A 144179-nucleotide genomic window follows, 5' to 3' on the forward strand; every position below is an offset into this window, starting at 1 on the left:
TGAGTGTGTAAAAATCTTCAGCTGTTTAAAGGCTGCAGAGCTGGCAGAGTTAGGCGGTCTCTCCCACCATCGCCGGACCACTGAGCTCAAGAGCTTCACTTGTGCTGAGCAGGTGTACTGTATAGTAGGAAGTGATCAGGGAATTAGGAGCAGGTAGGGAAAGGCTGATTCCATAAATTAGATACTGTAGCTGCAGGGCAGCAGGAAAAAACAGAAACAACAGAAGAAATGACTCATATCCAAAGTTTAATATACCAGACAGACCCTCCCACGTTTTAGTATTCATAGTAGTATTAGTAGTAGTATTTATGACAGATACCGGCCAGCAGGTAACAACAGACACCATGTTAACAATTAGCTGATGAATTAAAGCAGTCAAAACAACAAAAACAAAGCTAAACCCAAAGTAAATGTTGGACTCGTATTTGGCAGGTGGACAAAGAGACGAGTCCACCTGAATGCTAATGACGCGTAGGGTCTGCTGGATGTAGAAATAGTTCACTAGAAGCTGGGCACTGCTTTTAATACCTGCATGTTGGTAAAACACCTGCTGTAAAGACCTTCAGTTGCACCGTAAGTGTTTCCAATCGGCGAAACACCCTCACACGGGTTGTTTTGTGGTGTAACGGAACTATTCCGTCTTGCTAAGAGGCCCCTGTATTAAATTGGACTGGCTCGTTTGGAATGAGCCTCACGTCTGAGCGGCGTGTGCGAGCAAGACACAGACCTCTTCACTGAAGATGTGCTATTAACCCATTTCACATGAGAAGCCTCCTCTCTAATTTTGAGTGATTCTTAGTGGAGGACGTGAGCTCGAGAGCTTCGGTTGTAGAGCCACTCAGCCCGAGATCAAAGCGCCAACCTCCAACTGGATTAATGGGCCTCTCTCAGGGTGATTACACCACACACACACACACACACACACACACACACACACACACTCAGGTGTACACAGTGCGGCCTCCACGTGAAGTGGATTTCTTCATCTTGTTGTGAAAGGATTAGCCCCCCCCCCCCCCCAAACAAAAATAGGAACACGACCGCGTCTGTGTCACTCAGTTCAGATCATCTCAACCTTGACAGCGTGCAGCAGGTTTTAGTTGAAACCAAATGAGGGAGTTATAAAGAGGAAATTAAATATGGAACACACAGTATATCTTCTCTAATGTGGTCGTATATTATACAGCAGTATTTGGTAATGGCATGTATTCATAGTGTCAATGGCTGTATTAAAGTGACAAGAGTTGCTAAATGCTAAATTATGGCTCTAATCATGATCTCTGCCATCACTAAAGCTTCACTCTAATATCACTAATGGCCAGTATGGTAATTGTAGCACATTAAATGTTTAAGGGCCCACATGATGTCTCGGTGTGAAAATTTATGACAGTGTTTTGGTTTATGGCTTTTTCGCACGTTCTTATCCAACTTTAGTCATTTCCATAATTGTGTTTGACACACTCCGACTTAATGTGATGCATTAGAGAACGGCATAAACAGATACAGTGTATCTATTAAAAAGCTTAACTGCTTGTTTCTCCATGTGCCAGCGCCGCTGTAAGTGCAGCATTCCCACATAAAAAAGCTCGATCAGGTGAATAATTTATGATTTTCATCCCCTCTCTGTGAAAGCATAACACACTCTGTCTGATCTGGAAATAGAAAAAAGAAAAAGGAAAAAAGGAAAAGGATCATCCAGTCGCTCGATTGTGAGCCAGACCGAAATTGTGCATTAGTGAAATTTCAATATGGAGTTGCGTAACCTGGTAGCATCTCTGCAGTAGGTGTACGCGCTCATCTGCCGGTGTTCCCCGGCACAGGAAGAGGCCAGCCAAGTTGTCTTACACATGACGGCTTCAATCTGCTTTGGGATGGCTGAATAATTCAAAGTTCTTACGCGGGACCATCTGGCAGCCGAAGGCAGGCGTGCGAGACTTCCTCAAATAGCTTTTGCATAGCAAGTGTGGGAAGAAGAAGAAGAAGAAGCAGCAGCAGCAGCAGCAGCAACAGCAGCAGCAGCAGCAGCGGGGCCCCCTGCAAAGACAGATTGATCTGCTTACCAGCATACAGAAATGTGCTGTGTCAGACTGATGGCTTATTTGGGAGGGTATAGACAATCAGAGGGAGCTCAAATAGTGTTGATGTGAAAGTCTATTATACTTCACACTTACAGTTTGTATATCAGCTGGAATGCTGAACTTCTTCCTGTGTATCATACACACTCATTCTCTATGACTATGTTCAAACAGACACCCTGCATAGGTTAGAACAACGCAAGGGGCTGTGTTGGTGGAGGTGGGACTGTATGAACGCTCAGCTTGAGGAACAGATTTATGTGTTTGGAACTTGTTTCACACCAAAACACAGACAGGACGGTACACTGCGAGGTCCTCACAGCAGCAACTGTGGAACTCTTTGGTTGTGACAATCACAAATACTGTACTTTCATTTTGCGAAGCATTTCCCTCCAGAAATGTGTACTCAGACATACTGTCCTCACTGAACATCACACTGTATGTACAGAATATATTGGACCACATTGAACTTTTATTGCCACAACCCTGAATCATTTCTTTTGCACTTCACCATTTAACAAAGAGAAGTGCTGCTTTTTCCACACAGAGTAAAAGTCTGTGTGGGTGTGTTTTAGCCCCCAAACATGCTCCATGAAACATGGATGCGAATGGGAATGCTTACAGTTCATGTACAGTATGTGCAGCATGCACAGTGTGCTGAGCTCAACTTGCACTTCTGTTCTTTTACTCTTTAAAGTACATCATCTTACTGACGGAGCATCCACAAAACACATCAGATTTTAGGAGGCACGCACCAGTGGATGGTGGGTGGATAACAGAACCATATTCACCAGGACCAGGGACAGGTTCAAAAAGAATTTTAGAAATTAGTTTGAGTAGTATTCAGGAGACTCATAGATCAGTGTTAAGCGTGAGGGTCATACTAGAAGAACACCACACTAACTCACCTAGGTAGGGCTTGGGAGTTTCTCTTATGGTCACTCTGCCTCATTTAATTAAGCTCACAAGAACAAAGAAGTCCTCCTAGACCTGTGCCCAGTAGGTCTATCCTGTAATCCACAAAACACAAAGGGGGTTGGGTGCCGTTTGTAGGGTGTTGATTTTTAAAGCTACATAGTTTAAAAAGTTGTTTCAGTGGACTTTACTTCTTTCATAAAAGCAGACTTTTATCATTCCAGACTGAAAGACATTCACTCCTGTTCTTCTTCTCCTCAGAATAAATTCTCTTCAGCTTCAGCACAATTCATCAAGGAGGCTTTGGACTCTTTGGAATTTCATCACAGTTGTCATTATGTGACAGACACCACAGAGTCACTGTAATAAAAGCTGCTGTGTTTATGTAACAGTGCCAGTATTCTTCTCCCCCCCCCCCCCCCCCCCCCCGTCAGAAAGCTTGAATCCACTGTATGAATCCCTGATATAAACCTTTTCTAACACCTTCACAATAAGCTGAGCATCTTTGCGCATCCGCCCTCCCCCCCCCCCCTCCCCTCGTCTTTACCTCCTCCTCCAGGAACACGCCCCAGCTCTCACCGTGCAGTGTCCTCCGGTCAGCGGTGCTGCTGCTGCTGCTGCGCCTGCTGCGAGCTCCGCGCGTCCCCGCCGCCGCACTGATCCGCTGGGTGCTCCGATACGAGCGGACTGGACACGGGCTTTCTGTTTTCCTTCACACCCCCTCCTCTAACAACCCAAACGCCACAACACGCAATTCCCGCGCACCTGGCTGCTCCAGTGCGCACGGTACGCGCCGAGCGGAACATCCACTTCCACACCTGCTGCTGCTGCTTGTCCCGTGCAACACATCTTCTAAGCTCCCAGGGAGAGATGTTCAGAGGTTCTGTGAGCTCCTCAGCTGCTCCTGCTCCTGCTGAGCGGACTTGAAGGGTAGCCGCGGCGTCCCGAGGAGGATGCCGAACAGGTAAACACAAACACAATCTTTGTTTTTCAGAGTTTCGTTTAGTCCCAGCTTAAGTGTACAGTTCATATACTTCTGTTACAGCCACAGAGCTGTTCAGCTGGTACCCATGTTGACTTGGCACTTTGTGCTGTGTCCCCTCCTGCAGAAACCTGATTGCTGCTGCTGCGTTATTAGATTTAATTCTTAAACTCATGTCAGGATGGAAAAGTCTTTGAACTGTTTATTGTTGCACAAGAGAAAGGTCACACACCGAACTTGAGGTTCTCTCCTGCAGGACAGCTCCGCTGCTGCTGCTGCTGCTGCTGCTGCTGCAGCTCAAAGATCAAACATGATGTATGTTTTAAAGACAAAAGATCAGCAGCTCGCACCTACACATTATTAAACTGCACCTCTGCATGATGACCCTGCTCCTGAAGCCATTGTTTAACGCTGTCGTTTTAACTCTTTGTCTGTTGTGCATGTGGCACGTTGACTTCCTCATAGGGCAGCTTCAAAGTAAAAAGTCCAGTTTAACACGTTCAGTCCCTCAGTGTTCAGCAGTTTTAGTTATTTAAGGCTGTGTTTGTGTTTGTGTTTGTGTTGGTGTTGGTGCACCACTGGTCTCTGAGGATTTATTATTGTCTCGGGCGACAGGCGCTATTTTCAGTACTGCTGCTGCTTGTCATCATTACTCTGCATTAACTCTCTAATAGGGCTTTTGTTATTGGTTAAGTGCCTACAGCTCCATGGTGGCCCGTGAGAATGAAGATGAAAAGACAAATTGCAGAGTAATGAGCAATGTTAGGCGTGTTGCATATTGTGATTTCAGGTTTGAACACACGTTCCCAATGGACAGTCAGTTCAGAAAGCTCTGAATAAAAAGGAGCAAAGCGGTTTCGATGTAGGAAGTAACAAAAACAGTAACAAAAAAAAAAAAGCCTTGCAAGTAGAGATGTAACATCTGTTCTGATCCCAGGCAGGCAGGTTCTTACAAAAAATCAGTCAGTGTTCAGTCTAACAGACCACACGTGTTCTGTGTGTAGGGTTTTTAGTACAAGGGACCCCTTGTGGTTGCACAAATATGGACTCTTTGAGAGGTATAGGTGGAAGTAGCGTGATGTTCCTGTAGCTGTGCCAGTTTGTTTTAGCCACCACCAAGGTCTTCTATAGCTTCCCACGTGCGTCAGATGCGAAGAATGCTCATATGAATCACTTCTGCAAAGGTCGCATGTGTATGTGACGGCGCTAACCAGGGCTGTAGCTGGGATTTTAGAAAACCCAAAGGGCATGGTTTGAAATGACCCCCTGCCCACCCCACCCTCAAGACATCAATAAGGAAAACATCGCACTGTGCTAAAATGGCATAGTGCTTTCACTACATATTTTGTCACTGCTTTGACGTTCATTAGCCATATCCTGACTCATTTGTCTTTTTGCTGTGAGGGAAAACAGCATTTACTGCTCACTGAGGGGCCGCGCCACAGCTGAAGAAGTAGGAATAAAACCAGTGAAAATAATACTAATTCTTCTTTATTATTCTACAGAAACCAGTTCATTAGATTGCTGATTTTTTTATCATGTACAATACACTTGAATTTACCTGAAGGTGAAATGGCCAATGTACTACTACAGATCACAGAACGCAGTGTTATTAGGCTTGTTGTTGATTTATTTGTTTTTGATGGTGCGGTTCTCACATAGACGTCACATAGACACAGGCATATGTGTGCGCACGTGTGTGGTTTAGTTCCGAATTGTTAATGGCTGCTGGATTCACTTCAAGACACTTTAAACATAAACTGGTTCTGACAGTGAACCACTTAGTTCTGTGACCTAAACCTGGGACTGAGACCATCAGGCGAGTGAGGACACAACTGTAGATGTTGTGTGGAAACTCCACAGTACCAGTTACACTGCTGGCACTTAGAGATGCCCTCTTTGGTCATTAAATTATATTTACTTACATTTAGTCTATTGTAATCTTTCAATTGAACTCATCTCATAATGGCACCTATACCTCAGTCTGTGGCTCTAATCAGAAGACACAGCAGCACGCTGTGTTCCTGAAGGTCTTCTTTGAGCTATCAGAGGTTATGATGGCACACAGCATATTGTCCTATTCATCTTAATGACTCCTGTGGGCAGGACAGGAACGGACACTGAGGAAGGACCTGAGACGCTCTCTGCCGACCTTCTGGGCGTAACAAATGGAGCGCCTTGTGCCTGGCAAACGCTAGAGCTGAGCTCGGCCCCGAGAAGCTGCCAACTCCAGTAAAACTGTGACACGAAAAGAGGAGTTACTCTATCAGTCGGAGTTTTACAGCAGCCTTTCCGGTGCACCCCTCCCTCAGTGCCCGAGCCCATTATTTAATTTCACTCATGTTTGCCTTTGCAGATGCACTAATTGAACAAATCTAATATTCAAGCAAACTTACTGTACTAACATAACCTTGGTTACCAGTTCCTCATAACTTATAGTGAGCAACACACAGTGAAAGTGAAACTCTGTGGCTTTTTCTCATCACTCCAGATTCATGATGGTCAATCTGCTATGTCCAATTTATAAAGACAGATTTGGGAGGCTACAGCACGGATTGATTTCTGCCTCAGCAAGCTAGTATGAGGGTAGAGGAGGCAGACAAAAAAAGGAGATGGCTCTGTGGGATTGAAATCTGAGGGTGGTGCAGAAATTTGTCAACCCTCCACGCTGACACCCTTACCCAAGTCATCATCTTGGGGATGGTGAAATATGACTAAGGTGAGTGTAATCATTATTCAGAGGCCGGTCTTCTTTTCCCTGGCATCCCTTCCTCAAGAGTCTGATCAAGGGAGTTTGATTATCCCACAGTAATAATTTGTGGGGGTCCGTGGCATTGTAGCATCTGAAGGACGGGACTTTGCAGAGCCTTCCAAAACAATATCATAACGCACATCCAGCACATCCATTAGCCATAAACGCTCCATTCTCCAGATTTGCTTGATGCAATTTCTGTGTCCTCCTACTGAGAATAAGTAAATTAGATGTTTTTTCTTCTTCTTCTGGTTTATGCACCTTTCTCAGAAAGCTTTTGTTCATCTTGTGATGAGAATAGATTCTGTAATTCAGAATTATTTGCATCTTGTTAGTGTATCAAAATGTGTTATTTAATATAAAAAATATATGAAAAATAATATACAAATTATGTATTAAGGGTAACCTGTGACAGTTTCTTGATTGCTGGCCAACAGTCAGTGGAACACCATGATATCATCCACATAATATAAAACAAAAAGTCATCAGTGGTTGTTGTGTGGACATGGAGTTGCTCAGCTAGCACCACTCAAACACTTTGCACCTAGTTTTTATTTGCATTTTGAATTTCTGCAGTAAAATCTACACGCTAAGCAAATTAAATATTAGCAAGGCATGTGATCAGCAGGCCAAGAATAATTAAAAACTGCTTGTGTCCATCCAAATCTAACCCAAGCCCAAGTTCGTGCGTTTTACAAGTATGGCCCTCACGTGTTGCTTGAGCCTGAAGAAGACCTATAGGACAAAACGTCAGTCCCCCGACAGCAATATGACTTCTAAATTTCTGTCCAGATGTAAACCCTTCTCTACCCTCCTTCTGCCCTAAATAAACTTTGAAACTTGTAAATGAAAGTATTAAATTCTTAATATTATCTAGGCCAGATGAGAGTTGGATCCACCTCATTCCAGTCGAATGTTTTATTCTCAAGTCGATACTGATGTTCATAGAGTATGCAGCCGCATGGGGTAAAACACCTGAATGTAAACCACATAGTGTGGTTTATGAATAATGAAATGTAATACCTCTCCCTCTGCAGTGCTTGCATTTTAAAGCCTTTGACTGAACTTGCACTGGAGTCTTGCATGAATCCATAGTTATTACTGCTTCTCTGTTTGCTGTGTAATTAATTTCTGAACACATAAGTAATGGCAGCAGTTATGGCTTCTTTTCTCCTTCTCTCCTTTCTTCTTGCTGGGCATCTGTCTCTCCTCTGCCTCCTATCACATTAGCCACAGCCCTATAAAGATGCAATAAGTTTGAAACATAGAGCAAACAAAACCATGGTCCAGGTGGATAATGCATATCTGAAAACAAAAAAAAAGATCTTCCATCTAGACATGAAGGTTGTTTATGGGCTCTTGTTGTTCAGTGGATCGAGAATAGAGAATATTTTACATTCTGCTTCCCTTAATAGGGAACAACAAACTCTCATGTGAGTTGAATAAGGTGGTACAGATAAACAATGTATATGGGCATTAAGGACTTGAACAATTGAACAATAGATGCTGGGAATGATGCAGGACCAGCCTCTGTGATGCAAGTCTGCCAACATCAGCCAGTAATACAGAGGTGTAATGAGTACAGTATGTAGTGACAGGCTTCATTCTGGATTTCTTTTTCCTCTGTGCTCAGTGTTACATCAAGCACCGTCAATTTAACATGCCTGATCCTCATTGTACTCTGAATGTTGCCATCCATGGGTCTGACTCACTATTGCAGCTCTTTCGTTTCTGCTGGTAAGTCTGTCATGTCAGCTCGAGAAACAAGTCAAGACGTCTAATTTGAGAACAAGTAACCAGGGCGTAGAAACTGTACACAAAACTTCCAACCCTGCAGTCCTGTCTGTCGGTGCAAGCTTTTTTTTTTTTATCCAGCTCACTGTGTTAATGAAAGAAACGCTGATATCTGTCTGCTCGGCTGTCTGTAGACAAACAGAGGCATCATTGTCTTTTCCAACTTTGACTTGTGTTGCATCATCAATACCTACTCTCTCACCATTAGCCCTGCTGCTGCTGCTGCTGCTGCTGCTGAAACACAGCCATAAAAAAGACTTAGCACTCAAGCTTTATTGACATGCACGGACATAACGCTGCCGTACTAAATGTAATGTAATACAATCATTCATAATTATATTTCTAGCAGCAGGCTAATTCACTCTGAGTCATTTCACCAGAGCAATGACATCTCTAAGTGAGAGGCAGGTTCATCAAATTTAGTAGGAAGCGCCTTCCCTTGGGTCATTTCAGAATCGGTGGGGTAAAAAACAGAATTCGACTTTTTTTTCTTCTGCTGAAAAGTACAAGCTAAATGATGAGATCATTAGAAAAGATGTGTGGGTGTTTCGTCCCAGGACAGCTCCTCCCTGCTCTCTTACATCTCAATCTTGGATTGGCCACACATGGGATATCGTCTGGCTGTCAGTGCTTTGTCTGCACATAGCACCAGTGATTGGGGCGTGATGCTTAATTCTCTGCAGCTATCTGCTGCTATCAATTAGAGCTTTTATGGGGAGGTGCTGTCAGCGTTACCATGGCAACCAATGTCTTTGGCAGAGCATTGCATCCCCTGCAGTGCTGTGAATGGGGTACTCGCAAGTATTACTGCACAGAACATTTTAAAGATTCAAAAAATTTCAACACCCGGGGACACAAACAATGAGCATGAGATGCTTAGCAGTATTGGCAGACACGGGCTGATCATGGACCCACTTTCTTCTCCGCTTCTTGGGTTTGTACAAGTTGCTGAGGCTATTTTGAATGTTAACGCAGAGCTTTAACAATTTGAGGAAGTGGCAAAAATGTCTAGCAGGCAGAAGTAGTCATGTACTAGAAGCAAGCCCAGAGGTATGCAACATATACAGTATGAAAAAGTATGTGAACCTTTTGGAATTCATGGTTTTCTGTTGGGGACTTGCTCCAGTGTTTTAGGGTCATTGTCCTGTTGCATCACCCAACTTCTACAGAGTTTCAGCTGACGTACAGACATTCTATCATTATGCTGAAGAATCTTTTGATACACTTGATGCAGCAGAGCAGGCCCAAATCACCTCCTCCACCATACTTTACAGCTGAATATGATGTTTTCATGATAATATTCAGTGACCTTTTTACTTGCTAAATGTAGTGCTGTGTGCTCTTTCCAAATAGTTTCTGTAGTCTCATCAGTCCACAAAACATTTTGCCATACTGCTGTGGAGGGTCCATGGGCTCTTTGACAAACTTCAGGTGTGCTTTGGCTGTCTCTCTAGGTTGTTTCTTTACCTCATTAATGAGTGTTTGTTGTGCTCCTGGGGTCATTTGACTGGCCGCCCACTTCTTGGTAGAACCTAACTATAGACTGGTGAATATCTAAAGTCTTTTACATCACTTTGTAACAATTTCCAACTTTATATAAATCAAGACATAGGAGTTCACACCTCCAAACTAATGCTAATACCTGAATCCAATTAGCTTTTTTGAGGTCATTATTGAAATACATATTCACATACTTTTTCCACTAGCACTGTGAGGTTTGTATGGCTGTATGGCTTTATGAGCAGTTATATGTGAGTGGTAAACTCAAATATAGAGTGGAGCTGATTTTCATGGATCAGAGTCAGTGCTGTTGCAAATGCCCACAGGTCATGTCCTGTGTATTTTGTCTCAGAATTTAGGGTTTTAAGGACCTCAGGGGAATTTCTGTTTTACGGTTCAGTATGCTGTGTATTTTACAGGGTTACTCTGGTCTTTCTGGACTCAGTGTAATTTAAAAAACGATTAAAGTCTTTACTATTTCCCACCAGAATTTCACACCTCACAGTCAAGAGAAGGTTTTAAAACACTATTCAGGGATATGTATAGATCTCTGTCTCTCAGTTTTTGGACAATGATCAAATGGACAAATGGACAATGATTTAATGGAAGTAAATACAATACAGTCCCATTCAAAGCATTTTTTAATGAAGATGATTTGTTTGCTCATTTGTGAACCTAAATGTATTCCTGTTGCTATACTTTAAAAATGATATATTTTATCAGCTTTTATTTTAAGGACTGAACCTAATTACACAGACAACAATGTCCACTACTACTCTAGCCAGTGGCAGTCCTGGCTTTTATAATGGCATAAGCAAGCTTTTATTGATAACTTTCAAAAGTCATTAATAACTTTATTAATGTATCTTGTGACCACTATTGCCATCCTCAGCCATATAGCCCAGACTTGAGTTGATATAGTGAAATTGTTTATTTCTCTACATCAACTCAAGTGAAAAATGCTATGGAGAAGGCAAGAATATCATTGTCAAAATTGAAAGATGCCTTCATGAATGTAAATTCTGGGGGTTTACAACAAGGTGGAAAGCACTGGTAACATCTAAGATCAGGAAAGACGGACAGATGTACTCAAAACACACCTCTACACACCTCAGAATTATGGGAAGTTATGCATGGGATGGCATGGCATGTTTATTAATGATGTGACTGCTGACAGAAGAAGCAAAATTATTTCTGAAGTGTAGACCTTTACTCTGCTCATATTCAGACAAATGGTGCTATCGTACATAAACTGACATGATGGATGGATAATGACCCTAATATTTGTCAATGGTTAAGTCATTTGGCTGATCAACACCCAATAGTTGGTGAAGACAGAACTGAAGGAAGAACGTCCCACAAACAAGCAGGAACTTAAGGTGGCTGCAGTGGAGGCCTGGCAAAGCATCTCCGGGGAGGAAACTCAGAATATGGTGATATCCATCTCAATTTGAGATTTCTTTTCAATTTAAAAGCCTTGATTGACCAGAAGGTAACCATCTCCACACAGAAAGGCATCTGGCTGGCTTCAAACAAAGCTTACAAAATGTAGACCTTAAGTACCCTGTTTCAGTCTATTCTGAGATCACTTGATATGTATCTAGATGCATTGTTTGATAGATTCTTATTAATACAGCACACTGCAATTTAAAGATGATGCGATGTAATTAGATTCTGATCAGATTTTATATTTTTAGTTGTTAATTTCAAACAGATAAACTGTGGCTGTTACAGTCAGTGGTTATGCGGTGTGTACTCACACACACTCACATTCAGCCACTGAATGTGTAGCAATCAGCCTGCGGAGAGCAAAGTTGATTAACAGTAATCTGAAGCTTCTTTTGAGTGAGAAAAACAGCAGCAGCTTCCTTCACTTCCAACTGTGAGTTATGGCTCTGCTTTATCTGATGGAGCACTTAGTCCCCAGCTCATCCTTGTTTTCAAGTATTCTTTTCACTTACGCCTGATCGATCCCTGTTCCCAAGTGTTAATGATGAGTCATACTATTAAATGTGATGACCCGCGGCTGTATTCTTTTACCTTGCTTGCACAGGCAGACCCCTGTAATTAAGGTTCAAGTAGATGCAACTAGAGAAGAAGTTGGAGCCAAAACTCAATTAAACATTAAGCCTTCATATGCACACCAGTGAAGTTAAAGTAGAAAAAAGGAGATTGATGTTTTCTTTAAAGTGATGCTGAGATAAAATACTGCTGTGCCATTGGCAGGATAATCATTTACAGAAATGAACAGTGTGCACTAGCCTTTTTAATTTATACTGTTTGCATTTTTCTATGGAGTCTGTTGAGAATGTGTGGTGGAAGATGTAGTGTGGAGGAGGTCTCTGGTCGGACCGAGGGGTTTTTATTCCTCATAAATAATAAGACAAAGTAGGATGTGACAGTAATATATAGTGAAAAGGCTCCGTGTGCTACTAATAGTAAAGTGTAAAAACATTAAGTGATCTTTTTAGGCTTTTATCAACTCGAGGTCAAAGGTTAGTGCATTCCCTCAGGCTGTCTGCCTCAGGGGACAACTAAACCACAGCATGGAGATGGAGAGCTCCTGCTGTTTGTGTGTTGCTCATCTCAGATGACGCCCGAGTGACTTCCATTAAACGCCAAGCTGAATTATTCACATCATAAGAGCGGATCAGACGCGTTCATTAGTATTTGTAATGTCAGGTTGTTAACAGTGTGCCTGCTCCTGATGTAAACAGTTAATGCTTCTTCTGAGAGTCTGGGTGTGTTGTAAGGGTTGCTGAATTTTTGCTTTGTTCCATTATTGTTATAATGATAGTAAATAAAAAAAAAAAGATAAAACAGGTTTCAAATTGAGGGAGATAGAGAGGTGTCACCCAGACTGCACTATGTTCCAGTTATAGGCTGTATGCTAACAAGAAAATTACACCATGGAAGTTGAACTACAAGCATGTATTAATGTTGACAGTTTTAAGTGAGAGGAAGTCTTTTTTCGAAACTTAAATAAAGGCGACCATGATGTGTGCACCTACAGTACACTTACTGCACAGTTACATGCATTGAAGCAGTTGATAGGCATCAAAAGGTCAGAACATGGGCTATTTTATTGAATGTATGTTGTAGAATAATGTAATATAGAAAGGGTCTAATCACAGAGTGTCATCACACAACCTGAAGGAAATGTTGAACTATTCAGGATATTTTCAGGAAACAATTTTGTTGTTGCTATAAAAGTTTGCATTCCTAATTAACTATAACTATATGATTTCAATTTAGATCTTCTGATAACACATTCTTATGCTCTTGGTTCAGCATATTTTGGGCAGTGACTCAGCATATGCATTGACTACAAAATATATTTAACTGACCATTGATTCAGTTTGTGGGAAAATACAATATTTCATGATTTTTATTTGCCTGTGGATTCATTTTCAAGCATACAGTCTTGCCAAAAGTACGTAGCAGTCATCAGGTTTATTGCAGTCTCCGGTCAACCCTCCAATTCTGCATTCAGGTCAGCTTCTAAATGCTCAAAGGGATTGAATAAAGAACGTGTCAAAGGCCGTAAAGCCTGGAAAACTGGAAATATTCTCCAGTCAAAATAGGAAAATCCTATTAATATTTAATGTGCTCTACTGTGACTGAGCTGAGCTGAGAATATTTTGCCTTTTTTGTCAGTTAGCTATGTCATCTGTAAACATGAGCAGACCGAGCTGTTCTGGCAGGGTAATAGCAGATTCTAGCAACACTGCAGGGATTGGTCTTGGTTTTAAGACATTAACTAGACAAAGGACAGTCTTAGATCCATCACTAGATAGAATTGTATTGCATGTTGTACAGTGCCCCTGCTGCACTGCTGAATGAGGAGGTAGTGGGTGGAGAATAAAGGCAGAATACATCAGCATATAGCGCCTCAGACCCCTGGTTGTGTTGAAATAGAACTAAAAGCTGTGAGGAAAAATTAATTATACTATATTTTTACTATTTAAGGAGCACCCTCTAGAGGTCTGTAGAGGTCTGTAATTATTCCTAACAGGAATGCACCCTGTTAGGAAATTTTATAGGAATTCTTTGATGGCTGTAGTAAAAGACAAACACGTCTTTACTTACACCAACTAACTCTATGTTAGTTGAATGACAAAAACATCATTTAAAAGTGTACATTTAATAGTACTGTAAATAGCATTGCATTCTGGGAGTGAGAGAGTCCACTTGAATACAAAATGCTGCTGTTTTTAGTCAAGATGTCTGCTCACACTACTGTTAATTCTCACTTGTGTTGTATTTTATGACGTTTCTTCTCACAGCAATTTGGTTTGAATGTCTTTTTTCTGACTTAATGTTTCTGTTTTCTTTGCACTTCACATGGAAAATACTTTGCAGGAAAGCATCTGCCAAATGACTAAATGTAATTTTCCAAGGACTGGACACATTGTTTCAATAATTCCCACTACTTCCATGTAGTTCAATTTTGTTCAAATTTGACCTTTGAGTTATGAAGCAATATTCATTATTAAACAGTGTCGAGAAGTAGCTGACCAGTAGTAAAAGCACTGCATGGAATATGCTCAGTATTTTTTGAATGAATGCAGCACTACACTTATTAATGGATAGCAAGTTTAGGTTTAGGTATAATTAAATTCATAATAAATAAAAATGTTGCCGATAAAGAAATTATTGCTACACTTGCTGAAAGTAGTTGCTTCCCGAATATATCTGACTTTTTACTTCCAAAATAACTTATTTTACTCCTAATTTGTACTCCTAAAACAGATTTTCAACACATGTAGTGCATTTTTAAATTACAATTCAGTGTTCCTCTTTTTCCCGAGTGCTCTTGTACAACTAACGCTCTTTTCAGAAATACCGCCATCTATAGCTGGTTTCCAGTTTTCTGAAATATAGAAAACCCAAAACTAGAAAATGGTGTCTTCAACTGTCAGATTCCACTATAACAAACTGTCACTTTCCATCATAACTCCATAAAAAAGTCAGCGGAGGGGAAGAGTCGTTACACAACGCGTTATCCCATGAGGACCTGGCTTCCCCTTCAAAATCACGTACATTGCATCAAGCCTTTTTGTCACAGGTTAGAATGAGGTGGAAATGTGTTTTAAGTCAGGGTACAGAGCATCCTCAGGGATGTAACCTAGTTGTTTTTATCTACAGTACACAGATCTGCTGACATGTCTGCCATATCTCTGACTCAATACTGCAATGTTGACCTTGGGGGGAACAGAGGAAGATGGGATATGTTGTATATTAGCCTGCAAAAATAAATATATAAATAAGTGAAAACAATCCAGTAAGCTGTTAGTTAGTTAGTTTCATACTGTGTTGTTCACACATGGGGGGAACATTTTTACAAGCACCTGGAGACCCTGTCTGGATGATGCTCCTCTTGGGGAAGTTAGTTGCATGCTGGATAGTAAAAATTCTCTGAGGCTGCAATTACAAGTGCTGAAGGAGAAAGAGCCGGGCCAGACTTCTCATTCCTCAGTGCTGAGTCTCCCCTTTCACTTCTCCTCTCAACCGCATGAGCACAGCAAATGGGCCTTCTCTTCAGTTCTGCCTCTTCAGCACCTATTTTGGACTTTATCACTGTGTTTTAATGACCAACTAAATGAAACGACAGTATTAAACGCATGCTTTCTGTTAATATCATTATTCATGTATCAGTATTGTAGCCTCACTAATAACTTTAATCAGGATGACCTACTGATCAAAGCAAAGTATTTTAGCCTCTAATGAGCCTCTCTTTTAAAGTAACTGTTTGTTGTAACCAGTTGATCTCAGGGTGTGTTCAGAAGTCATGAATGTCCTATCTTCATCGAGCGGACGACCCAGTGGCATTTTCATGATTAGCTGCTGCTTATTTCTCACAAGCACAAAGGAGATGAGGAAGATGGTGGGGGAATGAAGGAGGGACGATAGAGGAGGAGAGTGGGGTGCAGGGATCGGATTGGAGATGAGTACCATCCATTCTGAAATGCCAGCAAATGCCCGGATCAGTGCGTCTAGTGCCTCAGTGAACATCTCGACCTTCAGTGGTCAGCGCCAGTGGAGACCACTGATGTCTCTGATTTGCTTCAAGTTGCACTTGTGAAGAATTCGTTTAGAATAGAAATAGAAGCATTTTACTAAGCTGTCACAAAATACGACCGCAGTAGAGATGAACATCTGATTTCCTTCAGTAGAATATCTCTGTATTTGCCCTAATTTCCCAAGTTAAATTCTGGTTGCAGACATTATCAGTCATGGAAAAACATTTTCATCCTCAGAACGTGTCTACATCCTAAACAGACACAAGTTGACGGTTAGTCTAGAGACACCTGCATCAAACAGAGGAATCTGCTGCTTCATTATTTTAGAATATAAAAGGTGAGATTACAATGGAACACCAATTGAATGGCTTTCCTACAGTCTATGAGGAGTTTTTAAATATGCTAAGCACTTCACTCTACAGTCCAACTCATTCCAGACCATCATCTACCTCTCAGTTAGATTACCTTCTGATGAATGTGGAGACCAGGTCATCTGATGCAGAACTATCAACTTGGTCTATTGAGCTTTTCAAAAACCTTTGATAGTGGTCGCACATCCTCCAGCTAAGGTGGCTAAAGCCTAAAACCACTTTAGTGCCTTTAAAGATAAGTTCAACAGTGTTGACTCATTTATGTGAAAAAGCAAAAACAAACAAACAAAAAAAAAACTGTTTTCAAATGAACTCTGATTTCTGGTTATTTGTTACTATGGAAAATAATATTACATAACACAGTATTTTAACTTTTGGAAGCACTGATGTGGCTTCTAGTCTGAGGTGCAGTTAACCTGTGATTTCTGGGCCTGGAAACACTAATGACTCTATCCTCTACAGAACACCTGGCTTCTTTATCTGGAGCAGTCCTCATGAGAATAACTTTCGTTTTGTCTGAATTTTTTTGCCACTGAAATTGAAGAAAGAGTTTTTGAAGATTTTCAAATTAAAGCTGTATTTGTTTTTATTTAAAGTAAAGTTGTATTAATTACTAGAAAGGTACAAGAAAGACGGCCATCCATTAGCTACACCTGTTTATACAGGATCATAATAATATTCTTTCACATATACGTAACATATAATGTTGCACAGTTACATTACAAAATGATTTTAGCTTTAACACATCTGTGTAGACATTAGTTGTTCTCTGAAGCTGAGCAACCGCTCTTCTTTTGGCACCAGGACAAATATGCTTCACAGTGAACGCCTACAGCCCCAGTGGTATGATCATTTTCCACTTCACTGATCTGACTTCTGTCTAATGAGGCTGACACCTTCACGCTCCACATAATGAACCCACCTGTGACCTCAGTCTCAGTCCAAACATGTAGGTGGGAAAGAGCTGCTGCTGTGTTGCATCATTTACATTGATTCTACCGTGGTTAACGAACGTTTGAGGACGTAGGCTGAGCTTTTGTTGCGGTTAAATCAGCCATTAGAAGACACGTGCTGGCTTCAGAGAGACTAATCTGGATGCTGCAGACTTGAACATATGTAGAGATGAAAAACATTTGAGATTATTCTATTTATCTGCCACTGGCTCACAGTCAGTTTATGACTAGATAGTACACACTAAGGTTCATCGGCAGGCCACTGATATGTTATTTGTTCAGCTGAGCCATATATAGTCGATATACAATATACAATCTGACATTTCTATATGCACAAATGCTGCTTTGCCCACACTACACTGGACCTGATGAATAAAGCAAATCTTTAATAGGACATGTTCACCTTTGTTTTTAATTACCCTTTTTAATCATTTAGGAACTCAGAACTCCTCTGGAAACTTGCACTGGTTTGTAAAACTTATACCTCAACCACACCTATTAATATTTAAACGAGCGAACTAAATCACTTCTCCAGTTGAATGATGGAACATTCTAACTTGTCTAAAATCACCAGAATAAGAAAGAGGAAGTGCAGAAGTGGCTGTAGAAGATTGTATATATACTGTGTATAGAAGAGGAATCCTGTTGGGCCATAGCTGCTGTCCATGGTGCTGAATCAGCCCTTGCTCTGGATTCCACTGCACAATGTGAGAATAAGAGGTGAGGGTACTGAGCTCATTGGCTTTTTTGTCACAATAATGAGTTTTACCGTTTAAGAAAATGAACGTAATGGTCCTTCACTTATCTCTGATGACAGAAATGTATTTGCACAGTCAAGGGAAATTATTCTTAATCTCAACACTGCAGCTCTTTAGCATGGTAAGGCAAATACCCTTTACTATGCAAAAAAAAATATATAGCATGATACAGCTGTGTCATTATGATTAACAGTAGTTAATGGTTAGTTTTTTGTTGTTTTTTTTTGGACTGAACTCAAATGATTGATTGATTGATTGACTAGCGTCCGCCACACTGCTGTACCCTGTCTACCCTGTCGTTAGTACCCTGTCAGCTACACAGCCCCAATCCTAACTTGTAGTTGTCACTGGTTAAATAGTGAAATAGAGCTGTCTGCACTCTAACCTTCAGGACATCGTAGTTTTCCTCTGCTCGTGCACACAGCGCACAGGCTGATCCTCCATCACTGATTTGGCTTCACCGACTTGATGTTTGGCTGCTCATGTTGATGTGATTTACTTCGGGGCCCCCAGCTGAGGCTCTTCGCATTATTTGTCAGCACAGCAGAGCATTGCTTATTAATGACTTCTTCATGCTTTATTAAACTTTCTGTCATAACACCTCATCAGGGCCTGTGGAGGGAGTTCATTCGCCCTCCTCCCGCTGGTGAAAGATAACTCTTGAACTCAACTTGTTTATTTCGCATGCACAGTCCATTTTGCTCACAGGATGTGACATGTCACCATTTACAGAGGCTGGAGGAATTCAGATCAAGCTGAAAGTAATGGAGCTGCGTGCCTGATGTGTGCCGGCCATCTTAAAAGGAGACTGTGTTACTTAAGAAGTGTGTTACCATCAGTCAGGCAGGCAGGAGATCGACTTTGGCTCGCCTACTCGTCACCATGTATCTTTCCTCGTGACGTCCATTTACAAAACTTCACGCCCGATGATTTCAGTAATGTGACGTTATTACCACCTCACCAGCAAGTGCAGTTATGCCAAATGGGTCGGGCGCCTGCCAATAGGACCGGAGCAACCCTTGCCACTTCATATCCGTAAGCACTACTGCGAGGCTTGGACAGTTAGGTTACTTTAGGGCCAGCCTGTCTCTCTGTCCCCTGCAGCGTCTTGTGCAGGGCTGCTGTCATCTTTACGGATCTCAGTGTCTGGGCAAATGATCTGAAACCCCTCCCCAAACATCCTTTTTTGGCTTCACACCAGCTCTGCAGAGTGCAGACTTTTCTAATCCTTTCGACACAAAGTGCAAACCACTTTAAAGCACAGTGAGTTGATAAAGCTATCCTCAAAAGCATGTGCGTCTTATCTTTACTGCTGTAATCTACTTCATCTGTAACGCTATAATGCATCACCTGGACATATAAAGACAGAACAGAGACTGCGTCTGCTTACATATGCAGACAAAGGAGATAATATCATCACCTGTGTGGCACAGTGTTGCACCATCTCAGCTCAGATAATCAAAGACAAGAAAAACAAGCTAATTGGCACTCCCCAGACGCCGAGAGCTACAGGATACGTTGAATCTGTCTCAAAACAGGGGGAAAAATTCTCTTTGAAATTATGCAATGCTAAAGTTTCCAGTGCTGTGCAATATGTCACTTTAACGGGCAATTTAAAAATGAAACCAGACAGAGTGTGCTAAAATCCTCTGTGCTAAGTTCCACTACGGCTTCACTGAACTGGTGAAAAATGCTAGCTTTACAGAATTAAAGTTGCACTCAGCAAGTTTCCCATACATAAAAATACAGCTGTCTTGTTAGCTGCAATCACAAAGTTGGGTTTGCAGCAGAGGAGAAGGTCCCACATTTTATAGATCCTGCCTATAGTGTGCTGAAATTAAACTTTTAGACACTCTCCAACACACAGGAATTCAAACTGACAGGGCCAAACTCATTAAATGCTTCATTACAACCACATATTATTAAATAGTGTTGACTGTTTGTATGGTTTCACTCCTTCTACTCATTTCATTAAATTATAAAAGTGCAAGCACTTGCTTTATTTAAGTCACCCACATGGCCTGATTATCTTGCTAAGGGGCCCTGTGGCACAAAAAATGCGCTGCGGCACCCCGATTAACTCTCAGATCCTCCCCTTCTTTGTGCAGTGTTCCCTGTGTTGGACTCTTATATGGCCCCAGGTTGTCTGTGCAATTTGAGTGAACACAAATTAATTTAGGAATATGCAGAGAATAAGCATAATATCACCTGAAATAATACATTTAATGAAGCTAGATTTTGACACCGGCCCCTCAAGAGCATTTAAATAAGTGGCATTTAGCACAAATGTATAAACAATGATAACATACTGAAACTCTACAGTGTAGTTTAAGCAGATATGAGGATGTTTTAAAGCATAATGAAGAACCTGTCATTGCACTATAAACACATAATGCATGATTGAATTTGTAATGTCACCATAATAATGTGAAGTACATTTATGTGAATATAAACTATTATGTATTTCTCTTTTGTCTTTAATCTCCTTGATGATTGTGCTAACTCCATCTGCTGATGAAGGCGATTAAAGCTGTGGCTGTAATGAACGTCTAAATGCAAGCCCTGTATATCATGAAAATGATTTTAACTGTGCCGTATTGTGTTTTACAGTTGCAGATGCTGCACGGGAAAAGTTAGATTCTTGGAGAAAGTGATGAAAGTGATGCAAATCCTGCAGATGCCTGCAAACCTCAAACAATGAGCTCAGTGTAACTGGTGCACAGCCCTGCTGCATGCCTCCTTTCTTGTACTAATAATAAAATAACAAACATATTTATAGAGACCAAAAACAACATGAAAGCACGTGTGCTGTGTGAAATAGTTGCAGAAAAGTTTTAACACATAGCTGTCAGGCCTGACTTTGTCTGTGTTCTACTTCTATAGCCCCTCTGTGTGCTGCTGTAGACTGGTCCACAGTGTCGGCTGCTGCGTCACAGATTGACGCAGCCTTTGATTGACAATTTATATGAATAAACTTGACCAGAGTGTGTTAAATTTTACTTGAAGTAACTTTACAATGCTTAAATGTAAATGACCACTGTGCACACCCAAACCAAGACTACATAAAATGTCAGTATTTAGCGCTGAGAGGGTTTGGTGTAAAGCTCTTTTTATGAACAGCTTCACTCTATTAAGACAAAGGTATAAAACAGAAGCTTTCTATCCCCACGGAAACGGGGAGGAGGAAGAACCTCGTCATCAATTCTGTCTACAGGACATATTTTCCTTACCTCACTCTGTGTCGAGTGTGCTTAATGATCAGCAAATCATTGTCAGCTCAGAGTGCATTACACACACACACACACACACACACACACAGCATAAACAGGTTCATGTGTGTGTGCTGCTGACAGCCACACAGTAGCCTACACCCTTCTCAACTTATTTGTCTGAGCACTGGGATCGTTACAGTCCATAACGATCGTCTCTGTCTGCTCCTCCAGCATCCATATCTATAAGTTTTGCTGGGTGTGAGTTTTTCACTGTTCTCATCCACTCGTAATGTGACATATGGTTGTTGTGCACTGTACCAGCATCTGCATGTAGTGTTGAATTCAGTTTTATTTGTATAGGTCCAAATCACCTCAGAAGTCATCTCAAGACACTTTACAGTGTATGGTTTAAGACCTTACATATATTTATTATTTCATCTGGCCTTTGAGAAGACTAGAACAGCAAACGCTAACATGAGAAAACTTATAAGGTGAACATGGTGTGTGGAATAAAGTTAAAAATGATACCCACTTGTGAACATGCCACTGTGAGCATGTTGGAATGCTGATTTGAGTATTTATTCTGAAATCTCACTGCTCTAAAGTACCGTCTCACAGACTGCTGGCTTGGCTTCCTGCTTATCCCACATGTGGGTCACTACAGTACGATATGATCCGCACAGGCACAGGTTTTACACTGGACGACCTTTTTAACACAATCCTAGACAGTGTGGGGGGTCAGTGTTTCATCCGGAGTTGATGGGCAACCACTCTGCCAACTCAACCACTGGCTGTAGACTTAGTTTTGTTGTTAGTAGTTTGTTTTTGTGTTACTATACATTATATAACATCAGGGCCCTCAACCTCAGTGTCCGTATAAGTGTAGTAATTTAAAGCCCATGGAGGGAACCATGCAGCTTGGTTGGGCCATCCATCAACCTTTACTAGGTGGTCATGTAATATTCACTTCAGCAACTATTGGTGATTTTTGGCCAGTTGGTCATATTTTACAGGACAGTCTTATTCAAAGATAATGCTACCTTGCTCTGCCTTGATCTCCTAGTCACAGATGGATGGCGGAATTGCCATCGTGAGAAGTGAAGTGGATTTTGTTTTTACAAGCATATTCAGACAGAACAAGTGCCTCCTGCCACTCTAGACTTGTTGAACCACAGTTAAGCTCAAGTTAAGAAAGCACTTTAAGTTGCCACTCATTTATCTTCTGTGTGAGTGAAACAGGCAAACACAAAAGACCCCGCTGGCTTCTTAGTTCTAATGAGCCTAAATGGGTCTAAATGTCACGAAACAAGAGCAGCTGCTGGAGCCTGGCAGGCTGCTGTCATAGTGCTAGTAGCTGACTGGCACATACAGTCTGCCACAGAAGCTGGGCAATTATGTGGGCAGACAAAATCCCTTATCTCTAATGAACACTTGCAGTCGCTTTAAAAGCATTCACATCTGTCCTGGCAGGGAGGGAATCGGTGCGCTGGTTGTTTCTCACCATCGCGGCGTCTCCTCTGAACCGCTTCAGCAATTTGTGTGATTTGTGTCTGTGCAAAAGTTGCCCAACAGTTGATCGTGACTGTCGGAGGAAAACCAAAACAAATCTAGGATTGTTTAAAGGTGCTCTTTTCCACGCCAGTTTTTCTCATGATGAATGATCAAATTATTATTAACTTTAAAAACACATCACCTGTAGTGGTACTGTATCTTTCAACAGATATTCTGATTACAATTGGTATACATTTGTATAGATTATCATACTGTGTAAGCATTATAAGCTTATGTTTTCCTATTTGATGCTAGCTTCTGGATTGGCCCTATAATACTTTATTGGACAGTTGACCTACCATGTTACAGACTTTGAATAAAGTCCAGCAAAAAGTACAAGTAGTAGCAAGAGCTGTCTTACCTCGTAAAAAGATATTTAAAAATGAGTTATCCCAATCTACCAACCGCTACCTAACTGCATAATGAAGGCTAATCACAATGATAACAGGAATGCCTATCAATATTAGTATATGTATAAATGCAAGACCAATAGATTTGATCATTATGCAGACAGTGTATCTATATATAGATTATATGTGTATACCAGGTGCAACTAGGACTGCGGACAATATTTAACATGCATAATTTTTCTCTGATCAGGGATTTAGAAGAGGCTGGTTCATCCCCAACTCTAACAGCCTGGTTCCACTTCTCTACATCACTGAAACACGTTCTGTTTAACTGGTTTGATGTTCAGCTCATTAATGACTGTTTTTCCTGATCAGAAAAGCTTTGTAGACAGAATTTGGAATGAGGATCGCCACCTTATGAATGAAGTGAATCAAAGTTTGGAGACAATTCCTCTCATTTTAGAGTCTGAGGTAGAGTCAACAGAGCAGATTGTCACCATCGCCTTTGATATAATTTGATTAAATATACTTTTATAGTAGCCATCAGTTTACTTTTATGATGTGAAACACCTTGAATAGCTATCATTTATAAAAAGTTCTGTACAAATAAGCTGAGGCAAACTCAGATAATTCGGGGGAACTAATCCTTTAAAGAACAAAGAGAAATTAGATAGGTCATTTGCATAACTGTGCTCTGACTAGTCGCATCTACGTATGTGTCGTACAAATTGCATCAGCTAAGATCATTAGCATGAATCAGCGTGGAAGCCTGGAATGAAAGGGTGAGACAGAAAGGCTGAACACAGGATGATTATGTGGAATCTCAGAATGGGCCTATCTCTGGCACACATGCGCCGCCACTGTCACAAGACGAGCTGTTGCCAGTCGGCGGAGGAGTATGGAGATGGCAGCGAGATGGAGAGCGGCTGGTGTTTATTCTCGATGTAGTTGGTGATGTGAAACTTCACGCCAGGGCTACTGCTTGTGACAGTGGAGTGCGGCATGATTGACTGTACGCCCTGTGGAAATTATCACTGGAGGTTGAGGAATACGAATGTCAACCAAGTCTGACAGACTGTCTGGATAAATGTAACTGTGGCGTCGGAGATAGCAAGGGATTACATTTTTCATTAAAGCTGCACAAGGCGGCGTGGAACGTTAGCAGTTTTGCACATCAGCAAGAGGTCACATCAGGGAGCGAGGCGTCATTGAACTACACACAGCATGATTAGATTTACACCGCCGACTGTAAACTAAACAAGGTGACAGATCACATGTTGGCCAGTTGTCCTTTTGCTGCTCAAACTGCTCACTTGCAGCTGTTTTAAAGATTGCATTTCACTTTTTCTTTTTGCTGTTGATTGCCTATAGCTGGAGAAGGTGTGACTGTGAGTTATTTTTGACCAGCAGAGCAGAATTATGCGGCAAGCCTTCATATTCTCCAAAATGCTATCAGACTTACAATGTAGGCTGATTTTTGTGTGGTTTTAAACAAGCATCTTGTCTGCTACAGTTTTGATTCTCACAGAAAAATCATTTTTTCAAGATGTGTTATGACAGAATTTGCCCACTTGACCATGTTGTGTTTATTCACCGCCAACTGCCAGTGTACCAACTGTTCTTTAAGTGTCATCTAGCTTGCAATACATGCACACAGAGTCCAATTGAAAGACTAATATAATTTGTAGTGGGATAAAAATTATTCATATTAAATCACGGATGCAAGCACAGTGAAAGAAAGATGAGGAGGAAAACAGAAGTGAACATAAAGGCACAGTTTTTCTTTAACTTACTTTATTTTTTAACATCTCTTTATCATTCTATGGAATTAAGAATGCACTGGACTGACAGCAAATGCAAAAGTTATCTTTGAGTCATTTTAAATTCTGCGAGCAACTTGGGCAGAAGGTTTTGTACCTCTGTGTGCAACAACTCATTCTGCAAGTCTACAGTCTACAAACTGGTGAAACTTTATGTGCAGGAAAACACCAGCTGATGGTTCCAACGTGGTGGACAGACAAATGTACGACTTGACACCGATCAATTGGTGTCAAAACACACAGTGCATCACAGCTTGAAGTGTATGTGGCTGCAAACCTCATGCTCTCATCTGTCCATCACAACATAAAAACCATCAGTTAATGTTAATGTATTAGCTGTGTGTAAATAGACAACAGTTATAGATCACGTTGCTAGTCCTATATTAAGGACGGTCAGGCCTGGTACTGAACTTTGCAGGTGCAGGGCTGGTATGGGATTGCAATTGACCCTGGATGCAAGGCCATTTGTTTGGTAATGTGTGCTAATATGTTCAGTTTCCAGTTCAAGTTTAAAGATAGATATGGGATGAAGGTTCAGAATTTATGCTTTTATTTGATGGTATTTATATTTAAGCATTTGTATTGAAACTTTTGTTTGAGAATGATTGTTAAAGAATAACTAAATGACTCTAAATGACAACAGTTTGTTCAAGCCTTAGGTCTTACCTTTTTTATACCTGTCACTGCATTTGTTGTTAAAAAGCAGAAATCAATATGACAACCACAGAGCTGTCTATAGAAAAGCAACTATTTTTAGAAAGTGTGGAAAAAGGATCTGCGTGATTCACACCATACAAGCTTATCTATGAAGCTTGGTGGAGGTAGTGTCATGGCTTGGGCTGCGTGGCAGCTTCTGGAAAGGGCTCACTGATGTTTATTGAGGATATACATCATGATGGTAGCAACAGGATAAATTCAGCACTGCACAGAAACATTCAATCAGCTAATTTACAGACGGGTCTAAAATAACAACATAAAATTACATTTTACCACAATTAAAGGTTTATTGGTTAAGCATTTCCTGTCTTCCGTGATTTCTAACCCAAACAACTAACTAACCGTTGTCCTGATTGTTATAAGTCTAGCATTCACTGGTTGAATCTGGCTGATTCTTTTGTAGCTGTCTTTTGTAATTTAGGTAGACTATGCTTTCATTGTATGGACTTCATTTCACAGTAACTTAACTTAGCAGTAGTATTTACTGCAACTGCTGTTGCAGTAACTGCTACTGCAGTGACTTACTGTTTTTGTTTTGTAGTCAACCATCATAAGTGATACCTTTTTAGTTATACTTTACTTTATTATTTATGGTCAGAGAAAGATTAATGTGAACTGGTCACTTTTTTGCAAAGGCTGCTGTTCTGCAGCTGACTCTGCTGTCTCAGGTGTTAAAGTGTCCTTAAATACACCAAAGACAAGGCACTGCAAACCTCCTCCTTTTCACATGTGCATTAATAGGCAGATCTAAAGAATAGAGATGCTAATGGACGGTGGTCACGATAATGATTAACCTCATTTCATTTTGATACTAACAGCAGTGAAAGTTAGGAAGGTAGCAGATTGCAACCACTGCCCTGCATGAACATGTAAAGTAAAATGTTTTTAATTCTCTCATTTGTTTCATTTGTGTCATTGGCTTGGTGCCAGCATGGCAGCATTGAACATACTGAACAACCAAAAGGCTCTTGACCTTCAGCAAAAATAAGAAGTGAATGTCACGCGAAGGCATAAACAAGTTCTTGCACCATTATATGGTACATGGTCTGTGTTGTTCAGCAGCTCCCATCTTCGTGGTTAACAACTGCTCATATTTTCTGCTCCATAAATTAGATTGGATAATCCCCAGTAGGCCAGTCTCTCTGATCACCGGTGTCATATGCCTGATAGGAACAGCCTGTAAAAGAGTTTCCAACAATTCCCCCCTGCTACAGGGCGCCTGTAAAGCATAGAGGATCTTTGCTGATTGGATTGGCAGGGAAGCCTCTGATTTCAGCTAATCACTAATTAGAAAAATGCCGATATTATGTATTTGTCAATGCAGCAACTGATATATTTTATGATTCCATTGGTGTGCGCAAGTGTTGCTTACAGATCCTTTCTAATCAGCGTCTAAATTAAAATGGCTTGTCTTTGCAACATCTTTACAGTAGATGGACTGTGAGCTCATATGAGACACCTCTTACCAGGCGCCACACTGGAGCAAATCGATCTCAAAGTTCAACCTTTTAAGTCTTTATGGACGCTGCCAATTAATTGGCTGCCCTCAGTTAGGAGTCTTCTACAAGTCTGGGTGGAGACTGACCATGTTTTTACTGTTGAGCTCCCTCCTAAACTGGCCAGTCACAGAACAGACACTGGGACGGCCTGATAAAGTTTTCTTGATGAAGCCACAGCTCATAACGAAATGCTGGACCGGGCTTCACTTGAAGGCTGTCACTTTTACAGGTGACCTTGAGCACAGATCCTCCCTGTAATTTATTGCAAATAATGTTCTAAGGAGCCCCATTTTGAAGATTCACTGTCACTTTGCACCCAACCATCACTCTGCCTCAAAAGACAATCTGCACTCCTGACAGGGCATTCCCATAAAAACATATAGCCAGCCACCTTGGTGTCCTATCCAATTATATGAAGAGGGAATTAATACTTTAAAAGCTGCTAGTTTATTAACAGTTATTGCAATTTATGCTACCACTTGCAAAGGCACATTAAGACAGACTGACTGGAGGTAACATTACTCTCTGTATGTGTTCCAGTGTGGTCATTAACTGAACCCAGAGAAATGATCATGTCGTACCTGATCTTGGTTCTTTATTACTCTAACTGAAAACATTTAAAACACCTTTCTGATCAATTTCTGATCTTTTTATGAGTGATGTGAGTTTTGTACCAGATTGTGTCAGGGAACTACAGGGAACTGAACCTAAAGACTATTTACCGGTCAGATCAATTCTGACTATTTAAAATTTCCATTTTAAACTATTGACATGAGTTTCGGGGGTGCAAATACAAAGAGTAAACAAATTAATAAATAAAAACAGAACAAACAAACAAAAGACAAGTTCCCTACGTAGCTGACTGGGCGTTAACTTTTTCAGTTAGTAATGTGGTTGTTTTACAGTGTAAATGCCCTGACAAAGGGTTTTGGTGTATAGCACCAGCTTTTAAAGATTCTGGACATTAGGACCACACTTTAGGCTAACTTTTCAAACGGATGATGATTTTGGAAACTCCTCTCTCTCTCTTTCTGTCATCACGATCTGAGGGACCAATCCGTCACTTGGAGATCAAGCTCCTGCACGTGTCACCACAAAGCTCAGACTTTGAAGAAACCAGCTAATCTCAGCCATTAATAATTACAGTCCAGCTCACAAGGACATCTGTTTCCTGGGGCTGTATCAGCACATACACAGTAACTTGATGCAAGAGGGCTAAAAGTAGACTTGTGGTAGAACTGCAGTTTCTCACCCAACCAATCTCTGTCTCTCTCTCTGTCAGCCTGCTAGGTCACATTATAAATTTACACATTAGCAGTGTGAATTTGGCTCCTATGGCTTTAAAAAAACTGTTTGCTGAAGAGCGACATGCCCACAGCTGTAGAGGTGGGATAAGAGCTAGTGGACACGAAAGCTGTTCGTCATTGTTAATTATTTGACTGCTACAGCCCCACCAAAGACACCCACACTAATTAACAAACACAACTAGGAGAGCAGCAGGCGACATCAGGGACTCATTAACACAGGACTGTTTTGGGGTTACTTAGAAAGACTCACTTCAGAAAGCTGAATGACTATATAGTAACTTTCAAGTTTGTAACAGAACTTCTTATATTATTGGTTCACAGGCAGCCTGCCACCATTAAAACCATATAGAGGTGGAAAGAGGGGGTCAGTGTTGCCCTGCATGGATGCTTTGAAGACTCTGTGAGGCTCACAGTGAGGATATTGATGGACTCACAGATTGCATCATCGACATGAATTTCTGTATGGACACCCACTTTCCCTCAACTATTCGCAGCCCTAGGGAAGATGTTATCCCTCAGTCTGGAGGTTCGAGTTCTTATGGGCCTGTAAAGAATATGTTATCCAGGTGGGCTGGATCTGCAGCTATGCTGGAGGTTCTTTTCTGCATATCATAACATATATTTTTTAACCACATGGGCCGGGTTCTTCCTGTCCTGTGTTGTGCAGCTGCCGTACCAGACCAACATACTGAGACTAAGAATGCTCTCTAGGGTGGTTCTGTAGAGGTTTGTCAGCAGCCAAGAGTGAAGTCCAGCCCATCTGAGCCTCCTGTGAAAAAACAAATCTCTGCTGGGCCTTCTTTGCGAGGTCAGAGGGGTTCAGCATTCATGTGAGGTCAACAGTGATATGGATGCCCAGGAACTTGTTCTCAACTTGCTCTACCTCTGTCCCATGTATATGGAGGGGGGTATGAACCTTCTTCCTGCATTTTCTGTAGTCCACAATGACCTCTTTGGTCTTCAGGTGCTGGGGTTCAGGAGCAGGTTGTTATGTGAGTACTACTACAGGTGTTGGATCTTCTCTCTATAGTAGGCTGCCTATTCTGACCACATGAGGCCTATTGGTCTGAAAGTCCTGGATCCAAGAGCACAGTGATGTGGAGAGACCCAAGTTGTGAAGCTTCCAAAACAGTTTTATTAGGATCCTAACAAATGTGTTGGGATGCTCCAGGTGGGACAGGGTTGAGTGAAGTGCAGTGAAGTCTGCATCTCCAGTGGATCTGTAGCTCCTGTAGGCAAACTGATGACTGTCCTGACCAACAGAAACCTTGTAGATGATGTGCTACAAGATGATCCTCTCGAAGCACTTCATGATTACTGTGGAACAAGGTGGTAGGTGTTAAGACCTTCTTAACAAAGAACATTTGAGGCAGATAGCGACTGTGGCATGGAGTAGGGACAGTTTGCAGATGTCAATGATTCTTCATAGCATTTACCATTCAGGAATTACAACCGTTTAAGCACAGTATGTCCATTTTCAGTGGTTCTATCACTGTCTAAATACTTCTGGACCAAACTGTATCACTTATTTAAGTTAAAACATTTGAAGGTGGGGCAAAAAGATTGCTGTTAAGATTATGCATAACAATCATCCTGTCACATAACTGCAAGACTTGACTGATTAAATCTAACTGTGAGCTACCAACTTGCAAAAATGTATGTTGCCAATCTAAATCTTTGTGTTTCACATGCACATTTTAGCCATTCATCAACACTTGTATTAATCAGATATAAATTGAGCACTATCTGCCAGTTACTGGTGAAGAAGGTGTGTTGGTAAAATTACAAGCATGTTTCATCTGGCCTATTAAAACTCTACATTTGTTAACACTCTTCATATTTCTGCTGTTTCATCATGAACCAGAAGGTAGTACTTGACATGATTGCAGGGGTGTATCTACAGGGAGCAAGAGGAGGTGTAGTGTTTGTTCCATAGATCTTGTCTGTGCACAGAGTTCCATTAAATGGCGTCTAGATAAAGTGCCATTTTAAAACTGGGGTATTCGTTTTAACAAGTCATCTTAAAACTACAACTGTAAAAGTGAGCATGTTGCTTCACCAGAATTGAGGATGGAAAGCAGAAGTTGTGTCTTAGCTAAGTGAGCAACGATAAAACTTTTCTTCTCTCTCCTATTTTTTCCTATTATTTCTCTGGTTCACCCACAGTGCTTTGGTATTGGTGATACTGGAATTGCACACTCGTTTTAAAAGATAAAGAAATAAAGTGTAAAAGTATTACTTTACATATACAACTGCAGTCATAAACCCATCATCCAGCCCAACCACCTCCCTGTGACTTGCTTTCTGTCAATAAATGTATTGCTTCAACAAACATGGCTGCTCAGTTCCAATGCATTACCATTACTGATCTTATTTTCTTAGTATTTGCTGCTGTTTTTATTAGTTATGAGAATTTACACTGCTATTCTAAAATTTGAGCCACATAGAAATCTCCCTACGTGTTCAACTGTGCTTACATAATAGCAAAAATCTTTTTTAATTGATAAATGTGCTATTGAAACACATGATTAATGGTTTGCTGATCATTTACAACATGAACAACATCTACACTGTGTTTCTGATGAGTTTGATGATATAAAATATTTTTTTTTGCCAAAAACTGACTGCAAGCTATTGGAGTTACTTATCAGTAACTGCTGATATAGAGCAGCAAGTGCTTCAAACTAAATCCATTGTTGCCTTATAACACAGCTCACATTAGCCTTCTTGTCTGTTTCAAAATGAACCGTATTTCATAGAAGACATTTAGATATGTTGTAGTAGGTGTTTTTAGTGTTAGGTAGGCCATCTTCAGGTGCCAGTGAGGCAACATGACCCCTGAAACTGTTGCTGCATTGCCTGATCTTAGCAGTTAATATTAGGAGTACAGTTTTATTGTAACCCATTGAATGACAGCCAGATAGCCAGGAAAATGAAACACAAGTGGTAATAAACTAAAATGATAATTTTAGCTTTGCTTTACTCTACCGGCAGTTCAGTAACACTGGATCACAGTGTGAAAAAATGTGTTATCTCCTTTCGACTCACATTGTGTCAGTCACAGAGGCTCCTGCTTTCCCTAGTTCCCTTCTATTTCACTCAAGTACAACGTTGCTGTTAATAATTAGAGAGGAGGTGTAAGACACTGCCAATACGCCAGCAGAACAAGCCGTTGCACGCAGAGCTATCTCATTTTAATATTCAAAATGAATCTACCCTTGTGCATATTTGCATAAATTAAATGAATATTTGTTCTGCAAGGCTTAGCAAACACATTCCCATGACCGCGGTGCGTAAGCTTGGTCATGATTGGCAGAGTCTGTTGTCCTACAGCAGCGGTAATCTCCACACTGTGGCAGTGATACAGCACATGACCCTATCATTTATGATTTACTGGATTTCCTCTTCATGCATAAAGTGCTGCATGTTCCTCCTGTGGGATTGGTCCCTGCAGCTCATGAGCTCCTGACCTCTAGGTTGAGCCTTCATAAACACAACCTCTCCCTCCTGGTCCTCTTTGAGGAAATGAACTGAAGCACAATATAATTCTTATTGATTGTTATATGCTTTGAGTTAAAAATGTATGTTCTAATATTGTCATAATTGGATATTGCTGCACTAAAGGGATAACGTATAACCTGATTTGAAGCAGAAAATTAGAAATAAGTGGCCTGTGGATAATTTATGGTGTCCAGAATTTCATTTTTATCTTTAGAGGCAGTATTAATGTAATGCCTATTCTCTTAGCAAGGGGAAGGCATAGTGCACATCTCCACAGTATTCTTCTTTTTCACTATTACCCCCCCATGATACTGGATTATTTTAGTCTCAATAGCATATGAGACAGAATATACACATAAACATGTATATAAACATACGTATGTTAGACACACCTGAAGTGTTTCATGCCACTAAGCCCCAGAATCATCAGCATCATTACCACAGTAGAACACCTGGACCAGCTGATGCTAACATGTTTAGTAGGTGTGATGTTTACCATATTTATACCTTCTTAGCACGAGGCGATGCAAACATGCTAATTACAACTATATTATTAGCACAAGTGACACTGATGGGTAGGGGGGTGTAAAATCCTGGATGGCAAACACCACAATCAGCAAACTTGTGCCTCCTGCAACTTAAGCTACTGCTAGGCTTTAGAGTCTGCTCTGCTCCACTGAGCCCTCCCATCCTCTGCTCTGCCACACTTCTGCTCCACTCTTTTAACTGGTTATGCTTTTCACAGGCCTTCAGACATTAGTTCTTATCAAATCACAATAAAAAAAGAATAAATATAAAATACATTTCCCTGCAACTATGCTGCAATCACAATATACAGCATGTTTTTGTCGGGAACATAATTGCAGCTGAACTACAGTTTTTGTTAAGATAATGAGGACATGTTCACAATTAATGAATATGGCAACGTGCAAATACGTTGATGCTGAACATATTAATTAAATGTAGATGGGCAACATTTTCTTTTCCTCCAAAAAAGCTGATCTCACAGTACAGCATCCACTCATCTGATTACACTGTTCTCAGACTCCCAGCACTTGGTAAAGGTCAGGGAGAGGTTGTGGTGAAACTAACCTCGCACAGGACTCTAGTAAAGACTTGGCAGGTGCGGGTCTGTAGTGTGACACTCTTGCGCTTTGTATTTCCTCCATCTGCCAATTAGTTACATAGAAACATAATTTGAAGAGGACAGGGTGGAATTATCGCTGCACTTCCGTTCTCTCCGCTTACTGGAGAGTATGTGCAAACACACTTACATCTGGTTATCTATCATTATGTTTTTTTCTGTTGCTGGATTATGTTGTGTAAAAGAAATACCCATGCTCTTGTAATTCCTTAGGATTTCTGTTCTGAGCACAATGCTGTTGTGCCTTAATGTTACATTTGCAGTATGATCAGGTTGGACATTTTTAGCATCACTGAGGCTACTGGGGATTGACCTCCTAACCTTTGCAGTACCAGTGTTTTGCCTTTCCTTGTGGTGCACTTAATGTACAGTGTCACACTTTTTCAAGCTTGAAGGAATCCCTTGTTCTTGTTCTGAGTGCAGTGTATTTCATGTGAACGTTTTCTTTTTCCTAAGCGTCCACACGCTCAGTGGGCTGGTTTTAATTAACTGCAAAGAGGAACAATTTTCCACTGATGAGCTGTGTTTTATTCTCATCTGTGGGTACATTTTAACCTAGCGCACAGTCTCCCCACTGGATGCCAGGCGTAGCGTCCCATATCTCATTCAAGCTAGAAGCTGGATGAGCCTTTTCCTAAGCTGGGGGTTGAAAAGTGGATTTGTTCAGACATTTACATTGGTTTGATGGTTTCTAATTCAAAATAAGTGGAGGCAGGGCCTTTTTCATTCAAGTAACTGCTCTACGTGCTCATCAAAGTCTGCACTGAGTGTCATTTAGAATTTCTCTCTCCGTATTGCAGATGCTGGATGTGCATGTGTGCATAAAGAAGTGTCCAGTTGCAGAACACCACCTCAACACGCAGTCATGAGGAACAGAGGGTATGTTTGTTGAATTCTCTTATTTTCTTTGGCATTACACCAGGACCAGCTGATGGTTGATGTCAAATGACAAGGAAGGAAACATATGCAAGTAGGAAATAAATAAATAACTGGATTATTATCAGAAACTGCTGATTTTAAAGGGAATTCGGACATATAAAAAGTCGAGATTGAATCACTTAACACAGATGTTCACAAACTTCTGCTATCCTGTCTGGGGCCAGTTATTGGTTCTTTGTGTCTTGACTTTATCCTGTATGTTACTCTGTTTCTGCCTGTTCCCCAGTGTGACTCCAAATCTGACTTTCCTCTGCATTCCTCATCACCTGACTCTGGCGTCACCTTCCCACACACACCTGTGTTCCATTTTCCTGACTTACTGGCTTAGCATATACTGTACACAGGGGTCAGTTTCCCTATGCTACTGACATATTATAAATAGTGCCTCTTCTTTCTCTGGATTTGATCTTGCAGTGCTCATACCTGTTTCTGCCTGATCTGAGTGTGATTTGAACATTCTTACCTGAGTTTTTCCACCAGCCTGTTTCGGATTTCGCTTTCTCTGACTTCTGATTTTGGTACTCTTGCTTTATTAGAAGTTCACTTGTCTTCTGCACCTGCCTGTGTGCCCTGTATCTGCTTCTGGGTTCGTTCCACCTGGTGTTTCCACACAAACCGTGACAAGCTGATGTATACTGGTGCTGCAGCTGCTGGCTCACTGCTGCTGACCTTGGTTTTTGACTTTGTCCTGTTTACCTGTCCTGCTTCAGAAGGCTGATGAGACCTGCTGCTGCCTTGCCAGCATGTGCTGTTACCAACCTCAGCTGGGTGGGGGTGGAGTAGAGTGTAGATAGGCAGAGTAGTAAATCCACACTGTGCTCATCCATCAATGTGCCCATGTGTCGGCTCTCTCCCTTCCTCTCTCTTCCTCTTCCCCTCCAGCTTGGCTGAGCTACGTCCCATCCTACCCTTTATATCTCTTCTCATGTGTCAGCACCTTTGCTGCTTTATAGGCTTATTGTGAAATGAAGTGACAGTGCTGCGCTGAAATATCACCAAATTAAGAGCGCTGGCATGTGTAAACAAAGCAAATGTACACCAAAACCCATAAATCAAATGGATGGTGATGCCTAACTCTCCTATTAAAACTTTGTTGACCCTGTTACATTTAAAGGTTGTTTTGTGTGGTTGACTCTTTTGCACGCTGTTTCTACTGTACATTAGTCATTTCTCAGCCTCCTGCAGTTGATTATTCATTATCATAAATGGATTTACTGTAGCGTAGGCCAAAAACACTTCAGAACTTTAGACAGTCAGTCCATTCTTATAATGCATTTGTATGAAGAATATTATTGATATAATGTTATGTAATACTGATGTTTATTTTGAAATTGCTATTTGCCATAAATCAGTGGTCTCTCTCATTGCATTCCACTTTATATCCACCTGCTTTTCAAACTGAAAGTGAGACTATAATGGAGCTGTGAATGTTGTTGGAGAATTGTTTTGGAACATACAGTACTTGGAATTGGTGACGAAGCTATGTGCTGAAAGCCCATGCTACAAGACACTTGTGCTGTGTACTTCACTGTCACTTCATTGTCTACTCTGTGTTTTTCTGCCTTACTCAACAAGCCAGCACAGCATTTATTATGTACTCATTGTTCTTTAAGCAAATCAAGTGGATTTCTTTTAGAGTTTTTGCTAATTACAGTCAGAACTCTGGGTGCAGAATTTTGAATTAAGTGGAGGCTTTTTAAGGAGTTACAGTAAACTTCCAATAGTCTGGAAGTAAGAAATGCATGGACTATATCACCTTCACTTCGAGACTGGATGCTACTAGTTTTACTAGTATTCTTCAGGTTGAAAAAAGCAGTTCTAGAGATTTCTTTTATGTGTTATGTAAAGGAGATATCCGGGTCAAAGATAACTCTGATATTCCTCACAGTATCACCTGAGGCCAATGTCATGTCATCTAAGGTAAGAATATGATTAGACATCATGTCTAAGGAATTTTAGGACTAGACTAGACTAACTGCATTGCAATTAAATTTTATTTCAGTGTTTCCTAATAATATTGCCTAAGACCAGCGCTACCGGTGCTTTACCAGTGCCGTTTCTGTGCTATGATGTACTCTAAATCCTGATGAGAATTATGTATTCAGGTGATTCCTGTGCAGGTGGTTACATAATTGCTTTGAAACTACTTTTTTCAAGAATGTTAGAGATAATGGGACGATTGGATATTGGTCTATAATTGGTTAAAACCCCTGAGTGAGTCAAGAGTAGGCTTTTTGAGTAGAGGTTTGACTAAAGCAACCTTAAAAGCCTGCGGTACGTAGCTGGTTAGTAAAGATAGATTGATATGCTTGATCTAATACATCTAGTTGGGAAGGGCTCTAAGAGACATGTTGATAGTGTAGATGAATTCATTAATAATTATTTAAGCGCGATCTATGGGGAAGAAGCAGTCTAAGTAAGAGTGAGATCTTACAAATGAATCTAGAGCTGCTGTACATGCGAGACCATCCAACAGTTCACATTCGATTGTTTTCTTTTTATTTTGTTGGGGAAGGGGAGTGGTCTTTATTTGTATGAAGTTCTCATGAATCACTCCTCTTGTGTTGGTTTTTGATATACACTGGCTTTCCAAAAAAGAAAATGGCCACACACTAATATGCACACACCTTTGCACTTAAAAAAAAAAAAAAAAAAAAAAATTCTACCGTTTCATTCTCACATCTCCTGAAACAGTAACACTTTTTCGATAGCACTTTGCTTTGATGTTGTTTCTTCTTGACTTAGATTTTGTTTGCTTGCCTTGTTCCTCACTTCTAAGTCACTTTGGATAAAAGCATCTGCTAAATGATTAAATGTAATGTAAATGTAATATTTCATTAGACCATATTTCAATAGGCATCATTTCAATAAGATTCTGCATTGTCACAGCATTTATTCCCGTCCAGAGTTCAGCATTTACAAGATCTTTGATTGATGATATGAGAATCAGACGACTGTGCAAAGTCTTCTCCAGCACATCCCAAAGAATCTCAATGGGGTTAAGGATGTGTGAAAATGATGTGTCATGCTCCCTGAACCACTCTTTCACAATTTGAGCCAGATGAATCCTGACATTGTCATCTTGAAATATGCCCGTGCTATCAGGAAATAAAAAATCTATTGATGCAATAACATTCGGTCATTCGGTATATTCAGGTAGTCTATGACATGACTTCATCCATGCTAGCAGTTAAAATTTTTAACTCAATCAAGTTTGCTTTAAAAATACTTCTAAAACTCTGTTTGAACGTTTCCCTTAATTTCATTTATTATAGTGTTTTGCAACTTTTAACAATTGTTCCTTTGTGAACAGATTCAATAAATCTTCACAAGGTGATTCAAAAAATTCTTAAAAGCAAGCTATTTTATCCAACTCTTCCCCAGTTTCATGGAACTATTAACTGAATCAAAGGAAAACAAAGTAAACATGCTGCACACTAACAACGGAAGGCCAGAAAGGAGCACCAATCCCCCTAACTGCCTAACCAAACTAACTAAACTCAACCTTAGTCTTTATGTGGCTGTATGGTGGGTATTTATGCACTTCAGCCCAGTGGTCCCAATAGGCTACTGAAAATCAGCAACTCTTCTTGGATATCAAAGGTGGCAAGCCAGAGTCACAGTATGTCACAGTGTGTCACTACCTTTACAAAGAATATTATAATAAACTGTAAAATGATTAAAACTACGCATACTGTACGTTAGACAAAGTCTATCAACAGTGGCTAGAAGTTTTCCAGAAGTTTTCCTGCTCCATCACTTGTCACTGTGCAGAGCTGTCTGCATAAGACTGAACTAAATTCCTGCGATCTTAAAAGGAAATGAGCCAAATTGATGGCTAGGCTTCTGCTGCTTGTCTTTTATGATGGATGACAGCGGAAGAAGGGGTGGTAAGGGGCCTTCCATGGCAGATCTGAAACCATGAATTCCAGCCCCTTCAGAAGCAGGCTAAATTTGTGCTGACAGGCGATAATTTAAACACAGTGGAACAGCTGGTTTCAAAACTGTGCCATACATTTCAGTAGATGCGTGTCTATGTGCATGAACACGTGTGTTATCTTGCAACTGTGTGTGCATATTTGTACGATGAAGCTTGTCATATTTCCTTTCAGTGAGTTCATCCACGCAACTGACTTCATGCATATGCAGGCGCATGATCCTCAGAATCCAGGAGCAAGTTAAGGTTTTCAGAGAACTCTCCAGCTGTCACATCCCCAGCAGGCTGCACATAAACATTTCCAAAGCACCACAGATATTTCTTTTCTCCCCCCCCTCCCTGTTTGAATGTCTTCTTCTACAAACCTGAAAAATCCTCTGCGACCTCTCGCTAAGGAGGGAGTTTTTGTAGTCCTGACAGAAACTAATCTGAAATACACTCCGTTTGCAGTCTATTAGGTAAATCAATCTGAAAGTGATGCAGTTGAATGCAACTGTTGTTAACTTTACCTTTATTAAGATTATTATGTTTTAAATCATACAATTTGCTATTATAAATATAGTAACTGTTTCTTTCACTACCAATTCACTAACTTCCATAAAGAGTCAGCTCTCAGGTTAGTTTCATTTCAAGTTCAAGTTCAATATGCTGAAATGTCAGACAAGTTAGCAAGACTCATTGACTTAAATTATTAGATAAATTATTAGCTTTGGGTAGGTGGCAGCTTCATTTTTAGGTAGGATTGTAATGCAGAAGGTGTAATTCCCACTTAGTTCAGAGAGATCATGTTATGTGTGACTATCCACTCTTGTTACTTGAAAAGTGCATAACACCCAGAATTTAGAACCTCATAATACACTGCCCGTCCCCCCCAAAAAAAGTCACACCCTCTAATATTTTGCTGGACCACCTGTAACTTTACGACATGCATTCACAGTGGCATCATTTTGATAAGCTTCTGCAATGTCACAACAATTATTCCCGCCCAGAGTTGCATTAATTTTTTCGACAAAATCTCATATTGATGATGGGAGAGTTGTACCACTTCGCAAAGTCTTCTCCAGCACATCCCAAAGATTCTTGAAGGGGTTAAAGTCTAAGCTCTGTAGTGGCCAATCCATGTGTGAAAATAATGTGTCATGCTCCCTGAATCACTCTTTCACAATTTGAGCCCGATTAATCCTGTCATTATCAATTTGTAATATGCCGTACCATCAGAGAAGAAATAACCTGGTCATTCAGTATATTCAGGTAGTCAGCTGACCTCATTATTTGGGTACATAATGTTGTTGAACCTAGACTTGACCAACTGCAGCAACCCCAGATCATAGCACTGCCCCCACAGGCTTGCACCCATCACTCTGGAACAGGGTGAATCTGGACTCATCAGATCACGTGACCTTCTTCCATTGGACAGTTCTTAACCCAGTTTTAGTTGTTTCATCAATCTCATTAGATGTTTTCTTTACTTGATTCATGTCAATAATTTGACCCTTCTGAAACAGATTAACATCATTTCCACAACCACAGTATGTGTCTTCAGACATGGTTGTTTAAGAAATGAGAATCTAGCCATTCTATCAGCTATGGTTAAACAACTTGTTGGCAGCTGAAACATAACCATCCATGCAGTAATTATTCAATGGGAGGTTCGTACCTATTTGCCTAGTTAAATTTCCATACCCTTTCATCTCTACAGCCAACCTGTTTGGTCTTTCACAACTATAAACAGAGAAGTAAAATTGTTAGATGGGTTTCAGTCGTATTAGCATTTCTAATTAAGTGATTGAGCATGCAGGTGCAGCCAGGCCATTGGTCTTTGTGCTCTTTGTGTGGTGAGTGAGGTTTGCATCTTTCACCCAGAAGCCCTGGAGTTGAAAGCAGATCAATAGCAGCTTGTCCCCAGAGGAATCATCATTTTGAACCTGCTTATGAAACCATCTCCTGCGCTGTCCTCACTGAAGCCTCTGATGCTTGTGTGTAGGCCACTGGCAAAGAGAGAGTGTTAATAATCATAATGACACATTTAAATCTGATTCAATGCAAATGTCACTCCGTGGGTAAACCTCAGGCCCACAGTGCACAGTGTCAGCCACAGGGCATTATAAGTGGCTGTCATGTTGTGGCTTAAATGTTCCAGAGGAACTACAAAAGCTGAACATTTGCCATTCCAACACCTTCAGGAGTCCAGATATTTCAACTCAATACAATGGAAGATATAGTGTAGTCAGCTTATTTATGGATTGACGCTGTTCCCTTTTAGCTTTCAGAGGAGAGCTCTGCCACGCTCTAATGAGGCAGAAGACAACCTGAAATCAATAGCTGCTCCCAGCACAATGCAATGAGAACAGGCCCAGCAGAGGACTCCAGTAATTAAATGTATTTCACTGTGTATAACAGCCAGCTGGTTTGAAGAGAGTTTGTGTAAATGTAGGTTAAGTCTATTTTTTTATTGTCAGACCTTATACCCCATCTTTGCCACATGTGAGGTGCTTTTAGCCGGCAGTGTAATGTGTCTTCTTGCCTTGTTAGTTTTAATGCATAGAGGCTTAGTGCATTCCCTGTAGACAGCTACGCTGGCTCCAGTGTAAATGCTGGATGTAGAATATTGAGTGCAGCAGTGTTTACCTTCTCCAATCCACCGTGTTTTGGCCTTCACTGGTATTATTCACACTTGCAGGATTTTTCTGTAGGTTTGTTAGCTACAAGCTCTAGCAAAGTAATTGAGCAAGCACATCTGCAACAAAAATTAAACTCTGTAGCTTGATGCTCGATGTGTTTGTTTCTTAATTAATTAATGGTCTTTTCCAGAGTAATAGTTGACATGTATCCTTAAAGTCAAACATTGACATCAAAAAAGCATAAACATAAATATACATAAAGATACATAAAAACATAAAAAGACCTATTCACACATCCAGCAAACAAGGGCCTTAAGAAGCATTCAGTTGGAGTGGTTCATGTCTTGTAATGACTCTCTTTTAAATAGGCTTACTTTATACTGTAACGTGTGTTAAGAAGAAGAACATAAGATATAGCAAATGTGACACCAAATCCACGTACAATGACTAATACCACCTGATGATATTATTGTTGTGGCTGATTTGTTTATGTTATAAACATATACAATTCAGGTTTCTTTGGATTAATTCATGGATCAGATAGGAATGCCTGGCCAATGGCCATCTAATGACTCAACTTGACTCTACTTGACTTAACTTCCATATCAACTTTGCTGAGGTTCCAAGAAAGCTGAGGTGAAAACACACACACAGCATACTACTGACTGGTCAAAGTCAAAGTCTTACTATCTATCACCAGACCTCGAAATTATTTATTCAGACTAGACTCATTTCTTTTAACTCATTTCAGATTATTTATTCATCTTTGTTTTTACAAGCAAGCATATATAGGGGAAATTATTCACCTTCAATAAACCTAAGTAACATGGAAATATGGTGATGAAAGGCTCACAAAAGCAATATTAAGCGCAGTTGCCTTAAGCTTTGTGGTGTTTTTATTGTTGTTTAATGCTGCCGGCAACTCAGACAGGCTGAAGGTATTGGGCAATATGTGAAGTTCATATTAAAAGAACAAAGCAATGCGTAAGTCATGAGTGGAGCACAGCAGGGTCATCTGAGCTAAATGACGCGCCAGCGTAACTGCAGTCACCTTCCCTGTATACATGACAAACTGCTGCCACCAGGCTACACAGGGAACAAAACGGATACATAAACTGCCGCCCTTCACACAAGCCCTTGACTTCAGCGCATTGGTATAATAGCATTGCCACCACTTAAGATGTACTCGCAGGACAGTAACATGAAGGAGAAAGGAAAAATGCAAAATGACATCAACTTCACCTCGAGTTGTTTGTATGCTGTGAAGAGTAACTGCTGCGTGACTGGAACGGGCAGTGGACACATTATAGCACTCACCATTATTTTAAGCAACATTCATTTTTGGCCATGCTGATTTGAGTCTGACAGTATGATTCCTACAGAAACTAGGAAATGCTGTGCAACAACAGACTGGAATCAATGTGGTCACTACAGGCTTTGTCAGTGCCAAAGAGAAAAGCTCTTTGCACTGTATCACGCATTGGTTTGGCTCAGTCTATTTATAGGCTCATTTGCTGTAAATCTGGCTGAGCTGGATCACTGTAATCTGTCAGTGTAAGCTACTAATATCAGTAGCATCCTAGTCCAGTAGCACATTTCCCAAAGTATGATGGTTGGTTGGAAAGGTTATTAATCCCGTTAATGTGTCTTATGTAAATTACAGCAGTTAATACAAACATCAAGTCCAGCATGAGCTTTTATTTAAAATAGGTTTATATAAGGAAAGGTGCTTATTGCTGTGCAACATATTTCTTTTGTACATGTAACGTGAGAAGGTGAGAAGGCTTGCTCTTGTAGCCAATCAGAGAATTTCTAAAAATTCAGCTTGATTAGGACATTTTGCAGCTTCTTAAATTACACATTGTAATTTGATAACGACTAATGCCTGAGGATGTGCAGAGGATGCACATGTCCCAGCATAGAGAAGCAGGGAGAGGACAAGCTGGGCAGAGTGGATTGATTTTGACTATCAGCACTAGCTTATATAAATAAATATAAATACATTTAACAGTTTATTTAATACGTTTTTCCTTTCAACTACTTTATTAAATGCATTTATCATATTTCTTTCAGGACTCTTCCTATTTAAAATATTTTTACCATGGTGAAAGTATTAATACAATAATGAGAATTTTGTGCTTAATACAGTCCTATTAATCTTTCATTGTAATAAGTGGAGCTTCTACGCTTTGTGTTTTATTGCATCTTCTTTTACTGTTCTGTGACATTACAGGAATGGGAACTGTCCAACACAGGCAGAGCCCGTTAATAACAGAGATGAGCTTTGTCTCCTGTAAGGATCCACACCTCATTCTGCTCCAAAATTTCTGCTTTCTGTGATCTGGGGTATTTTAATGAATTCCTACCCCAATAACCTTATAATGTTACTTACTGTAAGGGTGACACGAATGCTTTGCTGAGTACAAAGGTTATTTGCTCCAAATAAAGTTGATGTTGTGTAGCTTACGTCAGTGCAAATGTGCAGACTTTCCTTGACACCAGGTTGCCATGTCACCCAGGGAGAGTTGCACACATAGCATGTGGTGCATGACAACTTTTCTACGTGTGCTGAAGCCCGCGAACGGACTTTCAGCCAATGAAATTTCCTCATTTTGCACTTTCTCATGCATCATTGAAGAGAGAGGAAAGTCTGTATATCATATCAACCAGACAATGGGGTGTTGTTCTTCAGTGATGACTAACAAGCTACAAAAACTTATCTTGGTACACAGAGTTTCCTGAGTTTCCTGCACACACAGTTTCATAGATAAAAGAAACATATCTTCACTTTGGGGTTCAGCTGAGTCATCACATCACATTAAAAGGTCACAATATAAAATTCTACAAGTGCCGGATCTTTTTTTTTTTTTTCTTTTTTAGATTAAATTGGATTTGTCCCTTCATTGTCACTTAGATAAATACTTCCTCATAAAGAATTATAATTAAGGCAGGGGACCTCCATCTCATGCCCAAACTAAGTAGGGATCAGGCCACAGTCGGGACACAAGCGACGGATTGATTAGCTTCTTCTACTAAATGAGCTTCCCCTCGCTAAGGTCGGCTGAACCTAATAGTTAAAGGAAGAAAGTCTAACACAAAGTCACAAACACAGCACTCAGATATATATTACACTAAGTAGACACACTAAGAACTCCTTTAAAAACTCATCAGAAAGTGTATCAGGGTCAGGTCCACACAATACAGGTCTCTTGATAGGTGTAGGCAGCATGATTAAATATTTAATTCAAGATTGAGTGGCATTCCAAGAAAAGCTAAGCATAGGTGTGTCTATATTTGGATGCATTAATAAAGAGGTAATCAGTATTTTAAGTTTGTAGTACTGACCTCTTCCAGTGTTGTAATGTCTGTCATGCGACCAGCGCTGCCTTGGAGCGATTAAAATAAACCGCAGTTAGCTCAACAGGACACCTGCCTCCTGCCGGCCTAAACCTAGCAGAACATGTCCAGTAGGCGTCTTTCACAAACTATCTCCTGGAGTGTGCTGTGTGTAAAAGGGCATATCATGTATAAAAAACATAGCTTTAAACCTCACAAATATCAAACTTTATTTCTTACTTAACAATTTCTCTCAGTGTATTTACTAGACCACTGTTACTGAACTTTTCTAGAGTCTTCTCTGCTGTGGTCTGACATCTCTTTTGACATGCCACTTGCACTACTTTAGTGATGCCAGGCTGAGGCTGTGGAGGGAGACGCAGTGAAATGCATATGTAAAGAGAAATCGGCCTCACACAGCACAGCTCCCTGCCCCAACTGGCAGCTGTTGACTGGCTCCCTGAGCAGATGATGGGCTGCTTATTGCTGCTTCCAGTACTTACAGCACTGAAGTGGGATCCTGAAAACCTCTCAGTGTTTCCATCACATTTCACCTTTTACTTAAACCATTTCAGACATACACTTCAGAAGTACACTTCTAGACTCACCTCATCTTTCTGGGATACCGTTAACAACTTTATGGACGTATAAACTACTTCCTCTGGGCAATTTTGTCCCTTGGTATTTCTGTCCATTCTTCCTAACACCCTTGTGGGGTATTTACAGCCATTTATACACTCAAGTGCCACTCTGTGATACATTTTCCACTCACTCATGCAGAGTGGGAACTGACAGTGTCCACACTTACATCCTGACTTTGAGTGTCTTTCCTTCAAGTTTAAATTCAGTTAAATTTTATTTGTATAGCACCAAATCACAACAGATGTCATTTTAAGGCACTATACAGTGTTTTAGGTTTAAGACCTTACAAAATAGTACTGTATACAGAATTATCCACCCAAGCAAGCACTAGGAGACAGTGGAGAGGAAAAACTCCCTTTAATGGGAGAAACCTCCATCAGAACCAGGCTCAGGGTGGGTGGCCATCTGCCTTGAGGGGTTGACATGAGTGTAAAGAGGAGAGAGGAAAGTTTGTATAAATGTTTGTTTATGTTTATGTAAAAGTTAGTTTGTCTTCTGCTTTCTTAACTTCACATGATGATCGTCAAGTGGACCGATCACATTTACCATATGACAGGTATCACATAACAAGTTGACTTATTCTGGTCTCCTGTGAGAAAATCTCGTACTTTGTTGTGCCACCTATTAATAGTTATTAATAGTCACCATGTAGTATTCACTGCTGCTACTAGACGATGTTGAAGGGTAAAAGGTCTTGATCTTATTTTGCTGTTATTACAAACAACCTACAATATTGTTTTTTACAGGACAGTCTAAAAAATAAATGTCTGCATAGAGCACTGCCCTCACTTAACTAACTTATAATAACTTAATTTGTTTTAAGCTATGCTGTTGATTTCTATGAGGACCCATTGCAGTTTTCATTTTCCTAATTTTACGGTCCAGAAAAATTTTGTCACTTATTTTACCTCAGTTTTCACCTCTGGAGACAGAAGATGATAAAATGTCCGAGTTCATGCATACAACTACACCATCCTGGACCAGCAACAGCTGTCCATTCATTAACAGTGAAAAGCCAGCTATGCTGCTGTGTACCACCTGCTGATCATTACACATGCAACTTTATGCAAATATACTCTCATACAGTTCAGCAGCAAATCAGAGGCATTTTAATTCCAGTGGAAACTAAAGTAGAGTTTACTAACAGAACAGATGAAAAGTGGGTGGTCATGGTCGCCTGATTAGTCACATCTTTAGCATGTTACTTAACGTAAGTTAACGGGATACATCAGGCAACAGCTGCACAGTCCACTTTTCTATGGTAAAAAGAACTACAGTGATTAAAAGTGACTGGTAAAGAATGATTATATGAATATTCACAGGTGTAGAAGTCCAGGTGGAGTCAGTTTCAGGAACTTATTTTACTTACAGGTATCATACTGTAAGTCAGACTGATGATGCTGTACTGTGTTGTCACTGTTTGTAATTCATACGGTGTCTTTTCTTGTTGTTGCACACAGTGTTATGTGACCATTGTCACCCTGCGGCACATTTCTAGCAGTCAGATAGCACACCTACAATGTAATATTGTTACAGATACTGGCTCATAACTAGAAGGTCAGTGATTTGACTCCTGCAACAAACAGCATATCTATCAACAGCTGTGTCTCCTGTCATATTGTCCTTGAGCTAGATGCTACACTGCTTCCTGTTCACTTTGCAGATCACTATGGAGCGGTGTCAGCTGAAGATCAGCATCCTTGGAAAAAGAACTCATGATCAGAATAAAGGTTTTGGTGGAATTAATTAATTTGTGTTCACAGCTAGGATGTCTGCAATGCTTTTACTAGTTTAGTCTTTTTTTTTAGTAGCTCTGCTTCTTTTGATGCAGGCTTGAACCAACTACAGAAAACAGACTCAAAGGTATCTTGTAATTATAATTATATTATTTACTTACGCTTGTAAAGACCAAATATATGTTATGGACTACTAGGGGTAGAACAAGTCATCAAATGCACAATGTGTTGAGGTTCTGGAGATTGGAACTGTAACACGAGACTGTGAACTGTAGTATATCATGGGACAGAAACTAGAGTAGAGATTAATTAGTCTGTTATTCAGTTGATTGACAAAAACTGAAGCACTTGCATTATATGCATGGATAAATGTGCCAAAGGTCAGGCTGTGCTGTCCTAAATCCTAAGGACTCAATGACAGGTAACACCACCTCTATCCAGACTCAGAGGTAATGGAAGAAATGTGTAGAAAGCTGAGAAAGAATGTTCTGGAAACAGCTGAGCACTTTTAGAAAGATTTAATGAAATGTAACACAGATGAGAGCTACATCCTGCTGAGATATACCACTTCCTGGCAGCCTGATGGAGAAATGATCGCAGGGAGCGATAGGCCTCTGCTGAGGGAGGTGGATGAAATTTTAAACACCCACATTGGCGTTTTTATGCAAAGCAGAGCAGAGGGCCTGTCAGAGCGAATCACAAGGTGCTTGACAGCTGGAAACAAAAGGTTTTTGCATAAGTGCTGCATGGCTAATTAGTTCCATGCATATGTTCACTCCTGCTGCAGGGCTGCCCCTACACCAGGAGCCACCTACTACACCAGGAGATCCCCCACCTCCCAATCTTCATCAGTCCCCAGAATGCTCCCACTGGCTGTCAAACCCCTGCTAACATCCTATCAGTGTCAGTGTCACTTACAGTTGAAGGCACCAACACGCCACGGCGCTTGATATGGTTGTTGAAGGACGTACGTATAAAACGTCCATGGCTGAGTGCTTGATTGAAGCTACACTGCAAGGATAGCCCAAGGTTGCTGCATTTGCCAACAAAGAGGAGCAGCGCAGAGGCTGAACTGACGAGCAAGGAGGTGAACGGCATAAAGTGGTTGTTCAGCAGGGAGAGATTTCAGCAATCCCTGCAGTGTTTTCATGACTCACAGACTCCTCACTTACACATTACTCAGCTTTAACCTCTGCCTGCCACCTCTGCTCTCCCCCAGGGCCTCTGCTAGTCCAGCTATGAAATGAGATGACACGCTTTTCCCTGTGTGGATGGGCTGTCACCGTCTCAGCCTTAAAGGGATGATGGCATCTGCTCATTTGTTTACCCATGGTGTGTGTGTGTGTGTGTGTGTGCGTGTATACTTGCTGGTAAAATCTGGTCTTCCTGTTACTTTTACATGTCTGTAACAAAAGAAATGGAGGCAGCATGATTTTGTTTTTCTTTTTTGCAACTGACAGATTTGCCCTGACTACCTTAAGTTTCTGGATGTTGTGGGGCTGTCATGGCTGACACGCCTTTGCAGCTGTTGGGGATAGTACCACTGGACTGGCAGACCAGAGTGGTATGTCCAACTACAGGAGGATCCCCCTCCTCAAGCCTTCCCGGGAAAGTCTATGCTATAGTGCTGGACAGAATTAGGACGATAGTTGAACCTCAGATTCAGGAACAATGCAGCTTTCCTGCAGGCTCTTAATCTTATTGATGCTATTTATTGTATCTTTAGCGTTCACATCTGTATCTCGTGGTTTTCTACACAGGGTTCAAGCTGTCATATCACAGCTGTTTTCAGTCACAACACAAAACAACATTTTCTGCTTATCATTTAAAATTCAGCACAATAAAAATATTCATCCTCATTCTGAGTGATTTGCAGACAGCGCACTTGACTTTCTTGCTGTTTCAAAACCCTGAGTTTTTGTAATGCTACACTGTTTTGCATTTGAGAAACTTTTTTCAGAAGCAAAAAGTTTATGCATTACCTGAATCACCAATGTGAAAATGTCATCATTGCCTGAACTTAATATCTACTTTTGGTCCAGACTTTGACTTGGCCACTCCTTCTGATACAATTAGAGGCCGACTTACTTGAATACCCAATTTGTTTGGTGTGTTGTAGCAGAATTCAGAATGTTCTTCTGGGTTAGTAGGGATGTTCGCCTTATCCCTTTTACACAGATGTCATTTCTACTCAGTGTCTATGGGATATTTTATTCATAACTGACTGTCTACAGTTCCTTGGATGTTTTCCTTGGATCTTTTGTGACTTCCTGGATAAGTTGTCACCATGCCCTTGGACTAATCTTTGAAGGTCAGCTGCTACAGGGAAGGTTGACTATTGTTAGTGAATCTGTCCATGTTGATCTGTGGAGTTCCAGAGCCTTTTCAATACCTATGTAAACCTTCACAGTCTGATCAATGCAGTTGGTAGTTTTTTGGATGGAGTAGCTAAGGGGTGAATACTTTTTCCACAGGTCTAGTTGGTATCAAATAAAATCCAATTCTCATTTAAAGCACATATTTTGTCTTTGCTCATGTTCAATTTAGTTTAGAAGATTGTACTTTTGTTAAATCAGGCAGAATTGCAGCAACAAAAACAGCCACTACCATCCAGTCAGTTAGGAGTAAAACTTAAAAGACCACAAATCCACCCTTCAATGACTCAAAAATAAAGTTCTAAGGTTGTTTCTTTTTGTTTTGCTGGAGTCGTAACACTGACTGACAGTACCTGGGGGAAAAAAATGATACATTCTTGAAAACGTCATAACTTAATTATGAAATCAATACAATCATTAATATTAGAAACTGTTCTAAATAACAGTTCATTTAATTAGGCCTTTTTTTATAATGAAGAGCCAATGCGCAAATAAAGTCAAGCTAGAGTAGTGATTTTTTTGCTTATCCATTTGGGTAGTGCTTACAGAACATGACAAGCACAACTGGTTGTATGGAAGCCCAAGAAGAGTGCTGACAGTTCTGAACTTGTCTGATATTTCTATCCACACATCCAGATTTTCTCTGCATATCTGGATGATGTTTTCAGCTGACAAGCAAGTGTTTGAAAGGATGCCCATGCATGTTGCTTCTTCTGTCTGTACATGAGGAGTAGAGGCTGCGGTGCCCAGTTTGGGGAAAAGCCCGTCAGAATGATGGAGGAAAAAAGCAGATGAAGCCACAGAGGCGAGCGGCTGCAGGGAGCACTGGGAATCGAGTGCAGACATGACAGGCGGTGCTTAGAGGCACGTCTGTCAGCCTGCATGTAGCGCCAGAACCAGACACAAGCAGCTCCCTGCTCCTTCCAGAGCTGCAGGGTGTAGAACTGGGAACTGGTTGGTTGTTAGGACACAGCCTGTCCTTTGGGGGTGGGGGGCAGTGGTTCAGCAGATGTTAGAGGCTGCTCCAGAGACCTCTCTTCTAGCAGGTGTGTGTACCTGATGTATTTCAGGATTTTCCCAGAGGAGGAGAGAGCAGAGAGCACAAAGCAGAGTTGAGCTGCTTACCTTTGAAAACCAAGTTCAGATCAATTTCAAATTATGATCAGACATTGATTATCAGAGCTGCATCGCAAACTATAAAATTAACAGTAAGAATTAGTGAATTAATAAACTCAACTAATACAATAAAAAGGTAAATTGTCCAACAGTTAACTTCTTTGTACATTTATTTATCTTTACTCTCAAATGGGATTGTTGGGTTTTCTATGTAATTTTCTATACAATTATACTCTGTAAAGTGCCTTGAGATGACTTCCTTTCAACATTAAACATACCTGATGATTTTAATTTTATGGTGGACATGGGACGACTTGGGCACACTATTTGCAGCTATGTAACTGCGCAAGCTGTGATGTACCCTGTGTTCTTACACATGTCGATCATTGATCATGGACTATGATCTCTGTCCACAACAATATTAAACATAATGCTAATGCTGGTAATTTGATTGATAAAAGGAGCATCCAGCAAAGGCTCACAGCGTTACTGATGATGGCATCAAATCTCTTGCTCCCTGGCCTCTTCCAAGACACTGGCAGTCCCTACCCCCGCTCCAGTCTCCGTTGCCGCTGCTTCTGCTGTGGATCCTGCTGCTTCAGTCTTTGCGGCTACAGCTGCTTCTGCTCCACCTTCAGATTCTCCCACAGTTCCAAACCCAGTTCCCGTCTAAATCATATCGTTATCCACATCTTTATTTTTCACTTTTGAGTGTAGGGGGTGTTATGGGTAATGGGAGAAACATCACACAGCACGCAGGGCCTTGAGATATATCACAAAGACCCTGTGGGAATATGTATCCTGATAGTTGTCTTATTTGGTGTTTGAAGGTCACACAGCAATCACGGATAAATCCAAATGTTTCTTTGTGATTCCAACAATGTGTCTTCTGTTGCCATAGCTGGGTGACACACTCTTTTTTTTTTTTTTAAATATACATAGATATTAAATAAATCTAGATGATTTATCAGAGTAAATAGTCAGAAATCATGTTTTTGAAGTTCATTTAAAGCATATACTGTACTTATTAGTAATTGAAACTGTGCTTTTTTGTAGTTTCCCCCTTACTTGAGTGTAGAGTCTGTTTTCCTTTACTATGTGTGGATACAATTTATTAGTGTTAGATCGGTTGCTTGATGAAGTAGTGACTGCATGTCCTCACTATCCAAGACCAGCTGAACATGGAACTAACTGACCAGCCAGCCAACACAGGAGTGTCAATATTTGATTCCTAAAGTAAAGGTGTAGCATATAAAACCAAAAGCACAATACTGCTATAGAGTGGCTGGGTGGGTTTACAACATGCAGAACTTTCCTACAGGAGATAGAAGTTGGGGTCCAATTTGAGACATTGTGTGATGTGTTCCATTCTGGGCTATACCTAATTAAGCTTTTGTGTCTAAACCTAACCCAGTTGTCTTTGTGCCTAAATTCAACCAAACCAGGACTTTTCCGCAACTGTAGCCAAACTATCATTTTGATTGTTGTCATGATAAGTGGTCTGATACACATGCGCCATTATGTCTATGGCATCAAACAGTGATGCTACCGCCAGCATCAGTATGAGACAGCAAAAGACTTGAATCATTATCTGACACTGTGGGATGAGCTTGTTAAAGTTATTTAGATTCCTCATAATTTTAGGAGGGTGATGGGTGCAGGTCAGTTGAATTATCAATATCAATATATTGTAGGAGAAAGAGGTAGGAGAAATGCATACTATACATGGTTTTGTGTGGGCTTTATTTTCCCTCATTGGTTCTTGTAAAATACATGTAATGGATAAGGGTAGAGTAGAAGTAGAGACAAAGGGATCTGCCTCAATGGGTGTTAAATAATGTAAGTGTATTATCACAAAATGGACGCCTGGTTTCGAGGAGTGGAGTGGAGGTTGGCAGAGGGCAGAGCTATGAGTTATACAGCAGAATTATTCCTTTGTGCATAAGCAAAGATCAATAACAATAATAAAGTACATAGTGGTGAATTATTCATCAATGTTCTGCCCTCTTTCTGTCTCGCCTTCTCTCTTTTCCCTTCACCACGTCCACAGTAGACACAACTCCACCATTAAGAGCTGCTGCTGTTGCTATCTGTCTCCATCAAACTCTGGAGAATTTATTTTCTCTAGCAAGGAATCCAAATGCATTCTATTAGCATTGTTTTTCCTTACATGTAAATGTTTGCAAATGATGAGTGAATAACTTCATCTTTGATCGCTTTGAAGTTTGCGCCAGTTGTGTCAGAGGATAACATTTATACGGCTGTGTGAAGTAGACTGTGGTGACTGCAATGTATTGTCACGCTCCACAAATAAAAGAAAAAAACAATCAGCTGAATTGTGCCCACACATAAGCAATTCAATAGAAATAGCATAATTTTGTCCGTTAGGTCTTGATAACATTGCACTCACTACCACCTCTGATGTAGAAAGGAAACATGAACTCAACACAGACTTGATTTTAATCAGGAAAAGCATTGCCAGTTTCCTGCAGCTGTCCAAAAGTCATTTATCCATCCATCTGTTAGCTACAGTGGCACTTTAAAGTTTGTGAACCCTTAAGAGGTTTTTCTACTTTTGCATGAATTTGTAGGAATTATTCTAATGAGTTTTGAAACTAGATAAAATGAGTCCAGTCAAACAAATAAGACAAAAACAAATGTATCTCCTTTATTGCTTGTATGGCAAAAATATGTGAACATGTGCCTTTATTAAGTGATGTAACCACCTTCTGTACATTTGCTTAAAAGGGATTTATCATTTATCCTTCCTTGCTTCCTTTTTGTCTCCGCTTAGTTAAAATCTGAACCATGTGCCTAAAAGGAGCCCAGGGTAGAGGAGAAATCTCTTACTTGGATTTCCAGTAACAAGGATTTTGAGTGAATGTAAACTCACCTGGTTTGTAACCTAGTTACCTGAGTGTATGTAAATTCCAGAGTGTCCAGAGTCAGCAAAACAGGCCCAAATGATGACGATGCTACCACCATGTTTCGCAGATGTTCCAAGTTCTACAGATGAGATAAGGTTCTTTTGCTGGAGTGTAAGTAGTAAAGATTTGTGTGTACAACACAGAACAGAATTCATAGCCATCCTGGTTTAGAGGACGCAAAGCAGGCACAAAATCATGATAATGCCACCATGTTCCATAGACAAGGTAAGATTCTTATGCTGGAATGCAGTGTTTGCTCATCACCAAACATGACACTTATCATTAAAGTCACATAGTTCTAGTTCTCTAAGCCTTCTGGCTTATCCACATATCCTTGAGTGAACATTTTAATTATTTAGGTAAAAGTTAGAATATTCGCTCATGAATTAAGTACCAGTGTAAAGTATAGAATAGCACTGAATGCTATTTACATTCCACCTTTGCAGTGGGAAACCTTCACTGGTAAGAGTGGGACATGTTGTAAAAACCATTGATGGGATGTTTAGTTTTGTGAGGTAATGCCGTTACACTTGTCAGAAATAAATAAATTAAGATTCCTTCCGGTTACTGTTTCTGAGGGACAACTTGTTTGTTGTCACAGCAGAACTTGCAGTATTCAACAGAGTTGATACAGATTGTTCCATGAACCCGAAGCTTGTTTGACTTGTTGTTCATGTTGTTTCTCCTTAAGTGGCAAAGTTAAGGAAACAACCAGAATTGTAACCATTCAGCTCCTGCAGTGCTGCATGAAGCCACTAACTAAACTAGGTCTTGATGGTCAATAAATACTTACACACTTCTGACTGGTTGCTGCTACATCAGCTTATGTTACATCTGAGTAAGCAATGCTGTACATATACTCCAGTACAGTGTTGAGGTGTTTGTATTTTACTTGTGTAGTTCAGAGGGAAATATTAGTTTTAGTTACTTTAACTCCATTACTACATTACAATATTACTTACTAGTACTTTTGGACTTTCAACTTTAGAGCATTTATGAGCATTTACTGACAAAGAGGACCATAAGATTAAAGCAGATCGATATTAAAATAGTTTTTTTTTTATGTAGTGGACTGTAAAAATCCACCAACTTTCAATTCTCTGATGTCTCTGTCCATCTATCTGAATGGTTTCTGCTTTAACACTAATAATGCAACAGCTCAGTGATGAGAGAGAGAGAAACAACAAAGCCTCAGTGAGTTGTGTGAAATGTAGTAAATGGCATTGATCAGACTTGATAGATCTGAGCTCAATATGGCATTAGTCACCACAAAGGTTTTACATTAATACCACCCAGCTGTCACTGCTGCTGCTGTCGTTATGACTGAGGCCCCAGGCCCCTGAGTTCATAGTGTGTGTGTGTGTGTGTGTGTGTGTGTGTGTGTGTGTGTGTGTGTGTGTGTGTGTCTGTGTGTCTGTGTGTCTGTGTGTGTGAGATACTGAAGAGATGGGTGATCTTCTTATCAGAACAGGAAAATCTATCTTCACTGATCTATTTTTACCAGTGCCCATGTGTCGTGCTCGAAAATGGGAGCAGGGCAGTGTAGATTATTGTTATACAATAAGAAGCTTCATAACTGAACAGTCACAGAAAATAGCCACTTTTTATCAAGCGCCTCTTTCCAGCATTTTAAAACTAATTATAGTTGCTATCAGGCCTGTAAACAGCATTGCTTCTCAATGTTTTAATTACACGCAAAAAGGCCAGTCAGCATTTCTCTAATTGCTCAGTGTTTCATGTAAGCGTTTCCTGCCGCGCTCCTTCTCAGCCCATTAGCCCAGGAGACTGTGAGCTCCTGTATGATTGATCACTCGTGACACATGTCGGTCAAATCTATGTGGGGAAGAGAAAAAAAAAAAAGCTAATCAGCTGCTTTTCATTTAATTTTTAGGTAAATGTGAGGGGTAAATTGGAGGTAAATGTGCAGGAAAGCAGGGTGACCGGAGGCTTGTCAAGAGATTGAAAAAAAAAAAATTTTAAATGGCAGAAAAGGGTGATCTGAGTTGGTGTGGACTAGAATCTTAAAGAGTTTTGAATATATTGAAGTGGTAAAGTTACATGTTTTTGTCCTACTAACAGCACGGGATAGTGAAATTTGCCAGACACAGAGGACAGATGAATAAAATGAAAACAAAAGTCACCATGGCTACAGGCCCCCTCTTGTGCTCAAAGTACTGTGTCCATATTGTCTTCCTTCATCCAGCACTGCTGTGACCCTCTGCTTGTTTATTTAGGTCACACTGCAGGATAATCTGCTTAATAAAAAGAATATTAACTTCTTCATTGTTTTTTTTCCCTTCAGGGGTGAGTCTTACCTGGCAGGGGCAGAGTTATCATTTCAGAAGTGAGCTGCAGGACACATTCCCCAGCCCCGTACATTACAACTACCCTGTTACATCAACAATCACAAGGGAAAGTAGATTTGTATTTTCTCTAGTGGACTGTACATGTGTCTCTAATTTGTAAGGCACAGGTAAATGTGCACACACACTCAACAAGACAACTAGAGCCATTATAAAGTCTCTTATCTATTTAAATCATATCAGTTGCTTTGGCCCATTCCATAGCTTATGAAAATAAACTGCTCCATAATTAAAAATTCTGTTCAGACCCCCTGTCATGCTCATGGCCTATCACAGCTGCTTTGGTGGTAACTGAACAATCAGTGTCTGTGTACGCTTATAAATAAGTCAGATAGAATGTGAAGTGGAACTCTCTATTTATTAGTACTGAGGAGTATCTGCTGAGAGCTGCTGGGCGTCTCTGCAGGTCAAGGACTACTATACGTGGAATGGGAACTCTTTAGTCTCAAAAAGAGGTTTTATTTTGACTAAATCAGAAGACTCAATACTGAGACCTGATGATAGTACTGTTACTATGCTACAGTCATTCATTGAACAGTGACTCTCCAGTTACAGCTAAGGAATTGTTACTAGCAGGTCATGCCCATTCTCATTCCCAGATCTTAAAGCCTTGTCAAGTCCCTTGGTGTCTCATACCAATACTAAAGGTGCCCTTTTGTCATCTATCTATTTATTGCACAGATGCTATGTATGAAGAGGCCAAATGTATTTGATCCATGGGAAGTGTCATTATATGATGCTCTGGGACAAGAACATATTGGCAGGTCTGAACTTGGATATACATTACTACATCTAACTTGACACCTAATACTACAGTAGTATAACATCAGTGGCTGCTAAAGTTCAGTTTCAACTCAAATATAGTCTTTTTAACCCTGTACAGCCAGATCTGCACTCACAAAACTGAACTTCTCTTGACACTACTCAGGTAAGCAGCATGTGAAAATGCAAATGTCTGAGATAGCCAGCTTGGGGATTACCCAGCTTTATCACACGAACCTCTGCGTTCAAAGGGGGCAAGCAAAGGTGCGTTCCCTTCGATCAATCCACTCAGCACGCCAGAATGTATAGAAAATATATACCATGCTTTCTGTTGTTGTTCAGGAAACTGGGGTTATAACATAACATATTGTTTCTGATCATGGTACTGGCTTTATTTTGTTTGGTTTGGTTTCTTTTTCGTGCCTTCTGCATGCTCTCTCCAGGGACCACCCCAACAATCTACTGTTGTGTTGCAGTGGCCAATGTCTGAACCTACAGACTCTATCTGGAGTTTGTATGTGAAAATGGCTTTCGTTATGTAAATGGGAGTCACGGTGGGGTCAAAATCTCCCTCTACTTGTTCATGAGACACTCTAGAGAATCTGCTCTTTTGGTAATGGTAGGCAGTTTTAAAAGCTGGATTATGCTGCAGTTGGCCCTCTTATAATAGTGCTACGACTGGATCTGGAAATGTTATTCCATAATGTGATTTTCCCCACATTATTACACTGTGCTTAAGCTTGCAGATGCAGGAACGACTGTGGGTATCGATTTGCAGAAGAAAAAAAAAACTTCCTTTAATTACACTGAGAAACTGCATGAAAGGATGTGGTGGAGGAAGACAAGAGTGTGTATTTTCTGATGTGGCCAACTTTTCTTTAACATAAAGCTGCACTCAATATTGTAATATCATCAATAGATCAAATGACTTTGTTTCAGTTGCAAAAACAACTCCAGAAAAAAACATATTAGCTGCTAAATACTCCTAGGTTACTCCTTGTGAAAAAGAAAAAAAGTGTAATATTATAATAATATTGGTTAGCTTTGTCCATTGTCCATTCCCACTTCCAGGCCCCCACAACATGCCTCAACACTGGACCAAATCAGACTCCTACATTGTCAGAATTAAATATATAAGCGTAACAAAGTGGTGAACATTTTCTCAAATGGCACTGCAGCACTTTTTAGGCGTGTGTGAGCGCAGCTTAATCACTTGTAAGACTTGACTGAGTGTGTGTTAATAAACGTTAGGCTGTCTCTATTCCCCTGGTGATTAGTGGTTTATGTGCTCCGCTCTCTGCAGGCTGAAGACGCAGTCCTGAAGATTGATGGAGGGCCATGCTATTCAAACAGCAGGCACTGCTGAGACAGAAGCTCTTTGTTCTGGGCAGCCTTGCTATCGGAAGTGTCCTTTATCTTGTGGCCAGGGTTGGGACCTTGGATAGGTAAGACTACTGTCTTAGTACCTCAGTGGACTTCTTATGAAGTAAAACATTGCCTGATCTTGACTACAGGTCAGGGGTCTGCACACTGTGATCTGCGATCTGTGATCTTATCACATGAAATCATTCATGAGTTTTCAAAGAATTTTTAAATTCCCAACTGGTTTCCTGACAGCACACTCTTACTTAATCACTGCATCCCAGAATAACATGAGGAGACACTGTGATGATAATTGAAAACAAAAACTGAAGTGTGTGATGTGTGTTTAATAAAAAGAATCATTTCCAATGATTACAAATGAACATTTCAGTCAGATTGACCCTATAAAACGGTAATTTTTTTTTCTCCTCTGTTCTCTGCTCTAGCAGCAGAAACAAACTGACATTACTACCTTTTTATGCATCATATATCCAGAAGTGTTTGAGGTTTTTGTTTATTTGTATTTGTTTAGTTTAGTTTTTTGTTTTATCTTTTGAGCTCAACACAATACCATAAATGTAAAAATAGAACATAGTGCTACTAATACTACGAATGTACTTGGTATGTGTCCACATGCACCATAGAGTCATATAAATGTACCAAATTTATCAAAATGTGGCTTTAGCATAATATGGACCCCTTCATATGTGAACTATTGTGGTCTAAAGTAGTATTAGTAAGAGTAACTGACAAACTTTACTTGGTTAAATTTTGTCAGTCCACAAAGATATAACATGTTCTAATCTGAAAAGAATTGGGGATATTACATGTATGCTTGTTGTTATATGGACTATGGGTCAAAAAAAATATTTAAAAATTTTCCTTGGTAAGCTGTGCATGTTTTGGGGCTCACTTAATTAAAACTGCATCTAGCACTTTCAACAAGTAAAATATTTATTTTCATATTAAGTAGCGAATACTTGCTATAAACAAAATATTGTGTAATTTTTATTTGTGTTTTGTTTTTTTCTTTTTCAGGCCCATTTGCCCCATTGAAAGCAGACTGACCCCCCCTGAGCCAGAGCAAATCCCTCTCCGCACCCTGCAGTTTAAGCGTGGCCTGCTCCATGAGTTACGTAAGGGCAATGCCACCAAAGAGCAAATCCGCCTTCACAATCTGGTCCAGCACCTGCCTCGGGCCATCATCATTGGGGTGCGCAAGGGGGGCACTCGTGCCCTGCTGGAGATGCTCAACTTGCATCCGGCAGTGGTCAAGGCTTCACAGGAGATCCACTTCTTTGACAATGACCAAAACTATGCCCGGGGAATCGACTGGTACAGAGAGAAAATGCCATTCTCATTCCCTCACCAGATCACCATTGAGAAAAGCCCAGCCTACTTCATCACGGAGGAGGTCCCTGAACGCATTTTCAAGATGAATTCTTCTATCAAGCTGCTGATTATCGTTCGCGAGCCGACCACCAGAGCTATATCTGACTACACTCAAGTGCTAGAGGGCAAGGAGCGCAAAAACAAGACCTACCACAAGTTTGAGGATCTGGCCGTTGATGCTAACACCTGTGAGGTGAACACTAAGTACAAAGCTGTCCGGACCAGTATCTACACCAAACATCTGGAACGCTGGCTAAAGTACTTCCCCGTGGAGCAGTTTCACATTGTGGATGGGGACCGCCTCATCACAGATCCGCTTCCAGAGCTGCAGCTCGTCGAGCGCTTCCTCAACCTCCCCTCAAGGATCAGCCAATATAACTTGTACTTTAATGCCACCAGGGGATTTTACTGTCTGCGATTTAACATCGTCTTCAACAAGTGCCTGGCAGGCAGCAAGGGTCGCATCCATCCAGAGGTGGACCCGTCAGTGGTGACTAAACTCCAGAAGTTCTTTCACCCCTTCAATCAAAAGTTTTCCCAGATTACTGGTAGAACATTCAACTGGCCATGATGAGCTTTGAACTCCAATAATATTCCTTGGTTTTGTGTTTTATTATAAACACCAAGCTATGAGATGATGAACAGATATTAACAGCACTTTGATTGAATTTAATACAAAAGTGACAGTGTGACCAAATATAAAAAGAACTTGATGTAAGTTTGTTTTTATGTGTATGAAAACTGTTTGACTGGTTTGACTAAAAGATTCTGTTCAAAGCACTTGATCTTGCAAATGAATTCACTGGTCTGTCAATGTTCCCCATGAAGAAAAAAAACAGTGCTAAAGTGTGTGATTAACTAAAGAGATTATTTTTTGGCTTTTTAAAAATATCAAACACTGACAGTCATAATGTTAAGATAAGCTTTAAGTGTAATGCTTTTAACAATAAAACACCTTAAAAGATGAGAAGGTGACATCTGATCAACATTTTCCTTCATTTGTTTCCCATTGTATGGAAGAGCATTAGGGCCACTATAAAACATTTGAATTCTGACTTCAAAAGCTTAAAGAGAACAGTGTTAACAGCAAAAAGTAAAAGACATTCTAAGATGTTTAGAAAACTCCTGTCTGTTTCAGTGTTCATTTTGAGCTATATTGGGAACAAAGGCTATTTTGTTATTACAGTCTAAGTTAAAGGCTTGGAATTAAATTAATGTCACAATTAAAGTGATTTTAATTCTGATGTGAAAGTCAGATTTCTGGGTTTAAGTTAAGATTTCTGCAAAAAAAAAGAATAAAAGAAAGACGTATAACAGCAAACTCTGAATAAAAATGTAAAATTGACTTTTTCTCAGCTCAACATCTGAATTTAGAAAAAAAAAGCCGGAATTTAAAGTGTGCTATATGGTGACCATAATCCTCTCATGCAACATTACGTTATTTGACCAAAACAGCATGTGCAGAGAAGATACCATTATAACATTGTAGATCTCGTATTTGTCTTTTGCTATTGGTAGTTTTGACCACATTTATTTTTAATTCATGCTGTGATTACAGGGTCATCTCTAATTCTCAACCCAACATTCTGAGAAAACTCAGACTTCAGAACTGAATCTTGTGTTTCCAGCTTGACTCACAAGCATTTAAAGCAGACTTGAGGTGGTGTTTTATTGTATGGATGTTGTTCCTTTCCCCTGCAGAGTTGTCATTGGTTTGCAAAACACTTGCCAAAAGGCCATCGTGAAAAAAGTTGTTCTCTGATGATTCATTGTCAAAGCGTTTATTCTATGATGATTAGCAAATCTGTCTATTTCTGCGGAAATACTCATTCTGTATTATAAGTGTGTTGTAAAAAAAATGCTAAATTAAAAGAAATGTAGACATTTGTGAGTAGATTTATTGTGTACTGTTATTTTTTACTTTTGTAATTGAAAGAAATAGATTTTGGGTACTAGATCATACTGTACATCTCACACCTGTCCATTGACTATGTAGCTGGTGTTTGGAGGTGATTATTCTGGGTATTCAACTTTAACACACATTGCCAGCTGTTCCTCCTGACTCCAGTCTTTATGCTAAGCTAGGCTAATCACCTTCTGAGTTTAGCTTTATAGTTAACAGACACAAGGTAAATAAGCATTGTTCTCATTAATTTAAGATGCTGCATCTGCCCAGTGTTGCGTTAACACGAGTATTCAACATAGGCCCCTGCAAGGCACCTGTTTAATTTGATTAATTTAAATGCAGTGTACTTTATTAATAAAAAGCATGTAGGAGTTAAAGATGCAAGGGTCACAATGTCAAACCCAAAATTGTGATGCAGGTGACATGAATGCCCCAGAATGTTTTCCTTACTCTCCTTCTGCCTCTTTGTGCAGCAGGAGCATGCTTAGAATCTAGTTTTGAGACTTTGGTTATATACTAAAATTACACACATTATAGTCACATTAAAACAGATTACCACATTATTAATAATTTACAGCACATTGAAACAGGGTAGAATATCTGAGCCAAGCAGCCTATTCTGTATGTTGTGGTATGATGGGTACTTGTGAGACATATTGAAATATTACACTGAGATAGAGGGGCACTGGGTGTCAGCTCCCTAGCAGTTTTAAATATGCTGTGACTATGCCTTGGTATTATTGTCAAAACCTTACTGCTTTAAAATTCTTGCTTCAAGCTGACCATGACCTTTAACCTCACAGAGATCGAGTAAGTCAGGGGGTGACACACACCTCAAAAATAATCTTCTACATAAAACCATTAAGTGTAGACTCTGAAATTTGTCAATGTAGTGTTTTTTCTGTTTTACTTGTAATTAGAGACAAGGGAGAATATAACGAGGTAATGCTGACATCTAGTGTTGAGTCTGAGTAGTAAAGAACACGCTACAGAGTCATGGTTCATGAAAAGATAAGATAGGAACTATCTGAGTAATAAGGTAACTAAGAAAAATACTTAGAATTCATAAATAATACTACTAATATAGTATTAGCAATAACATACATACAATAGTATGGAGTTGACATAGAAAATAGATACCATCCAAGAAGCCAGGAAAAATGTTTGTGTACTTCTGTAATTGTAATTAATTTTATCTAATACTCTTAGATAAAAATGGGCCTGTTGGGTTAAAAAACTGTGATAATTCTTACATTGTTTATTTTCTATGGTGTGTTTTCTGTAGATGGCATTTGGACATTATTTGTCTCTTTTGTTTGCAAGAAAATGAAAATTAAACTGAATTAGACATTGATTTTGAAATAATAAACAAAATGTATTACTGTACCTCCTCTTACTGAGAAGGTCTTTGAGGCCTATGTGCAAGACTACACAAATCTCAGTCAACCAGGCAGTGATCAAAATATTACACATAAGTCATAAAATGACTGCAGATACAAAATTAATTATTAGGATCAAGCATTAATGCATCTACACCACTGTCTTTAACTGCCAAGCTTTGATGCAGTGTCTATCACTACTGCATGTAAAAAAAGACACACAAGTATAACTAATAATCCAATAAAACTTAGCTAAGTGCAACAAATATAGTTAAGGATGACCCAATGACCCAATTATACTTTATGTCTGAATATCCTAAGAAAGTGAGTGTCCACTCAGATGACTAAAAATGTCTCGTGCAGACAGTAAAGTTTGGTGTGAATCACAAGAAAAATTGTGTGTGGTTTTCTTGGAACAAACTGATTTTTTTTTTTTTAGATTTTTTTTTGGCCTAAATTCATATTCTAATTATTTTCTTAATCTTGCGCCCACAAAATATATTTGACATTGGAGAAACCATTTTATCTGCAGGTTGTTGTGATGGACCTACTGCCACTGTCACTGGAGAGGTCAGGATGTCTTCTACGCAGGATTGCAGAAATTAACACTGTAGGCTACATAGTTACTGAAATGCAGGAGAAAAAACCATCCCCCAAAGATGATAAAAATGTATTACATAATGCCATTCCACACATTGCAATAAAAGGTGTAGGGGTGTTTGATATGTGGAAATGATGTGAATGAAACCGTGTGTATCATGAGATTGTGGACAGTATTGTTGCACAGTCTATGGCAGTGGACACAAAAGACGGCCTGATTCACTTTGGTGGTTTTCAGTGGAATCAGTGTGTGACTGAATGAGCTTCACATCTGCGACACTTCATCATACAGCAGGGGAGACTGATTGTCCAGGAGGCACTGATCTTGTCCACCATCCATCCTCCTCTATGCCACGGCCTACAGACTGTCAAGTTTTAGTCCCACTACAGACTTTGTCTTCTTGATCAGTTTGTTCAGTCTGCTACCTCCCAGCACTAAGCCACCAAGCACTTTATTCTATAGACTGATAGAACATCTTCAGTAGCTTTTTGCACACATCAGAGCAACAGTTCTCCTGAGGAAGAACAGTCTACTGATAGATCATCTGTGTTATTTGACCCGTCACGTTTGTTGCTTGCTCTATCTTTCTATCTATCTATCTATCTGACCTAATGAGGTCCCACAGTACTGGAATTACTTCACTTTGTTTCCTCTTGTTTGAAACGTGCTCCATGTTTTCTTGTGTGTGGACGCCCCGCCCCCCCCCCCCCCCGCGCTCTTGCCCCTCCCACCCACCAGCGCTCTGTTCCGTGTATTTGTCTGTGTGGATGCTGTCTGTCCCTTTCTCTACCTCTCTTAAACCAATTTAAACACATTTTCTGGAAAAGGTGCTGAAGGCAATGGCTTACACGACCGCCGGTGGTACCAAGAAGAAAGTCTGCTACTATTATGACGGTACGGGACATCCGGAGTGTGTGAATGGGCAGCCCAGTGTGGGGGACCTGGCAGGCTAACGCTAGCCGCAGAGCTAGTTAACACAAGCTAACTAGCTCGCTGCTAGCGTTGATGACCATCGCTTGAATGTTCTTCGTGGTGCTAACTAGTGCCACACTGCATGTTAACCAATTTAGAAAAAACGATGATTCACTTAGATTTTTAGAACGGCTGAGAGTGGGTAAAAGCGTAATCTAAGGTTGGATTATTGTTGAAGCTGCATTTAGAGATACATGAATGTGTTAGAGTGGAATATCAACACTGAAACCCAGCATTGTTTGAACCATACTGCGTTAATTGTTGCACACCAGGCTTTGTGCGCCATGTTATCTGTGTGTAACGTTACCTGGATGGAAGAATACTTGAAAATGTTTAGAAACGTTAGAGCCAGATTCACATTTTTGAAGCCAATCAACACAAAGTGAAAACTCTACTCGATGTGTTCATATGTTTAGCAGTAACGTTAGATGCAAGCTTCAGTTTATTCAGGCCCTCCGCCAGACACTTCACTTGCTTTAAATTAATTGGGCTGATCAGTTCTTCTCATATTCTATTTCTTACATAATTTTGAATCCATAGCAACACAAACATGTTGCACAGTTTAATAGCACACAGTCATTTTTTTTTTTAAATCTACAAAATTGTTAATTTCCAGTAACTTTATTACATAAGTGTCCAGGTATGGATATTCTCATCAGACAGTAACAACCTAAAGGACAAAACATCTCCTCAACACATTCCATGAAAAGACCAAAAATAAGAAGATGATGATGGTACACTTGTTGTTTTGGACAGCAGTAAACTTGTCATTTGAACCTAGGTGAGATCAGGGAATTTGGATTGGTAAATTGTGATCTGTCTATGATTAGAAATATGATCATTTCCACTTACCTTATTAACATATCTATATAGCAGATTTTTAGTATACTGAACCTGACTTCTCATCCTATAATCCCTGATACAAAAGCATTTCCTCAGCACTATTCCCATATTATATATGCATCAGCATCAGTCCGTCTTATTACAGACTGTACATACCATGTGACACTTTACCTTGTTATGTTTCCACTTGCAGGTGACATCGGAAATTATTACTATGGACAGGGGCATCCTATGAAACCACATCGTATCCGGATGACTCACAACCTGCTTCTAAACTATGGACTGTACAGGAAAATGGAAATCTATGTATGTTTCTGACAATATCCTTTGCTTTATGTTGTACAGTTGTGACTGTTGTTGTACAAATGCGGGATGTTAATTCAAAATTTGTCCCCCAACTGCTTTGCTTTGTGTTTCAGAGACCACACAAAGCCACAGCAGATGAGATGACAAAATATCACAGCGATGATTACATCAAGTTCCTCCGATCCATACGGCCAGACAACATGTCTGAATTCAGCAAGCAGATGCAGCGCTGTAAGTAGCATGTGAGCTCTTTGGACGGCTTCTCTATAGACATGGAGCTAACATCTTAACAAAACGGTATATTATTGTTTATGATGATAGCTGTATTAATGTTAACATAATCTGACCTAAGACCGTCATCAGCTGGACATGCACACACTATGGCATGTATCTAGATCAGCAGTCTTTACTGTCTGTCTGTAAGCAGTGATGTTCAACACAAACGTGTGCTGTTATGTAGAAGGGTTTAGCTAGGTGCCCTGTTGATATCAGGTAGCAGAGCTGAACTCCGATGCACTCCAGCACCGTTTAACCCCTGGTCATGTCCACCAGGCACTGCAAATTCTACGGCCAGTTAAGATCTTCCAGTCTGGAAAGGTCTGGCCTTTACAGGAAGGTTATCACATTTTAGTAAGGGACAAACAATTTCACGACCTCCCCCCAGATAACTACCAGACACATATTTTTTTGTCAGTGAGGATGCCACTAGAGCGGAGCTGAAGAGCCACATGCAGCTCGGGACCTGTGGACCAACAATTGAATTTGTTACATCAGTAGCACACAACTATTGTTGTCGCTTTATCAACTCATTCTGTGGCTGAATCATAAGAAATGATAAAGTACAAGTCTTCATGTTTGTAGTAGCATTGTTTTAATCTGAAGACACTACTGCAGTGGGAACATCTGTTGTAAGACCACACATACATTGAGCTATTTGTGTGTGTGTTGTAAGATAAGATAAGATAAGATAAGAAAACCTTTATTAGTCCCACAATGGGGAAATTGCATTTTCACAACAGCTTAAACACTAGAGTGTCAGAAAGACAGTCTGACCAAAGGAGACGAAAGACTTAACACAGTCCAAGATAAATAGACTATGAAACCTGATAGTACAAACAGTACAGTAATAAATTAAATATATACATGTAAGTACAGTATATGTAGCAGTGTGAGTATGTACAGTATATGGATATTACTGGATGGCAGTATTGAAAATGTACATTGTAAAGTTGGTTTATGATTATTGCACAGGTGTAATATGAGTATCAGCAGTGTTCATTGTACAGTAGTGATTGCATAATTTCTCATCGTTTCTGTCTTGCAGTCAATGTTGGAGAGGATTGTCCTGTGTTCGATGGGTTGTATGAGTTCTGCCAACTCTCTGCTGGAGGCTCTGCTGGTAAGTTGGAAGAATATGGATTAAATGGATAATAGATGTTGGGCCTTATTTTCTCAATAGAGACGCAACTTAACTTCAGTTAACAGCACACACACGCACACACACACACAGATTACATTTTTGCACAACTAGGGACATAGGGTGCTTTCACACCTACAGGCTTTAGTTCGATTAAACTGAACTGAACTGAACTCAAGTTTATTTTCCCTCTTGGTGCGGTTTGTTTTGTCCGGTGTGAACATGGTAATCATACTCGAGTGCGCACCAAAACAACCGCACCGAGACCTAGTGAGAACCAGTACCGAACCAAACGCTATGAATGGCATGATTTGAGAATTTTGGTTAGCGTGTAGATTTTCCTCTTTTTTTGTTTGTCCACCAAAAACATGCTGTCTGATTAATTGAGGACAAATGTGGAGACGTGAGAAGGTGAAGTGTCTCACAGACACCAGGTCTGATGACTCTGCAGGTGAAGTAACGTAATAAACAATAATCAACGGGAAGACCAATCCGCATTAACATTCACTTGAATACTGATAGAGAGACCTTTAATTTCCTAGACATTACAGTAGGGTAGTAGTAAGCTTTTCTCTTTGTGTGACCTTTGTTGGTCAACCACTTCAGGAGTTCTTCTGGAAGCCTTTACAGTCTGTTGACCATCAACAAGTCTTCTAAGTTCCTCAGAAAACTCGTTTGTTCGAGCCATTACTCCCTGCTACCTGTGCTGTTAAGGTCAGACTTTGCTAGTGAAGATTTAGATGTCTCTTCTACTCACACCTGATTATCATCACACTGACTGAAACACCTGGGTCTAATTCCCCTTGAAATCAACTGATTATCTCAGAGGTTCACATACTTTTGTCACAAACAAATATTTAAGATTGGATCGTTTTCCACAAAAAATATAGTTTAATGATTTTGTCTCATTTGTTTAATTGGATGCCCCTTATCTAGATTTAGGACTTGAAAAATCTGATAATGTTTTAAGTCCTATTAATGCAGCAATAGAGAATGTTCTAAAGTTTTCCAAGCACCAGTGTAAGTGACATCACATTTTTCCAAGACCTCTTTACATCTAGTGAGAAGAGCAAAGACAGAAACCTGTCAAGTGAATTAACTGAATTAAGTATTAGCATTAAAGAGTACATGTTTCTCTTGTGCTCAGCTGGTGCAGTGAAATTGAACCGACAACAGACAGATATTGCAGTGAACTGGGCAGGAGGACTTCATCATGCAAAGAAGTCTGAAGCCTCCGGATTTTGCTACGTCAATGACATTGTGTTGGCCATCTTGGAACTGCTCAAGTGAGTCACACACACACACACACAGGTTCACAAAACTCAGCTGCATATGAAGGCCTTTATGTTCCTAATAACGTCCATCCAGGTGTATGAAAAAATTCTTCATCAGTGTTCAAACTATGTTTTCTTTGCTCTGTCTTGTGTTTGTCCTTTACCCTTAGGTACCACCAGAGAGTGCTGTACATTGACATAGACATCCATCATGGCGATGGAGTTGAGGAGGCCTTCTACACCACAGACAGAGTCATGACTGTGTCGTTCCATAAATATGGGGAGTACTTCCCTGGAACTGGAGACCTCAGGGTGAGTCTCAGCTCTTGTCCTCAACCCGACCAACCTGCGTGAAATAATCTCTCCTGTCACTCAAACGTATAGTAGTCTACAACACTTCTTCCTGTATTTACATTTTACATTTTAGCTGGTTTCACCTTTTTATAAATGAACAATTCTTGATCGTTGATCCTCTGAAAGTTCTTTTTGATGAGGCATGAAGTTTGAGTGTTTTTTTTTTGTCAGTCGAAGTAGCTCTAGTCCACACCCTCACAATCAGAACAGCTGACCAATGAGCTTGTTTCACATTCTTTTTCCAATAGCACTCTGAGGTTTTTGTGGTTATTCTCATTAAAGACATGAAAGATTAGAATTTCTTTTTTGTTATTGTTTTAGACACATTCTATTTGATAATACGCAGATCTGATCCCATTTTATGATAAATGAATGCAAAAAAACAGGAAATTCCTACAGGTCACACACCTTTTCTTGCCACTGTATAGTGACATAATGACATGACTATGGAGTGCTCCTCAATTACATGGTGAATCCAACTGTTAGAGGATTCACAAGTTCAACCAACCCTATACTGACTCTAGTACCTAGCACCTAGTTTGTGTTGGGTAGGGGTAATAGTAATAAGATCACGATATGGAACAATAAAACATTGGACTCTTTAGCTGTAAAAGAACAACACAATATAGTTAGTGTGACTCCAGTTACATCTGCATTGTGGGAGGGCATCACACTCTTGCTGATTTTCTGCAGCTAGCAGTTCCTCTTGAAAACTTTGATACATATTAAAAGATTGTAGTAATATATATGTCTCTTTTACTCCACTGCCCTTCTGTGTTTAGGATATCGGAGCTGGAAAAGGCAAATATTACGCTGTCAACTTCCCTCTGCGCGACGGCATTGATGATGAGTCATACGAGCAAATCTTCAAGCCTGTGAGTTAAATCATGAAAATGCATTTTACATTCAACGCCACGTTTTATTTACACAACCTTGTTTAAACATCTCCTCAGTAGCTTATTATATTATTCTCGCCATACATATTTGACCATGACTTTTATTGCATGTTCTTCTAGTTTAGACACATTACATAAAGGCCATGAGATTTACAGCTGAGACAAACAACATTTTTATTTCAACAGTGAATCAACATGTTGTGTGTTTTGTGACAACTGATATCTTCTCCCACCTTGTCTCCAGTAAACAGATAGGAGCTGCTGAACACATTTAATATTAGAACATTTAGCAGCTAAATATGTTGATGCCTTTAAATGTAGCTGTAAAACCTGATTATACTATTGTTACAACAGATTATACTAAAAAGGAAATGGTTCATATATTCTATCAAACCCAGAGTACTTTCAATCATCCTCATAGTGCTACATAATTCTTAATTAATTTTTGTTGCATGTCACATAACATTGCACTGCGGTCAGAATTAGGATTGTGATCTACAAACAATGAATAGTGCAGCTTAAATTGTCAGTAGGTATTCTTGTCATGGCTGATACAAAAATGAATAGACTGTCTGCATATTTACTATATATGCAAAACACTGTAGGCGAACTGATGTCAGCATTGAAGCATCCCTAGCTGACAGGTGATGCACACCATCTTTCAACATTTTTTGACTGTGATTTCTCTGCTGGGGCCCTGCAGGTGATGGCCAAGGTGATGGAGATGTACCAGCCCAGTGCTGTAGTTCTTCAGTGTGGTGCAGACTCTCTCTCGGGAGATCGCCTCGGCTGCTTTAATCTCACCATCCGCGGTATGGAGATTACAATGCTAAACTCACTCGATATTTAGATCATGTATGATGAGAGAGGAGTCAGAACATCATCACAACATGTTCCGCCGTGTCCCCTGTTTCTGCCAGGCCACGGCAAGTGTGTGGAGTACATGAAGTCCTTCAACCTTCCGCTGCTCATGCTGGGTGGAGGAGGATACACTATTCGTAACGTGGCTCGTTGCTGGACCTACGAGACGGCGGTGGCTCTGGACTCAGACATTCCTGATGGTTGGTCACAGATTCCATGTCACTGAATATAAAGGATGCCAAGAAACAAAATCTGTCTTTCCTATTTTCTCGCCAAACTCTGCCCAGTTTTGCCTACTGGGAGAAAATAACACCAACAATGTCTATTAATGTTTTATATATTTGATACTTAACCAACTGCAGCCTCTTTCTATTAAGAAGAGCACGGATGCATGTAGGTTTTATTCAAGATCTAATCAAGTCTTTTGTGTATGAAATTAGCTTTTATTCAACCACGAGGCATCACACTCACCCTCAGCTCAGACCTGGTGGAGCATGTCATACACTAGAACTGGTAACTTAATGTGGATGTTGTCTACCTTTACAGCCCAAACTGTTCAGTGTTGCTGGTGGGTGACAGGGATAAGGAACAACCTGTGATGAGTGGGTAGCGAGGCAGTATTATACGGCTGCACCCGCAGAAAGGGGCAGCCCGCCTGCTACCTTTGCTTGCAGGTAGCTGTGTCAGCAGCCAGCCTGTTCCACTGAGTGTGTTCAACATAAAGAGAGGGGATGTAATCACAGGCTGTCAAATGGACCAGCAGTCCTCTTAATGGAATTTCAGGACATTAACTGAACACGGCACTTATTTCCATTTATCCACTCCTCAGTGAGTGTAGGTTATAAAGCCTCAATAAATCCTGTTAATGGGTGTGTTACTGCCACTGATAATTTGACACTTTCCTCTATGATATGTCGTTTCAGAGCTGCCATACAATGACTACTTTGAGTACTTTGGGCCCGACTTCAAGCTGCACATCAGCCCCTCCAACATGACCAATCAGAACACGCATGAGTACATGGACAAGATCAAGTACGTACTAGTCATTCTATAGATTGGTTTGTTAACAGTACACTGTACAGTTGGTGGCAGTTGTTCTGTCACAGTGAACCAGACAAATAATCCTCAGCGTTATGGTGAAATTTAATATTCCCGTATACACAGTTGGTTTGATGTTTATTTACATAAACTACACCAGAGCAGCCTGAACACACTGGCTTTGTGTGTGTGACTGTTTAGGCAGCGGCTGTTTGAGAACCTGCGGATGCTGCCTCACGCTCCTGGAGTCCAGATGCAGGCCATCCCGGAGGACGCCATCCCGGAAGACACTGTGAACGAGGACACAGAGGACCCTGATAAACGCTTGTCGAGTAAGACAGTCCTTCCTTCATTTCCCCACAGTAATATATGTTCCTGTGTCCACTGTGTTTCTGCTGCTGCACCTGATTTATAGGTTTCCTCAGATAATTTGCTCAAGAATAAGAAAGCTGAATCTAGCTATTGTCCATCGATTATGTCATTATGTTACAGTCCGCGCCACAGATAAGAGGATAGCCTGTGATGAAGAGTTCTCTGACTCTGAGGATGAGGGGGAGGGTGGCAGAAGGAACACGGCCAATCAAAAGAAGGGACCAAAAAGGCCCCGAGTAGACGAGGACAAGAAGGAAGGAGACGAGAAGAAGAGTGGTGGGTACTCTGGGTACTTTGCTTAGATTCTGCAGAAAGCAAGCGAGAATTTATTTTGTAGCAATGAACCTTTACTTATTCGTCCTCCATTTTCACCCAGTGATAAAAGAGGACGAGACAACAAAGGAGAGCAGTGCTGAGAAGACCGACTTGAAAAGGTGAGAAGCCAACAGCTGGTCTTGACACAGATGTCTGTAAAACGTTTGTTGCTTTTACTCACATGAGCTCACAATATCTTGATATTATATATCCTGATAAAACACGTGTTTATGAAGCACATCCATTAAACATTCACAGTGATGGTGGATAAAGTACGCATAACTGGTTGAACCCCTCATCAAGCTCTTCCTGTAGCTGTGGATTAGACCTGGACAACATCCAGGAGGAACTTTGGACCATTCTTCCTTACACAACTGCTTTAATTTAGATATATTGTTAGTGCGTCTGGTGTGAACTGTTCTCCTCGTGTCATCCCGCAGAATTTCTATTGGACTGAGGCCTGGGCTCTGACTGGCCCACTCCAAAAGGTGGATTGTGTCTGAAGTCATTTTGCAGGTTTTAGATTTACTCTGTGTTTAGTGTCAGTGTCCTGCTGCATCACCCAGCTTCACCTTGCTGATATTATCCTGTAGGATTCCTTGATACATCTGGTAATTGATTTCCTGTCTACATGATGACAAATTGTCCAGGCCCTCAGATAGTAAAGCAGCCCCAAATCACCCTGCTCCCTTCATTGTACGTCACTGTTGATGTTTCCACGGGCCAAAGTTCCTCCTAGATGTTGTGCAGGTCTAAGCACGGCTTCAGGAGGCATGTGCTTGAGGTTATTAAGACACTGTTTCACTTAGTTTTTTTCCACCATCACTCTTTATGTGTAATGGGCGTGTTCATTAAAGACTAAACGTTTGTGCCTGTGTTTTCTCACTTTAGAAACATTGTATATGCTTATCTGTGGTCTTGGTGAAGATCAGATCACATTTCATGACCACAGAAAACCATTTTAAACCTCTACTTTATCTTTATTTTAATAAGCGGAACCGTTTCCTTTAGTTGACTTTTAAAGTATCTGAAATAGGCAGTATTATGTCACCTCATGAACACTGTGTTTTGATTTTAAATACATTTGCTGGCAGTTCTTATGATGTCTTGTTTTTCTTTGCCAGTGTGAAGACTGAGCAGACCAGCAGTGCCTGAAACGCTCCAGGAGCAACTCTTCACTGAATCACTGCCAGAAGCATTATATTTATTACGAGTCTCTGTTTTCTACTTGTAAATCTCTTGTGAATTGTTAAGTGTCTCTCTCTGTGTGGCGCATCAGTGAATGTGTTGAATCCACCCCTTGACTTTGCTGCCGTTTGTCTTTCGATACACTTTGAACCTTTTGATTCCAATGTGCTCGACCTTCTGAAGGAAACATTTGATTGACTTGTTTTTTTTAGGAAACTGTGGGTGAACTGTAGATGAGCCTACAATGATTTCATGTTTACATTTTGATATTTTACCAATAAACCTTTTTATACTGCACTGAAACGTGTGCTACTCACTGAGTGGGGCTCGCTCCTGGGAGCTGGGTGTCATGTAAATGTGTGGCCATTGGGGGGCGCTCTGAGCCAAGGCGTAGCAGCTCAAGCTACAGGTGCAACATTGATTGGAGGGTGCTAGGAAGCTAGTGAATGTTGTAGCAAGTGTTTAAAAGCTTCATGTAAGACGCACAAATAATTTACACGAATAGTTTATAGAGGTGAATTCGGCACCAAAAAGGTGTAAATAAATACCAATCATCTGTGAGGACACCGTTCATCTTACACCAGCGTTTCATTTGAAGCAGCAGCTCAAACGATGCTGTTCAGAGTGAGGCACGTCAGCTGTGGTGCTTGGGGTGCAGCCTCACCCACTGCTGGATCAGGTGTGATCAGTCAATCAGACTCTGTTTCAGGCTTCAGTCTACTTTTGATAAGGCATCTTTAACGTCCTCTTCTTGAGCAGGATCAGCTTTGATCATGGGTTTAAATTGCACTAACACTTGACTAGATAGGTGATATTGTTTTAAGCCTTTTATTTGCTTGTTTGTACTGTGGCCCCTAAAAGCTAGAGCGAGGTTTGAATCAGAATTGGGATGATTCAGGAACATTGTGGGGCCTCTATCAGTCAGTATTCCCTTCAAAGTGAACCTGAGTTCAGATAGATCTCACAGCCATCTTTGAAAACTGGGTGCAGATGAGGATCCCCATTACCTAGAGATAGATGTGTGAAGGCTACAGTACAAACCAGCACGGGACGCCGTCAGCAGCAGGATAAAATGCACAAATAACGACAGATGCAGCTCAAATTTTTCTTCACATTTATTTTCGCTTTTAGTGTGCTCACAGAAAATTAGAACACCTTAAGCTGAGGAGTTTAATAGCATTTTTGTAAGCAAAGTTACATTCCATCTCTAAGTCAAATTGGTCAAAGCTTCTCCAGTATTTACAAAAGGAAAAAAAGAGAGAGAGAGAGAGAGAGACAAGATGCTACACAAACATTTGCATCTGATAAATTCCTTATGTTTTGTCAAAGACCACTGAAAAAGCATTGCCTGCTGGAATTAAAAAAAAAAAAAAAACATACCACAGTATATAAACAGGTAACCATTCCATTTATCACAGCTCGGTTTGTGAGTTCAAAATCGCTTAAGGTCTTCCAGGATGACTCTTGATTTGATTCTTTGAGTGTGTGTGTGTGTTTGTGTGTGTTATCTTACAAAAAATGAGCGGGTGGCAAAAAAGACCTGCAAACTTCATGTGCTTCTTGAGATCAAGATTTAATTTTGTACAATAATCACAGTTAAAAACATCCCGCCTATACATACTTACATTTTTATTAAAGGTCAGAAAACCAACAATGAACAATGAAGCCTATACAAGTTTTCCATCTACTGGATTACTGACTGGCACAGCTAAAGAGAAGTGAAACGCTCCTACGAGTGGATATGAATTCCTACAAGCCTAACGTCTGGGACTCTTTTTTTTTTCTTGTCGTCATGTCGTAAAAAGGATTTAGTGTTGTAAACTGCGTGTGTCGATGTTGGTCTCATAGTTTTTCGACTACTCTTCATAATAGTCTGTGGCACATTTTCCGGGCCCCTACCCTCCCTCATTTACAGCTCACTCCCCCCCCCTCCTTCACACCATGGGCATGTCCATACCAATTTTTTTTTTTTACATTTTCTTTTCTAAAAATTCAAAAAGGGAAAAAAACTTAATACTGATGAAAAAATATACGGCAGAGTGTGGATGTATTTAATCTGTTGTACATGTCGAAGCCACCCACCGCTCTAGCCCGTGGATGGACTGAGATGGGTTTTGTGTAAAGGGTGGGGGCTTGGAGGATGGAAACCAAACATTAAAAATAAAGAAAAGCTTTAAAATATCCCCGGTTGCAGAAAAGTTCTTCAAAGCCAGGACCCGGCGTCACTCCAATGTACAAACAGGGAAATGTTCTTTGATTATCTGGTTGTTTTCTTCCTTTTTAAATTTTCTCTCCGCTCTCCGAACTTATTCTGTGGCCTCGGCGGTCGGAGCCTCCGCTGACGCTGCCTCCTGCGAGGCTGGGGCGGCCTCCTCTGTCTTGGGTGCCTCCTCTGCGGCGGGCTTCTCCTCTGCTGCGGGCTTCTCCTCTTCCTTTGGCTCCTCTGCAGGTGCGGCCTCCTTGGCCTCCTCAGCAGGTTTCTCTGCTGGTGCTGCTGCTGCTGCTGGTTCTGCTTCTGGCTTGGCCTCTACCTCCTCTTTGGCCTGCTCTGCAGCAGGTGCAGCCTCCCCCTCTGCGGCGGGCTTGGCCTCCTCACTAGCAGCCTCCTTCTCTGCGCCCTCAGCCTTGGCCTCCTCCTCGGTGGATGCTGCTGCTGGAGGAGCTGCCTCCTCGTTTTCAGCGCCTTCGCCCGTCTCCTTTTTGGTTTTCTTGAAAGAGAAGCCACTGAGCTTGAATGACTTTTTGAAGGAGAACTTCTTCTTCTTCTTCTTGGGGGTCTCGTTGCTGGTGGAGGGAGTTGCACCGTCCTCCGCCTTCGCTGCCTCTCCCCCATCAGGAGCAGGAGACGCTGCCTCTACCTTCTCCCCATCTGCAGCTGCCTCCTCAGCGGGGGCGGCCTCGGCCTTGTCTACCTCCTCTTTGGGACTCTCCTCGGCTGTGGCGCTGCCGTTGGCCTGCACCTCCTCTTTACCGTTCTCAGCTGCTGCTGGAGAAGCATCCCCATTAGCTTTAACATGGCCGTTCTCCTGGAAAAAGAAACAGTAGCTGTTAGTGCCATGTTGCCAAGACTCAGCTCGAACAGTGCCGCTGGTGGACACCAGGGGCAGCAGACACCATCACTACAGTACACAGTCACAAAGCAGACCCGGTCCAGCCTGGACGCTTTCAATTCAATACATGGGAACAGCCCCAAACAAACCCAGAGTCAAACAAGAGATGAAATGCAACATGTTTCACGATGCTTTCGTGCGGGACTCCAATCATAAACACAGCGGGAATGAGCGCAGCGCTTCAGCTGCGTCGCCAGGGGGCGGTAGATGCGCGCACAGCAGCTGCTCGTAAAAACAGCAGATGGTCATTAGTGCGCGGCACATCACGGGGAGCAGAGTTCAGATGCTTTTCCACACTTAACGTGTACAGAACTGAACATTTCAACGAGGTTCTGATTTGTTTCCCTCTAACTTTGAATTCTTAAAGACGAGGAGCAGCCCCAGTCCCAGTCTCTCTCTCTTTAGGACGCACCGGGTCCGAGCCTCTCTCCTGTGTCATAGCTGCCATCTCCACTTTCTAGTTGAGCATCTGTAACAAAAGGCACGGAGCTCCGGGGCGCACACCGCCTTTGTGTGGTGTGCGCCGGGCCGCGCACGTTGTCTTATTTCACAGCTTCCTACATTTCATTCAAAGACTCCGAAAGCAGTCGTCAAATGATTTTTGTCAGGGATTCACCAGCTCCACACATGCCTTCATTCAAATGCTCTCAACAGAAAGGTCCTCCTCCTCTGAAATAAAACCTGTCTGCCCATCAGGAATAATTCCAATAAAAACTCTTCTACTGTTCTTTACACTCTCACTATGGGGTATCCATCTGTGCACAATTACGCACGTATTGCGCCCTCAGAGCGCAGTTGCCCTCCACAACGAGCAGACCCCTCCACCCCTCCACCCCCTCCTCCTAGCTGATGGATGTAAAGAGCTGGATGTTAAAATTTCATTTACCTGTCCGTTGGCCTTGGTGGGTGAAGCGGCTGCCTCTCCGGGCTTCTCAGCCGCGGTTTCAGCCTTTCCGGGCGTCTTGGACAGTTGCGCTCCCATGCTTTTCCCTCCAACAAAGAAACTGAACCGATCCCCCCAAAAAAAACACGAACAAAGACCCACAAGTCTCTTTGTTGAAACGCAAAGCTCTTCGCTGCTGCTGCTGTCTCCCCTCTCTTGTCTGCACAAAGGGGGAGGGGTGGGGGGGGTTCCACAGGGCAAAGTCCAGCTAAGAGTGAGGAGGATTTTTCAAAATAGCACGGAAAACGCTGGCAGGTGATTAGAAGCAATAAAATCCCAGATCGGTGTCCGTGGCGCTGTAGACAGGCTGCAAAATGGAGAAATGTCCCTTGTTGCTAATAAGATGCGGAGTCCAACGCCCCAGTGAACAGATGAATGGGCGCTCCGAGCGATGACGGCACTGCATGGAGATGCAGCCAATCAGAGGCCTTCTCTCACACAATGGGCGGAGTCTCTGAAGGGAGTGAACAATAGATTGTAGGTGCGTTCACGGTACATAAGAATTATTGAAAATTTCAATTGGCAACGTTTAACTCAAGTAGTAGTAGCCTGTGGCTTCTTTATCAGACTAAATGGATTAAGTTCAGTTTCTCTCCCCAACAGTCAACAAAGTTTTAAAACATACAGAGAGCACTCAAACTGCATTCTCTCTTTGCTCCATTAGGAGTCCCAACAGTGTCAGTTTAAATGCGATCATTTGTTGCCCACTAGTTTGTGTTCTTGGTGGAAATGATGCTGTGAGACAGTCATGACGACACAAAGCTGCACACAACTGTTCTCCTCTTTTCCTAATACACGTATCTTCATGTGGCGAGGCGCTGTCAAAACCATCCTCGCCTTCTGACCAGTCAGAGAAGTTCAATTCTTTTAGACTGTGTGTCTGTTTTGTTGCTTCTCAGTTATTGTAGTTTCACACTGACCAACACTTGAAGGGCTGGTTAGATTAGGGAGACTAATTTTAAGATTTATAGCCTCACACAAGCCCTAGTTTAATTCCCAAAGCTGCATATTATAGACTCTGGTTGATCGATTGGTTTTTAGGACACATAGAAGCCTCCATTTTACAGAAAAACCTCATGTGCAGTTCTGTGCTACAAAATAAAAATGCTGTTCAGGTCCTGGCCTCTGTGATAAAATCATTCATTTTGCAGTTTGACAACAAGTCATTTGTCTTCTGAAAGTCCTCACCATATCAATTGGATCTTTGTTTGTCCAGTTTTGTTTAGTGCGCCTTGAATGCAGCATGACAGCATCAGCTTGTGTTCACATTTATTTGCTTTAAAAGTATAAAGTACGTATATTAGAATATATTAAACAGCTCTACTTATGTGGGTTTAATATTCAACTCAATGTTTATATGATGTTAAATAGAATAAACTTCAGATTAGCACAATTAGAAGATGACCTGGTTTGACTAAACCCTGACATTAAGCTTGTTCTAACTATTCACCTGTGCATGGTTTCATAATGGCCATTTTATTTGGTGAGCTCTTATCTGTCTATCTAATCTTATCTTATCTGAGCTCTTATCTGTAACCGTGTGTGTAGAGTTAGTAGTTTGGATGTCATGTGCCTCCATGGGATAACGTCAACATTTCCCCTCAACTGACATTTGCAATGCAAATCAATTACAGAGGCCGAGTCAACTGTGCTCTGCTGTGCTGAACACGACCAGGTGAACAGCAGCGGTGGGCCTCCTGGAGCATTTCAAATGTTATCAAGTGCAATGCAAAGCAGTGCTGCTGGGCCGCTCTTACCTGAGATGCAAAGTGCAGCACTTCCTCCCCCAACACACTTACATTACAGTCCTCTTTATGGCCGTTCACACATACTGATGGGAAAAGCCGGGTCAGTGACGGCTGCTATTCATTGTGGACCACACCTGGCTTTGCAGCTGCGCCCCCCCCCCCCCCCCCCCCCCCCCCCTGGGCTCAACTCATTCAAACATCTCAGCTACATGATTGACAGCTGGGTGAGAGCCAATCAGATCAGGAGTTGTTTGCTATGTGATTGTTCTTCTGGGACTTTTGGTAAAGGCTCTCTAATAGCTGAAGTTTAGGGGCTTTTTAAGGCAGCCCGATAAAACACCTGGAGTTTTGTAGATGTTCTCTTGAATTACAGAAGTTGGTGGTGGTTTTTTTTACTGTTTTTAAGTCTATCTGATTAACTAGAGTGGTCGAAAAACACATGTAGAGTTGTGGGAAAACCATCTCTCACCCAGTGGTTACTGGGACTATCAAGCTGCTGTTCTGTGGAATAAGGAACATTGGCAATAAAGGGGAAATCCAATGACATTAACAAAATAGTAGGTGAATTTTACATTACATGTTCCCCGTGGCTTCTTTCAGTCCTAACCACCAACATGATGTAGGGAGCCAGGGTGTGTGCACTGTATTTGCCACACATGAGACTGGATAGTACAGCTTGCTAAAACATGGTGGTTTTTTTGGTCATTATTTTTTTAGTAACCTATGAAAATGTGTGAATTGTTTGGCCCCAATTATTCCAATCAGTGCTCTGCATGCCCTGGTACACCCCTGGACAGAACCCCAGTCTATCACAAGGCTGACGTATAGAGACAGACAAACATTCACAACTTCATACAACTTGTAGTCATTAGTAAACCTAACTGCATGTCTGAGGGCCCAGAGAAAAGCCACACATTCAGATTCATGTTCTTCCTTTTCACTTTATTTCTACATCTTCAGTCTGTGTGCACTTTAATGTTACCTCTGTTTACAATGCACATTGGAGTGTGGAGGTACTGCAGTTTCACCCAGCTTTATACTATCTGTATATTGTCCATTTGATAATAAAGTTGACTTTAACTTTTGATTTCACAGTGTTAACCACTACACCACAGTGCCGCCCACGTCCTGCATCAGTATGTCGTCATCTTATGCGCGGTTGTTCCTTAATGTGACTCCGATCAGCTCAGTCTTGTGTTGAAACTGGGACATAAGTGGTACTAGGTCTGATCTGGCACCATTGTGTGTTTAAGAGAACAGTGACCAGGGTGCTCATTCAGACAAATTCAGATGCTGTCAGATTAATTGAGAAGAGTGCATGCATGTGAGGGGCATGTAACAGTGTTTAGATCAAGATTCATTTTTCTACTCTTTAATGTTTCTACTCCTTTTTAACCCTCACTTGTTGTTTTTTTTATCTTCCCAAGGGCCCCACCCTTAACACTTTTCTTCACTGTGGAATGCCAGAGTGCATTTACCCAGCATCAGTGTTCTCCAACTCAGTGAGCACAGAACAGGGGAGAGAGTTGGAGACACTGAGTGATGGAGCTCTGTGAATGGTGTTGCACAAAACACCAGGGAGGAGCCCACTGGCCTGTCTGAATGGGACAAGGACGGGGGAGAACAGAGGTTCTTTAAAACTTAACCTGGCCAAGCGGAAATGTTTGTCCACAGCTTTTCTGCCATTGCAGGAATGCTATTAGCTGGACCTAATGTGCCTTATGGGAATAGCCTGATTTAACCTGGCTGCTAAAACAGGAGACTTGCTAATGTGTTTCCTATACAAAAGGTATAGGAACCAAACCCTTGGACCCACACAAAAGCTGCGGAAACGTGAGCTTCTGTTTCAGGAGTCGGTGTTTTGTGCGAGAGGGAAGGGTAGGTCCGTTTGCTGGCTTGTGTAATTGCAGGTCTCCACTCCCCACTGTGGATCTGGCCCCAGTTCCTGCTCCTGCCGCTTTGTTTCTTCCTCTGCTCAGGTCCCCCACCCTGGCCGGGAGAGTTCAGGGAATATCTCCTTCTGTTTTGGGCGTGCCTCTGTACTCACACAGATGGCGATTCAGGCACCCTGCATGTCAAACACCACGCTGGGCTCATCGCTAGCGGTGTCTTCTCTGGCAGTGACTTCATGCTCCACATGCCAGGCTTTTATTTGCATAAACCACGTGTTTGAACAAAACAGGGGCCGTTTTGCCAGGGGGGGAGAACCTGATAAGAAGCAGGAGGGATAGCTTTCTGGCACTTCCTCTTTGCCCGTTTTCTCATGATAAACCAGATAACGAGCAGCCTCAGAATACTGGACCAAGTCTGACCACATCTGTCAGTGCAAACAACCACATGTGCACGCTGTAAGAAGGTTTCAATTTTCCGATTCAATTCAATTTATTTGTATAGTCGCAAATCAGCAGCAAAGAGCCCATCATCAGTTCAGTTAAATAAACTCTGATCAACAGTTTAGGTCAGTTTCACCATCTGTTTCACCCAGAATCAGGTCAGAATTAGGTCATCTGCTAAAATGATTCAAGTTATTTCAAATGATCATTTTTGAAGTTTACCAAGTAATTGTGCAGAAACACCATGCAGGTGACAGGCATGGCTAAATGCATTGTGTTTTTGGGTTGTCTGTCTCATTCCCCTGGTCACAGTTTCACAAATGTCCACTTAGATGAACTGACAAGAATTGGTGGTCAAAGTTCAAGGTCTCTATGACCTCACGTCTGCCCCATTCTCGGTACGCCTGCATGGAATTTTATTACATGCAGCACAAATGTCCAATTGGACACATGGAAAGATTAGAATCGGGACAGACCGGCTTGGTCCATGTGTTGAAGGACATTGTATGTTTCCCTATACACTAATTGTTTACTGTAAAAAATGATTTTGATTGAAAATTGCTTTTTGTTAAATTGCACTTTAAAGTTTATATTTTTTGAGTTTATTTCTAAGCTCAACTATAGATTATATATTAATAAATCAGTGCAGATCCTGCATTACATGGGACTGCTATGAGTGCAGCAAAAGCTGTAGCTAATAAAACAATGAAGCCTAACTAGCAAATCCTTCCATTAAGGATATCAGTCAAAAAGTCAAGGGGAGATCAAAACAACAAGCTAGTGTCTGTAGTGAGTGATAAAGAGCATGAAGGACAGGTGCACAGGGGTGAGGGGGAAGCATCAGGTGACTGTGCTGGGAACCAGAGGATCTCCAGTGAAGTCAGCACGGTTTGCTGTGATTCATTCTTTATATTTACATGTTGACTGTCAACATGTGTGACTTTTGATTAATACCATAGCTAAAGGTTTTCACCTTTACTTCTTAATGCAACTCAGCATTGAGGTGATTTGGAGCAGCTTTGCATGTAGGGAAATGTGGGTTTTTACTTTCTGGCAGGGGTAGATGATCAGAGTAATACCAACTTGCATCAAGGAAATTCTTGCTGCTGGAGAACAGCAAACTGATGCAATGTGATGAATCAAGCTTTTATTCGTGCTGCATGAAAAGAAAAAACTGAACGTGGTTGATGGTTCTTTGAAAAAGAGCCCCACAACGTCTGCCTTTGTACCCTCAGAACAGATTAAAAACATACCACGCTGACTAGTCTAGGTTTAGCCTTAAATGTACCCTCCAGCTGGTATCTATTTAGCTCCTCACTACATGTGCGCCTGCGACCTCCTTTTGAGGGAATACACCCCAAAACATCCCGCCAGCGGTCTCCTAAGCAATCTCCTGGTGTTTACTGAGATAGCAGTACCTGCAGACCACATTGTAGGCCGTCCCATCAGTTAATATTACATCACAGCCATCGCTCTCGATTCGATTTACTGTTTACAGTTGAACAAGTATTCAGTGACCTGTCCAAAATGAACCAACTTCCATGTCTTAACGTGACCTTTGGGTTTTATTTTATTAGTTCTTGAGCTCAATAAGTTAATGTCTGAAGACAGAGAACACAGTGACCTCATTACAGTGACTCCTGATGGGGTCACAGAGTTGAGCAGTGATTTTACTTAACAAGGCCTCAGACATGAACTTGGTGAGTACACACACAGTATTACTAGGAATAATGATCCAAACTATAAAAGACCCAAGTTGTAATAAACTGCAATTTACCTCTAACAAGCTGCCTGTGAACATCAAAAAAAAGTTTTCCTACATCTGTGTGTGGGAGTAGTGAAACACAGAGGGAACACTACATCCGTTTCCTGCAGATTTACCTCCTCAACGTATCCAGTGGATGTGTAAGAGCTTGGATATCATCCACATTCCTACACTGATGTTAAGTCTTTTTCATAAATGAAGGGTTAAGTCGCTCATGTAGACCCTGTTTTTTATCCACAACCCTCAACCTTTGTCTAACAAAGAGCGTGCTTCAGTTTTAAAGAAGCGATTACACATATTGAGACCAAGCTGCCAGCTGATCTGAGAGATGCTGAGTCCATCATGTGTACTCATAGGTTCGCATTTATTCATATGTTTCTTTGCAAGGGTTCAATTTAAAGCATGACACAGACAGAAACTGAATGATGTGGTGTGTGTGTGTGTGTGTGTTCGTGGGGGTGGGAGGAGGTGGCAGCGGGGGTCAGACTGTTGTTTGTGCGCGTTGATGAGACTTTTGTCTGTGCAGATTGCTGTTTCAGCACAGGCTGCAGCCACAGGGATACCAGTGGCTGACAGATGCAGCAGAAGCAGCATGTGTCTCGCAGAGTGGAGGTTTGGTCTGCCAGTGCACCACCGAGTTATGCTGCATACAGCTTGCATACACTGCAAAAATACATCTGTGGCTACAAATCTGCTTGTTTGTTTGTTTATTTACAAAGTAAAAATCCTTTACTTTACTAATTACTAAAATCTCACACTAATATTTTTTGAACATGTTTCACAGATGAACCCTCTTGAATGAGTGACTCGTTTGGAACTACAGCTCTTTTTCTTGCTTACCCAACAGATGGGATGATAACACCAGCTTTTTTAGCCAAGACCTCTTTTGTGCTGTTTTTTTTATAAATAAAGTTGGATTGGATTGTTATTACAATTATTATAGTGGGGCAAGATCCAATTCAACTGCATTATCGCAATATAATAATCAAACTAAATGAAACAGAACAAACACTGTGTGACGAGTAAGGCGAGTTAGTTGTGACCAAAGAAGTGCTGGCTGGTCTGTGGTAAACAACCACATAAGGTTTTCAGACGTCAAGACATAGATGCAGGTAGAGCTAAGGTAGTCTTTGCTTCCTAGTCGATATTTTCATCCAACATCTGTTGTGGATGTGACAATGTCAGGTCCATTTATAGAACAGGAATGGTGCTGCAACGTGAGAAATGTATAGCAGGCTGTGTGAGGTGATTATGGTAGAGACGTTTTGCTTGCATCTCTTACAGCCAGTAGCAGCAACAGGAAGTTACAAGACAGACCTGGAAATTGTCGGTGCTTCAAAACAAAACACTTCAGGCCAGTTAGCTCAGTTGGTAGAGTGTTCATCTGTAAACCCCAGGGGTTCTGGTTCCCCTGGCTATATGTTGAGGTGTCCTTGGACAAGATACCCCACAGTAGCACCTTCATCTACTGTCCAAACAGCAATTTCCTCAAGGGGACCAATAAAGTACGTCATTATTCTTAAAGGGTTAAAAGCATTAGTTCAGCCAGAAAGCATCTGAAATGTTTTAAACTCTTAACACCACCATTCAGGATATACCTCAAAGTCTCCCTCGTGTCATCTGAGCTCATGTTCAACCCTGTTGTAAGTGAGAGGACTGAAATCAGGCAATCCCTGATGTCCAACCTTATTGTTTTGGGCTTTCAGCCCACAAAATCTCATCTGTATTGTTTACAACAATTTACAACAGACAGCTGTTTTCAGTTAAAAAGCTAAGTATACAATGTACAATGTATGTGTTTGCCAATGTGTTCTCCCTCTAACAACGTCAAAAGGTGATAAATGTTGTTGAAGTGGTAAGATTGTAGGACAGCCAGCAAACAAAGCATCAACAACTGTCAGTTTAGAGCTACTGAAGTCCAGACACGAGTCCTTGACACAATATAAAATCCTTGAATTGTCAGTGTAGTGACCCCACCTCACACTGTTTCTGTCCTCAAACACTTGGACAGTGTTAATGCCTACAGCAGCCAGTTGCTCCCAATTAATGACAAACGTGTGGCGAGGAGCCCTGATCCGTGGCTTCAGTAAACAGGACTGCCGCTGTGTGCGCTGCCTCAGATCAGCAGCATTTAAAGCAGGAATTTAAGGGCCAGCAGGAACTGGATCAGAATCACAACTGCGAAGCCCCTCTTCCCCAAGCCACAGTCGTTTCAACAACAAGGCGTTCTTAAAAGCCATCAGTCAGCTGTTAATAGGCCTTAAGGGTCTACTCCCCTTAAACGGTTCATTTGATTGATATCTAAAAATGCCTCATCCATCACTACTAATGATCACATTAGTTTTACTGATGTATCACATTAGACCAGGGGTAATTTGGACCACCACCATTGTGGTGATAGTCCATAATGATGCATCGTGATGATGCAGCGTACTGTACATTCCAAGCTCTTGCCCGTGTGTTATTTGTCTGGAGAATGACTCGTGTTTGCTGGTCTCCCTTGGACTTGCTTCCCATTCGAACTTTCATCCATTCACTCAGAAATTATCTACTTGCCTTGTCCAAGCCCTCCCCCCTGTTCGTAAGCTTAAACACTGTTTCAACACTTGCATCTCTGGGTCTACCCGTATGTCCATAACCTTTAAATCCTTGATTCAGGATATGAACTGGTTTAAGTGTTTTGGATTCATAATAATTTTTAAGTTCTGTGTTAAATGAGGTGTTTTGAGATTTCTTTGTCTCTGCTATTAAGGAATAAAATACAAGTCAAATGTATTAATTGAAGTGTGAATTTGCTCTTTAATATGTTTTTTTTTTTGTGTGTGTGTATAAATATGCTCCCAAACATGCTGTATCATAAAGCTACAAGGTGCCACATAAGCTACCATTAGCACAAGGTGAAAGCCAGCCCTCCCTCTCTCTGAAATTTTACAGTTAACATACAGCAGTTGAAGCTACCATGATACAATCAATGCTTGGACATCGTAAAACTGGAACAGTTGTTCCGCTCAGTGTTTCTGAAACCCAAATATTTGGCTCCGTTGATAAAAGATCCCTTAACAGTGAACTGTGTTTACCACATGCCTTCACTGTGAACCAACCACATGAGAAAAATGTCTTTACATAGTGTGTGCAGCATGTGAGCTTATGATAGCATGTAACACAAGTTGTCTTTGTTAGATCACTTTTATGTGTCGGTTATCAGGTATAAATTCAGTACTAATGCTGTTTGTAACAAATGGTAAACAGTTGATCATTAGTTGCTTTTTACAAAACTAGTGAAACTGATCTCTTACAGATATAATTACACCCAGTGAGCTAAAGTTTGGGGTTTCCTGCTTTATAATGAGTATGACTGCTGAAATACTGGCACGGTAGTACTTTTTTACAGTGTGACAGAAAGGAAATGCCCAAATTCTTGCCATTTTCACCTTATTTGGACAAATGGACAATGCAAATAGAAAGATGTCCCAAGCTACAATCAATTCAAAAATAATTCTTAAACTTCAAGCAAGGTGAGTTAGTTGTGACCAAATGAGAATTGAAACAAACCACCTTAGTCAGGGGACCTCATGCTATGTGACTCAACAACTAGGTCATTCAGATGTAGCACTAATTCATACTTGAAAAGTCCATGAAAGTATATGTGACTGTGCTAATTAGTGCTTCCCTTACCACCAGCAAAGTTTCCGACTTTGATTTTTGGCCCTGGTCTCTAATTAGCTTAAAACTGAAGGTTGAATTAATAATCTAAACAGGGTCACAATTTCTTCTTCCCCTAATGGGTTCTGATGTTAGAGTAAACAGCCCAGATACAGTACTGTAATGACGATATCAGCTGGACGTGTTGTGTGTGACGTGAAGAAAGGAAACCACAGCTCTGTGATCACCAGTGTGCTGTCTGCGTGGTCACACACTGGAGATAGAGAAGATGAAGTAATAACAAGAACTGAGGTACTTATTATATAATATATGCAAGTATGTGGGGAAAAAACAGGCCTAACTTCTACATCAGTATCTGCTGTATCTGTATCTGTGCTGTGACCTAGGCTGGCTGAGACAACACCTGAGGTGTTCGAGCTGATCCAGGTATGTGGGAAACAGGGACGGGGGGAATGTGAATGGGAAGGAAAGGCTCAGTGACTGCTGGCCAGCTGGCAGCTAGCAACCTTAGAGGGATTCTTGAATATCTCCTTCAAGCCTCAGCAATGCCTTGTTGCACCTGGTATTGTTAGAGGAACAGTGATCGTGGCAGTATTTTAACTCCACTCCATTTTGTGCCCGCTCTACATACACTTAAGAAATGGACTTGCGCATGACAAGGAACAAGTGAGATGAGAAGTGTATTAGGGACAGTAAGTTGGGTACGTTTTTTTTTTTTTTTTTGCCTAGATTCTGATCAGAGCCCTTTAATGTTTACCCTCTGCCAATACTGCAAGTAAATATTGAAATAATATTTTGGTATTTACTTGCAGTAAAACTTCTCTGGCAGCATCTTTTGTCATTTTAACCAGAAAATGCAGCAACAGCACTGGCTAAAAATGACTGGTAACTGAATGTTTTGTACACTGATAACTGCTAATGGTAAATAGCTATAGTGAAGAAAATCCATGCATTTTGTGCCCACATGACATTCACACCCCTTAACTGTCACTCTCCTGTGCAGCTGTGAAGGAGAGCAGTGTTGCAACAGCAGCATGCTGAGAAAAAAGTCAGTAGAGTAAAGTAAAGCAAGAATCCAATTTTAATCAGGTTTATTTTAGCCCATATTGATCCTTTAAAACATGCACAGATCCTCTGCGTCATTTCAATTTCAATTCAGTTGAATGCAGTTTATTTATGAAAGGACGTATCTCTTCAGTCATCTTAAGGTACTTCCCAGTCTAAGGCTTAAGACCTTACAAATTATAACTGTATACAGGATTTGATAGAAAACCCAACAATCCCACTCGATCAGCACTGGGAGACAGTGAAGAGGAAAAATGGAAGAAACCTCCAGCAGAACCAGGCTCAGGGTGGGCGGCCATCTGCCTTGACCGGTTGGAGTGAGGAAAACAGAGAACAGGAAGCAGAACTATGGGAGAGAGAAGACACAAAGTTAATGACATGCAATGTAGTGTATCAGTAGAGGTCGCTCAGCAAACGTATCTATAGCAGCATAACTAAGAGATAGTTCAGAGTCACATGAGCCTGCTCTGACTATAAGCTTTATAAAAAAAACTCTGGCTGCAGCATTTTGGATTAACTGAAGGGTTTTTAAGGAGTTATTGAACATCCTATCAATGAATGAATTCATCTCTACATGAAGAGAGAAAAAGTCAGATTTTAGTATGCAGTGTCACTCCCTAAAAGTCTCTGCAACAGTCATCATTTCTGCTTCATATCACCTCCTATCTTTTTGTACACAGTAATGCAGGTGCAACAGTGTGGCAGGATGATGGCATTGAAAACATAAACAGACACCAGTAATGGAAATTGAGTCAGCAGTGCAGCCAGGCAACATGAAGCAGGCCAGCATGACTTAGGTCTGCTGCTCTGATCTGTCACCAGCTCGACAGGAGAGATGCTAGCAGTTTGAACTAAACTGTTACCAGGAAGCACTTTGAATTTCTGGAAACCTGATGTTTTCACAACATAGATAGTGAACAAAGACATTATAATGTGCGCACTACAGGTACTACAGCTGTGTATTGGTACACTAGGTATAGTAAGGAAAATCCATCGGAAATTTTTTGCTTATAAAAATGAAAATATGAAAAAAAGCATGATCCAGGTAAATAAAAGTGTACAGAGGAACCATGGTTCTCAAATCCAGAGTGTCACACCTGCGTCTGAGACAGTTTCCTCTTTTCCCGTTGTAATATCTCTTTAACTATTGTAATTATGATGTAACTATTGTAATACTCTTGACTTAGATTAAGATCAAATCACAGTTTATGACAAATTAATGCAGAAAACCATGAAATTCTTGCCACTGTAACTCAGATTGAAGACGCTACTTGGATGAGTATAGTGAGACTTTCCACCTAACGAAAAGGAAGTCCAGTTTCCAAAACTCAACTTCCAGATAACTTCACCGGGATGACTGCGTATCTTCACCAACATCAGAGCATATTGTGGATCATATCTGAACGTAATCTTTTAAATAGTTCAAATTACTGCTCACCAAACAGTTTTCAGATATTTTGTGTCCTTCAGGATTTCATTGAATTCATGGCATTTAGCTGCAGTGATTCACCTAGCCTATTACTGGCACGATGTGCGCTGCAGCATCACACAGTTTTTCCTTAGATACGTGGTAGTCCTTCCAGACCCCATGTTGAAAAGTGCCAAGTGCAGAATTAGCCTGGAGTCTGATTTGGAAATAATTAATTAAAGTCTAAGAGTAGACTTATCTGAATATAAAGGGAGTCTATGATTACAATTAGGATGTTGCACACAGTTGCACCCTTTAATGAGTTTGAAATGTTGCTCATATTTAATGTATACAATCAAATCTGGAAACAGCAAGAGTTGTGTGTGATTTCTATTCTTAAGTCTGCCCTTGTTTTATCCACATGCAGTAAGTGGTAGTGACAGTGTCTTGAGTTACACTCAAGAATACTCAGTTTACTGTGCATGTACATGTATGACTCTCAGACTCAGCTTTGTGAGATTCTCTTGCGATAAATGCACCACAGAGATACCTTACTCAACCTAAGAGGCTTTAGTAAGAGAAATCTGGGGCTGACAGTGTGTGGTATTTACTGCTTTTACAGATAGAACATCTATAACTGTTTTGTTGGTCAATTCAAATTCAGTTGTCATCTAATTTTTCATATTCGATCGATTTACAGATACACTCCAGTCCATCTTCTGGACACTCCTTTTCCCACTGGGGACAAACAGTTTCCTCGTCTTTAGAATGCGAGTAAGTACGTGTGGCGTATGCACTGTTGTAATCTTCACCATGTTAAGCTCAAACATCTCTAAACCTGTGGCAGCTCTCTCCTTGTCGCTCGCTGAAGATAAGAAGTGATGCTATAGAGCACAATGAGCACATTGAGTCCTGTCACACTTGTGATTCCCAATAACAGATGGAAGGAAATTCTTTGTCATGTGACACATGCACTGCTGCCCATGCCTGGATTTAATCTTACATCTGGGGCTACTTTTTCCTGCAGAGAGTTTATGGGAAACACATTGATGATGTGCCCCCATGCTGCATAGATCAACAGAACTCATTCAACTGCCTAGAATAAAACAGTTAATCTCAATTGGGCTTCTTCATCCTTGACAAGACCTCTTAGACATCTTTCTGTTAGGCTAATTGTGAGTCCTGTACAGCAGGAATGTGAGCTCTCCCCCGTTTTTGCTCTAGGGCATATGTACATATTCCCTCTGGAATGCCGGAAAGGCATTGTTGTCTTCCTTTGAAAGGTCTTTCAAGGTCTACGAATGTTATGTTCCCAAGCTCTCTACAGTATAACTCTCAGTACCCTAATAGTTGTAGTTGGTATTTCATGTAAAGAACAGCAAGGCTATGGTCACAGTGGCTTCGGATTTGTCTGGAGGGATAAAGGCACCAGTGAATAGTGTTGAAGAGGGATACAAGAGGAACAGCTATGAATTAGGCCTTGTGAAAGATACATAGATGCTGAACTGAGAGTTCCACTTGTTCAGGAAACTTTCACTGACACAAAGACTGTTTAGTTGTGCTTCTGTTAAACTCTAAAACAAACAGTGTTATAAAACAGATCATTAATTTGAGTTCATTTGCTTCGTTTGTGCTTGTATTTTCTCTGCCTAAGTCAATGCACAACTCCAAACCGAATAAGCAGATTCAAATTTCTGTGTTTCTGCATAAATTGGTCATGAAATGTGATCTGATTTTCACCAAAGTCATAAATATGAACAAAAACAATATTGACAAGATAATAAAAAACAACCTTTTTAAAAAATGTTTTTATTGAACATTTAGAGTGATAGTGGAAAAGTTAAGTAAAGTTACTGGTTAAACTACGTTTAGCAGCAATAACCTCATTAAGTTCTTCCTGTAGCTGTGGATCAGACTTACACAACATCCAGGAGGAACTTTGGATCATTCTTCTTCATAGCATTGCTTCAGCTTAGATAAATTCTTAAGGCATCTGGTGCAAATGTCATATCACAGCATCTTCATTGGTTTAAGGTCTGGACTCTCACTGAAGGTATGTTGTACATTGATAAACCTGAGAGTTAATTTATCCCTCCATGGTGAGAGGTTGTCCAGGCAGTAAAGTCGCCCCAAATCATGACGTCACTGTAGGGATGAAGTATGGGCACGGGAGGCCTTGTTGTGGGAGTGTGTGTGGAGGATTTGGAGGTGTGGAACTAAGCTAAATAATAAATTAAATAACTTAGTTACCTTGATTGCTGAGTTGTTAGTTAAGTATAAACTTTTTAAATGTAATGTGTAATGAGTAATAACTTAACCAATATACTATATTTTCCAATTTTAACTCGCTAATAACAATGTGATGTAACGTTGATGTGTAACATTATGCCCTCAGTGTAGCCATAGCCTATTTTGCTAGAACTAATGAGTTCATGTTAATCCAAGTTTTATTTTGGCTTACTTAAAATGTAGCACTACAGAGAACATAGCTGCAAAACACTGAGTCTGCATCCAGGTCCTTCAGCAGGATGGCTCAGCAGTACCACAGTTGTGCCAGATCTTTGTGCAACCTCACGATAAATCATTTTCCTTTTGTTTTAACATTTTCTTTTTCCCTTTTCAAAAACCAAATACTAGAAAACATTTATATTGTCTTCGCAAGTGAGTAATGCAGTGAGTTATCCACGGCTTCTGTGAGTTTGTTTCAAAGTATAATGACTTACTGACATCCCCCTTGTGTTATTATTTAAACTTTCACAGACTCTTTCTTCTAAATAGCAGGATGGCTAGTTAAATCAAATTCAGTGTATCAGGAGAAATGATCATGGACATTTTAATGGCAACCAGTGAAGTAATCAGCCTATGCATCAGATGAATAGGTGCTTCATCTCAGCTAATTTTGTTTTGCCTCCCTTTTCTTGTTCAGAATAAAAGGCCTCCAGGTTTCCCCGGTGATGGGGCCTGCGCTGGTTACACAGTCATCTTGTGTAAATGGGGAATTCAGTTACAAGTGAAAACTCTGCTGGCTGAGAGTCCCTGGCTTGTGAGTCAGCAGCATGTTTGGAAGAGACAGGGACAATTTTAAAACATTAGAAACTGCCTGAAGCTGTCACAACCACTCATCTATCCCCTTCAAACCGGAGCTCAACCCTACGTTTTCTCATCTTAATGTATTTTACAGCATCAAGTTTGTAGATATTATCTTTTTCGTGCTCTTCCCTTTAAAAGTGTGTTTGTTTTAACCATGGCAACAGCAGTCAGTCTGAGTCTTAGATTTACATGGGCTTGACATTTAAACATTGGGCTTCATCACCTGTTTTGTATGATATTCAAATCACGCTGCCTGTAGGGACTGATGATAATATCAGAGGTTTTGCACATTTACTATATTTACTGCAAATGATTTAAACTTGCTTTGCACACACACACACACACACATACAACCACTGTGTCTGATTTAATGAGCATTAATGCTGCTTATTGTGTGATAATGCAACTGAACATTGATTTAAAAACTTAACTTTGATCAGTATGGAGATATGAGGTTCACTCTGAAGGATTACCAACCACTAAACAGGGTATGAGAATTCTCACTTATCATTTGGACACCACTATGAAATGGAAAACACCTGATATGGTGGCTAGAAAATTATACTCGTGTAAACAGGCAACTCCAACATGTCTGCAAACTTTATAATAGACTAATATATCAGCAAAAAGATGTTTTAGAGAAACTGTTTTAACAGAAAGACAGAAAGACTCCACTTATACCTTTTACCTTTTCCATTTAAAAGAAGAATAAAGGTTTTTAAGACTGTTCTTCTCTATTAAACTTACTCAGTGACTGAGTTTTAACTCTACTTAGCAGTAAATCATTTACTCATTTATTTCTCCTGTCAAGCTTGTGATTCAGCAACATCACGCCGGTTCGACTACGTCTCCATTTAGCATTAGCATTCCATTCCTTTGTATGCATGATCCTCAAAAGGAAAGGATGGCAATCCATCTCTCATCTGGTGGCTTTTGTCTGTCTGTGGTGATGGAGAAAGAATGGGAGTGGTTGTTTCCCACATGGTCAAAGATTCACCAGGGGTTGGAATTAAATTTGGTTGATGCAGGAGATGAAGCTCTGTGTTGTCTCAGTGGCAGGAAAGACTTCACCATCTGCTTGTTTTAGATAGATAGCTGATGTCAGTACAATAGTGCAATATACAACTGGCCTTCAATGGTTTAATGTGGTGCCCACTTGACTTTACTTTTAGTGAAGAGAATGAGGGGGGACACAGTGGTGTAGTGGTTCGCATAGCGTGGCAGTGTTGCCTCACAGCTAGAAGGACCTGGTTTGGGTTTGAACAACATCTACAGGTCTTCTTCCTCCTTCTTCCACTCCTGTGTGGAGTTTGCATGTTCTCCCGGTGTCTGTGTGGGTTTTCACTGGGTAGTCCTCACCTCACCCATAGGTGTGAATGATTGTCTCTGGATGTCAGCCCTGTAATAGACCGACACTCGGTTCAGAGTGCACCATGCCTCTAACCCAATGACAGCTGGGACATGCTCCAGCACTGCCATGACTCTTGAGAGGCCAAACGGTTAGGATAAAGGGTAGATGGATGAAGAGAATGATAATCTACAACCTTTTGACTAATGACTTTTAACCTTGGTTGTCCTCTGAAATCCGTTTTTCTTGACGGCTCTTGGATTTTATATTACTTGCTGCTCCCACGTCTCTAGACCAAGGTCTAATAAAATAACAGCTGGATGAGCAAAATTATCTCTATTTGCTAAACATAAAAGTAGCTGATGCAATAAAATATCAGCTTACTAAAAAAATCTGTATCTGATCATTCCAGTTATATATGATATGATAATATGGTCTCCCACTGGACTCTTAAAAGAGGTCCCAGGACTTCATCAATTGGCTTCTCTTGACATGCAGTAAAAACACAGGTGTGTGTCTACCTAAAGTGTGTCCTGTCAGTTCAGTTTGCCACATAATTATCCACAAGGATAATTAAAGCAAACAGCATACATGATGTACCCGACCACAATCTAAATGTAAATCAGAGACTTTTTCTTTAAAAATCATTTTAAATAAATACTAGGTGTAGAAATGTTGAGATGAAATACATTTACAACAGAAAGTTATGGACAGACCAACAAATATTTCATTCATAGAAAGAATTAAATGCAATGCACTCACTCTCCCACCCTCTCCCACCCACTTGTACCCCCGCTGCAGTAACTTGTGCTGCTCTGGAGAATCCCGGTGACCTAGATTCAGCCAGAGTTTACTGCTGGCTCCAGTCTGAGCTGTTTGCACTCTGCTGCCAGCTCCAAATCCACTCCATGCTCACACATCAGCACTCTGACCCACATCTCTATGGCAACAGCTCCACAATACCCTGACCATGCAGCGGCTGGTAAAGGGTAGAGGAGTGCAAGGCTGCCTGACCTGAGGAGTAGCAGAGGACGGGGCTGTACCCCCTTTTCATAGTGGTTTCAACCCTGCCCCCTCCACTTTCTCGCCCATTCATCACCCTGCATGGTGATGAGGGGATCACCAAACACACATTTGAAAATGTAAAGTCTTCACAGTGTTAGTTTCCCTTTTTGTGGCTACTAATGTTATCTTTCTGCTGCCTGTAATAGAAGCGATAGCTTTTTTTATTATTTATTATTTCCTTTAAACCATAGGTAACTCCCGTTGTTTCTCACATCCTGTGCCATATGCTCCCATAATTCACTGCCAGCTCTTTTTCCACCCCACATGTTGAGTCAGTGGTCTGCTCTCATTCTCTATCTCACTTCTGTTGCTCATAATGAAGCTATACTACACTCAAAATGTAAAACAATAAAGCAGGTCAGAGTGCTATGCTGTTTATTTCACTGGAACTGATTCAGGCATGTATTCAGAGCCTGTGCACTGACTTGCCTGACTGACCTGAAACAAACACAGGCAGTACGAGTTTTTGCTGCTAACTACAGCAGTTTGTTCACCACTCACACAAAGGGAAGCAGGCAGTTTGGGTTCAGCTCGCATTACAAAGTTGGCCCGCAGCACAGTGTCCCTGTCTCTGGCCAACAGAACCCCCTGGAATAAGACTGGCCCCTGCTCGATTTTGTCACAATAACACAGTGTCACTTCACATTTTTGCTGGGTGGAACCTGTCCTGCCAACTGCCAACACTCGGCTCAGATGACATCAGTGACAATCAGCACTCTGTCTGTCTGTTTCTGAGTACCTGCTGTGGCAGTTTGTAACATGGCTAATAGCCACATGGTGGCTGCCAGGCTGACTCCCAGGACAAGCAGGTCCCATCCCATCTAGACCACATTCTGTAAACCATAGAAACTATTGATTTAAAACTCAAAACTCCAGTCTACAGCCTATCAGCACAAGCATTCAGGATAGAAAACTCAAATATGTGAAAGCCTTTAACTTTTCTCATCACTAAAGCAGGATCACAGACCAATCCTTATGTCTTGTCAGAGGAATGCACCTGCTCCTGACATGCGTTCAAGTAGGAGCCTTAATTAATGAAGGATAACTTATCTAGTATTTATAACTTATATTTAGGGCTGGGTAATAAATTGATAAAGATGTCTATCGTAAAATATCTATTCCCAGAGAGAAATTTATGACATGGTCTATAACCTTTGCCATAGAACCCATTTCATCCATGTTTTGACATAAAACATGAAAGAATATCAAAGTGCAAACCAATCATGTGACTTAAAGAGTTATAACCATGTCAGGTTATGTTGATGCACATGGCACAGACCATAGTATTCAAGTATCGCCAGGCAGCAGCACGTGATAATGTTTTGAGTTGAACACTGACTGACACCACTGCATCAGGAGCAGAAGTGAGGTAAGAGAAAATAATGATACTGCCCAAGGAATCCAAAGATGAAGAGATTAATGAAAAGCGATATTGTGGCTAATTAAAGTCAGATGAGAAGCAGAGTGACACGACTGTGAAATGTGTCAAAAGCATGTTCCCACAGAGGTAGTACCACAAATCTGTTTACCATCTGAAGCTGGACTTCCATTTAAAACAGCAATATACCTGATCGCCCTCATCTGTTAATCAAAGTTTTTTCTTTCTTACGAGAAATGAAGTAGCCGTAAGGCAATTTGGTCACAATATTTACCTATAAACTGCAGCATTAGAGATGTGTTAATGTGATAGGTCTTGCGATACAGTATGTTTGTGGGCGCTTACAACACAGGCGAGCAGCATGTGCAGCTGTTTGCTTCAGTCAGCGTGTGAAATAAGATTCTTCTTACTGTGGTAATACTAAATTCTTTTAGCTCTATACTTGTTCACACATGTTCTTCGGACGTACCAGGGAAATCCCATTGACTCTCTGTGAAAGATCCCACCGCCTCACACACATATCGCTTGCCCCTGGCCTTGGGGTCACTGGTCTGATATTCCATCTCAGCCACCTTTTGCCTTAAACAAGATTTTCCAGCTTGTCAGCCTTGTTCTATAGCACCAGACAAATAAAAGTCCGCAAAACAAAGCCTCCACCAAATGCAATGCATTGAGTGCAAATCTCCCTCGAGTGAATGCAACTAAATACCCTTAGCTGTGCTAGAAATCCTATAGAGACGTGACCACAGTTTCAGTACAATTTCTGAAACGGATCCTTGAGACTCAATTCAGCCCAAGGCCCAAAAGCAGCTCTTATGAGATTTGTCATAAACTTTATTTCATCTACAGGATGAAATACTTAAAGGACAAATCTAGTTTATCAAAATATATGTAACCTGTGTGATTTACCTAGTGGAAGGGTCAAAATGAAATTGTACTCGCCAAAGTTACTTAGTTACTTATTATCGACATGAATTCATTTGGAGAGAAAACCAAAAGTGAGCACATCCAAAATATTGCTAGTAATCTTGCACACCCACCTTTTTAAAAAAATAAAAAAATAAAACTACTATGCTGCCAAACTGCAAATCTAAATGTGCTTTCTACACAACATGATTGCAACCAGATAAATATTTCTACATAGTGAGTAAAATGTTCCAAGACTATAGTGTGATTACATTTTTTAAATCTTAATTGCATCGGAACCAAGACAGGAACAGGGGACGGAGTTGGCACAACTTCTGCCTATTAGGTTAAGGTTTTGTGAGCGTTATATAATGTGAGCATTACCCTAGCTGTGAAGCTTTGGCTAATGAGTTTACCATTCACCTTCATTTTCACCAGACTGACCTGTCTGTTTTAAAACCATCATCTTCATCATCTCCCTCATGTCTTTGACATGCATTTTGTGACCCTGCTATTGGGGCTAAGGTCAAAATCTAGTTTAAAGACTGTTTTTTGTCAGTATTGTGTTTACATTGTACATTTACTAAATACATTTGTGTTTTGTCAAATCAGCACGTAACGGACACATCAACAAACCTCTAGCAGTGTACGATTTTAATTAAGAAGTACTGGTGTGGTTTCTGGGGATGAGGGCAAAACACGCTTTCATTTACAGTCTACACATTACACAGTATTATGGGAAAAACCTCTGGTCCAGTGATGCCTGCAGCTTGTACTTTCCCCTGAGGCTCAGTAGTTGGTTGAATAATGTTTGTAATATAACCTAATCTTTTCTTGTCCTTGTCTTTTCTATACTTTTTTGTTCTGCACTCAACTGGTCTGCTTAGGATACTGATTTCAGCTTTTCAGCAGTCTGATCTCAATAAACTTCAGCAATCTTCTCTTCTTTTCTCTCCTCCTCCTCTCCTATGCATATCTGGGAGAGCTTTTGGCAGAAGACTGGTTCCTCCCCCAGCCCCTACAGCCCACAGTTCCCAGCACCTCTAAGCCTTATAACAAATCCAGACTCACCAATTATAGTCCAGCTGTTGGGTACAAGTTGTGCCATGATCACAGACTGATGTGTGAGGTGATGCAAGCACAGTCTCAGCGCTGACCACACCATGTCCACACACAATGAACCACCCAGAAGCCCTCAAAGCGTCTAATCCTTTCCCACCATTGTCCCTGTGACTACGAATGACAGCAATCATTCATATGATTCCAATTTTTGTTGCTGCTGCAGTCAAGACTTGTGTTTGCCATGCTGGTTTGGTTTCCACAGCAGTGCTGTTTGGGCTGAAGAAAATGCTGGCCTCCTTCACCTCATGCTGTTTTTCAAACGGTTAGGGCCTTGCCTTGATGTGACTCACAAAAGCAGCTTTGATGGAAGTCCTCTCCTGCCAGACTCACTTCTTTTTAAACAGGTTTTTCACTAACCTTAGTGCCAGTGTTGCCAGCACTCAAATGCCCGATCAATTGAAAGTGTGGCTCACAGACTTGTTAAACCTTCTCAGTAACTCTTATGTTTTTTTGTTTTGCCAAGATTTGCCTTTTGGGGTCATGTATTTGTCAGTCTTTGTCGCTGCTGAAATGATCAGATTTAAACACACAGTGGATCCACAAATAAGCTGAGTTCATTGTTTAGTTTGGGATTAACCAGCTCACATTTTTTACAAACTCATTGAATGAATTTTTGCATTAGTTGTGTTTGTTCAGTTACCCTGTCCTACATTAGAACAGATAACTGATGAGGTACCTTTAGAAATAGTAGGAAAAAGAAATGACGTCATTAAGACAGGAGAAAAGGAAATCAAAGTTGAGTCCAACATATGTTTAAAAGAAAGTACTTTATTAGGACTTGATTACTGTTTCCATATGTAGCCTGTTATTAATCTCTTTATCAACCAGGCCTCAATAAAATCTGGATATGAAGTTCATACAAATGGATGTTGTTGTAGAAGAGTTTGTTAGCCCTTGTCGAATATTTGTTCAGGAACTAGTTGCTGCACCGTCATGAGTCGTCATCTAGTAGCAGGAATCAGTGATGCGCCTCATGCTTGTGAACCTTCCGCTCCAGCCCATGCTCATGAAGTTCCTGTACTCTCCAGGCCCCATGTACATCATCCTTCCTCTGAAGTTGGGCTGCTCATACATCAGCCAGTGGCCCTCCATCACGTTGCAGGACATGAAGCTGGACATGCTGTAGCGGTCCATGATGTTCTCACAGTCCTCCCTGAGCTCGTGCATGTGGCCCTGGAAGTTCTCTCTCTCGTAGATCCTCATCCTGAAGGAACCTCTGTACATAGGGATCATGCGGCAGGACCTGATGTTGTCGCTCATGCCCAGCATGCTCATGTAGTCGGCGTACTCGCCCCTCCTCAGGAAGTACTGGTTTCCCATGTAGTTGGTGCGGTCGTAGACCATGAAGCAGCCCCTCTCCACCCTGCAGGAGTGGCAGCGACTCAGGTAGGAGGACATGTCGGGGCAGTCGCTCATGCACTCATAGGAGCGGCCCTGAAAGTTCCTGTCCTCGTAGAAGATGATTCTGCTCATCATGTTCATGCCGCTGGAGCTCATCTTTGCCAGGTGTTGTCACTGCTGCTGCTGCTGCTGCTGCTGCTGCTGCTGCTCTTGGAGCTGAACTGCTTCTCTACCTGGTGGAGACCTTCGTTTTTATAGCTGATAAGCAGAGGGCCCTTTTGTCAAAACAGCCTGACCCAGCAACATGCCATAGAAGCCCATAGAGCATTGAGGGTTGTCCACTGTTAGAGTTGTTCCACTAAAATACCTTAGAGAGGCGGTTTCACTTCAAATACTGTCAAACAAAACCTCTTTGAAATGGTCAACAAAGAGCAATTCCACCTTTTGAACATCACTTTAGTGCACAATGTCATTCTTAGCTTTACAATTTTGTTTTGTCACCTTATTCTTAACAATCTGCCAGATCATCTATTAATATTGTCAGTGGAGGATTCTTTTAAAAAAGAAGCATTTTGTATCAAACCTCCATTATTTATAACTGTTTACTGAATACTACTACACAGTGTCACTGACTTTCTAACCAGCCTTCAGCCTTAACACGGATGACTGTGACTGATAATAAAATTTATTAGGGCTTTCTATAATGAAGTGGTAGTTGCCACATCTATTAAATAACACTCTGACAGCACAATACAGTTATATTACATTAGGACTATATGTCCATTAAAGGCATGATTTAAATGGCTTCACAGGGTCAAGACAGATTCATATTGTTTAGTGTTTTTTTTATATTATATGTTTATATATAATATATATTTTATAGTACCATTCCTTGTGATGAATATGCACAGCTTCAGGAATTAATTATTCATTTCAGCCTTTAGAGCATGTTGATTTAACAAATTGATACTCTGGAAAATGAATTATTCTTTGTAATGTAATAACAAAACAATGCTATTGATGTCAATGTGGTGGAAATCTCCTTGACCTGATGCTCATCCTATTGTGTGTTGATTTAGGATTCTGTTCTGCATTAATGTTGAACTTGTTTAAAGTTTGGTTTATTTACTGACTGAGCTTTGTATATGTGTGATGCACAGCAGCCATTTTAGTGGGAAAAGTACTTTTCAGACAGCTGTGTGGACATAAGCTTTAGACTTTTCTCTATTTCTGTATAAATATGCCCTTAAATTTTTATAAATAAAACAAATTAGACAAAACATTATTTGTTTATTTATTTATGGAGGAAAATTGTTCCAACCTTAATTATGTTAATATGGAAAAAACGATCAATTAATTTAAATTGGATATTAGAGTCAGATGTTTCAATCAATGGGATAATAATCCTTCTGCATTATTTGAAGAAGATAAATAGTTAGAAGATAGTTAGTTAGTTTAAATTGTTTGAATCATGAAATCTGGGTCAAATACTCAACTATTTATTGGAGCAGTTCACACCAACAACAAGATGCGTGAAAGTTTGGGAGAACATAAGAAACACGAAAGCAAAGTCTAGGAAACTAGACCTCTCAGTGGTTCATATCAAAGTTCACCATCAGGAGAACACTGGACAAGTGGTGATCATGGCAGTGTTTGAAGGAGGAAGACACTACTCTGGCTACAGTTTGCTGAAGTCCATGTGAATATGCCAGAAGATTACAGAAGAACATTCTGATGGCTTAAATGTGAAAAGTTATGTGCGGTGATGACCAAACTCTGTATTCCAGCATAAGAACCTTATGCCATCCGTGAAACCTGGTGGTGGCAGTATTATGATCTGGCCCTTATAAAAGCCATAAAATGACTCAGAGGCACATCAACAACCTAAACACACAAGCTCTTTCACCACAAATGGGTAAAATCAGAATAAATTTGATGGTTTGAAATATCCAAGTTCTTATATTAGTTCTACAGAAATGCTATGAAGGGACCTGAAGCATGCAGATCATGGAGAAATCATCAATCATCCCTAAACATAACTGTCATGTGCCGACATATGAATGATGAAGAAAGTTTGGAGAGGGTGTTTTGTTCCTTTACACGTGACAATGTAGTACAAAAAGGCATAGAAGCAGTGTTTATATACAAAGTAGTGTGCTCTTGTTGTTGCCATGTATAAAACAGTAAACACAGAGAAATATGAAACCATCACTGCTGCTCTACCATACTTCCCTTTTTTTTTTAACACCATGTCTACATAGATTATGTAGTGTGAGCAGCATATAAACAGCAGCAGCAGCAGCTTTAGTGCTGTGTGTGTGTGTGTGTGTGTGTGTGTGTGTGTGTGTGTGTGTGTGTGTGTGTGTGTGTGTGTGTGTGTGTGTGTCCACACAGAGGGCATATGGGGACAAAAGTGAGTGTAGGTCAACCTGTGTTTTGGAAGCACGGTGAACTGTGAAGTCATAATGTGGGCAGTGTAGACACCTGGACTGGTCGAAGTCACGAAGGAGTGTGATCTGGTGTGGCTTATTCTGCTATTTCTATTATCAGAGAGTTCTAACATGCTGCATTATAGATGAACTCAACTACCATATTAATAATAATATCTAATCATTACACTTGATACATTGATTCTGAAAAAAACACCCAAAAATCTGAAATAACACAGTAACAGTATTTAACATGTGCTACAGTTGGCATTTTAGCAGTTTGCAGGTGTTCTGGGGTATTCAGTCACGTCAGATGACGTCTTCCTACTTTACTGCATTTCAGAATTGTCAAGTAGTTTGAAAATGTTTGTTGGACATGAAATGATGTGTGGTGCAGCAGTCAAATAAGTCCTTTTAATAGTATCCTGAAACCCAGGAGCTATAATAAAACATATTCATTCAAATATGAAAGGTAACATTAACGCACAGTTTTGGGTGACTGAAACCAACACCAGCTTCTTGTAAACAGCGGCCATGTGAGTTTCACTTCTTGTTGGCTACAGTGTTGCATCACTCAGCAGCCCGCTGTTTTATTTCTTCAGCTGTTTGGTTTCGACGTTTTCCTTCCACTAAAAGCATTTACACAATCGGTCATGCAGGGCTTGGTGCAAACGATGAGCGATGAAGACTCCCTGAAGCAGCTCAGCTGTGTGTTGAGACAGGACGGTTTGCTTTGTGGGTCACTTTATTAAAACTCACGGTCGTTGGACGGAGTTGTAGCATCTCTGGCTGTTGTTGTTTGAGGTTGCACAAACAAAAAATGTCAGCACACAGAGATTGTGTTCTCCTGTGGTGTTCTCTTGTGAGGAGAAGACTGAACAGCAGATGAGATCCTGTGTGTTTGCCTTAAGGAATGCACCTTAAGAAGAAAAAACCTTCAAAGCCTGAACACATAAAATAAAATCCCTGAGCCAAAGTTTTAAGGCCGTGAGCCTGAAATGTTGAGCAGCGCAGCTGTTGGTTTACTGATTAACTGAACGCTGATAAGAAGTGCTCAGCTCCATATGCTGGGAGCCCTGACTCACACTCTACTTTCTCATGGTGAGGTGACACAGTGCAGCATAGGCGGCAAGAGACTTAATGTTAACATGTCATCCAGAGTAATTGCTGCTCATTACACCGCACACAGCTGGAGACCAGCCCAGCCAAGCTCCCAGTGATCTAACTGCTCATCCAACCGCAAACCAGGAAAAGTCTACTCCATTCCCAGAAGTTAACTTTAGTGAACAGCTAGACTTCAAATTCAGAAAGTGGTGGGCACAAAGCAGAAATAACTGCTCAGTTTGATGTTTGCTTGAGTATGTCCTTGTGGCTATTTAAAGCAGAAAAGGAAGCACAGTCTAGAGCCTAGTAGTTTTGGTATGAGGGCTTGTGACTAAGTGTCTTGACTACTCATCATTTTGTAAAAAAAGGGAACTTAAATGCAGTAAAACCACTTCCTCTAAATGGCTCTTTGTGGACTGTCAGAATAGGTTGAGGTGCAATAACAGTTTGAGGTAGTCACAACTATGAAGATACTAATTAGTCTTTTAAATGTTCAGGTTATATAATTTTCAACACGCCGTTCAACAGCTGATTGAAGTTTGATTCCAACCACTTTAAGCTTTGTTGTTTCTTTGCGGCAGTCATCACAAGCTGAGGAGTTCTACTTTACAACCTCCTCTTACCAAATAAGAATCGGAATCACATTTCTCTCTCAGAAATGTATGCACAAATAAATGCTTCATCATTTTGCACCATAGCAACAAACACCATGGTAGGAGGTGATGTATGATGACCGAGGTCATTCGAGTACCTAACACCTGTTATATGAGTTTCATTTATTCTGTCACCTTGTGTTGGTGTGTGTCAGACTTAGGGCTCAGTTTTCTGGTGATCTTGCACGAGTTTGGTTGTCAAAGGTCAAAGGTCAAAGGTCAAGGTTGCAGTGACCTCATGTCTGTCCCATCCACTTGGATCATGCATAAACCAATTTAAATATGAGTCCAGACATATATGCACGTTGATGGAGATATAAAACAACAATGAAGTACTACTAGTTAAATCTCCACTGTGCTTTATCTACGTGGTAGGTTTCAGTAAAAAATAAAGGAAGAAGTGGCCTTTAAACATCATTGTCAGCATTTCTTTTCTAAAAAAGTTTTAAATGAACTTGACACTGATTAGTTAAGGCTGTGTCATTGGTCAGTAAGCAATTTGAACGGTAGAAAAACAAGGGAATGACTGCTGAGTAGCACATTCAGACCGTTACACACTGGAGAACCTGTGTGATTGCACATTAAAAAGTTCCAGCCATTAGCAACCACATTGATTAATTGAGCTTTAACTGATGACTTGTGCCTAAGGCGAACTCTCTACCATGGAGATAAATTACAATACTGAATGTGATATAGAACTTGAGACTGTAGAAGTGGGAGTTCTAGCATGTGAGCAGACACCATCATTAACTGTGAACATGTGCATCAGCTGAGGCTAAATTCTGACTGCAAATGAGAAGAGGAACTACGTACGTTTGCTGCTGTTGAACATTTCCTGCTCATTTAAGTCTGTGTTTAAAGCACTTCTGCCTGCAGCTCAGAATTAGCGTACAGTAGAGTACAGTATGCTCTATTTACCCCATCGCATATGTCTGACTACATATTCTATCTGTCCATCTCCAATCTACATATTATGTGATATCAAGGTGCAGAGACATAGCTCACTTCAATTTGTCTTCAGCAGAACAAATGGGTCCAGTCAGCAGGGCAGCATTGAGCTGGGGGCCCAGCATTCACAGAGGCCACATACTAGCAGCAGCAGCCAGTCGCTGATGTGTTCAGTGTTGTGTTGACCATAGAAGTTCAGCCAGCCGTTCCTAATGACATCGCTCAGTGACGACAGTGCTGATTATGTGTGGCACTTGTCCCGTCAGGATGGGGAATAGGTGTTGACAGTCACATTGTGCTGTGGATGCAAGCTGACCCCTGGAAGGTCAGTGGAAGAGATGCACAATGATGTCACAAGTCAGCACATACCGCCTCCCACGTGGAAGGGGAAGGTGGTAAGTTTTAAGTACTTCAAATTTTGTTCCTTTGACAATAAAACAATGATTGTACAAATTACAAATGTCTTCCTATTTTATTTTCTATGATGCAGGTGGATCACCTTTCAAAACATTACAGGGTGTCAGGCTGAACTCAGTGCTGCTGATGTCCCAGCTCACTAGTTTACACAGTGTTTGCCAACAAAAAGGTTCTTACTAGTTTGAAAGTGTTGACACATATCAGAAGAGGTTCACACGATGCTGCATAATATGTTTACTTCCAGTCGGTGTTGGCCTCAAGAGCAAGATGAATAGGACCAAGGCAGAAACTGTAGTGCTGTAGCGTTGGTCCAGTTCTGCACTGCCATCAAGTGCATATTCTCTTTCATCCTGAATCGTAGACATCCAGTGAATCCAGAGACCTGTTCCTGTGACTTCTATGTAGTATAAGGATAGCACACTTCCTGTGTTGTAAATAGCAGAATCCTTGTAGCAATTATGGTTTCAGTATAACAGATGTGGAAAAGCAAATTAATGGATTTGTAGGAAATCTGTCAGGACCATGAGGTGCTTTCAAACGTCTACATTTCCTAATACAAGAAAAACACTGTTGAAAACAGGCGTCTTCTAAGTGTAAATAATTGCTGAACTTTAAATGGCAAAACTGGCAACCCAGCAGTTCCATGCTGGCACAAAGAGGATGGGAGTGGAAAATAAGAGTGTTGTGCTCCTCTGCTGATCTCCATCCTTAACTTGGTAACCGTAATTACACTCCCACATCCTGATGCGAAGCAGATATGCACAGTGAGCCTTTAACAGGCAGTGCTAAGAGCAGGAGGAGGAACCAGCCATTCCTTCAAGGTGCTGAGTGTGCAGGAAATATCCACCACAGCTCCTGGTGCACCTCAGGTTGCCATTGCCCATGTGTAGGGTGAGTGTTAGAGGAGAGTGCTTGAGCACTTTCTGCTTACAAAAGTAACAAAATGTTTCCTCATGTTGAACAAGCAGAAAATCGTGACTGGATTTAACTCAACATTTGGGAGTAACTCTTTGATATTTCCTTTTTTCCAATTAAATAGAATATGCCACTTCTAATTTGCTAGTGACTCAGTTGTGTAGTGGTAAAACTGCTGCCCTTCCATTGTGGGAGACTGGGGTTTGAATCCCAGCTGTGGTCTACTGCCATGTCCCTTGAACCTCATTTGTAGGTTACTTTGGATAAAAGCCAAATGACTAAAAATAAGCCTGGTGTAATACCCTTTTTGTATTCTTATTAAAGATGAGATTCAATTGTTTGCTGACTTGCAAATGGGAACTGTGTGCCAACTACAGGTATGTACTGTATGTGGCACAAGAACCACCCAAACACAGTGATTGAAAAATATGTTATCGTACCATTGTATGGTCATTAGGTCTAGTTTTCTATTTTTAAAAGAAAACATCTTCTCCCACGTGTTGCTGTGCATACAGGGTCATGTGTGGTGCATAACTCATTCTTAAGATAACACAGATATGCAGACCCAGCTTTCATTTTCTCACAGGCAGTAATGACAGCTGACATAGATCTTAGTAGGGCAAGCCTAAATGATAAAGGATGGATTCACATTTGATCATGCTGGTCTTTAAACATTAATCATATCCTCGTATACTTTGGTCTTTGAAGCTGTGAGACAAAGGTGCTAACCACTGCACCACTTTGCTGTTCTTAGGTACACAAACGCACTCTTAAAGGAGGATTCAGTAACTGATTATCTACTGTATCCATCAACATTTATTCCTGCACTCTTATATAACCAATAGAAACAGCAACCCATGACAGCAGAGGTATGTAGAAATATCACTTGTCTGGAACCAAGCAACCTAATTTTCACAGTTTCAAAGTGTAAAACACTAGGTTATAGTACATTTGTGTACTATATGTGTAACATATATGTTTAGTAACTTTTAGGCACAAAATAATCATGGTTACATGTAGCTAAAATGCTCTCTTTAAATAGCTGCTTCATTAACATTAATGCACTCAATGTCCAGTCTCATGTAAGGCCCAGCCATCCACCCCAGGTTTTCCCTTTTCCCCTGAAACTTTGTGCCTCTAAATAATATGTGGCACAGTGTTTTCACAACAGCCTCTACATACATGTCACTCAGATTTAATTTGCTTTTACAAACAAATAAGAACTGTCTTGTTCCCTTTTTATGTTTCACTTCAATTCAATTCAATTTTATTTGTATAGCGCCAATTCACAACAGAAGTTTCCTCAAGGCACTTTACAGTGAAAGGTTTAAGACCTTACAGAGTATAAATGTACAAAAAATGATATAGAAAACCCAACAATCCCATTTGAGCAAGCTTTAGGCAACAGTGGAGAGGAAAAACTCCCTTTAGAGGAAGAAACCTCCAGCAGAACCAGGCTCATAGTGGGCGGCCATCTGCCTCGACCGGTTGGGGTGAGTGGAAAGAGAAGAGAGAAAAGAACAACAGGCACAAAAACAACAACAAGCAGCAAGAACACTGGGCAGGTCAACTGCATTCTGGAGATGTACAGCTCCAGGCCGAGGATACCTGCAGAAAAGTACAGAGAGAGGGAGACAGAGAGGAGGAAACACAACTACAGGAGAGAGAACACACAAAGTTAATGATGTGTGATGGTTTCCACAGAATATGATTGCTAGACGCTGGAACCTATATTTTAAATACCTCCTAGCAGCTTAGAGGCAAACTAACACCAAGTTGCAAATTTGGCTGCTCGGGACTAGATGTCTCGTCTTCGTAATTAGGTGTTGTAGGATGTGGAATGAAATCTTACTATGTCTTCAGTGTGGTGGTTGGAGCAATAAGCAAACTGGATATCCTGTGAAGTCTAGCAAGCATAGACTCCACAATGCACATTGAGCAAAATTTAGTGGTCTTAAGAAAGCACAAAACAGAACTAAATGGTGGGGTAACAACATGTCTAACATGACATGGGAGTATATGTGGTGCACACTGCTTCTCCTCCCCCTGGCCCCCCATCTCCCCACCCCCATCCACAGATTCTGGGAAATTGTGACTTCTTCCCCTATTATTTTCATGCCAGGCTTGCCCTCAATTCAACTTGTGAAAGGACGCATTCCTTTCCAGCTGAGCAGGGGGTAGTGTTGCCGCAAAGATTAGCCCTCTTCTCACCCTCCTTCTGGAAAACTATAGCTCCGCTAAGATTCTTCACGAATTCTTCCATGGGTTCGCTCGGTGTGAGTGCTTTTCAAGTTATGTTTGCACTCGTCTTCTGGCATTCCATGTATTCCCACGGAAAACACTCACTTCCTGTATTGTGGTGGATGGACCAGAGGCAGTAGGCTGAACTCTCTCTCTCTCTCTCTGTCACTGTGGTGAACTCCAAGAAAAAAAGCAAACAAGACAAACCTCTGAAACTCAGTGACCCTTCATTTGCACTAGTGGGGATACACAGTCAGGAAAATGTGGAATGAATAAACAAGATGTAATTGGACAGCTGTACAAAGTCCCTTTCTAATTTTACTTCCATCAATCACTTACCTTTGAAATTCTAATGGAAAGCCTGCAAGAAAAATGTTTTTCTTGCTGGAAAAGGAGTCAGGACACATGACTTTGTTTGCAGTGTCTTTAGGCATATTAATAATAATATTAAACTTTTCATTATTATTGTTGTAATTATATTGTTGTAAATATATTAATATTAACAACAATAATATATATATATATATATTAATATTAACAAAATTATTATTATTATTATTATTATTATTATTATTATTATTATTATTATTATTATTATTATTATTATTATTATTATTATTATTATTGGTGTTTTGTTGTCTTAAAAGTTATTTACATATAGTTAAATGTATTGGTTTGCTTTGCAGTAATCAGATATAATCCTGATCCAATGCTTATTGTTTGGATTCTCTTCTTAAACTTTTTGACTATTTCTCCAAATTTAATTAACAAACATATGAAATAGAGAAAAGCAGCTGGAATATGGAACCAGAGAATGTGAGACATACAACTGCAGTACATACCTATCTCAGTGCTACTTCATAGTCTGCGACTCATCTTTGTTTATATAAATTCAACTCTGGGGAAGTTACAATTTTATTTCAGAATATTTATTTTTCATTTCTTTAACATGCCAGTTGATTCAATGGTCTTTCGTCTGCCTCTCAGTGTAATCTGTACAATGTGTTTAGTTTGCTTAAACTGAAGGAGATCAGTTATCATGTCATATGTGCTGGGAGTTTGCCTTGGACCTCGGCCATGACGAACTCTGTAGAATTTATAATTCGACCAAGCTTTATAAGCCTCTGCAGAAATTGAGTACTCTAGGAATAACATATAGGTAGCTCACATTTGATTGTTCCGTCTGTAAGTTCCTCATGTTTTAAAAACATCTGTTTCATATAAGGACGCAAGAGAGAATGAAACAGTTGACAGAGTTGCGTGTATTGCAGTTTTGTTTATTAGGCGTTAGGAGAAGTGAACATGAAGGTTAGAAAAAGATACACTGTGCTTCACCTTCCAAACTCCTGGTTTAAACATTGGCATGGTTTACTCATTGCACTGTATGAGATATATACACCGAGCTGCATATCGCTTGTGTTTTTCCTCCAGGTCTACATGAACCGCTGATGGATTTAACACATTACGACTCTCAATGGAGATTTAAAGGCACCTGGATTTGTCATAAAGTAGATTTTCATTCTTCTACACTCTCCACCAAAAAATGTTGGCCTGTCTTGTTTTCTTTCCCTTTGCTGGGTTTTGTTCAACTCTTTGACCTCTAGTTTGATGGCAGTAAACTGCAGAGTTGATCACACTACAGCACTGTGGGTGTGCAGAGAAATAAACCACTGACTTCATATCTGTTCCGACTTATACATTTGTATTATAATTCTATTATATTATTATGTATCACAAAACATCACTGACTTTCAAGTGTGTCTGCTTGTTAATGGATCTAATTAAAAGTGCTAAAGTACTTTCAGATTGCTTGACATGCCAACTACATCACTCACCACGTATGCCTCTATTGCCAGTCCTATGTGCAAAGCTGCCATTAGCTGTAATTAAAAGTGCGAGTGCCTTTGTACAGCAGCATAGCAGCAAGATCAGCAACTTTCAGACATGCACAAGACCCTGACATGACCTGAGTGAGAAAGCAAATGTGTCATGGTCCACAGGTTACCTGGTTATCCTACAAGCTTGCTAGTAAGTCTATCATATCTTTTGTCTCACATGCTCTACACAGATGCCTCCCTTTTAGTTAGTGTATTAGTTATTGTAGCTTCAACTTATAGATCATCAAACTGCTGCTGCATTTGTGTCTCTTTCTGTTCTTCTAACCCACATGTTGGATTGGGTTTAATTATCTATGTTCAGGTTGGGACCAGCTTTCTCCAGGTTTCCCATGGGTCTCTTTTTGTATGTGTATTAGGGTGTGATTTTGCAATCCACAGGCCCAATTCAGGTCACGTCCAAACTTTTGGACCAGAGAACACGTCTGTTTTCCCCTTTTACAGCATAAGCTTCAACTAAATCTTTCCAATAAATGTGTATCAGATCATTACCTCAGCCTGGAGGAATGTTAGTCCATGCCTTGTGTCTGCTTCAGGACAACGACATAGGATTAAGGCCAGGCCATTCAAAAACATAACATTTCATCTGCTTTAACCAATTCCCGGTACAATGGCTTGGTGGTCTTGCTTCCACTTTTAGGTAATAGATGGATACATTCATACATTGCATCAATGATGACAAGCTGTTCTGGCCCAAATCATGACATGTTTTGATGTTTGTGGGAATGCAGAGGTTAGTGATTGTAATTCAAGCAGGAAATTTTTACTTTACTTTTTACTACTACATTCTTCCTGTAGCTGTATGGCTTATCTACATGACCACGAACACAGTTTAGATGGGCAGCAATGTTCTTTTTGGATAGTAACCTTCTCCTTCTCAAAACTTGACCACTGAACTGATCTATGTATCCAGTTTGAGATCACTGTCCAGTCTCACCTAAGTTGCCATAGGTTTCAAATACTGACTTAGAAAACCCAGGTCAACCTGAAATTTGGGGGCACCACTGGGCCCAAACAACATGACCTCAGTCTTTTGTGGTTAATATGCAAAAAAGTTGTTGACATCTATGCCTTAATTTCTTCAACGCTCTGTAGAGGCTGTTTTGATATGTGATATGTGATGCCGTGTTTTCAGCGAATTGATCCAAGAGGAACTGAGTAGAGCGAGAACAGAAGGGGCCCAAGAATGGACCCTTGAGGCACTCCAGATGTGAGAGGTGAAGGGGAGGAGCATGCACTTCCAACACAGACACAGAAACTTCTCTCTATTAAATAGGACCTAAACATATCTAAGGCAACACCCTGAATACACATCCACCTTAGTGCAATGTATTTAATATAAATAAATGAGTTTGTTTACCTCAAACATCTGCACATTTAATAAGAACATATATTTATATTGTGTTCAGATCAGTTTAAACACTGCGTGTGCTCTTCTCTGAGAACAGGAAGGTACTATTAAATTATAAATGTGTGAAATTTGTGTGAAAGATGCAAAAATATTTCATAAAGAAAAACATTAAAAACAAGGTGACAAGTCAGAAAACAAAGTCAAAAGGCCTCATCCTCTGGTTAACTCACATATCTGTAGCTAAATTCTTTGCAGTCATGGCAGTCCATCCAGTTGAAATATTTTAACCTTGACCATAGTGACTGACCAACAGTCAGCTTTCATTATACTTTGACACTTCTACACATGGCCTACTACTTATTGTAGCATCTTGTGGTTAAGTGCATCAGCTAAAAGCCTTAAATGGAATTAATGGGTACGTGACCCTAGCCGTGTGCCTCCCCCTCATAAAACAAAATAATAAGAGAACTGTCAGGACATGGCTCATTTTCACTGTGAGTCTAATTACAGCAATGATAGAGCAACCCTGTGGATGGCAGCGATACCGCTGTTTGATGGCGGCTCTAACTCCTCAGGATGATTTCCCAGAGGAACATTGTTCCTAGTTGACCTCTGCTGGTTGACCTTTCACCATAAAGGAATCGCAATAAAGCCCAGATAACAGCGCTGATACCTCAGGGCCTGATGGAGATGTTTAAAGTGGGATTTTAGATGAGCTGGGATTCCCTGGTGACAATGTGGTGTTATTGTGTGCTGACACTTTGTCACTTTGTAAAATTATCCAGCCATCTTTTTTATTTTGAATTAATTGAAGTGCTTTATTTTATCTTGTTTTTCCTGTCAGATGTGTCAGATGTGTACTTCCAAAGACACATCTGATTAAAGATGTTTTTTGGCATTCCATTAAAAATAATGGAATGTCAAAAAACATCTTTATTCAGACCCTCCATGAACACAGTAGAAAAGCTTTTTTTTTTTCTAGCTGTATTTTTCAGTTCTTTTTTATCAGGTCTTCTTTTAAGGCGCACCAGTGGAGGCATAGCAGCAGAAAGAACATGGGGACTCTATGGAGGTCATGGATACGTTTCTTTCTCCAGGAATACATTTTCAACAGATTATCCACTGAGCTCTAATTTGAGCCACTTAACCTCTCAACTCATATTAAACTTGACCAGCCTAGAGGTTAAACCACTTACATCTCAGCTGGTGAGAGACTTTCAGTTTCAGTGTAAGAGCACATGAATTTACCACTGGATTATCATCAGAAGCATGTAATGTTGGAACCTACAGCCTTCGTACACGGAGAGGGGTACATACAATAAAACAGAAAACACACAAATTCTACTCATTTTTTGCTTATCATTTAATTTCTTCTTCTAAGGCCCACTTTATGCTTCTCAGGGGACGTTGTGCAAATCCTGCGTGGCCCTGGCATGACAACACAACCTATTAAAAATAATGTATTTACAAAAACCAAAATATATACAATGTTCCAGCCACAAATGCTAAATATTTCACACTAATGTGTATCAAAGGGCCTCAAATATGTTCAAAGCCCCATCTTGAATTCAGTAATCTGTGATCTGGCATAATTAGGTAACTCTGTCCACCAGATTAACCTCTAAGCGGCAGGGAACCACTATAAGTGTAGGAGTCCTGGAACTTCAAAGAGAGGTGGGATGTTTTTGATTGTGCAGATAGCCACACTAGCCAAGCTAGAGGTTTTACTACATGTTGGCAACAGCCTTAATACCTTAATTCACAACCCCATGTTTCCTATGTCTTTTACTCACGTTATTATATCTAACTTAATTGATATGTTCTTGAAACTGATCTTTCAAGACAACATCCCGCTTGAAACTCAAGTTGATGTCTTTGCTGGCTTCAGTGATCCTTTGCCCAACAGTGGTGCATCAGTGAGAGTAAATCAAACTACAGGCTAGGAGAAATAAATAAGCTCTCTATCACATGAGAGCAAAAACAATGTCTAAAGTTCACTGTATGAAAGTGAGAAAAATGCCAGAATAACTCGTATCCATCAGGTCATTTTGGGGGTTTTGTGCAGTGAAACATCTCCTGGCTTTTTTAGCATTTCACTGCCAGATTTCCATGTAGGCTTCATGGAACTCAGTCACGAGCCAGATTTGGGTTTGGAAGCCAGGAAAGGACATCACTCATCATGTTACAGAAAAATGAAGTGCACACATTCTCTTTATTATCTCTAAGTGAATTGTGCACATTTGATGACTATAGTTTATAACAATAAATCCAGTAAAGGGATGTGAAAAGAGATTGAGTGAAGCGGTGAATACATGTTCCACAGGCTTTTATTCAAATGAAAGCATTATATTTACAATACAGTCGTCTTTACTGGACTAAAAAAAGATGAAGCTCCAACAGCAGGAAACTGTTGCTGTGGTTACAGTAAATGGAACATGCTTTTGTATTTCTCTCTCTGTACTTCTCACTGATGATAGTTGACCTTTGTATGTGTGTACATCAATATCTGGTTCTAATGAGCAAACTTATTGAAAATGCACTATATGGCTGAAGACAGGACATTGTCCACGTCCTTTCATGGATGTCATTATTATTAGAGATTATTTTGAAATGTGTGCTTATTGAATTTCTTAGTGAGCTGGAAAGATTGCACATCTTTGTAAGGGAGTTGCAGTTTTGAAAACTATATTTAGGCTTGCTTCCACCAACATTTTTTGTATAACAGCACACCTTCAGAATTACCCCTTTTTCATTAACCTTGTCCTGTCCGGCAGCGTAGCATGCAATTTGGAGTACTGGATGCCTTGTTGCCTAAATAATAATAATAATAATAATGATAATTTAAAACATAATCATCATAACACAAACAACCAATAATAACATTATTAATGATATTACGGGTAGCAACAAGAAAGAAAAGAAAACAAGTGCATTCAGTTATTGTAATTAACATTTTTATTTGTTCAGCCCTAAGTTGTACATTATCCGTTTTAATGCATGGTTTAAACCAAATGTGTTAAAGTACTGATCATGAGCACTTTCATGAAAGTCTGTATGCTCTACTAACCACATCCTAACTCCAGCTCTGTACCTAACACACAAACAGATTAAGAATGAATGAATACTGTTTCACACCAGTCTCATGACAAAGTCAATACATGTGGTTCCAAGTGCACCATGTGTACCATATGGGACTCTGTTTAGACTCCGGTGACGCAGTCGCCCTCTGATTAATTCAGACATTTATTAATTAGGCATTTCAGATAATTGATTCCTGGAAATAAATGACTGCCTTTGGCATCCCAGTATGAAGTCCCTCAAATAAATCACAGGGCTTTAATTCAGTGGCACATTAAATGGACAGGAGCTTTGTGAAGCATGACAGCCTAAAGACAACAGTCTCTTGAGGCTTAGCAGTGTGCAGACAGCAGGGCACAGGGCTGCACTCCTGATTATCTGAACCACAGGCAGATGACATGCTCTCTCGCTGCTTTTCTTTTCAGTCCCCCCTCTGCCCTTTCTCTTTATCTGCCTCTCAGAGAGGAGACCAGGCTGCACACTCGGGAGAAGAAGCCACTTAACAGATAGTGATTCTTTGCCCCCCCTACCCTCCACCTCCACCCCCCCAACCTGTGACATAAATAAGGCAAGTGGGCATGAAGAGGGAGCATGCCCATCTGCCACAGCTCCATCATTCCTAATATGCCATGTGTATCCCTGGGAGACCAGCAGGGGTTTGTGGGAAGTGAGGAGGCGATTACCAGCAGTAAACAGGCTGCTGGCTAGCTTTCATCTTAGCTTTCATACGGACTTATTGTAGCAGTGGAGATGCAATTAGAAATAACTAAAGGCCTCCTTTACACCTGGCACTAATATACTGTGTGCACCTCATGCGCAGTATTTCTGGTAATAATATCCATCTAAGCATGCACAAAGAAAGTTCTCATTGATACTGGACAAATTAAAATACTTTTTAGTTTTGTCAGTGCAATAATTTGTAGCCATGCGTTTGCCTTACAACTTCGAGGTTGCATAAGTCTGTACAACTTTTTACTTTGATACGGCTACAGTATAACAGTGTATAGGCACACAGGCACCAGGCTACAATCAATTAAGTTGATTAACTCCATTTTGAAATAGTCTCTGTAGTTTATAATAGCAGCTCCAGATTAAAACAAGGGTGAGGAGAATACTCAAAACCAAAACAAAACATATATATAATTAATATATGTGTGTGCGATTTGGCTTTCAGCTCCCTGCAGGTTTCCACGAGACTAATCCACGACAGATTTTTAAACTGTGTGCGTAACATCTGGCTGTTTTGTCTGGAGCACTGTCCTTTCCAGATTTCAGATTAGATTTAAAGCTCCTCAGTTTATAAAAAAAAAAAAGAAAAGAAAAACAGCTTACAGTAAATACAGTAGATATTGTCTTGCTGTTTTGTCTCCAGCCTTGAGTGGGTTGAACTGAGATAACAATGCAGAAGAACATAAGAAGAACCAGTTATACCATGTTAGGTGGCTGCTGGTGCAGTCATGTAGTGCAAGTAGCCTCCTCTCCTCTCAGTAATTGGGTGTGTACTGTATAAACCATTCAGTACCATTAGTGTTGTTAGCAACACTTGAAAAACTTTTCTTATTGTCAAAACCTCGAGGAACAGGGCACATGGACCTCTACAGGTTGTGTAGGATCATGAGCCTTTAAACACACAAAAGTCTTAGTGATCATTGTTTATATCATGCATTGTTGTTATACTTTTTACATAACTTCAAGGTTACGAAGGATAAATTAATCATAGGATCTTGCAAATATGTGGTGCTTTAGAAGGAGAAGAGGATAATGAGATGAACTGATGCACTCAGAGAACAGTCAAGGTGTTACCCTGATAACAACAGCTCAGTGAAGAGGAGTCACATATCACACTGATGTTTTAGTGAACTTCTTCATGCCAGCATGATGAGCATCTGAAACCACAGACAGATCTGATGTTTGATCAGAAGAAGGGGGCCAAGGCTTAACTCCTTAAGATTTTTTTCCTGAATCTTGGGGCAGTTAACAGACGGGCGTGAAGACAGCGTAAAGGGCGTGATGGGTTATTAAGACTGGATACATAAGAGTGAGCCAATCCTGTTAAGACCTTGTAGGTCAAGGAGAGGATTACCGAAATTGGCTCTGGCTTGAAGTTGAGAGTTATAGAGAAGATGTCTTCTTACTGTGAGTGAAGGGTAGTCGAAGTTGTGTCATCAGAATAGCAGTTTGTTTGTTTGTTGTATTTATTTACAAACAAAAGAGCAAAGGTCCAATTACTGACCCCTGTGGGACATGTGTGGGATGTCATTTGATTGAAACCAGGTAAGCACTACACAAGAAGAAGGATACTAAAATCCAGAGTGTTAAAGGAAGCACTATCATCCAGTAGCAGTAAAACACATGAGGCCACAAGCATGGCAGTCAGCAGTAGTGCAGTGTGATATGTCCAACAGTATAGATTGTAGCATGTATTGACCAACATGGATAATTATTAATATAAATGGGGGGAGAAAAGTCTAAGCTTCCCACTAAGATACTTCTATTTTGTATTTGTTTAGATTTAATACAACACTTCTCATTTCATTCAAGTGTTAATATCAGTTTAACAATTTTATGTAATAATTTCATTATTGTGTGTTGAGTGTTGAGTGTTATCTAAGAAATGATGTTGTTGGACAGCTGCCAGACAGTAGATGATAACACTACCATGGCATTTTGATATTTTGTGTAAATACACCTCAACGTGAGACCAGGAGTTGATTTCGTAACCACAGTTGTCTTAAAGGTACAGCATGCAATCTCGGACACCTGACACCTTAGAGGTTGCGAAATGTAAAAGAGTTTTGAGATTAAAAAAATTGTTAGAGTTGTTTATTAGTACAGCTCCATCAAGTTTCCTGCTGACACACACAATTTATGACAAAATCAATTCAGAATTAGATCATAAGTTAACAGTTTTAGTGCTGATCAATCTGACCATAATACTGAAGCTATTTTTGAGTTAGTAGATTAGTAGAGAAATTAGGTGTATTTGCTTATTCAAAGTATCAGATCACTGTGGGGATAAGGTGTAGTTTGGGATATTAATTATGCAGCAGTGGGTGGCATTGTCGGTAACAGAAGTGAAGAAGCCTTACATGGATTAGTTTAGAGACGGGACATGAGAAATGTACTTTAGTACATGTGATATTGGATTGGATTAGCTCTAAGCAAGTGAGCACTTTTATCGCAGAAAACTCACAACTAAAGGAGCCAGGGAACATACATTTCACTGTGGAATGGTGGTGGTGCTGCATGAAAAAACTTAAGATATGGTATTAAGCCAGGATTTTCCAGATATCCTGGTTGAACTTATCCTTAAATAGGCTGCACAAATGCCAGATCAATTAATCCCAGTCTAGTTACCATAGAGATGTATTCTGTGTTGCCTGTCTTGTGGTTATCCACTCATCCCAGCTTCATTTTGCCCAGACTCAGCTGCACGAAAGCAGGTTAAATTAAACTAAATCAAGTTACTATGGAGATTTATTCCCTGAGGTTAGCTAGAACAGGATGATATCCAGGATAGATTAATCCTATAGGAACTTATCTTTATGTTTTCCATTATATGCAGCCAAAATTCTGACTGGAATTAGCAAGAGAGATCATATTTCTCCTACATTATTTTCTCTCCATTGTCTCCCTGTAAAATCCAGAATTGAATTTAAAATTCTTCTCCTCACTTAGAAATCTCTTAACAATCTACATTATTCACAAGCAGGATTTGTGGATAATGTAGATCTACTTTAGGCAATACTTACTATGTTGCTAGGCTGCTTATCAGGCTGATCAGCATCTGTGTCCTGTTACAAATATGGTAAATTTCGTTTAGCACCTTAGGTTTTTTCAATTATGGTCCGATGTGCAGCATAAATCCATAAAATTCGGATAAAACTGACATACCTCAGGACTTCTGGAATCCAGTGATAGAGTCTCTTCATCTGAAGAAATGCACCCAACTGCTGCAGATGTGCCCACTGCCATATTAAAAAGAACATTTGATAGTTTTTATACAGGACATTTCAGCTTTGTAATTTTAATAGTAATAGAGTTCTCACAGGATCATGATCTGGTAGCTCCTGAAGAGAAAGTGTCCCAGACACTGCAAATATAATAATGAAGACAAGTCGGACAGTCCACATGACAAGGGATACATCTGGATTTTGTCCCATGTTTAATAAGGTACCTTGTATGAAAAGGCCAGTTACATTTGCCAGACCAGAGTTAGTAGCTGTCCCTCCCTGAATCTCTTTTTTCACTGGCCTCCCTTTATTAAAATCCAGGGCCAGTTCCTCCGCTGGGGTAAAATCTTGGGTTGGTGGGTCACCCCCCATGACACATTCTCTATTCTTGAAATTTGTAGATGAGACTATATAACAACTTATATAACAACAGTCTATTGCTATTATTGTAAACAGTCTCATGATAAACACAATAACCAGATGTGAATGGGGATAATATTGTAATATGGAAGTAATTCATAATTGTTTTGCTGAAGATATCCAAACTGTATACTTCAAATACGTGAATTTCCAAAGAACACAGCCTAGCCTCTAAGATCCAGATGCTCATCCTCTAAGAAGGATGTTATGAAAAATATCACTTTAAGCTTCAATTAAACATTCAAAGTCAGTGTCAAAAACTAAATCAATTATGAAAGGCGTGGACTGATTTCTAAAAGATCAATACTGTCACCCAAACTGATGTGAGCGATTGGATGAGTGTGTGACTGACACTTTATATACTTGGAGAGAGCATAGTGGGTATTATTTTTCAGCAAGACAGTATTGGCTGTGTTAGTACAGGTGTGCCTTTTTCTCTTTATCTCAGTGGCCAACAATAGAAAAAAAGAGGAGGAACTTAACAAACAGTGCAGGAGAAATCTAATCCCCCCAGCTGCAGCGCTCCTTCCCCATCTTGCTTAGACACAGAATTTCTCAGGAAAATCTCACCAGCTTGGAGTTTGGCCACACAGCTTTCAGTTTTTGTATCATGGGACCTCTGAATCTTTTTTCCTAATTCTCAGTCCTACAAATGCTAAACTCCAAGCAGACTCTCATATTCCTTTTACTCAAATTGATTTGAAGGTTTGATTAATGGGGTGTGATTTTCCCACCTCTGCAGAGGTCACTCAGAGTTGAGAGCATTTGGTTCTTGGTCATCGCCCTAACCAGGCAAGAACCTTCTTGTCAATTGTTAGTTCTATTTCCTACAGGTCGACTCAAGTTCTTGACACATCACAAAAAATTGACCATAATTTGGAGCCCTAGCAAAGGTTTGGATACTTCTTTGAGTTTTTATTTTTATTTGAATTTTTAATTTGTTTTCTTAAAAACACTTACCCCCATATTGTGTATTACTGAGTGTAGATTCATAGGTAAACATTGATATTTTGAAGATTCAAGATTCAAAAAACTTTATTAATCGCCGAGGGAAATTGTTTTGCATGTTACAGCTGCTCTCAGTTTAGACAGAAAGAAAAGAAACCCCAACCAGGAAAGATTCACACAAACACAAATACAAAATAATGTAAAAAAAAACAACAATACACTATACATTATATATACAATATGTAAATATGTAAAGATGGATGAAATGGGTCAACTATAGTGAATAGTAATAGATCACGTATATGTTGCTGCCCCAGCAGACCACAGCATAGAAGATGACACTGGCCACCACAGACTCATAGAATATCTGCAGCATGGTGCTGCAGGGGTTGAAGGACATGAGTCTCCTCAGAAAGTACATCTGGCTCTGAGCCTTTTTGTACATCACCAACTCCTTTGTTGTTAATACCGATGTTGAGTTTGAGAAGGTTGAGTCCACTCCAGTGCACTAAACTGTCCACCCTGGTACTGTGATGTCTCCACCCTAAATACATCCTAGAACTGCAGAGTCATCAGAGAACTTGTGACGATGGCAGGATTTGCTTGTTGTATCTGAAGTCTAAGGTGTACAGAGTGAAGAGGAAGGTAGACAGAACTGTCCCCCTGTGGAGCACCTGTGCTACAGACCACAGTGTCAGACACACAGTTCTGCAGGACGTACTGGGGACAGTCGGTGAGGTAGTCCGTGATCCACGAATACAGGGGAGTGTCAACCTGCACGTTTTTTAATTTCTCTCCCAGCAGTGCATGACTTTTTCCAACCAGGAGGACCACTATACTGCAGCCTATATGGGGTGAAGCCTGTTCAGTTCTCTCCTCCCCTGATCTGCTGACATCATGTGGCTGGTGGCTGAGTCATGTGCGGGAGGGACTATGGAACTTGTAGTAAAGCTGAAGTGCAGGGGGTTCTGAGGCTCAACCTTGTATTTTTTAGGCTGCTGAACTTGTAGCCAGGGATGGTCCTCATGCCCCACCACACCTCCCTGGTGTTGTTATGCTAAAGGCTTTGTTCTAGTTTTCTTCTGTAAGCCTCCTTTCTCTCCCTGATCCTGAGAGACAGCAGTCTTCGGACCCTCTTTTCTGTGTTCTTGTCACCTGACCTGATCCTTGGTGACCCAGGGCTTCTTAAAAAAGCAACAAAACACAAAAACATTTTCAGAAAAAAGAAACATTCGTTATTTTGAAATTGATAGCAGCAATATGCATAAAGTGGTACTAACAAGGAAGAGCTGGGAGAACATTGAGCAGCTAATTAAAAATGAGTAAAAATAGTATCTTATACATAATCAGAGTCTCTAAAAAGTAAAGATGGGCAGAGGTTCCCCAATCTGTGAAATCATTATCTGTAGTTCATAATATTTGAAGGGTCATAGAATCAATGTGTAAATCATTGCATTCTGTTTCTATGTACGTTTTACACAGCGTCAACTTTTTGTACAGTGTTGTGCAGCCATTTTCTTGGAATTAAAGATGTTTTCATAGACTATGAATCTAATAAATCTACTGATCTAATTGTAGTCCATAAGCAAAATGGGGTTTAAATTTTTTTTTTTCAGTTGTGGTTACTACAAACATTTGTCGTCACACCCACACGACAAAGCACGCCAAGCAGACAATAAATCACATAGGCTACATATTTGTGCTAAGTCTGAGAGCCTCTCCCTGTCATTTTCCACCCCAGCTTCCATATCTACAGTAATCTGAATGTATCCTCTCATTCTCTCACGGAAATGTGAAGATTGCAATTATACTAAAGGCACTTATTTGTTAAAGTAACATTTACAAAAGTGACATGTTGGGCCAAAATGAATTTACTTTGTTTCATGTTGTTTCACTTTGGTGAACTTACGTATAGGTATATGTTTTGCTCCACTGATGAATCCCAAACCATCCTGGCAGTGATGACCGGACTGGACTGAGACTGATCATATTAGTGTTATCTAACTTGGGAGGAGCCAGAAAGCAAACCTGCTGCTCTATCTGAACATAGAGGACATGGGAATGAAAAGAGATGCACTACCTAGCCCAGACCCAGATAACTGCCAAAAGAAATAAGTGGATTTTACTTCTCATAAACTAGTATCCGTTTTTGCTTGCAATGAATGAACAATCACATTTTTGTCATTTTTTAAAACATGAAAGGAAATGCCTAAAGTAGTATTGCGTGTTATCATATGCAGAAGGGGAATTCTAAGAAGAGGTCTTTCCACAGTTGCTTCCTTCTTATCAGCTAAAAACCCTTTTGTTCTTTGTGCTCATACTGTATGCCGGGTACTGGGGTTGGACGTGTCACGACTGAAGCATTTGTATTGCAAAATGGACCCAGCAAAGTTAATGAAATGCCCATAACAGCCAGTGTCCCTCTATACCCACAGCCAACAATGACACTGTTATCAGCTCTGGTTTTAGGATGGGACACAAGCCGTGGTGTTTGCTGGCCAGTCAAAGGATCTGCACTCAGTGAATGTACTTCTGTGACAGCTATTCAGAAAAGAGTCACACATCATGTCGAACAAGGCCGTGTACAATGAAAGAGCATTATGTTGTGATGTATGGACATGCACCATCTGGATTCCTGGCAAGTGACACAAGATGGCTTGGAAGCAGAGACTCTGGGCTTTGTTTGATTTTCTATGACTTTCATTAAGGATGAGGCCAGATTTATGTGGTGTGTACCCACTGGGGCTGATGGCACACATGAAAATACAATGAGTGCACACAGACATAGATATCTAGGCCGTGCCAGATACAGAGATGAATTGTCTCTTTCAGTTTGCAGGTGTTTGCAGCCAAACTCAAATCAGGTCAGCTTTGAACGCCCATGCAAAGCATGAGCAAAGTTACAGTGAGACTGAGTCACTGGAGGCTAAACGTAAACAGCTGGAATGTTTGCAATGCAAAGCAAGGACATGTTCAAATTAGCGCGGTGCCTGCAACCCCGAAGTTCCACCACAGTGAGACGACAGGAAGACATCAGGCTTTAATAGACTCGGCTATACTGTAGATCCAAGCTGGGTTAAGGCGCTGTTGCTGTTGTTATCAGGCCCAGATGTTCCAGAATACCAGTCTGGTATTCAGAGCTCCTTTGGAGCAGTGCCAGACAGGAAGATGGAATAATAAAAGCTCTTTATTATAAGAGCTCATATAGCTCTTTAGCTATATGCCACCACCCTGGGACATCAAATTCAACCAGTACTCTACAGCCCAGCGCACCCCCAGGTTCGTGTGTGCGTCACGCCGCTGCACTCGTCTCTGCCAAGCTGGCCAACAAAAGCACAGCAACGGGAAATGTGATGTGTAAAATTGTTGCCATTGGGACAGATCATCAAGTTGGGCGTGTGTGTCTTTATTTATTACCCCTACTCTTATCTCTTCCAAAAAATATGGGCATGGGCTGTTAAGAGTGTTTTTGTTGTCCAGGGAAACTCCCGATAGAATCATTTGTGACTGTAGTGTTGAATAGTGGAAGGCATTTTAAATCTCTCCACTTTGTTGCAGATTATCACATAACATTACAGTTGTCACAGTCATTTGAACTCACCTTGACATTATTAACAACTTCCTTTGAAGATTTTTCCACTTTAACAATTTAATTCAAGCAATACTAGTCACTGACTATATTACAAATATGTTTGATATAATTCTAATATCATTATATTTACATTGTTTTCACAGCTTAGCCTATTGATAATAAGAAATCATAAAAACCTCCAACAGAGGAGGTGACCGTGCAGAATAAAAACTCTCTTACACAGAAGAGATCTCCACCAGGCCCCGGGTGCGACATTACTGTAGAGATTTCTCTACATCAGTGCATGATTTTAACTCTTGCATGCTGTTCAGATTCGTGAGTGTCAATCTGGTGCTGTCTGCCACAGCAACTTCCTTTAAAGTCTATGAAGAGCCATCTACCACCTGACTGTCTGGGCACATCGAGCCCTTTATGAAAGGTCCAGCTCAAAGTCACTTTATTCACGTAATTCCTAAGCTCACCCTTCATGCCTATAATCTTATCTAAGCTGTCCTGGTATCATTTTATCTTCAGGCTCAGTGAAGTTTGATTTATCTTATGTTCATCCAACTTTGGAAAACATGTCTTGTTTTCATGTTTGTATTCCTGTGCTCCTGTGTCACAAGTATGTCCTTTTAAACCCCCTGACTGTCTCTCTCTCTCTCTCTCAGGACACTATCTCTGCAGCTCATCTCATCTGTCTGAGGCCCAGACTCATGAGGGCTAATTATTGCCATGCCAATGAACAGAACGCATTTCATAATCTCATGTCTCTTTTTTCCACTTTGTGAAAGGAAGTGCAACCACGAGTCGCAGAGGAACTGAAATACCTGTACTCCGTAAACAGCAGCTGTGGTAGTGACATGTAACTTCTGCTTAGACTGTATCATCTCCAACTTGTCACCCTTTTTCTGTTTTGTTAAGTATTGTCTTTATTTTTTGATTACGTCAATTCACACTAACACCATGTTGTCATGGACAGGGGTCAGCACAGGAAAGGATGTAATGATTCACAGGTGTCAGAACACAGTGAATTGCAGTTTCCTGTCCAGGGCTTTGTAGCTTCAGCCCGGTCAGAGTGTCTATGCTGACCTCTGTTCACCACCAAGTGCTTTTAATCAACATTTTCTCTTTCTCCTACATTATTTTATTGCCATTTTCCTGCTGCAGCTTAAAGGGGGACTTATGATATCTATTTGATGAGGTCAAGTCAAGTGAAGCCTCATAAAAGCCAGGCTAAACTTTAAAATGCTGTTTTGCACAGGGATTGTGGATTTTGTTGAACCTTTAATGATCGCTATTAACAGAAGGGATGAAAACAGATGAAGACAGACTTGATTTAAAGAACTCTGACAGCAGGAGGACAGATTGTATGGTCTAAAGAAACAAAAGTAAAAGATTGTAAGGATGAGTGCAGCCAAAGACAAATTTGTCCTTTAAGATAATCTGAGTGACACCTGAGACTGGGCAAACACTTAACCTCCCTGACTATCCTGGCTTAGGACTTCATCAGTGGAAAGACCTGTACCAGACAGTTCACGAATGATTCCTATCCAAACTAATGGGATTCATATAATGAACAGGCCAAATTTCATTGTCATGATTTTACAGGACGCGTCTGCCTTCACTTTCTTTTTCTGTCACACAACGATGAAGCTGCTCCAGGACAGAAATGCTCTTCTTCCTGTTCCCAGATGTGACCTCATAGCCCAGGAAGGTCTTTGCAGCTGTGCCATCATCCCGACTGTGACAGCGGCTCTGAATGGCAGGATGTCCTGTTTTAGGTTCTGTTCTGAGGCACTGTGCCAAGGTTCACTGACAACCGGAAGGACCCACAGTGCCACAAAACAAGGTTGTTACACTTTACACTGGCTAGAGTTACACACACAGTTATAGTTCAGTCACAATGCTGCTACACCACTAAGGTGAGGGCTTTTCAGTTTACTTCACTGATTATGTGGACATTCGCTGTTGCCACAGTAGCCAACAGGCCTTTAGACCCTTAACCTGATTTTTTTTGTTTTTATATAATTTTGATGCATATCCCAGTCTAGTTTACCATAAACCACATATTTTGGTTTAACTTCATGCCATCTTTAAAATTAACTTAGATGTCATTATGCATAATGTATTATACATCATACATTATGAATTCCTTGTATGAATTTACCTTAATGATGTTTTTTGGTGATTTTCACATCAGTGGATTGTAACATTTATCATTTCTGTATTATCTGCACATTGGAAGTCAGAAAAGTCAGGTTAATAAGAATTCAGTTTCAATTCAATTCAGTTTTATTTGTATAGCACCAAATCACAACAGAAGTCATCTCAAGGCACTTTACAGTGTAAGGTTTAAGAACTTACAGAGTATAATTATATAAAAAATGTTGTAGAAAACCCAACAATCCCATTTGAGCAAGCTTTAGGCAACAGTGGAGAGGAAAAACTCCCTTTAGAGGAAGAAACCTCCAGCAGAACCAGGCTCATAGTGGGCGGCCATCTGCCTCGACCGGTAGAATGCATGAACTTTATTTAATAAAGGGTTTGCCATCAGAGGCTATCATGACAGGAACTGCTGACAGGACCTTAGCAGGGGCAAAGCAGCATAGACTGCACTGATCGTAGCATGTATGGAATTCATGTGCAACCTTCAATCAGTCTCTGCTCTGTAGCAAGAAACAATTATTAATGGAATGGTTGTGTCAGAAGTGCTCGTTACCATCTCTAAATGCCTTAGTTATTGGTCATGACCTGAATTTTTAAACAAGGACTGCTTCACTGTCTGGACACAACAATATGGTATTTCTGAAAAAGTAACCAAACAATCCAATTGCAAGTGTTCCTCCAGCCCATACAGGCAGTCTTTGATAATACCTACAGAAAGTTTAGGTGTCTGACAGACATGGAAATGTCGTTTCATAGCCTGCTGAGAGCTGATAGACTGCATCGCATCTGATTCAGGGTTCAGGGCTCTGCCACCTTATATCTTTACTTGCTACAGGACGTGCAAAACTCATTTGCTGCATTGTCATGTACACAAATCAACTTATCAGCTTTTAGGTATCTTTTTTGCCATGTGGTCAATCAGTTTCCATATGACTGCTTCTTTATTGCCAAGTTCTCGTGGCTTCAGATAAGCAACACGACTTGCATGCCATCGTAGATAACCAGTCAGATGACATGACATGACTTGTTAGGGCTGTTTGACGCTGGGGTCTGAGGCAGCGCTCAGGATGACACGATGACTGCATCCCATCAGAATGTCAATGCCCCCTGCCCAGCTGAATTCAGCTCACTTCCCATGGATCAGGACTTTCTCTCCTGCACCACTGAATGGGGATGGTGTGACAGTGTTGAATTGGATTCCTGTTTTTGCTCTTGAATCAAAAGTCATCTGTTTGCCAAGGTTCTGACTGTTTTTCAAGTTTCTACAGACTAAAACAGACCCAGAAGTGTCAGGAAAAGAGAAATGAAACTGTGGAGACTTTAAAAAAACCCTATGCCTGGGGAGTTTCTTCACTAAAGAGGGAAGGTTAGCCTTTATTTTGAGATATTGCATAGGAACTTCCTTATTGGAATTATTTTTGTAAAGACTATAAAAAGAGCAAAGACAGAGAAACCCTGACTTTTGGCGTCCATACGGGGTTAAACTTATAGGTCCTGGATGTTATACTTTAATTGTTCATCATTTGTTAGACCACTGATACCATCAGATCAATCTCCCCTTCTCACAGCTTATGTGTCATCCCAGCTCTCTTATTTTTAGTAAAACATTGTGTTTGATGCTCACTAAATCATCCCAGCCATCTTTGCTCATCTCATATTTCGTATCAAAAACAGAAAAAGGTTTGCTGTTACAGTAGCAGTCTCAGGGATCCTTGAAATTCGCTGTGTATGAAATGAGTAACTTATTTGAAACTTCACTTGAACTTCACTTCAATAATATCAGTAATTCACTATAAATTCCAATGGCTGTGACTCAAATTCCACCATCAGGGTTTTCCACATACAGTAGTATGAGGATATGTTGATTATTTAGTTTTTGGCCAGGGTTTCTCCACAGCTCTACCATTCAGCGTCTCACCTGGCTATCTTCATCACCAGAACCGTGGTGTGGGAACTAGTGATGGAGGCGTTGGCAGGCTACGCTGTGGGGAAAACATGCCTGTACACGTGTCAGAGATATTCAGAGTAATAGAGAACTGAAAACACATTTGCAAAGCTGTTTCTGCCATAAAACTACTGGAAGGAATTTCATCTTTGAAACTGCCTGGACTTTTTATTTAGTATGAAGTCATTTAATTAATCTTTTGAGAACATTTATGTACTTGATTTTTTTTACAATCCATCCTCCCTTTGTGTCGTTCAATATTACATTCAAAATCAGTGTCATATTTTCCCTTTCTAATAGGCTAGCATTTGCTCCTTAAACATATTTTTCATATATGGCTAGGGAAGACTGTGCAAATCTGAAAGAACATACAAAAGTTATTCGAGCTTCCTTTTATTAGTTTGGTGTTAGTGCGATTTGATTTGATAGCACTTCACTGAGGTGCCACAGAGTAGAGGCAACGACACCAGGTGTCTTTAGCTCATCAAATCAGTCTGCAATCCTCCAGGTCGCCTGCCTTTGCTGAAAGCAGTTGAGTCCAATGGCAGGAGAAACAAAAAACCCACAACAGTGTTACTCCACACACTGCAGGTGGAGCAGCCTGTTTCTGAAGGTGATGCTTAGGGCACATATGTTCATTTGCCTGTCTTCCCTCACTAGTTGGAAACCAGCCACTTACAAATGAGTCAGGACCCTGTCCCAGTGCCAGTCCCATAACTATGCATGGCAGACAAGGTCAATAACATCTCAGTTTTTCCATTTCTCCGCCTCCTCAGCTCCTGGGAACATTTGTGTCTCCTGTAGGACTTTAGTCCTTTCTAATTGTCACTCCACTCTCTCTCCTGTCATGTTGGAACCCACTCACTCACCTATGCTCCTGTTCCCTCTTCCATCATTAGCTCCTATCAACCAGCCCACTTCCACTTGTCCTCTGTCAAATTGTCTTTGTGCCATCCGAAGCGCCTGTTCCAACTGTGCATTTTTCCTAACTTCATATCCTGTCTGCAAATTTTGAACTTACAGCCAACCTATGTTTTCACCCCACACAATACCCTATGTATCTGTCTGCATCTCTTTGAATACATATGAATACACAAACTGTTTGACCTTTGATCTAGTGTTTCTGAGTAAGAATTTAAAAAGCATTAGTCTTTGACAGCATGCATTGAGAATGTGTTTGTCCACCCATCCATAATGCTAACTGCTGTCCTCTTAAGAGTAGTTGGAGTGCTTGAGCCTATCTTAGCTGTCATTGGGTAAAAGGCAGGGTACACCCTGGACAGATTGCCAGTCTATCACAGAGACACTGACGCCTGTGGGAAATTAAAAGTAACCAGTTTACCCTAACATGCATGTCTTTGGATGGTGGGGAGAAGCCAGGGTACCCAGAGAGAACTCCATGCAGAAAGACACCTGGTTGGCCCACAGATTCAAATCTAGGTCTTCCGTGCTGTGAGGTGACAGTGCTAACCACTACACCACGATGCCGCCCAATGTGTTTGCCATTTCTAATAATTTGCAAACAACACTGTGATTTCAAACCTTGTTGTGAAGCTTGAGTCATTTAAAACTGTGTCTCTTTCCTCATGCAGACTCCCTCCCGCTTTTGGCTTTTACTTTTTCTGTATATGTTGGAAAGACTTCTGCAAGTCAAGAGGAATTTCACAAATTTCAAGGCCTACAGTTACAAAAGATACTTCTAAGGATAAGTTCACACAAAGAAAGTTTAGACCAGTTTCTTCGAACCCTTAGATATTTGCTTGTTTTTCTTTGGCCAGGTTACCTCAGGAGCCCACACTAAGGTACCTTAAAATCAAACTTTCTATCTTCTCCCAAGCAAGAACACTGCACGTTTAGTGAGAATGCAAGCTGAACTGACCCTAAAACATGAAACTGTACTGGCATAAGGAAATAAGTGTTGACATTTGGAGCAAGAGGAACAAAATCTGAAGAATCTGAGGATCAAAATAAACAAAGAGCAAACTCAGGAAGGGACTGAAATCTTTTGCATACGCAGGGTCATGTTCAGCATTTATTAATATCTGTACTCTTGCATTGCATAAAACACCAAACGATTCACTGAATGAAACAATTCTATTGTGCTTTGCTCAACTTAAAAGGCAGATTAATGTGAATTTATCTCACAGCAGTTGTCAAAAAACAAATCTTGGTCTATTACCCACCAGAGCTCATAAGGCCTGAAGTATGCCCAAGCCAGTCAGAAAATGGTTTTAGCGAGTTGTTGATCTTTATATCTGTGGATGTACAGTTTAAGTTACGTGCAGATTACAGGAGTATATAGGTGTGATCTGAGTTGAGTGGTAATGAGCGATGCAGCCTCGGAGTAGGGGAGTGGAGAGGGCGAACTGGTCCCTATGCAAAGAGCATAAATTCTCACCACTTCACTCATCCTCTAACTTCATCTCTACACCTCTACAGAAGCTTGTTTTTATCGAGAGTAAAGTTTTGGTTCTTTGAAAGCCAGATACCACAAAAAATCCTTATTTTGTGGGTCCTGTGTGCACAGAAACCTTAACTTACAGCTTATTATCTGTAGCACACATCTCAGGACTAGAAACACAACCTACTTTAAGAGGCCTCAACAGCAACAACTACAGTAGGCTGGGACGAGCAAGACGCAAGGAATGCAGAGATGCATGTAATACAAATGTATTAAATACAGGTACAGTTATAGCCATCTCTTTCAGACTTGATCAATTACATTGCATGAGCTCAGTAGATTATGTATTAGCTTTTTTGCCCCTTTGACAAAATGCCATACATAAGGTACAGGTGCCAAATCCACAACATGGACTGTTTTGCTCATCTGAAAGAAGCAACCTTTAGTGCACACCCTCAGTGGATACTGACACTTTTTTGTGAATGATATCAAAGTTGCACATGCTCTTGAACATGAAAATCTGTAGTAAATCAGACCCTATGTCCACACGTTTCAACTTCTATTCATTTGCAAGTAGCTTGAACAATCTAGCTTTAAATGTCGGTGAAGGGGGAACAAATGTTTGCTTTGACAATCAGCTTTGTTATGCACAACATGTATTGTGTGTGTCAGTGTTAGTGTCAGTACTGCAGAGCTAGATTACACTTCAGCTCTTATCTCTCTCAGGCAGATTCCATTGGCAGGTGTTTGAGGACATCAGATTTCCATCCTTCTACTTCAGCTTTTGTAAAATAGAGTTCAGGGCCTTAACAACAAACATACGGTTCCTCTCATGATCGCCCCTCAAAGGTCAAGGTCAGTGCAACCTCGTGTATGTTCTATTCTTGCAATGCTATATGTTTATCACAACAACTGCCTGCTGCTGGAAACAAAGAGAGCAAGCAAGAATTAGTCCGGAACATACAGTTAAACCAATTTGTGCTCAGCCTCTCCAAAAAACTGACGTCAAGTTAACAAAATAATGATTATTTGATACTTGTTGTAAGGTATAGGCTAATAGTTAACGTTGGTCAGTAGAACTGGCTGATACTGAATGACTGAATTATATTGTATATTAAAGACTTATGGCATGACTGGGTGAGCGGATCAGTGAGAACAGAGATGGTGAGTTTGGATGAGAACAGCGGGAGTATGAACCAGATGTCCTCAGGCGTGCTGAGATGGCGGGGATCCAAGTGATGGCAGTTGTAGTTTGGGGAAGGAGTAATGGCAGGCATGTGGAGAAACAGGTGCAAACACAGGGAAACTTGCAGGGATCTGAGAGAGGGTGACAAAACTCCAGTGAGAGTTGTCAGAATAGTCAGAGCAAACACAGAGTCCAAGTTCACAATCCAAGAAATCTAAGAAATACCAATCCATAATTTGTACACATTTACAAAGAGAACGGTCCACGGTTCAATGTCCAAAAGGCAGAGTCAGAGAATCAGAGCAGACGGTCAGAATTACAGATCCAGTGGTTCAGGTCAGAGGCAGGATGTGGAGCTGGAAACCCTGACAACCTTTCACCCTAAGGTATAGGATGAGTTGGTGCAGCTGTGTGAGGTAATTCTTTTCTCACTGACAATAGCCACACTGACTAGTTTGAATTCACTGCTAATGCAAACAGAAAAGTTTCAAGATAAATTATAATTTTTTTAATGGCCCTGTTGTGCTTGGCTGTTGTTAAGATGCTAAGAGGAAGAGAGCAGATAATGTGCAACTGACATGCTGAGTGGTTTTCACTGAAAACAGCAGTATGGAAGCAGAGGTCAGCTAACATACAGCAGATGAACTCCAATCTGCAGAACTACTTTGCCTCCTTCAGTAGAAAACATCTGTGTGTGCTCTCAGTGGTGCAGTTTCTTACATTTTCAAGTGTATGATCTGGAGTCAAGGGAGGTTCTCATGGAGCATCCACAAGCCTGGAAACACTGCTTAATGCTGATGCGTCAAAAAGTGCATATGTTGCAATTATCATATTTTATGTTGCTTTGGAAGAAAACTTTCAATTTCTTTTCCAGCCACCTCATCAGCATTTCCTTTACCTCTGTTTTTAAGTACCATGCCGAAAACATTATGCATCCTTTAGTGCTGTGTAGCGCAACTGGAATTCTAGCAAGCCCACCCCTTTCTTTGTAATTATAGTGGAGGGATGCCAAAATGTTAATGTTGAAACCAGGACTGTCCATGGAGACATTCCCCAGAGACTATGTAGTGTAGCTCAGTATGAAGCCACAGCTTTTTAGACATTGTAAGTATTTCTCAGAATGTCAGTACAGTCCTGCCAAGCATAATCCCCATGTCCTGGGATGACCCTGTGAAGGAAGGGGTAAAATAGAGTTCGTTATTCTTATGTCCCTATCTGAAAGCTGCTGTGCTCAGAGGCTCAGCTGGCATCTGCCGCTCGCTGGGTTTCCAGTTTGGCAGGTCAGCCATAGACGTGGCTGCCGAAAACCATGACACAAGCAGATTTGTAAACTCTTGACACAAGAACAGTTCCAGCAGTCCCATTTGATGACTTTATATTACGTACAGAAGTCTTTTTTCCATCGAGTTACTTTAGGCTTTTGTGGGTTTTCTTCTAGGTTCGAAATATGTTTTTAATGTTTTATTTACAACAGTGGAGGATGCAACACTGAGCCTTGTTTAGGTTGCTGGATGTTAGTAGGTCACAGAGCTACAATAAAGACATAGCCTTTCATGTACAGTGCCTCACCAACATACTCACACCACACTGTAAGGGTGTAATGTTCATCATTAAACTAAATCATATGCAAATATTAAATTAATACACAGTTAATACAGTGTGTGTTTGGGAAGGTAGATAACCCCTTCTTTTAAATTGGATGCTTGTCTGTCTTTCATTTCCTCATCCTGCAGATACAACTCAGACCTGCTCCAACAGACTGCAGACACTTTTATCAACAAGCACAGTAATCTTACTGTTGTGTCTCATCCTGCCCTCCATCTTGTCTTGTGCCAACATTCTTTAAACCATTTCACCATGTCTTTCAGGACAGACAGATAGTGTTTAGGGATTTATCACACTGAATTTAAAATTAAACACTTAAGATTTGAGCAAAGACAAGACCTTCAGCTCTACACCTGAACAATAACAGCTTCATCTAATCCTCTGGTTTTTCTCTCCCAAACACATGAGCACATAGGCGGTGTTCCTCAGTCTCTCTCTTTTCTTCTCCCTTTCACTCTTGTGGCCTCTATCCTCCTCATCATGAGAAGAGGCTGAATGTTCCAGGTCCCACTGGCTGGATGCACCAGGAAGCTGGCACTCTCCCTGACCATGCCCTGTCTGTTTCTTTATCCTCTTATCTCTCTACTATCCACTCACCTTAACCCCTCGAGGCAGATGGCCACCCACCCTGAACCTGGTTCTGCTGGAAGTTTCTTCTGTTAAAGGGAATTTTTCCTCTCCACTGTGACATAGTGCTTTCTCAAGAGGGGTTGTTGGGTTCTCTCTATGAGTTTACAAAGTTCATTTCTTTTTTTGCAAAGTGCCTTGAGAAAATTCTGTTATGATTTGGCACTATATAAATAAATAAACTCGAATTGAACTGAAATAACACGCCTACCTCCTCAAGAGCTGTCTTGACTTGACCAGATTTAGTTTTTTGTTTTGTTCTTCACCATGGACAGAATTCTGTGGTGATCCACATTAGTTGTCTTCTGTGGTCTTCCAGGCCTTTTGCTGTAGCTGAGCTGTGCTTTGATGACCTCAAGTGAATAGGTACCAAATGCAAATTTAAAACTTAAAACCACACCAGGCCTATTATTTGCTTGATTAGTCATAAGAGTAATAAGAGAATAAGCTACATCTGGCCATGCAACTGGTTTTAAGCTATTTTATTGAACTATTTTCATACACACACATACCCCAAAATGTGAGTATGAAAATGGCTGTAACCTGAATGCCACTCATTTGTCAGAACACTTGAATTAAAGCTGAAACTCTTCTGAAAGACTTTGTTGTTTTTAGTGTTTCTTTTCTAAATTGTTTTTGACGTGAGGTGATGGTTGATTAACTTCCATGGTTTCTTTGCTTGAGTAAAGCTGCTTTGTGAACCTCTACCTTGCTGCCTGCCCCCAACCACTGTAGTCTTCAAATCACAGTTAAAGATTTGTATCATGTAGAAGGATTTAGGGAACTAGCCCTTAATCATCAAAACCAGCAATACAACAGGAAATGGATTTCTAGCAAAATGTCACATTATGCATAGATTTGACTTGAGTGCAAGTTCAACAAAAACATTTTTGCACAAAAATAACCATTTACATCTGACTGAACATTTTAACCTGAAGCCCAGACCAGTCACGGAAACTGAATCCCAATGTTCATGAGTGTGAAATTGAATTTTTTTAATTTTATTTTTTCAGTGACCACAATTAACACGAGCGTAGTAATATGCATAAAAACGACTCCATTCAGGTCAAGTGTAGCTGTTGCCAAAATGGAATCTTTAAACAGAATATTTGAAGCCTGGTTGTTATTGTGAAGTGTTCTTCTGTCAGTATCGGGCTGCACATCAACATGATTTGGCTCCCAGGACACAAACTCTGGGACAGATTTTATCATGTGATACTGGTTGCTATGTCCTCAGTCTATTGTGTATATTCTACAAACTACAACCATAATCCAAGATTTATTTCCCTCAGTAGATTACTCAGTGGATCTACGTTGGAAAACAGACCATTTAACATCAATTAAATGAATACCTTAATGACCAAGATGCAGCTGCAAGCCTACAGCTGGTCTGTGACTAGTTATGTTATGACACTGACCGCTGTCTCTCCTCATGTCACCAGCAAACTCCATTAGCTTTTATTATTTTATTTTGGTGCTCATATGTTACATATTTAGAAACACAAAGGGAAAAAGAAAAAGGAAACTGGTCGACAGAGTCAATGCAGCTGTTTCTTTTCTCTCTCACTTCAGGTTAATCTGCATGTGGTTCTTACCTCTCTTACATTTCCCGTACACACAACTTACTGATGATCATATCATATATAGAGGGCCTTAGACTAGTGTCAATGTTTCCAATGTTCAACATTTAACATTTTACTGAGAAAAAGAATAGTAAACATGTCACCTTCTAAAATATATTTGGTGTGTTTTTCCATTTTGAGTGAACAGGTAACTAGTAGATAGTCTTTATTTGGATAAATTTATATTATACTATATCTATTATACTAATTATATCTAATTAACATCAACTTTTTTACCAATATTCAAACATGCCTGCCACGGTTAATTTACTCAGTATCATTAATCTAATAGCAAATGTGTCGTCTCCATGGCAACTGAGCCACAAACAACATAGAAAAAGCCTTGATTGTTCACTGGATACTTGAATCATACTGCTTTGTGACAAAGCTAAAATATCACGGCAGGATCAGATTTGAGTGGTTGTTTGCAGTGGAAGGTGTGTGACAGAGTATGTATTAAAAAAACCATTTAGGAAAAAGTAATACTGCTGTCATGGTTTCGGCCTGGCCCCTGCCGGCCTTGGATTTCCTCCCTCACTCTCCCTCTGGACTCCAGCAGCCCCTTCTCTCCCTCTGCTCACAGCAATCACCTGTGTTCCCCTCTGGCTACAAAAACTCTCCTCAGTCCTTTTTCCCCTGTCAGATCGTCTTCATGTCCCAGCCTGTCCCCCACCTGTTTCCAGCCTGTGTCTCCCATGCCTGCTCCACCCTGCCTGCTCCTGCTCATCCTCCTTAGCCCTGTCTGCTTCCCCCCTGGATTCTCTGGACTTGGTTCCCCTCTCTGAACTTTTGGACATTGTTACCTGTTTCTCCTGTGTGTGTTTTCCTGCCATTGAGCAGGAAAACACTGTTTTTGTAGTGTCTGTTGACACCCACCTTAGTTTCCCTGTTTTTGTAGTTCTCCGTAATAAATCCCGTTTTCAGTTCATTCCTGCCTCGTCCCCCTCCTTACTCATGACAACTGCAGCAAATCTTACTGTTTACCAAAATGGCTGACAGATAGCTTTAGGCACTGGATGGGAATTTAGCTGAAGAGCCGGGGCCTCATTTATAACCACTACATATGAACAACATAGGGCCAGAAAAATGTTCAAGGCAGTTCACAGAAAAAGGTTGAGATTAGCAAAAACACAATTGACAGAAGAAAGTGTGTTTCTGTAAAGAAACTTTAGCCCGTGCGTAAATGAACAGTTTGGACACAGGAGAACACTGATGCAGCAGTTTTTTAAATATTGCAAGTGAGGTGACTGAGCGTGCAGAGATAGGCAGCTCATTCCACCATCGTGGGATCACTGGGCTCCACAGTTTTCCTTGGTGTCGACTGCGTGGTGATGGTACCACCAGACAACGTTCCCTGGTTGAGTGCAGTGGACGGGAGGGGAAGTAGACCTGAACGATTGAATTGAGTTAAGATGGAGCTGTGGAGTTAACCACTCTGTAGGCAAGAGACAGAGCTTTGAACTTGATCCTTTTATCTGACTGTGAATACAACTAACTGCCATCTCTCCTCTTCTCTTTCTCTACCCCTCTATTTCCCTCTTCCTGTGTCTCTGTCGAGCTACACGTCATTCCACCCTCTGCCCTCTGGACCTGTCTGACTCGTCCTGATGCCCAACTTCTGGCTGGAGATCTCGTCGCCTGGATCCACCGTTTGCCCAATGGGATGAAGTTGGTCTTGGCCTCGGCAGACGTCGGCAGCTGTATCTCAGAGGTCTCGACTCAACTCTCGATAGTCCAGGAATGGAACAAGTCTGCCTGCAATAACTTACTGGACTCCACATTAACTTAAAGACATTAACTACTATATTGGACTACCTGCTGCCTACCTAGCATGTAATCACCCAAATGAGGATGGGTTCCCTGTTGAGTCTGGTTCCTCTCAAGGTTTCTTCCTGTTGCCTTCTCAGGGAGTTTTTCCTTGCCACCGTCGCCCTCTGCTTGCTCATCAGAGACAATCTGATTATTATGATTCATACACATTCACTGTTCATGTACTGTTCTTTGGTTGTGTAAAGCTGCTTTGTGACAATGTCAATTGTAAAAAGCGCTCTACAAAAAAAATTGAATTGAATTGAATCCTTGCAGCCACAGGAAGCCAATGCAAAGATCTGAAGAGCGGTGTGACATGACACCTTTTTGGTTGGGAAAATGAGGCGTGCTGCTGCATTTTGGATCATCTGTAGGGGTTTGGTCGTGGATGCCGGTAAACCCATCAGCAGTGCATTGCAAGACAAGATAAGATCAACGCCTGTACAATGAGTTGGGTTGTGTACTCCGTCAGATAGGGTCTGATCTTTCTGATATTGTGGAGGGCATATCTACACGACCTAGAGACTGTGCCGATGTGTTCCGTGAAGGTCAGCTGATCATCAATGATGACCCCCAGGTTTCTGGCTGACTTAGAAGGGACAATCACTGCAGATCCAATGTTAATGCTGATGTTGTGTTGAATTGAAGGTCTGGCAAGGAAGACTAGAAGTTCAGTTTTTCTCATCCAGGCAGAGATGTCAGAGAGACGGGCAGAGATGCGAGACGAGACAGTTGAGTCATCCGGCGGAAAGGACAGGAAGAGCTGTGTGTCATCTGCATAGCCGTGATAAGAAAAGCCATGAGAATGCATGATAGAGCCTAGAGAAGAAGTATAGATTGAAAAAAGAAGAGGACCAAGGACTGAGCCCTGCGGTACACCGGTGGAGAGGTTATGAGAGTCAGAGACACCCCCCTGCCAGGATACCTTGAAGGTTCGTTCGGACAAGTATGACCGAAGCCAGGCCAGAGCTGATCCAGAGATGCCCAAGTCTGAGAGTGCAGTCATGAGAATCTGATGGTTCACAGTGTCAAAGGCTGCAGATAGGTCTAATAGGAATAAGGACTGAAGAGTTACCTGCAGCTTTAGCCACCCGTAGGGATTCCACAACAGTCAGAAGTGCTGTTTCTGTGGAGGGACCACTCCTGAAGCCAGACTGATTGACATCGAGGAGATTGTTCTGGGAAAGAAAGTCAGAGAGTTGATTGAAGGTTGCACGTTTAAGGGTCTTGGCCAGGAATGAAAGAAGAGAGACCGGTCCGTAGTTCTCCACAAGATGGGGGTCCAGAGAAGGCTTCTTCAACAGTGGAGTAATCTGAGCCTGCTTGAATGAGGTGGGAAAGGTGCCTGTTGTGAAAGACGTTTGATGATCTGTGTAATGGCTGGTATTAGTGTTGGTGCAATAGCTTGAAGAAGAGTAGAGGGGATCGGATCCAGAGAGCAGGTGGTTGGGCGATTCGAGAGGAGGAGGGTGGATACATCGTCCTCTGACAGTGTTGAAAACGTGAGAAGCGTCATTGGGCTTAGTAAGCAGAATGTCATTGTCAGGAGGAGTGAACTGGGAGCTGATGTCTGCCACCTTGTTGGTAAAAAAGGAGGCAATGTCGTGAGCTGTGAGACAGGTGGGTGGCAGAGGTGGATAGAGTAGAGACTTGAAAGTTGAGAGCAGCTTTCTGGTGTCTGTGGTGTTGCAGAGCTTGTCCTGGTAGTATTCAGTCTTTGCCATAGTGACACTGTAAGAGAAGGATTGAAGCAAATCCTGATAATCAGTTAGAGCAGGTTGAGACTTGGATTTGCGCCACTTCCTCTCAGCCCTCCTGAGCGCCGTGCGTTGTTCACGGATCTGGTCAGTGAGCCACGAGTTGGAAGATGAAGGATGAGCAGGTCTAGTAGATGTCAGGCAGAGACTATCCAGGCAGACTGAAAGCGTATTGCAGAGTCTGTCAGTGGCTGGGTCTGTGTCGTAGGTGGAGAGAACCTCCGGTGAGGGCAGCGCTGCAGAAACCAGGGAAGAAAACTGCTCCGGGTTGAGAGATCTGAGGTTGCGGCAGAATGTGTCCAGTGCAGTGGAAGAATGTGACGGTCTAGAGATGAAGACTGTGAGCTGAATGAAGAAGTGATCCGATAAATGCAGAGGAGTGACAGAGATGTCGTCCACAGCGCAGTTCAGGATCAGGGTTCAGGTTGTTGCCAGCTTTGTGGGTTGAAGAAGTGGAGACTAGTCTCAGGTCAAACATGTTCAGAAGAGCGAGCACGTCAGTCGCCTGTGATTTGTCCAGGTGGATGTTGAGATCTCCTTGGACAATGAGAGGAGTCCCATCTTCAGGGAATTGAGACAATAGCATATCCAGCTCGTCGCAAAAGTCCCCCAGCTGGCCCGGCGGTCGGTAGATCACAATGATGTGGGCTGTGATCCTAATGGCATGATATTCTAATGAAGACAGATTACTAAAGGGTGCAAGCACATTTCTATTTTGGTGTGCCCATTCACAAGTTGATTGTGATTGATCAAGGAAAGTTCCATGGTTTTGTGCAGGAGACCAAAGTACAGAACTTAAAGAGAGATTAGATTCAAGTTACATTTGTCAGTGTACTATGTTACTATGCAGCTATGAATAGGGTTGCTAACAGTTTCCAAATTGATATGTTAAAATGTCAGTGTTGCCCAACTTACACCATCCCCAAATAGCCACACCACTACAGGTTAAAGTGTTGTAATCTATCATCTAAGACATACCTTGCCAACTCTGAACTGCATTATCTCATACCTTTAACACCCAGTTGCACTCCACTTCATTAGGTATGGAGACATGTTGAATATCTGCGCACACAAAAGCATCTGTCAAGAGTTTTCTACCTGTATCTTTAAGACTAGTCTGACCAAGTTGTGTTTGCCAGACTTCAGGTTGGGTAGCAGAACTTTAAAAATACATACAACTATTTAAGGCTTCTTCATGTGAATTGTGAGGAGCTGTTGTAATATACATTACATACATTTGTTTCAGCCAGGTATAACCCACTGCACACAACAGCCCAAACAAAGTTTCAAGTTACAGAGAAATACATCTAAAATTCTAAAATGCAGCAGCATAATTTGTGGTAAGTTGGCAACGCTGAATCATGCGTAGTACTAAGCAGTATGGTCCTGTACAGATCCTGTCTAGATAAGAATTGTATTATCAACCACAAGTGCGTATACAGTACTTAACTGAAAGAGCAGCATATTTGAACTTTTAATGACCTCGTGGGATATTCTGATATCCCACAGATAGATGCTTAACTAACTAAAGTGTACTTGTCTTTGGCAGAATGAATGATTGCCTGTCTAATGTCCAATGTGTTCTCTGTCTAAAGACAGATCTGCTCTTTGTCCTAGTATCAAGGGTGAGGTTTGGGAGCTGGGAATGGGAGGAAATCTCATGCACTTTCCTCTGCCAGCCCCTCAGGGCTTCAGCCATCACCCTGATATGACTAAACATCTGGAATGTCTTCCAGACCTTCTTACCTTTAGTGAAAGTGGTTCACTGTGAAAGCCTCCAACAGCTAATAGGAGACTGTAACTCCTGTCCAGGCCAAAATTAACCTTGCCTTGTGACTAGTTAAAAAGGTATCTGCAGCAGTATAACTGTGCCGCATACAGTATTAACCATGCTGAACCACATCTGGCTTCTTTTTTTCTTTTTTTCAGTGAATTTGTTTTTTCTAAAACAAATTTACTGAAGCCTGAGGGAAGCAGAGGAGGACACGCAGCAACAGCCTCTTTGCAGCAGTTGCGAGGATATTGCGAAGATGCAGGCCTGGCGTAGTACTTGCTGTTAATTGATAAATAGTTGGTGTTTCCTTCGGTGTACTGGTGTAAAATACTCCCCATAGTCTGGCTTGTTTCATCTCACCTCTGGTTGAAAATCTGTTAAATTAGTCTAGTATTAGCTGAGCTTCACACCTTGTTTGTATTTTAACACGTAAAAATCTGCATCATAAGCCTGGTGCTGTCACACTAGTTGAGGCATCTGTGTAATTTTTACTCACTGATTTCCACAACTCTTAACAACTGCTCCAATGTCTTTTTACCATTTCCAGCAGCATTCATGTGAGTTTTTTTGGTGAACACACTCAACGTCCCAGATTTCCACTTGAAACAAATTATTCTTCTGGGTAACACCTTTTTATAGCATCTGTAAAGTATTAATGCTGCAAAAACCATGCTTAACTAGTGTAACATGGCAGTCCTTTGATGGACCATACACTGCATCTGTGACATTCTTTCTCTCTCTCTCTCAGTTAATGTGTCAGAGCACAGAGAAAAGAGTCAGTGACTGGTTTTGCAGCACCACAGCTGTCAGAGACATCAGCATCATCTTCTTCTTTAAGTATAAATTCCATCCATTAACCACCTGCACTTGATGCCTTAAGACAGGTATACACTATGTGATTTTGGGCAATCCCAGATGAAGGATCACCAAACATATAATAATTATTTATTTATGATATCTTTGTTACTGCACAGGGCTATTGCACAGTACAAATACATATTGCATATATACATATGGTCAATGTAAGGGTTTGTCGTGGTGAAAAAGGAACTGAGCCAAAAGGATTTACCAGTCAATCTACGTTCCTACTCTCACCTGTGGTCATGAACTCTGGGTCATGAACGAAAGGATGAGGTCTCGGATACAAGCGGACAAAATGAGTTTCCTCCACAGGGTGGGTGGGCGCAACCTTGGGGATAGAATGAGCAGCTCGGAGTAGAGTCGCTGCTCCTCCACAGCCAGAGGACTGAGCTGAGGTGTCTTGGACATCTGTTTCAGATACCACCAAGAAGCCTCCCTGGGTAAATGTTCTGGACATGTCCGTCTGGGAGGAGGCCCCGGGGAAGACCCGGGACACGTTGGAGGGACTATGTCTTTCGGCTAGCTGGAGCTGGAGGAGGTGTGTAGGGAGAGGAAAGTCTAGCCATCCCTGCTTAGACTGCTGCCCCTGCAACCTGGTCTGGATGGATGGAGGTTGTTTCAACTAAACCTATAGATATGTTATTGTAGCTGTCATCAGTTAAATGTCTGTCATGTTTAAAATATTTATTTTAATATACATTTTGAGGCAACAGCTGTTGTCAACTTTGATATGCACAGTTACCACGGTTACAGATGTCTTTCTCTTCAATTAGGTTTGTGCAAAACACACACATACAAACACATGCTGTGTGCAGTAATAAAACAGACTGACTCTGTTCAGTAAATCTAGCCATTATGACTAGAAAGTCTGAACCTCTCTCTCTGTCTCTCTGTCATTGCCAGTTACCTGGCATTACTACCGCTTCTTTTCCTCTCTACTGCAGAGAGACAGCCAATTCTGTGTACTGGTTACGTACTTAAGATATAGAACAACATTCACATCATGGGTGCAGTGGATGTGATTAGCAGTGATCATCACAGTCTCTAACAGTAGTAACAGTGCTCAATGTGATAATGTCTTCTTTCTGATCCAGCCTTGTATCCATGTGGATACAAACTTGCCAAAAGCAGCACATAAAGCATGTGGCACAGTCCAGGTACACTGGGCAAGGCAAACCTGACCTTCATCTGCCTACTGCAGGATCACAGCAACACACCTGAGCAAGTATGTCCTGATCTCTGCTTCTCTGTTTGACCCTTTTTTCCTTTTGCCTCCAAACTCTGTGAGACTAAATGAATTTACACGGCATGGCTTTCATTACTCTTACATTACATCTTTTTCTTGTAACGCAGCACATGACAATTACTAGTAGCATCTGATTCCATGATGTCACATTCCAAGGCATTTACAAACTAGCGAGACTTTTCTAAACATATGTGAATTGAACTGTTTTGCTCTGTGACCGTGGTTTAAATTAAGCTGACTGTAATGTTATTGATTTTCTTCACAACACACTGGGCTTGTGTTTTGCTCAGGGGTGTTGTCCTCCCCTCTGGATAGTTATGAAGGTTATGGAATGTGAGGTCTGAGGGAGAAATCCTAAACATGTGTTGATTATTATTAAGAGACAGGCGCCAGCCAGCTGACCTGTAAAACAGAGGATGTACCAGAAGGATGTAATGATGCCTCAGGGGATGTTACAGTAAGTGTGTGTAGGTGAGAGTATGAGTCTTGTGTCTCTGTGTTGTACATACATACATACGTACATACTGTATGTCAGGACTGCTACAGTAATATGCTGGAAAATACAATGCAATAAAATGATAAAATTGCTTGATGTCCCGTTCAGGGACCAAATGTACATATATACAAAGGACATGCTCAAACCATTTCCCAGAATCTCACTCATGTGCTTTGTTAGAGGCAGCTGCTAGAGGGATAAGGAAAGGAAGATGTTTCGGTTTAGTTTTTAGGTGTTATTAGGTAATGTCTGCACAGAAACTCAAACTACACAAAACTTCATTTAAGGCACATTCATTTTAAATAAGTGTTTATCAATGATGAACTTTTCATCCATCCATCCATTATCCCAAGTGTGGGAGTGCAGGAACCATTCTCAACTGTCATTGAGCTAAAGGTGGAGTACACCTTGGACAGAGCACCAGTCTGTCATAGGCCTGATATATTTCCTCAATAAACTTAAAAAAATGTTCCTCATCTGTGAATTAGCGTAATTTATACATTTGTTTTAATATGATATTTGATGGTGATAAGGTAACCATGGTAAGGCAGCTGCTGTTGGTTTTGAGGAACCTCATCGATCCCCCAAAATCTATAAAAACAAGCTTTCTACGTGCTGTTTTCATCATTGACAGATGAGTATTCCCGTTAAAGCTGCCACAAATATCTATAGAAAGGTGCATATTCATGAAGAGTTGAAGGTAGGGAAAGGAAAAAGTGTGGCAGGAGAAGATGCATTCCTGAATCAGAGATGATTTTGTCAGTGTCTCTCTGGAGGCAAAGAGATAAGAGTTCAGGTCCAAAGTTATCTTTCTAGATAAAAGTACATTTTACATATAATGTTGTTGTTAAGAACACATTTAGCTCTAATCTGCCATCACTGTCAATCTGCAGCCAGCCACATGGTCTAGTACTCTCAGGAATGCTTCAGGCTTGTGGTCAACCCAGTAATCACGCTGTGGCTGAGATCACTGACATTTTAACACAGCAGCATGAGGAAATACTACATTCCAAACGCGACTGTGTAAGAAACAAGCTCGAGACAAACAGAGCATGTCACTGGTGCCTGGCTCCAAGAATTAATGCTCCATCAGTTTCTGAGAAGTGAGGTCCAGTCTCACTAGTCCTGTCTGATGCACCATTGATTTATATCAGCTGTGTCCAGATACGTGGATTTCCATTTGAGGCGCCAATGCCAAGGTTGCATTACCCTGGGAAAACTGTAAACTAGCCCCTGCAGGGATTTTGACTTGCCTGTCTGTGAACCCTGTTTGGAGCTACAGGTCAGGGGGCCCTTTTCTTCAGAAACAAAATAATGTCATGGCAGAGATGATTATATTGATATAGACAAATCTGAATTCACAACCATGTTTTGTTGTTTGAGCACAGAGGTGATCTGACACTGGTTTTCCAAGTGAGTCTAGAGATTTTGTAGTTTGCTTCTTCCTGTTTTCATCCTCTTTATTCAAACTTATGAATTATGGAGGATTTGCAAAACTTTACTTGCTTAAAGTAACAATGCAAGAACCATTATCCAAATATTGACCAGTTGCTCAGGGTTAGGCAGTGCTCAGAAAGTAAAATGAATGTCTTACGCGTTCAGCTGGTCAGTGAACTTGTAAAACAGACTCAATTCATCCTGTGGCTCTTCTCTAGAAAACAGCACACAAGGGTAAGATGTTGACATGGTGCTTCAGATAAACTTCTGAAACAGGAAGATTATTGTTGCATTTCCGAGGGGATCCGCTATTCAAAACAAGAATTGTTACAATCAAAACACAGGCTGAGATGTCCTGACTAACAAAAAGGAAGAACATAGACTGGTGCCACACCTTCGGTTAGGGAAGAGCAACACAGAATAACCCCAAACAGAACCTGCCCTGAACCTGTTGGAGCCCAGGTGAGTTGTTGTGTTGATGCCCCAGACCAATCCATAAAGCAATGTAATAAATATAATATATAATATATATAAGTAACAAATAATACACATGGCATTGCAGAAAAAATATTGTTCCTTTGG

General features: G+C 40.8%; 4 protein-coding genes across 5 annotated transcripts; 2 read left to right on the plus strand and 2 right to left on the minus strand.

Moving 5' to 3' along the window:
• The first annotated feature begins 3586 nt into the window (after positions 1–3586).
• Positions 3587–60603, plus strand: LOC113149878 (heparan sulfate glucosamine 3-O-sulfotransferase 5). 2 transcript variants are annotated; one of them, XM_026342222.1, is made up of 4 exons: positions 3587–3954; positions 34025–34103; positions 57282–57423; positions 58379–60603. In XM_026342222.1, the coding sequence occupies exons 3-4, from the start codon at positions 57317–57319 to the stop codon at positions 59301–59303; spliced, it is 1032 nt and encodes a 343-aa protein (XP_026198007.1). In that variant the 5' UTR covers positions 3587–3954; positions 34025–34103; positions 57282–57316; the 3' UTR covers positions 59304–60603. The 2 variants fall into 2 exon arrangements, with proteins under 2 accessions (XP_026198007.1, XP_026198008.1); XM_026342223.1 differs by lacking the exon at positions 34025–34103.
• A 2749-nt stretch (positions 60604–63352) lies between these two features.
• On the plus strand, positions 63353–72751 carry LOC113149764 (histone deacetylase 2). Its single transcript, XM_026342031.1, has 14 exons — positions 63353–63512; positions 64627–64739; positions 64853–64970; positions 66064–66138; positions 67304–67442; positions 67601–67742; positions 68567–68659; positions 69384–69492; positions 69601–69741; positions 70465–70573; positions 70781–70911; positions 71072–71227; positions 71328–71385; positions 72391–72751. Exons 1-14 carry the CDS (start codon positions 63458–63460, stop codon positions 72419–72421), a joined length of 1470 nt encoding a protein of 489 aa, XP_026197816.1. The 5' UTR covers positions 63353–63457; the 3' UTR covers positions 72422–72751.
• An 800-nt stretch (positions 72752–73551) lies between these two features.
• Positions 73552–76880, minus strand: marcksa (myristoylated alanine-rich protein kinase C substrate a). Its single transcript, XM_026342011.1, has 2 exons — positions 76451–76880; positions 73552–75480 (listed from the first exon to the last, which is right to left on the minus strand). Exons 1-2 carry the CDS (start codon positions 76544–76546, stop codon positions 74761–74763), a joined length of 816 nt encoding a protein of 271 aa, XP_026197796.1. The 5' UTR covers positions 76547–76880; the 3' UTR covers positions 73552–74760.
• A 21406-nt stretch (positions 76881–98286) lies between these two features.
• Positions 98287–99192, minus strand: LOC113149380 (gamma-crystallin M3-like). Its single transcript, XM_026341481.1, has one exon. It carries the CDS (start codon positions 98893–98895, stop codon positions 98344–98346), a length of 552 nt encoding a protein of 183 aa, XP_026197266.1. The 5' UTR covers positions 98896–99192; the 3' UTR covers positions 98287–98343.
• Positions 99193–144179: the final 44987 nt, after the last annotated feature.

The sequence above is a fragment of the Anabas testudineus genome, chromosome 24 (assembly GCF_900324465.2).
Source record: "Anabas testudineus chromosome 24, fAnaTes1.2, whole genome shotgun sequence".
NCBI lineage: Eukaryota > Metazoa > Chordata > Actinopteri > Anabantiformes > Anabantidae > Anabas > Anabas testudineus.

What these genes read in the sequence shown, in the direction of transcription:
- LOC113149878 (XM_026342222.1), top strand. Translation starts at nt 57,317, where the DNA reads ATGCTATTCAAACAGCAGGCACTGCTGAGACAGAAGCTCTTTGTTCTG. An exon ending in AGGGTTGGGACCTTGGATAG is followed by an intron (nt 57,424 to 58,378) that starts GTAAGACTACTG and finishes TTTCTTTTTCAG; the next exon opens with GCCCATTTGCCCCATTGAAA.
- LOC113149764 (XM_026342031.1), top strand. Translation starts at nt 63,458, where the DNA reads ATGGCTTACACGACCGCCGGTGGTACCAAGAAGAAAGTCTGCTACTAT. An exon ending in CTCTGCTGGAGGCTCTGCTG is followed by an intron (nt 66,139 to 67,303) that starts GTAAGTTGGAAG and finishes TCTTGTGCTCAG; the next exon opens with CTGGTGCAGTGAAATTGAAC. An exon ending in GAGTACATGGACAAGATCAA is followed by an intron (nt 70,574 to 70,780) that starts GTACGTACTAGT and finishes GTGACTGTTTAG; the next exon opens with GCAGCGGCTGTTTGAGAACC.
- marcksa (XM_026342011.1), bottom strand. Translation starts at nt 76,546, where the DNA reads ATGGGAGCGCAACTGTCCAAGACGCCCGGAAAGGCTGAAACCGCGGCT. An exon ending in CCACCAAGGCCAACGGACAG is followed by an intron (nt 75,481 to 76,450) that starts GTAAATGAAATT and finishes TTCTTTTTCCAG; the next exon opens with GAGAACGGCCATGTTAAAGC.
- LOC113149380 (XM_026341481.1), bottom strand. Translation starts at nt 98,895, where the DNA reads ATGAGCTCCAGCGGCATGAACATGATGAGCAGAATCATCTTCTACGAG.